Source organism: Neopsephotus bourkii, unplaced genomic scaffold (assembly GCF_033783945.1).
Source record: "Neopsephotus bourkii isolate Nb327-2 ecotype Australia unplaced genomic scaffold, CSIRO-AGI_Nbou_v1 NB_1663, whole genome shotgun sequence".
Classification (NCBI taxonomy): Eukaryota; Metazoa; Chordata; class Aves; order Psittaciformes; family Psittacidae; genus Neopsephotus; species Neopsephotus bourkii.
This window is the reverse complement of record NW_026902137.1, coordinates 5,972,176-6,116,354: the sequence shown is the minus strand read 5'-3', so window position 1 is coordinate 6,116,354 and position 144,179 is coordinate 5,972,176. Positions and strand designations below refer to the sequence as shown.

At 45.0% G+C, this 144,179-nt stretch overlaps 1 protein-coding gene across 5 annotated transcripts; it reads right to left on the bottom strand.

The window, feature by feature from the left end:
• Nucleotides 1-46,054: 46,054 nt before the first annotated feature.
• On the bottom strand, nt 46,055-134,660 carry NFATC2 (nuclear factor of activated T cells 2). Of its 5 annotated transcripts, none has more exons than XM_061375550.1 (11): nt 134,223-134,660; nt 124,998-126,024; nt 123,310-123,478; nt 107,810-108,012; nt 105,603-105,775; nt 95,214-95,354; nt 80,972-81,027; nt 79,920-80,046; nt 77,772-78,467; nt 50,797-50,884; nt 46,055-46,497 (listed from the first exon to the last, which is right to left on the bottom strand). In XM_061375550.1, the coding sequence occupies exons 1-10, from the start codon at nt 134,362-134,364 to the stop codon at nt 50,841-50,843; spliced, it is 2,778 nt and encodes a 925-aa protein (XP_061231534.1). In that variant the 5' UTR covers nt 134,365-134,660; the 3' UTR covers nt 46,055-46,497; nt 50,797-50,840. The 5 variants fall into 5 exon arrangements, with proteins under 5 accessions (XP_061231534.1, XP_061231533.1, XP_061231529.1 ...); XM_061375548.1 differs by lacking the exons at nt 46,055-46,497; nt 50,797-50,884 and adding exons at nt 64,384-64,494; nt 65,430-65,550; XM_061375549.1 differs by lacking the exon at nt 50,797-50,884.
• Between the last annotated feature and the right edge of the window lie 9,519 nt (nt 134,661-144,179).

The following is a 144,179-nucleotide window of genomic DNA, read 5'->3' as shown; positions in this document are numbered from 1 at the left end:
ATCCAGTCTAAGCCTCCCCTGGTGCAGCTTGAGGCCAATATTTTTTGAACCCTGACTTTGCCTCTCTAGAAGATTCTCGCTCTGGGAACCGTTGGAGGGAAAACAAGGAGCTGTCCTGGCATTCGTTAATCAAACACTGCAGCACATTTGTGAGTGGGCTCATCTGCAAGTCCCCTGTTTTTACAGGTTGCATTTGCTGCCCAGAGTTGCCAGGACATCAGTTTCTGAGCTCTGGGTTTGCTTCCCAACAAAGCAGGATGCTTTAAAAACGGTTTATCTTCCTCAGATTATTTTCTCTCCCTGCCAGCAATACTTGCTGCATCATTGCAGTGGATATTACTTGTTCTAAATGAGTTATAGAGGCAGGATAGACTCTCTTTTGGCCTTTTTGCTGTAACAGGTTTATCTTGTATCCCTATCATCATAGGGCTCAATATTGTCAATCTAATGTAGCCTGCATATAAAATTCAAATATATATGGAAATTTTGGAACTTTAAAACAAGTGGAAATCAGCTTTCTGAGTTTTGGACACAGGGTGGCTTGGAATAAATAACATCCCTGTTCTCCACAGAAAGATATTTTTAGTATTTTATTTATGGTTTTACCCACATCATCAGTATTCAATAGTATTTTTAATAGGAAAACTCTCCTACATTAAAGGTTTGAGGGTACCTGAAGATTTCAGAGTAACTAATAGTGTGCATATTGCTGCTGCTATTTAAATACTAATTGCTAAGATTTATTGCTTAACTTTTAATGTTAAACGTCAGATTTGTCCTGTCTCATACCATGCAAATCTCATTGAATCTGTAATCAGAATCTGACCCAATAGAAAGACTTTTATCCCGTGATCTAACTTTTAAGACAATTAACTTGGCTTGACATTCTGATTTGATCTTAAATAGGAACCATATTCCTTTGAAAACGATTTATTGCATCCATTTGAATCAATAATGCTGTTAAAAGAACAGTGGGAAAGAAAACTGAAAATAGGATGTGAAGTTCATCAATAAAAAAAATAGTAAATTTTATAGAAAAAAATAGGAGGCAAAATTTACAGTCAAAATATCAACAGGGATGGACAGTGTAAGTATTTAATCAAAGCAGCTGAAAACCTCCTGCAAGACATAAATCACAGTCAAGTCTGTGAGGGGAGGCAGTGAGGGGAAGGAAACCTCTTGACAGCTTCTGAATGCCTTTAGGTGCACTGTATGCTAACAGTCTCACTGCTTGAAACATTTATGAAATGTGATATTGAAGGTCTCAGAACAGAGGCTCCCGTGGCAGATAGACACATCTTCTTTTGGATCCTGTCTCGCCAGTGGAAGAGGTGACAGTCACCGGTGCTTGTCACTGCCTCTTGCTGCCAGTCCTGTCCCCATCGCTCCCCACCAAGGCCTGGGAAAAAGGCTCCTGGGAAGCATCATCCGGTTGAGCTGTTCATCCGATGTGCAGGTCTGGGCTCACCCGGCTGCCCCCATAAGCACACAGATTACTTTGGAAAGGATGAAAAAGGAGAGAGAGGAGGAAAAACACTCCTGGGAGACAGCAGCCAGCAGCTCAGGTGTGTCCTCACAGAGGGACGGTCATGGCTAGAACTACAACCTGAAAAGGAGGACACAGCTTAGTAATGCCAGTTTGTGGCTTTGCCTTTAGCTCTGCTGTTGACAACTGGGTGGGCAAATTATTTCACCTAGCTGTGAGTTTTTAACTCTTCCTTGGCAATGCTGTTAATAATCACAGCTATTGTGCGGAGTTGTTTAAACTGTGCAAATAGATGGGCAGTGAGATGGCACTATTTTTTACTGTTAATAATTACATGCCAGAGTGATCACTTGCCATCAGTTATTGCTAACAGCCACTTGGACCCGAAGTCCTTTTCCATGAGGATGACTGCTCTGCAAGGTTCTGCTGTAACGAAGCAAATCTTGGCAACTTGCTGCACACTCTTGCCAAATTCCAGCTCATAGGCAAGAGACACCAGACAGGATAAAACCTGCAGGATTTGGTTCAGTAATGAAGTTTTGCAGTTCTCTAGCTGGGTGCATCCAAAGGCTTTGCAGTGCTTGAGTGGGTTTGAAAACCCTCTGGGTTCAATTGCAGTCCTCTTGATTTCCTTAGCTTTTCATTCTGAGCACGCTGGAGGGGCAGGGAACTGTGAGTGGACTGTGTGGAGCCTGGCGGCAGTGGCCTCTTCATTAGGAGAAGAGGGATGTGTGTTGCCTCAGAGTACTTAACTCCAATTAACTGATTAGCTTGAGGTAAAATCCTAGCAAACACAAGGCTGTTTGACGTTTTGAAGTCAAAGACTGCCTGCTGTCTTCTGTTTGGAATACAAACTGTCTTGGGTTTTTTTTTGGTGTAGCTCTTGGGAGGGCTAAAGAAGAACTGCATTCATCCTGGCCAGGGCATCATGTACTCTGGATCACGGCCAGGGAAACTGCTGCCCTAGAAGTGACAGAATGTGTGGGTGCCAGATTCCCATCCCGTGGTGTGTGCCTGAGGATGGGTACATGACTCAAGAGATCTCAAAGGCTCTTCTCTCATGTTTAGAAGAAAACATTTAGGAAAAGGAAACAAGTGTGATTGGACGTATAGTGCCTGGCTGTGCCACAGACATCTCGTTTGATTGCAGATGAGAGCATTGTAATTTCAGAATATAACATATTAAAGCTGCAAAGATCACAAATCTGATCTTTGTTTGTTCACAGGTTTTGTTTGTTTTTAATTCCTGAGCTGAGCCTGTGACTCTGCATTGTCATTCAGTTCCAGTGGTTTACAGTTCAAAATGCCCCCTGCACATACATCTGTACTCACTCATGTGTGTTATTAGTAAAAACAGTTGCTCCTTTTGATGTACAATTAGAGACAGACTATGCAATTACTTCTACAAAAGCATTAATATGATGGGACTAAATTCTGTCTTAACAGGAGACATGATATTTATCTTTAAACTTCAAGAGCATGGCTTGTGAGCCTCTGAATGGGATTCACAGCATGGAATTAGTGTACTGTAAGCAAAGGATCATTTTTTTACAGTATTAATTTCACCTGCATAGGTAACTGATCAAATTCAGGTGTTTCTGACAGTTTTGTCAATCGCTTATTTTGTTTCTCTATTTTTGTTTGTTTTTTTTTTTTTTTGTTTGTTTTTTTTTATTTTTCCTACCAGATTGCACCAGGTTGTTATTATGGAAAATACCTTTACTGCTGTCAGTGCCCTGTATTGCTGCTGTGCATTGTGTATGTAGGATGGGGGCACCTGCAGCATGCTGTGCACATCTTTGCTGCATCCCTGCTTTCCTAGTGAGCTCAAGTAAGATCAGAAGAATGTTTGGCTTCATATGAACTCTTGAAAAGGCAGCAAGAAAAAGCAGCAGCTAATTTCTATGGATGGTGGTTTTCCAATTAGTCCGAGTGCTTCAGGCTGCAGGCTGTGCAGTGCTGTCCTAGGGGGTGCAAAAGGTGATGCTAATGTTTTTTTCCAAGCAGCAGTTTCCCTGTCAGGATGCAGGAGTTTGGTGGGACAATGCCCCCTGCTCCCTTCCTCCAGGCAATGCCCACCTATTCTGTGCAGATTAATTCAGAAATGTAAAATGAATGGAAACAAGTACAAATATGCCAATGTATGCATCTAGCACTCCTGGCAGCATCTTTGGTTTTATTCTTTCCCCCACCACCACCCTGTTGATCAACTCATGATTGTAATGTTTCATTAACAGTACAAGTATGTGGTGGATTCTTCCAGTAGAATGGCCTCACAGATTCCCATATGGTTCTTCCATGTTTTTTTAAGTGCAGTATATGGGTTTATTCTTATTAACCACTTACATCACAATTTCTGATCTCTGAAGATTGAGGTTTTGATATTAAGTATGACTTAAACCCTTATTTTTATGAGGCTTCAAAAGCCTCCAAGTATTTGTTGCCATAATGTTCATTGCATTGAGGTCTACAACTTCCTAACAGCCTGTGACAAAACGCATGCTTCCAAATGGTAATGAGAGGCAGTTTTATTTTATGAGCCGCACGAACTCAAATGCCTGTGCTTGCACCAACCCCTGAGTCATGGAACAGTGGAGGGATGGTGATAGCCTCTGATTAATCCCAGACGGGCTGTGAGCCAGCAGCAACCTGAGGCTGGAAGCTCCATCTGCAGTCTCCAGCCTGCTCAGCCGTGCAGGGCTCCAGGGATTTCACTTGGGGCCTGTCATTCCTAGGCAGAAGGCAAAGCAATCCATTGATTGGTACTGGTCTGGGGTCCTTTGTGATTTTATGTTCCCAGATAAAACACTGTCCAAGTATGGATATTATGTAAACAGTTTTTAAGCAGAAAAGGAGATCTGGTTTTTCTTTGTTTTCCTTAATCTGTCTCACAGATGAGAGATTCTGGAGATCACGGTGCTTTCTGAAGCTCAGCTCACTTCTGACATCTAAAAATGCTGCTCGACCAGTTCTTTCAGAACTTGGTTCTTTCATAAAACTTTATTTCTAGAATATATTTTTTCCCACCTTGAATCCTAGTAAGATGTTTTAGGCAGCTGCATTTTAATCTTCAGCGTTAATTAACTTGGTAAAGTATAAAGTAGCAGCAGCATGGATGACAATATTAATGAAAGAAATGAAAACAGATTAATGACTAAATCCAAAGAAACAGAAGCCCAGCCTCCCTGCAGATGTGGATATTAATGAGATTTCCTTTGTTTCTCTCTGAGGGTGGGAAGTTTCTCCTACTCCACCAATTTCTGCAAGTGCCAAACAGTTTACTTTGTGCCTGAATTCAGTTTGAGTCACAGGCAGAATCTGGTGAATACAGTGAAATACTGTGAGGAACATGAATTTCTGACCTGACAGTAAATGTGACAAACCAATAATATTAATGGGATATTTGTTTTTTTGGGGTGACCAAAAAGGATGGAGAGAAGCTCTGCTTTGGGGTGTTTATGCACACTGAATCTCTGAGATTGCTTTGCCTGGGTAAGAAAGAAAGACAGACATACAGCTGAGCAGCATCTACCCAGCTTATTAGGGGAATTTAAATATATGAAAATGGATAAGGGGAAGGAGAGGAATTCGGGACATTCTGCCACAACAGCTGCTGGCCTGTTTGTCTGCTCAAATAAATAAGACCAGTAAGTGTCTTGAGGGCAAATCAAGTATAATCTCAATGCAATAACATGTAAACAGCTACTGGGTATTTGGCATGCTTGTGTTTCCTCAGGTCTCCTAGTTTGTGTTGAGTGCACCCTTCCCTCACTTGATTTCAACAGGCAAAACTCAGACAAACCACAGCTTCTTACAGTGATGGTAGAGCATAACATCTCAATATCGGTGTGCCCAGAGCCTTTGTCCAGGAAATAAAGTGATGATGGACTGAAAATTAACAAGAGTTTTGCAATGTATATTTCTGTGTCCTGCTTAGGGAATCAGATAAGGTTGATTTGCATATTCCTTCTGTTAATGGCTTTGTGATCCTGCAGCAAACTCAATTTGTATCCATAATGAAACCTTATAATGTTACTGGCAGTATTAATATCAGTGTAATTAATAATACTATTTATATCATCAAGAGACAGTCACTAATTATGCAGAAGGATTGATATCTAACATCAGATTAACCTTCTCTCACTAGGCAACAGCGTGAACTTGTTTTCACCCAAGCAACTCATTAAGGGAGATGCTCAGAAGCATTGCCATGAGGGCAGAGAGCTGCTGCATGAGGGCAACTGAAATGACATCATCAACTGCAGCACTGCCAGGTGGGTGAAGTCTTAGGGCCCAGGTTTCCATAATTGAAGTTAAATAAAGTTACACTTCTAAATAAAGCTCTCTCAAGCCTCTGAAAGAGGACCTGGTTCTCAGGAACATACCAGTGGGACCAGCACATCTTTATTCAGAACAGTTCTTTAACGTTTAGGTTTGTCAGGAGCTGGATCATTCCTCAGTTAGCTCATGTGTAGGTCAAGTTTCTTCACTTGTTTATAGCAAATAGTGGGTACCATGCTAAAGAGAAATGTCTTTTATAAAACCAGAGGCCAGAGGAGATTCGGTCATTCCCAGCAAAGATATTTCTCTTGATGAGGTGAACTCCACGTGGGTGAAAAGTGTGTGAACTTTTTTTTTGGTTTAATTTATTTAATTCCTATTTTATGATACTTGTTTAAAGAAGTCCCAAACATTTTAACTGGTCAAATTCCTTCACTCTGTGCTTTGTTTTGTTGTGTTTTATATCAGGTCCTTTCTACCTAAATGACTGGAGAACTGGTATGGGAATGGAGGAAGAAATACCATGCAGATAAAAGGCTGACCCATGGTGAGGATAAGAACTTTCAAACTATTTGAAGCTTGCTGTTTTTTTGTAGTTCTACTTTAATTCAGACTTCTGAGAAACTGTGAAGCATGAGATGTCTTTGTGAAAATTCATTACTTCTTTCCCTTTATTTAAAGAAGAAGAAATAAGAGTGAATCAGAGACTGCTGATGAGTTATATGGGAAGGTCAGAATTTATAGCAGCTGTAATGAAGAACAAAACTGCTTTAAAACCTTCTTCCTTTCTGGTGATAAAAAAGCCCACCATAATATCAATTATTTTTCTCTTTTATGGACCTGTTTCAAGTGAAGGGTTCTTGTTATCTCTGAAAACAAAGTACATTGGTAACAAAAAGTAATCCTTCCTTTGGGTAAGCTTTAATACATGAATTCTGACAACCCAGCAATCAAGGCTTGTTTCTTCATCCACAGGCTTACAGTCTAAACCGCATGAAGGGTTGTACATGTGCAGTGCACAGCCAGAGCAATGTCCCACGCCCGTTTGCCATGTAAAAATGATGTTGTGGTAAGAAAACAACGGGGTTCCCAATAAGAGGTTGGAAAGCTGTCAAAACAGCTGCTAAGTCAGCTTTTGATAGGAGCTGACTTTCTAAAGACTGCTTGAACTACTTCAGATAATTTATGCTCTTGAAATTTTAGCCATTGAAATCTAGAGTTCTTAGATATTTCACCACTGACAGCCAGCCGTGCCTTACCCTGGTTTTTCTAGCAACCAGCAGTGTATATTAAAAGGTAATGGGCTTTGGATTAGATAGTCATGGTGGAGGCAGTGTCATCTGAAACCTGTCACAGCTTGATTCAGATTATCGTGGAGATGTCTAGTAGTGCTAGATCAGTGCTTGGTGCTCTAAAGGTAATAGTCTTGTTCAAAGGCAGAGCAATAGTTGAAAACCCCATTGTATCCCTTCTGGTACTACATGTTCTCTGTGTTTTTTTTCTGAGCTTATCAAATGTTATAGTACCATAACTGCTCCATGACTCCACCGTTTCATGAGGGAGGTGGGAGTGGGAGGAGGGAGAAAAGCTGTCCTTAAAATAAAAAGGTTGAATAGTAAGTAGAATAATGGGATATCATATCCAGATACTCACACTAGGGCTTCTGAACAGTCATCAGATAATCCCATTACAGGGACATGCAAGGGCGTAGCTGGAGCAAAACCACTAGAGGCCAAATTCAGCTTCAATGCAACCAGAGGCAGCAAATTCATGCCTGAAGCTTGGATTGTCCCTAGACCCTTTAGGAGGATAATGGTTTGTCTCACTGCTGCGTTAGCTTCAGCATGGCTCCACAGAGGACAGATGGGTGCACAGAGGGAGACAGATTGTCCTGCCCTTGACCCAACTTCTGGTGATGGTGCAGAGCTTCGGGTGCTTCCCAGGGGGTGGGCAGCAGCTCTCAGTGGAGCAGGAGGGCAGTACCTGCCAGGTCTACTGCTGCCTTCCACCATGTGAGCCTGGTCAATACTGCTTGATTTGATTTGAGGGTTTCAGTTTTCAAGGAAAACAGACTGCTCTTTTGTAGCTGGAAAGAAATGTGTTTGCAGTGTGATTAGTACCCAGCTCAGGATCAGTACCTTGCTGCTCTTAGTTCTGAGAGACTGAGCTTGTTCAGAGATACAGGTATGATTCCAGGAATATGAATTTCAAGCTGGGCCTTATTCTACCTATAAAATGGAGATGTGTGTGAGTTCCAGTCTATTTATTGAATTAGAAAAACAATATAGCTCACACATTTCTTCCTTCCTCAATGTTTAATGTTTTATATTCACACCTTGAAGCATCTTCCATCTCTCAGGCAGGCCTTAGTTTCACATTCTCCTGGGTAGCTGGTAGTTATCATTTAATCTCCATTTACCTTTCTTGAGATGAGAGTATTGGCCCTGAAGCTGGAAAGGCCTGCACAGACACCCTGCCCTGACTGATAGGTGAAGTTAGGCAGGAGTTACCTGAGGCTTCCTACAACAAGTGGAATATTTTTTTGTCATAAAAAAGGATGAGTTTGCAGGTGACAGCAGAATAACACCCGTGGGTTTACTTCCCAGCCTTGTAAAGCTCCCTTCAACCTGAGCCATGAGTCTTGGATTTGAGGTGTCAGAAGACTGGACATCAGTCTTCCCTTGCAACCTGCCTTCTCTCCAAAGAACCACCCCAGCACCTTTATGGGGATCAGGTTGGGCACAGAATTTGCTGGCTTGTGCTGCCAGCAGAGGCCATGGTGCTTCCTCTGGTGATGCTAGGGCTTAAAGTCTGTGAGTCCCACTGCAGCACTGAGGGCTGATCCAAGCTCTCTGCAACGAAGGGAAAGATTTAGCTGACTCTGGTGGGTGTGGATCCAGCCCTGAGTCGTTAACATTCAACAAGAGACAAACACCCGCTCATTGCTGTAAGTGCGAATCGCACTCACCAAATACTTTAACTGTCCACATAAGACAAGAAGAACACTCACAATAAAATCTGTTGTTTAACAGCAGGCATGACATTGAGCTCTCAGTCTACAGCAAGCCCATCCTTTTGTCACTGAAGATTTAACTTCACATTATTTAGCCTTTCAGCAGAAGTCCATGGATTTCTCCAATGACCATAATGTGCTGAGTACAGCATGGCTTTTACACACGCTCTCACACAAGGGAGGAAAAGCACTGCAGAGTTCTATATAAATTAACTTTTCATGTAAAAGCCCTAGAACAATGGGTCTTCAACATGCATATATAAATAATTAGTGCTGTTATAAGTTGGCTGGTTTCTGGTTAATTGACTGTTTGTGTGTATTTATTGACTTTGGAAATTATTCCAAACTTTTCTGCTGAACCAAAGGAGCTGACTTTCCATCTTGCAATGGTCTCCACGTGTTGAGGAGTTTATGAACAGACTTTCCCTAAGTTACAGAAGGAAAAGGCTCCCCTCTTGTGGCTACGAAGGAAAATGACATTTTCTGCACTGTATTCTCTGTCCTAGTTTGAGAGGAGCACGTCAGTTGTAAAATTCCAGTTATCTTGTGCCACAGAAGTCAGCTTTGCCACTTGTGGAGTGCTGTAACTCTTCTAGCAATCTCTTCAATAGCTGCGAAGCAAATGATATATTTGGGGAGAACTGATTTATTTAAGTTGTAACTAAAAGCCATGATCTGCATCAACAGTCATTGACATTAGACTTAAAGAATGGATTTTAGGCTGGTTACCATTTGTTCTTAGTAAATTTTGATTTCTATGTGTTATTTTTCTTTTGCTCTATAAAGTCTGCTCGCAGACAGAAGACCTTACAGGTAAATGTTAAAACCGTTCTGTAACTCAGTAGGCATTCATACAGATTATCAGGTCTTTTATTGCTTTAGAAGCATTAAGAAACATAAATTATTTGCAGGATTGCTGATTTCATTGGTGTGAAACTGCTTTTGAATAAAACCTGAATTGTAATTTAAAAGTCACAAAAGCAGCAGCTTAAAATTGTTCATTAAAAGCTGTCTTTAAATACTTAGGATACATCCGCAAGAAAAGCAGTGAGTTTGCACAGGCACACAGTTAAAATGAATGTAGTTTTGAATGAAGGGAAGTTTTTCTCAAAGTTGAGACTTGAAGCACTTGTTTCTTGTCAATGTGTCTGCTAAAGTTTTGTCATTGGCTAATAGCACTTAGCCTCTCACACCTCATTTGTATGTAAAAGTTGGAAGAAGAAAACTAACTTTCTTGCTTTTTCATCTCTAGCTGGTTTCTCACCATTGAATGACCCACTCATTGAACACAGATATACTGAAACACAAATACACTGCATTTTCCTTCCTCTGTGTTCCTACCGAAGAAACAATTGCTACCCAAAGTAGAGCTCATTTAACTGTCCAGCTTCTTGGAGAATAACTTCCTTCAGGCCACTTGCTTGACTTTCTTCATAACATCAGCAGCACTGATGTGCGATTTGAAAAGTATATAAATAATTTATAGAAAATATAAAAAAGCTTATATTAAATTTTTGCCTCAGTATAAGTTCTTATTATTTCAGATTTGCATTTTATATTTGTTTCTTTTCAAAAGAAACACACCTGTTAAATAATCTGCTTTTTTTTTTTTTTTTAATCTGTATTTCATTCATTGTAGAGACACTTAAATTCCAGGAAATAATTTAATCCTGGGATTTGAACTGGATGTACAAGAAAACAGTAAAAGTTTTGAATTCAAGGCTAGGATCTTGGATAGCTCTCAAAAGGAAATATAGAAAAATGAAGTTCAGGAAAAAGGCACCCTGAAATTAGAACTGTTGTTAATCCAAATATAATCGAACTGATTTAGATTATAGTTTTAACCCTGGTGCTATTTTTATACTATAAAGAAGCTAAAATTGGGAAGTCTTATGTAACAAAAATCCAAATAGAAACAATTCCTTGTTGAGTTCTAGATTTTGCTACTGAGGAAGATTTATGATTTTCAAATTTGGTGCACCTATTATTATCATTATTGTTATTATTATTAATGATCTTTAAAATGAAATGCATTTGGCCCAATCCTTTGACACATAGTAGAACTGTTCACTTTTAATTATTAGTCTGTGGAACAGAGAAAACTGTGTTGAGCAGATCAGCTCAAAAAGACCTGGAAATGGGATGGAAATGGAATTGCACTTTAGGGCAACAAGAGGTCGCAGCACTTGTGTGAGTATCAGTTCTCATATCTGATGAGAATACGGGTTGCTCTGTTTGTGTTCCCTGTCTTTGGCCATGTTCTATGTGATACCGTTTTATACCATTGATAACATTTTGAATGTCACTGGTGCATTTCTGGAGCTGAAGTGCCTTTGCGGGGCAGTGCCACTGGGGAGCTGAGTGCTTCCATTCATTTATAAACGAGAAAATAATCTGCAGCTTTTGGAGCTGGAAATATCCCCAAATGTATATGATGTGTTTAGTTCAGTTGCATTATGCATGTCCTTAGCTATGCTGAGGGCTTCTCAGGAGGTGCAGCTATCACCACAGTGTAGCCAACTATTTATTCTTCCCTCTGATACACAAAAAGATTCCAGAGAAGGCAATTTCAGCCTGCTGTCTTTGGATTCAGCCTGATGTGAGCAAACACTCCAGGAGGGGTGAAGGACACTCGAGGGCTCTGTGCAGTTTGCAGTTCACCATGGACAGCTGTAAATTTCCCGTGTTAATCCCCTGCCGACCAGATTGAAAGCTTTTCAGATCCTTTGCAGCTTTTATTTTTCTTAAGAAACAACCTGTAGAGTCCTGTAACCTCCACTGAAAACAGTAGCATTCTGTGATGTGAGAGGGTGAAATGAGGGCCCTGCTTTCTCTGCTCTGTGCAGGAAAGAGCTGGTACACACACCACCCTTACAGAGCAGATCCCTCCCCACCCTTTCCTGCTGCTCAGCATCTCCTTCAGAACAGGTTTTTCAGGTAAGGTGATCTATTTAAACCCTCCAGCTTGGAAGTTTGCTCTATACCATTTCCATAGCAGATTCTGAAGAACCTTCTAGACAATTACAATGCAATGATGCAGGTGATGGCAGTGGGAGGTGATAGCAATTGCATAGTAACCTATATCCCTCATGTCCTGCCTGTGTGTTGCTCTCTCACTGACCCATTGATGCTGCTGTCAGCACACATGAGGCCTTAGCATGAGCTGTGTCAGTCAAAACCTGAGCAGAAGTTGAGTGAAGGGACACTGAGGAGCCTGTGACTTCAATAGGACTGCTGCCTGGGACTGCAGGGTGGGCAGGGACTGGCATGGTTTGTGAAGTTCTGCTTTATATTTGCCTCTTAATGCTTCATAAAAACTGTGTGTGCTTGCTATCTCATTACTCTGCATAAGATAACTAGGGCTCCTCTGCATGAAATGAGAAATGCATGCCTCTTCTGCTCTGCATTTAAGCAATAATAATTTATGAATCTAATCAGGCTCTGGTTTGCAAGAATGATGAATATTCACATTCTAAATAGCTGAGAAATATTAAAAATGTATGATAGCTTTATTTGTTCCAGCTCTGAGCATTATGGTTGAACATTTTCCTCAATGTCCTGAGCTTTCCCAGCATCATTCAAGCTCTGAACTAGGAAAGAAGGGTGTCCAGCCTGATGCAGAGCTGCACCTGCCCAGCAGACCTATGTGCAGTGCCCTACAAATGCAGTCCATGTGCCCTCTCCAAAAAGAGCAGCAATAAAATTGTGGCACTATGGGTTTTAAAGTCTCTGTGGCAACTTGTTTCAGCACAGTAGCTAATACCCAAGTAATTTTCTAGTACATGTATTTTTAGAAACTGGATTTCTTAGAAGTGAAGTTAAGGGTAATGGTTTCCTAATAACCCCCCCCTACTGCTTATCTTACCAGTAACTTTGGAATTTGTGTATTTGAGCTGGTGGAAGGATTTAGTAACTTTAATTGTATACATTTTGCTCTGGATTCCTCTGCAATAATGAAAGCAGACGATCAGCAGTTTTGCTGCCCTTAATAAGGTGTTTAATTAACAAATCCTAGGTTGCCTGCAGAGCTTCAGATTGTAGAGAAAGTATGTCATTTATTTTTTTAGATCTCTTCCTAATCTCTTTCTATATTTTGTCTGGCTCGCACAAAGGTTCAGTATTTGATTTGTTTGTCTTACAGTGATCTTTACGCAAGACCAAAGCATAACTTTACCATCTAAATTAATACTGGTCTGCTGAAGAGCCCATCATGTAAGAAGTTAATTTGAAATGTATGTTTGTATGGGGGATTTTTTTTTTTGGTGCTTTTTTTTGTTGATATCATCATAATTATCAGAACTGACAAACAGAGACAGAAACATCTTCTGTAGTCCATTGTTCCATAGGGATTATTCTTATTTTTTATGTTGGTATTGAGTTTGGGGCGCAGCTGACACTGAAGTCACCTTATCTATCACACTGAATTGCCAAGTAGTGTGTCTGCAGTCAGCCAGCACATAGAGGTCTATGGTATGCTGCAGATTTCTTTGGGTTGGTTTTGCTTTCCAGAAATTACTTATCTACATATGAAAGGAAAACTCACGTTTCTGCCTTACGTCTCACTGGCTGAGTGGTACAGAATCAGCACCTTGGGAGAGAATTGTCATACTTAGGACAATTAGGTCAGACAACCTGGAATTTCAGTATTTATAAATTTCAAATTCTTTAGACTAGGAAACTGACAATAATGGAAACTACCAACCTGCAACTTGAACGTAGAAAAACCCCAATCTCCTTTTGCCCTGTTGTTTTCTATGTTCATTGTACACAGGGCTGAGGCTCTGTGTATGGCTTTGCCCGAGCTGACCACGTCCTACTTGGCTGGTCAACACTGGCTGGTTAGTGCCTATGAAAGGCCAGGCTCTGGACTGACTCATTTTGTACCTAACTGGATCAGACAAAATGGGAGCGTGATGAAGGGTCATTATCCCTGTTCCGTGGACTGGGAAATACAAGACAGTTACTCATTGAAAGTCACACAATAGATGCATGGGTGCCAGATGCTGTAGATGCCAGAGACGGGATTTAAACCCAGATGTTCTGAGTGCCAGCTCAGCACACTGCATTCATATTTATCCATCCTCTCAGAAATCCAAAAAGGCTTTCTGACTGATTCAGTTTTCAGAAAATTTTGGCTGCCATAAAGTAATATTTGAGAGAACCTGCAATTTGTTAACGTGGAATTCTATTTTTATTAATGAATTTAGCCTTTTGTTAGGTAAGAGAATGACGATTAAAGCAGCTTTTCAGAAGTGGATGTTGCATTACGGCATACATCTGAAGTGACTTGCCAATAACAGCCGAGAAGTCTATGTTAGAAGATATAATTCTAATTCCACTAGGTGCTGCAGTGATTTTCAGGTATCCTTCATTAATATTTCCTTCCTCAGTTTTCCTCTGTTCTTTGACACATTTTTTTAACTATTCAGATCACTAAAATGGTATTGTTTTCAGATTGATAAAACCACTTCCTTAGACCAGAATAAAAGGAGCATCTCTGGTGGATATGATTGAACTGATTCACAGCAAAGGAATAGCATTTAACAAGGAAGATGCTACCTTCAAAAAAAAAAAAAAAAAGGGGGGGGGGAGTCTATAATTCTAAAGACTGCAAGTTTTAGAGCATAAATGACAATGGAAGTATATGGAGCCTTTAGGATTAAACCAAAGGCCAGCTTCGTTAAGCCAAATGGAGCATTCCTAATCTGACATGTTGACAAGGACCCCCCTGCCTATTCCAAAGGGAGTTTCAAATGAATCCAGATTTATCTTATGTTCCTAACAGGGGCTGGGCTGGCTCCAAAGGAAGTTATCCAGGCCAAAAATAAACAAGATACACATGAAGCTGTTTGTGCCACCAGGAAACCTTCCAGGGAATATGTGGAGAAGAGAAGGAAAGCCAGAAGAATCATAGCTTAAGATATCTTTCCTCTCTCCTCATAATATCCTATCTCTATTTCTTCAGAGAATGTAAATCCAAGTTTCTTCCCCATGAGACCTCTTGCCCTTCTATTCACTTTCCTCATCCTTGCTTCCCCAAGAAGACTGCTCCATGTGCTGTTTCTCCCCAACACCCAGCTCCTCCCTATCCTGCAGTTGCAAGGAAGCAGCTACAGAGATGCTCAGTGTTGAAGTGCTGATCCTGCATCTGCTAACATTCATTCCTGATTACTGCCTTCTGCAAGAGCCGGCTGGAGCTGAACAGCCATGCTCTTCCCAGGAGTCTGTGTACATAATATGAATTATGCAATGTTAAAAAGCAAATTTAGCCTTCTCCATGCTTTTACCATGGCAGACACATAGTCACAGTGATTGCAAATATCAGGACCAGTACCTTTTGCATTTATGTTTTGTCAGACTGGGACCAACCTTTTAATTTGCTAAGAGACCCCAGGAAAGCTGTCCTGGTGGCACGCGTTGTTCTGCACCATGTTTGAACAGATTCTTACATGGGCTTTATAATTTGCTGGAGCAGAGTCACTAAATTACATACTGCTATGAGATGTATAACCCCACGAGACACAGAACAGCTCAATACAACAGCCTTCAAAGAGGCATGAGCTCAAATACCAGTGCAGAGGACAAAGCTTCCCGTGTTAGATACAATATTAGAAGTTTTACCTCATGAAACATTATAGACTCCATTTTCAAAGGAAATCCAAGTTTGTGCCCATAATAATAGCATGTTCAGAACTTGTCGCCAGCGAAAATGTCTGCCTAGCTATGTATAGACAAACATCAGTGCACACAAAAAGGAAGGCTCTAGAGTGTCTACAAATGCATCTCTACAGTTTCAGCAGTGTATGCTATACACATGCAGGACAGAGATGGTTATGTTTGGCGTTGAGAGCCAGGGTACAAAATACAAGTCTCAGAAGGATGTTTTATAGCCTGAACTGTGGATTTTGCGGCAGCCTTAGTATTCTACTGGTTATATTTTGAAAACCAGGAATCTGGTCTGGAGATGTGTTACCTCCCATCTAGTACCAAGTTTTACATTTTTTGTGTGGATCTCTAGTCATCAAAATGACACCAGTCCTGTTTGTCCATGAATTGTGTTACTTACTATCCCCAGTGTTAATGGCTATATTCTTGTAGTGTTTGATACTTGAAGGCAATATGCTAACAGAATTAAATGTGAAAAAGAGGTAACTAATGTCACTTGCAGCAGTGAAAAGCTTTGCAGAGAGATGGTGTCAGATGTTACTACAGTATAGAAACTTGTTGATACACTGCACAAAAAATAGGCAACTGATGATCAGTGATTGTCTCTGTATTCACCAGAGAGTCACGCTGACTTTAATAGCACTTGATTGTACACAGCAAAAGAAGAATTTTTATTACATAAATAGATATCTGTATGGACGAATGTGTGTGCATTCAGGTATAACACTGCACAAAATTGCAGCTGCTTGGTTTTGTCCCTTTGCTATAATAATTCACAAGTCAGAGATATATTCTGATAATATTACAGTATATTTGCTCTGTGTACCCAGGGTTTTTCTGTATGTTTGGGGTTTTTTGTGTATGTATCAGGAAGGTAATAGGTAGCTGGGGCTTAGGGTTCAAGCAGATGCAAAAATGTGAGGCTGGCCAGATCAAGATTTAAGCTTGAGGGGTGTGAAATATATAGCTGGATCACTCCAGCAGTTGTAGTGCAATGATTTTGCTCTTGTCTGCCTGTAAGATGTCTTTTGACTTGCTCTTAACCTTGGCAAGAAGCTTAGATTTGAGGCTTTGGCAGTCCTTCTAAGGAGCACTATTTAGGCCAATATGGACACATGAATTTCCCAGTCCTCACAGGAGCTGATAAAATCATGGGCAAGTTCCATTAAATGACACTGGAGAGGTTTGCTTTTAAAATTATTTATAGCTAGGTTGTGCCTGTTGTAAATAACTCAAACTCAGGTTTTAGGTAAATAGCCCAAAGGGACTCGGGCTGGGTGTGCAGGTGGGGAGTAAGGAAACCAGTGTCCTTGGGTTGGAGATGGGGTGATACCACCCTTTACACTCAGATCCTAGCCCAGGGCTTAGCTTTGGCCAGCACATTAGCCTCTCTGTGGGGAGGCTGGAGGGGGGGACGATGACTCAGAGGGTGTCTGAATCATCATTGGGGCTTCCCCTGGGCGAGGCAGGACTGGGCACAGAGCCCTGCTGCGTCCCCAGGCAGGGGGGGTGGATGGGGAAGGAATTTTGAGCTCCACAACCCTAGGAGCAATCTCCCTCCTGAAGGACCCTATGCTGATAGGGGAGCTACAGGTGAGAAACAAGATGAAGGAGAGACATGGCATTTGTAAAATTCATTCCTGTGACTTTCTGTGTGTGTATTTGCTTTCAGGGTCTGTTTTCAGTTCACTGGGGCTGCAAACTCCAGCAGCTTCCCTGCAAAGTCTGCAGTAATGTGCAAACAGAAATAAGCGGTGAGTGGCTGTTGCAAACTACACTGGCCTCCTGGCATTTTCGGCTGTTTTCCACCCACCCTTGAAAATCATCTCTGGCCCAAAATGGAACTGTGAGCTGTACCACATGCTCTAAATGAAGTGCTAATCAAATACTTCTACTTTATGTAGACAGCATTTCTTTGAAAACACTGTAATGTATTGCAGATGTCACGAATTCCCATAGAGAATGATGAAGGGAGCAACGTACACATTGCACCCCTCTCTAGGATGCAGGGATGTAACCTGGATAGTTGTGACTGATAAGGCCTAATATTGAAGCAGCACTTGTCTGATCCAACGTCCCACACACGTTCTCCCACAGTGATCTTGGTATCAGGAATACTGCAGGTGCTTCCGTCTGGGTGCACTTTGACGCATGGGAGGTAAATGGTGGAGCCATAGAGCTTGGTAAATACTTCGAGTCTTAAAGAAACCAGGTAAGAACTGGCAGACATTGCAGAAAAGGACCTCAATCTCTTTGGGTGGAGGTTGCAGCCATGCTGGAGGAACTGGCAAATAGTTTCTGGATCAGGCTGTCCCAGTGCAGGACAGAACTCCACAGCAAAGGAGCTGAAAGGCTTTGGGTTTAGCACATGCTCTGAAGTCCTTTCTGGCAACAAGAGAAAGGACAAAAATCCAGTTCTGAGTAGCTGGAAGGCTCTTGTAAAATGTTGCTATTGAAATCCTGGTCAGTCTTTAGGTTTCAGGGTCAGCAGCCATCAAGCTCAGAAGGGCCAGATCACCCAACTTTTGGGTTATGCTTTTGCAGTTAATGGACCATATGTTCAAGTCCACTTCCAAGTCCAGACTTGCCCATGAGCAGCTTGCTTTCATGCAAGCTCTGGCACAGGCTCAATTTCAGCTCTGCTCTGTCTTGAGGGAAGAGTTTGAGCAAAATGGATGTCTTTGTACAGACCCAGGCTGTCATCAGTGCAGCCTGGGTGGATTAGACAAAAGCAGGGCTGTTCATACAGGGGTTCAGTTTTCCAGCACAAATCCAAAAATCTGATTGATACGCTTTCTATGTATACCAGACCTAAATTACCACCAGGGCAATAGCTAGCCAAGTGGACAAAACTTGCGTGTCACAGAGCTTGTCCCCACGTGCATGTGCTCATCATGCACATGGTCTCTGTCTGCAGGCAGGCTCTGAGGTCAAACCCTCTTGGGCCCTTTTTTGCAGAAGGAGATTTCTCTCATAACAGGAGAGGAATACATGGACAGGAATAGGACTAGGACAGGAATAGGAATACATGCTGTCCTTTCTATGGCAGCTCAAACCCCTGGGTATCTGAGGCACTACCTGTGAGACACCAGCACTCAGGCTTCAGGGATGGGTCCTCGTTGCACACAGTGGGGCAGGAAAGGGAGATTTTGGAGTGTTTCAGCTGCAATGGTCTGAATATACCCCCCAAATAAAGTGAATAGGATGGAAAGAATAAACCGAGAAATCCAGTTTCCATGAAGTGATGGTTGCTTGCAGGGCTGGGAAAGATCTCTGATACTGCAATGTCAGAAGGGGGGAAAGAGCCTGGTTAGGCAGAAGTTCCAATTCAGAGAGGAAGGAGCGTGAGTCAGGACTCCTGGATTTCATTACTTTGTGCTAACAAGTTGTTAGTGGTTTGCCCAATGATAAACCAGTTTGCTCTTCAAAATGGATAGTACTATCCTATCTCATTGAGATCAAATAACAAAGGGGTGTTAATGCAGGTGAAGTAATGCTTACATAGGACTTCCAGGCCTGCGAATGAACACCGCAGTAGTGTCTGCATTCTGGGGTGACAGTGATGACAAATTAAATCTTCCATTAACACTGGATGTGTGTAAATTTGTAAGTTCATATTGGAGAAGGAGCTTAGCACTGAAGAGTTAATAGATTGGGAAGTGTGGGTGTGGGGTGGGGGAAGTCCACTTCTTTCTGTTTTCATTCTGACACAGTCTGCTTTGAAGTGCAGCCATCATGAGCCACCTCTGCCCTGCTCCAGCAGTACATCCCCACTGCACTCACAGAGCTTTTCTCCCTGGGACTGTGTCCTGCAGGTCTCCCCAGCAGAAACTGAACTGGGTATTCATAGATCCCCAACTGCAAATTGAACTCTGTCTCTTTTTCTTTTGAAGATTGCAGGCTTGTAAAGATCTGAAGCTGGTTTAGCAGCTGTTCTCTGCAGCAGGATTGTGCTTATTGTGCAGTGTTAAAGCAGTTATTTTTATTTAAAGAGTGAAGCCAGCATGTTCCCTTGCTAGTGGAAGGACCAATGTGGACCGCACTGTATTGAGCTGCTGCCTGCAGTGGCCAAAGCCTGCAGGCAACATTGACCGGAAGGGTGATGATCTGGGGATGAGAAAATCTCAAGCTGGACAGTTTCTAAACTAATTGTAATTTCTGGTGGTTCTAAGTGCAGAACTATGGGTGGAGCCACCTTAAATAATATTTTGGATAACACAATTCATTTATTATCCATTTCTTGTGGATGGAAAGGGAGTTTCAATGTGGGATTCAAGCACACAGGGGTCAGAGTTGCTTTCATAGCTGAGGTAGGTACCAGCATGAGCTCACAGAGAGCTGTGAGTGTCCTGTGTGGAGATACCAAGAGATACTGGAGAGTCTGATACTCTCTTGGGAGAAAAAGGAGGTAGTAATGCAAGATGATGCAGAAATAAGAAAAGGTGTGAAGAGAAAGCAGATTACAAGGTGGAGAGCCTGCCTTTAAACAAAGTATTACACATTGAGGATGTGAACTCAATTGCTAGTTGCTATTTATCATGACCACATAAAATTCGAAGTACTTTGGTATTTAAATAGTTACAGATTCTGAGATGAGTCAGGAATCAGAGCTGATGTTTTACCCGTAGCCATGCTGGTGAATGCTTTACTAATGGAAGGATCTTATTTCCACTCTCATTTTCCAATGGTATTTCTGATCTCAGATTATTTTGTTGTAGATAAATGGGACAAAATTAATAAAACTTGTACTTCTGGGGCTGTATTATTACAGCCTTCATTATTGTCTTTTAAAAACCATACTGCTACACAGTATTGCAAAGATGTTCCAAGTTCTCACTCTCCAGAGAGAATTAACTAAGAGTTACCTTCTGGTTCTACTTCTGTAGGAAACTTTGAGGGGGATTTTTTGCTGCTGTTGGTGAATCAAGTCTCATTTTGTGCATCTTTTTGCCAAGAGACATGTAATTTGTGTGACAGGCACTGCAAGCTTCCTGCATGAGGGAATGAGTCTTCAGGAGTTTAATTCTCTGTATCTCTGGGTATGGCAAGCTAGAATAGGCTGAAATTTGTACAATAAATAGGATCATTCACATGAAATGTATTTTGATACAGAACTTTCCCTCTTGCCTGAAGACAGCCAGCTACTCAAGCAGCCCCTCCACCCCTAAAATAATCTGTAATGGCATGGTGGTAGCTTTCTCTTCCCCCAAAGGAAGAGTTAAGTTTGAGAGAAGACAGATCCTTGTCCTAAGGAAAGTATTGCTGATGTTAGAGTCAGGGACCCCGAACAGAGGCTGCTTTAGGAAGATACATGTTGAGGATTGTTAATGTTGAAGAGGGAACTGACTCATCACATCATCAATTCTGCTCCTCTGCCAGTACAGCACAAAACATCTTTTATCATCACACTCTCTCTTTCTTCTTCATTTCTTTTTTAAAGAGGTTTAAAACTGTTCAGTGTTCTTCCCCTTTTCCAGCCCATTGCTGTTCTCCTGGTGGTGGTCACGATTTGGGGTGATGGAGCCCACATTTGCCCTGTGCAGAAGAACTCTTCCCATCCAGGCAGTCTCAAGAAGAAGCCAGAGGATGAATTTCTTGGCTTCTGGCTCTGAGTTGCATACATACCCCTCAGCTGTAAGAGAACTAAGCTTTCCCATCTGAGTCCTTTTTTCTTCTTTTGCTTGCCTTAATCCCTCCTTTCTCTTTGTTGCGGAAAGCACTGTTTATCTTAACAGGGACAGCAAGAACGCTCTGGCCACATAATTGCCATGAAGGCTACAGCGTGGTCCAGACGGTACCAGTTTGCAATGATGTTTTTCTGGAGCATGCCAACAACCAGCGGCTGCTGTGAGAGCTGAAATTGCTGCTTTTTTTCTGTTCACATCTGCATTTGATTTTCAATCAGAGTTGGTTGGTGAAAAGCCAACTAATCTACAGGGCTTACAGGGGTTTTTGTGTTTTTAAGGGGCTGGTTTGAGCCAAGTTTAGTACCACAGAACTGGTTTTTAGTAGATTCCTCCCCCCCCCCCCGAATTATAAGTGCTGTTGGATACAGACTATTTCATATGGATCTTATAGGAAAATTATTATTCACCATTATTTCTTTGTATCAGTGTCTTGTGTATGACAGTTACAAAGGGACAGAGCTTTCTGTGCCAGGTGCATTACAGCACACAACAAAAGGGCAAATCACATATCCAGGACCTGCTGGTCTCAGGGATGCTGCTGGGGACATGGGTGCTTCTGGCTTCGTGCTCTGGAGTCAGAAAATCAGAGAGGTTTGACTTAGTGAGAACTAGTGGAGGAATTTCCACAGGTTTGCATGAAACTCCTGACTTTTTTTTTTTTTTTTGGGCTGGTGTCACGTTTTCTTCCATTTGCTGCTCTTGTGGTAGATAAAGAACTGGTTTTGTATTGAAGGTGCATGAAAAGACACTCTTTAGTTAGAAACTTCAAAGGAACAGGAAAAGAATCCATCTGTGATTCAACTATCTTAAGCTTTGGGAAACAAATCTGATACCAAAAAGAGGAAAAGGCCTTGGATCATGGAGTTTTCACCTTTTTTTAAGGCAATTTTTCTGTAAATTACAGTAACAGAAGGCACTGACCTGTAACTAGCACAGTCTGCAACAGGACTTCTAATATTGCTTGCTGTCCTTTATTTATCTAAGGCTCTGTTTGATATGTTACACACTTTTAACAGAATTTGTTGAACTAAACACACACAGTTGAAAGGTGCTGAACTAACAACCCTCTGAAACTGGTTTTCTCATAGTGTGGGGGACATTGGTTGGGAGCACTGGCTAGATGAGGAAGGGAGCAAAGTAATTGTGCTGACAAAGCGAAAACATAACAGGTAAAAGTAACTGATATAATTCGACAGTAGTCCTGTGAACCATTAGTTCTCAGATCTTAGTGCTTTGCACCTAAGTTTTGATATATGCTAGTGCAAAATCAGTGTAAAAATCTATCTTGGTCAGCCTGGGGTTTTGGGGGATTTTGTTTTGGTTGGGTTTTGTATTGTTTAATACATATTTTCTATAGTTGTTGGTTTTTCAATTAAAGGTGTAGGCTTTTGTGATGAAAATCCGTGAGTCACATCCCTCCTCTACCTTTTTCTATTAGCAGGCATGATGTACTCACTGCAATAGTTTTAGCTTGTAGAGAACTGGTATAGTTTAAAATACTAACCGACTGTGTGGTTGTAAGGTGAAGTACAACCTCCAGCAAGTCCATCCCTTCTTCTGCTTTGTGGCAAAAGCTTGAACAGTCCCTTGATAATGGACAGCCCAGAGCTTCCTTCCATTCTTTTGTGGTTAGTTGTCTTTTAGCCATCAAAGATATTAACTGAAGAACTGATATTACCTGCACTGATTTCTCACCTACCTTCAGTTTTCTGAGTCAGTCCCAGTGGAGTGCATGGGTGAAAATATGCGATAATTGGAGGCTGTGCGTGCAGCTGCAGTGTTTTTAGGCAGCTGATGAAAGCTGGCGGCCTTGTTCGTGTTGGGCATTAAATACTGAGGAGAGCTGGATGTGGTGGTGTGTGCATGCTCGGGGCTGATATCATCCTGCAGACTGTGACAGGCTGTCCTCTACTTGATGTGGAGAGTGGAACACACAGAACTTTAAATCTCTGCCTGTCTCAGTCTTTGGGGACATTTTCAGGGAGTTTGGGTAGTTTGATCTGCCTTCTACATTGTGAATAATGTCATCAATTGCTGCCTTCTCTGCAGCACCTAAAAACCTTCCTCTTGATATGGTTTGTTCTTATGTCCAGTATATTTGCCTGCATATCTGACCTAGACACAGGATAAGCAAATTTAGGTAATTAATTTAAATCTCTCCCCTTCCTCCATGCTTGGCCTTCAGAAAATGGTTTTGGTTTTGGGTTGTGTTTTTTTCTGAAGGAAGGAAGGAAAAGCACTGAACTTCTGTTTACCTCATTTTGTTTGAACAGAGCCCTGTGTGTTAACCCTCTGCCACACAATGAAACTCTGTACAGTGAAAATTGGCTAAGTGGGTTCTTATTCAGGGTCATTCATCACTATGGCATAGCCTCGTGCATACATGGCAGATTTACATCAGTGAAACTGAGGAAGGAAAACAAAAAGCCCATGATCTAAAAGAAGGCCTCATGTTATTTATGAAGTGCCAGTAATGTCCTGAGGACTAGATGAAGATCTAATGAGCCTTGTTCTGCAAGGGTGCTGGTGGCAGGGTGACATGCCACCAAACAATGCAGCAAAGGGGGCAACATGTTTGGCAGCTCAGGGCTCCTTAAAGGTACTTTGTAGAGTGCATTTTGCACACTAGGCTCTCCCCTTCGGAGGATGAGGAATGCATATGGGAAGTAAGTTCAATAGTGAGTACAGACAGTAAAATTAGTTAAAGGAAATAGTGTTCCTATTGTATTTGCTTATTTGAAGCACCAGGAAGGAAGCCACAGTGATAGGTTCAGATCCCACTTTGCTTATTTTGTCCAAGCTAAACAAATGTCAACAAATATCAGAGGGGATGCAGAGATGAATGGAGAAATGTGCTTCTTGGAGTCTATAACTCATTCTCCTTGAGAGACTCAGATACATACCTTCCCTTGTGTGCCTCTGCTGTATTTCAGTGAGGGACCAGCAGCAGCTCTGAAGTTGTTACCCAGGAGGCCAAGCCCATAACCCAGGTTCAGCCCAGCTTCATCAGGTGCATCCTTAGGATGCTGCTGGGCTGGGAGCAGGATGTGTGGTGTCAGCTGGTACCTGCTGCTAATTCTCAAATGAGCAAAGGTTTTTCATAGCAATGGTGGTGCTTGCTCAACAGCCAGTGGCCAGGCCATGAGGAAACCTTCTCTCACTCCCTGTACCCTGGTGGTTTGTGTTAAAGGAGAAATTGCATCTCTTGGCCCTGGGTGAGATGAGAGTTATTCTGGTTTCCGAGGCGTTGCTTTTTGGTGAGTATCTCCAGCTGCTGCACTCCCCTTCACTCAGGGCACTGACTCATGCTTTTTGCCATCACAATAAGTCTGTTTTCATAAACAAAATTAAGTGCATTGTGTTTATTCATTAGGGAGAGTTGAAGTCTCTCAGCAACCAAGAAATATGCTTTGTTGGATGAGCTCCTCTCCCTCTTCCACCCTTTTGTCTTCTACTAGCTAAGGGAAAAAAGAGATTTGGGACAACACTGGCCTGATGCTATCACCGAGCTGATCCTGGCCTGCTGATGTGCAGCATGACGACTGAGGAGACAGTTTTGACTATTCAGCTGTGTTTGTACATCTCGGAGACTCAGTTCTCCAGAGAGGGATATTTAAAATTGCACAAAAGTGAACAGGAAAAAAAGGGGCAGGTTCATGAACTGGGCTTTAAACAGCGCTCCAGGTAAGCACAGCACAGATGAGGGGTCTGCTTGACAGACAGAAAGAGAAGTTTGTCTGGCATGTGGATGGCTCTGTGCCTGTGGCTCCTTCACAGTTTTGGGTAGGGCTGGGCATGGGCATAGGCAGAGCCAAGCATGGAAGTTTGCCCGATGCCTATGTGCTAGAGCTCCTGTGGCAATGCTGCTGCTCTCCCTGTTGTGTCATCTCACTCCCAGCCTCCTCTCTCCTTCTCACAGTAGGAACACAGCTGCACCCAGCCCCTTATCCTGTGTGGGACAAATTCAGTTTGCCTACAGCGCTGATGGGTTTTAAGTTGGATCTGCACCAAGGTAAGAGGCTCATGGGGCTTCACCATGCCAAGACCCCCACTTTTGGGTGTCCCTCCTGCCTGCTGCCAAGGCTTCTGCAATTGCTACCATCTGGGATTACTGATGCATTGGTGACACTGATGTTTCTTCATTAAGTGCTGGACTAATGCCTGCAATATAGTTTGAGAGAAAAGAAGTTAATGGTTAAGTCTGAAATAAAAATAATTCAATTGGGAATTGCCTGAGTGGGTTCATGGCAACAGAATGGATGAAATTTTGTGACTGAAACAAGCCTTATATCAGCTCACCAAAATAGCTTTGCTCCCCAGTATATAACTGCCTGCTACCGTGTGTTTTCCAGTGTGCCAGTGTGATGGGGTACCTACTGCTCCCTTTGAAATTTGGTTTATATTATGATGCCCAAATCAGAGACTTGCGAAATCGTGTCTCAAACTGACTGCATGTGTCCATTTGGCTAGATGTCATCCTGCAACAGAGAATTTAGAAGGAATAAGCAATCCCTGACTCAATGGGGAGTAGTGAGGGAAGCAGTTTGGTTGACCAGGTATGATGTCACTATACACCTAGAGTAATTCCAGCCTCTAGAACAGTAAGACTTGGGTTTGAACCAAACAATAATAATAAATAATTTTAATAAAACCATGTTATTCCAGAGCTGAAAGTATACCTTGAATTTATATTCATAACAACTACTCAGTGACTTCTGTATTAGAATGCAAATTTTGCATTTATTGAAGAGGAATTAAATGTGAAATTTGCTGTCTTTGCAGCAAATGTAGAAGGTATTTTGGCCATTCTTGAAATCCCCCTTTCTACCACATAGCAGAAATGAATACCTTTCACTCGTGCTTTAGGGAGAACATAAATCAGAAACAAAGGACAGCAGAATAACAGGGTGGTGTTTCTCCTTCTAGAGCACCAGATACCCTGTGCCAACAGCAACAACATTCACATGATCTGTGGTTTCCATGCCAGATAATTCTATGGGATTTGAATGTGGCGGTTGCTTACCTTCCAGTGAGCCAGCAGCCAGTCATGATCAGGGGTCTTTCCTTGGTAAGAAATGCAGGCACTCACCTCAAACATCATGAATCTGGGGGAGTGGAGCATGGGTATTGATCTGGAATCAGACTTCTGATAACTGGAATTTGTCCCCAGTTATTATTGCAGTTGCTGGGGCTGGGACACTGGATAAGTCCATTCCCCATGCCCCGGTTTCACCATCTGTCCAAACAAGGTCATAATATTTCCTTGAGAAATTAGTGCTGTGGGGGTGGAAAACCACTGGGTAAGCCCAAGGAATTTTGTAATCTTAAAATGTTTAAATTTTTGCATGTTTTGTTTTCTCTGTGATTGACAGCAAATGCAGTGGGTCTTCTGGCTTCGGTTCCCACATGGAAAACTGAATACACTGATACATGTAGGAATTTATTGGCTAGAAACACACCATGTCTTCCAAAGCGTAACCAGATGGACTGTCCTGCTAAATAGTCACAAGCGTGTGACTGTGCACAATTCTCCAAAGAAGACAACCTGCAGCCATCCCTCACTGTGTGCCTGCAAATACTGTTTTCAGTGCTTTTCTGTTTCTGTTGCTCTTGGATTCCTTCACCACTGAAAAATGCTCTGGATAAAGTGATGGCCAGGCTGAATGGGTAAGTCTAATTTTCAGCTCCTGACAGGTAAGCCTCCAGCTCTCATGGCTTATAAAACACCTGACAGATGAAATTGAATGCACAAGTGAATCGGCCTCTTTGCTGCCTTCATCATTGTGCTTATTTCAGAGGGCTCCAGGTTAGCCAGCAATATTTGGGTTTGTCTGATACAACATTAGGAAAAGGGATTAGTCCTGGACTGTAAGCAACACAAAATGGATCTCGTTTCAATATAGCTCCTTAGTTACAAAAAAATACATGTTTAGCCTAACCTGTTTCTAAAAAATTAAGGGATAGTTAAAGCAATGGTTGATTGTTGCCAACCCCACTCCCTGTTGTGTGAATCAGCAATATTTTCAGAGATAATCAATTTATATAGGGTACAGTGTCTCCATGATTGATCTGGTTTCCATTTCATCCTTGCTCTGGTTTCTGTACCCCCTCTGGACCTGTGGCTCATTCCCAGCTGGTTGGCCATCTCCTGTTTGTCAGGTAAGTTTGGTGTGGTTTTTCCATCTGTGTGATGGTTGGGTTTTGGAGGCTAAAATAGGAGTGTGCAGTGTTGGGGAACAAAGAAAAAGGCTAGGAAGTCTTGTAGCTGTTGCAGAAGCTGTGTTGGTTTAATATAGAAGTGCTGTGATTAATAGAAAAGGCATCATCTATGATCATTATCCACTCTCTGGTGTGTGAAACACGGTGGCAGACATCAGATCAGCAAAACTCTATGCTTTCTTGCGAGAGAGTTATGCTTGCTCTTGTGCTGACATACACATTAAACTGGTTGAATGCTGCTCAGGCCAACTCCATGGGGCAAGGACCATCTTCATTGCTCTTTCACTGTTCTGTGATCAGCCTGAATGAGCTCAGCAGTGCTGATGTCTGGGTCGGTGTGAGTATCCAGACCTTTGGTACCTTGCCTGTGCCCAGCCTTCCCCGCAGCTGCAGAGACCCAGAACGAGCCACTCTGCCAGGGCAGGGAGCACACATGAGGACAGCTGGGGTGCCCCAGCACTCACACCCCCACCCCCTCCAGGCCTGAGAACCCAGAGCGAGTGGAAACCACTTGTTTGCCAACGCCACGTGTGATCGCAGTGAATACAAAGAGAGACGGGGTCAGAAAAAGATCAAGAAATGTATTTACAAAACAACAAACAAAAAAATAAAGCAATCAACAAAACAAACTACAACTCCTCTTCTTAACCCTACATTTATTCTACTTAAAACTACGAGACTGATATGAAAAAACAACAATCTTCTATGAAAAACAACAATCTTCTAAGAAAAACAGCAGCTCTTCAATGAAAACCTGCTCCCCACACACAGCGAAGGCTGCGAGGGCAGCACAAGATGTGGTGCCAGCAGCGGGTGCCCAGGGCTGCCTGCTTCAGGAGGGCTCTGCAACAGCTCCGCACCTTGAACTCGCGTGTCCCCGTCTGCATTTGCATGCACACCTCATGCACGCAGCAGCTCCCCCTGCACCCCGCTGCCATTCTCCTGCTGGCAGCTCCCCCTCCCTGCCTGCTTGCAGGGTCCCACATGACAGCACCGGCGGGTGACCCTCACTCCAGCTGCAGCCGCCAACATCTGGTATCCCAAACCAGCCCCAGATCCTCTTCCCACCCTGCGGGAAGGGAACCAAGGGACTCAGTGGGAGGAAGGGATGGAAGGGGGTAAAAGGCTTGGTTTGGGCCGCAGCATTCATGAGGAGGCCGGGCCCAGGCTGCTCCCCGCAGGGATGCGAGGCTGGGTACGCTGTGATTCTGTGATTCCAGGACTGACTCCTTGTACGTGGCTGTGTTTCTTCCATCTTGAGGAGCAGGCCGAGAAGCCTTGGTCAGAGCTGGCACAGGCTGTGCCTGGTGGCAGCACCAGACCAGGGGCCTTGCAGCCACCCAGGGGTTGGAGTGAGCGCCGAGCCCTTTGTTACCTTGCCTGTGCCCACCCCTGCCCACAGCTGCAGAGAGCCTGAAAGAGCCGCTCTGCCAGTGCAGGAAGTGCATTGAGGACAGTTCAGGAGTGCCAGCCCCCATGGGCCCTCCAGGCCTCTGACCTCAGAGCAAGTGGAACCCACTTGTCTGCCAATGCCATGTGTGATCACAGTGAATACAAGGACAGACTGGGTCAGAAAAACGTCAAGAAATGTATTTGCAAAACAACAAAAATTAAAATAAACAACAAAGAACAATTGTTCTTAGGAAAAGTACAACTCTTCTACCAAAAACTACAATTATTCTATCAAAAAGTACAGCTCTTATACTTAAAACTACACCTATTCTATCTAAACCTACAAATCTTAATGAAAAAAAGAACAGTCTTCTAAAACAAGAAAATCTTTGCAGAAAACAGGAACTCTTCTAAACAAAACTTCTTCAGACGCCATGAAAACTTCCCTCTCCTCCAGGCCTGGAAACAAGCAGCACAAGGTCATTTCAGTGAGGCTACTGATGGTCACTGTGTTTGCAACACGCTGGGGAGAGCAGGACTCTGCAGTGGGGCACAGCCGTGACTGGGAGCCAGGCTCTGTGTGATCAGGCTTGGCTTGCGTGTCCCAGAGGCAGCGCAGGGCAGCGCAGTGGTGATGCTTGTGGCGCCAGGATGAAGCCACCGGGCACTGTGTCCCTGCAGCGGGGCTGTCGCACGCAGTCCCAGCCCCAGCGTGGCAGCAGCCAACCCACCCTGACTGCCAGCAGTGGATGGGTAAGTGCTGCCTTACCACTCATCAACTGGTATCCATTGCCTCATCCACCTCTATGGGTTCCTCTCCCAGCCCCACTTGGGTCCTGCTGGCGGCCTCTTCCTCCAGCTCCTGCATGTGTTGGAATAGCCTGAGGCAAAAGCCGAGCAGAAGAGTGCATTGGTGCTGCCCAGAGCAGCAGAGCGCAGCTGTGGGACAGGCCTCTGGGCACCCCGGTCCCCTCTCGCTGCCTGGGCAGAGCCGTGGGGGGCTGGGGCCCGGGCACGTCCCCAGCAGGAGCTGGCGGGAGGCCGGGGGCTCCTTGTCCAGCAGCACCCCCCAGCTCTGACAGGCTGGCGCGTGCAGCTGGAGGATCCTGTGCTGCCTGAGCTTCAGCGCCTTGCGGGCCGGTAGCGGCTTCAGGACCTGCCAGAGCAGGGGGCAGGGGTGAGCGGCCGTGCTCCCTGCCTGCGGGGCCAGGGCACAGACCCGGCCCCGCACCTGCCTCGGCACCCACCAGCTCCTTACTCTGCGAAGGCAGCCCTTTGCCTCCTCGCCTCCATAAGGGCTGAGCTCGGCCACCAGCAGGACAAGGGTGGACTTCTTGTGGGGCTGCATTTGGTAGTGCCAAAGTCAGGTCCAAGGGGCAAAGAACAAAAAAATGGGACTGGGAAAAATCGGAATGGGCCAGGAGTGGGGCAGAAGCACAGGGCCGGAAAAGGGCAAAAGGGATGGGGCATGCAGGTGGGAGCAGAGGAAAAGTGTGGGGTCAGTGGTGAAGGTCTGTGCTGTTGCCTGGCCATGGGCAGTTGCCGCTGTAACTCGTGCTGCGACATCACCCCAGATTTCCAGAACTGCTGTGAGCAGGGGATGGGGTTGAGCCTTGAAGGGGCTGCAGCTCCATGGGGGAAATAGGGCAATCATTACATGATCCCCTGAGATGACAGAGACATACTTTGGTGCTTAAATAATCACTAAAATGGGTGAAGGCTGTGCTGGCCAACTTCGGATGTGCCAGGACCATCTCCTGTGCTCCTTCCCTGTCCCCCAAGCAGTCAGTGATCAACCTGAGCAGTGCTCATGTGCTGCTGTTGCGATGTGTCCATGGGGTTGGGATTCAGCCCTGCCCAGCCACGTCCTCCAGCCATGCCCATCCGGGGAGAGCCTCGGGCAAGAACCTGCGCCCCACGCACAGGAAAGGCTGCGAGGGCAGCACAAGATGTGGTGCCAGCAGCGGGTGCCCAGGGCTGCCTGCTTCAGGAGGGGTCTGCAACAGCTCCGCACCTTGAACTCGCGTGTGCCCGTTTGCATTTGCACGCACACCTCATGCACGCAGCAGCTCCCCCTGCACCCCGCTGCCATTCTCCTGCTGGCAGCTCCCCCTCCCTGCCTGCTTGCCTGGTCCCACATGAGAGCACCGGCGGGTGAGCCTGGCTCCAGCTGCAGCCGCCAACATCTGGTATCCCAAACCAGCTGCAGCCCCAGCCCCTCTTCCCACCCTGCGGAATGGGGACCAAGTGACTCAGTGGGAGGAAGGGGGTCAAAGGCTTGGTTTGGGCAGCAGCATCTAACAGGATGCCGGGCACAGGCTGCTCCCCGCAGGGATGCGAGCCCAGGCACGCTGTGATTCTGAGATTCCAGGACTGATTCCTTGTACGTGGCCGTGTTTCCCCCAGCTTGAGGAGCAGCCCGAGGAGCCTTGGTCAGCGCTGGCACAGGCTGTGCCCGATGGCAGCACCAGAGCAGGCGCCCTGCAGCCACCCAGGGGTCAGGCTGAGCGCCCAGACCTTTGGTCCCTCACCCGTGCCCAGCCCTGCCCACAGCTGCAGAGAGCCTGAAAGAGCCGCTCTGCCAGGGCAGGGAGCCCACGTGAGGACAGTTGGGGTGCCCCAGCACCCAGCACCAGCCCCCATGGCCCCTCCAGCCCTGGGAGCACAGAGCAAGTGGAAACCCCTTGTCTGCCAAAGGCACGTGTGATCGCAGTGAATACAAAGAGAGACTGGGTCAGGAGAACATCAGGAAATGTATTTACAAAGCAACAAAAAATAGAAGAAACAACAAAGAACTGGTATCCATCGCCTCCTCCTCCTCCGCATCCACCTCCATCGGTTCGTCCACCTCCTTGTCCACCTCCTCGTCCACCTCCTCATCCACCTCCTCATGCACCTCCTCATCCACCTCCATTGGTTCGTCCACCTCCACCATCGCAAGGGTGGACTTCTTCTGGTGCTGCATTCCAGGTAGGAAGGTCGGGTGTAAGAAGCGAGGAACAAAGGTGTAGGGATGGAAGAAGAGGAAAGGGCTGGGAGTAGGGCAGAAGCGCAGGGCAGGAGCAGGGCAGAAGGGATGGAGCACGTAGGTAGGAGCAGGGGCTAACTGTGGGTTCAGGGGTGGAGGTCTGTGCTGTTGCCTGGGCACGGGCGGTGCCGCTGTGACCCCGTCTGTGACATCACCCCAGAGTTCCCGAACTGCTGCGAGCGGGGGATGGGGACGAGCTCTGAGGTGGGTGCAGCTTCATGGGGGACATTGGGCAATGGTTACGTGACCCCCTGAGACGACAGGACACACTTTGGTGCTTAAATAATCAATAAAATGGGTTAAGCCTGAGCTGGCCAACTTTGGATGTGCCAGGACCATCTCCTGTGCTCCTGCCCTGTCCCACAAGCAGTCAGTGATCAACCTGAGCAGTGCTCATGTGCTGCAGTTGGGATGTGTCCATGGGGTTGGGATTCAGCCCTGCCCAGCCACGTCCTCCAGCCGTGCCCATCACGGGTGAGCCCATGCGAGAACCTGCGCCCCACGCACAGGAAAGGCTGCGAGGGCAGCACAAGATGTGGTGCCAGCAGCGGGTGCCCAGGGCTGCCTGCTTCAGGAGGGGTCTGCAACAGCTCCGCACCTTGAACTCGCGTGTCCCCGTCTGCATTTGCTCGCACACCTCATGCACGCAGCAGCTCCCCCTGCACCCCGCTGCCATTCTCCTGCTGGCAGCTCCCCCTCCCTGCCTGCTTGCCTGGTCCCACATGACAGCACCAGCGGGTGACCCTCACTCCAGCTGCAGCCGCCAACATCTGGTATCCCAAACCAGCCCCAGCCCCTCTTCCCACCCTGAGGGATGGGGACCAAGGGACTCAGTGGGAGGAATGGACGGAAGGGGGTAAAAGGCTTGGTTTGGGCCGCAGCATTCATGAAGATGCTGGGCCCAGGCTGCTCCCCGCAGGGACGCGAGCCTGGGCACGCTCTGATTTTGTGATTCCAGGACTGATTCCTTGTATGTGGCCGTGTTTCTTCCATCTTGAGGAGCAGGCCGAGGAGCCTTGGTCAGCGCTGGCACAGGCTGTGCCTGATGGCAGCACCAGAGCAGGGGCCCTGCAGCCACTGAGTGGTCGGAGTGAGCACCCAGGCCTTTGGTCCCTCGCCAGTGCCCATCCCTGCCCACAGCTGCAGAGAGCCTGAAAGAGCTCCCCATGGGCCCTCCAGGCCTCTGACCTCAGAGCAAGTGAAAACCCCTTCTCTGCCAATGCCATGTGTGATCACAGTGAATACAAAGAGAGACTGGGTCAGGAAAACACCAAGACATGTATTTACAAAACAAGAAAAAATAAAGCAGACAACAAACCAAGCTACAGCTCCTTTTCTTAACTCTAAACTCACTACTTAAAACTACAAATGTGATGTGAAAAAGCAACAATCTTCTATGAAAAACAACAATCTTCTAAGAAAAACAGCAGCTCTTCAACAAAAACCTCCTTTCACCTCCACACCACCTCCATCTCAATCAACCCTGGCAACAAGCAGCACAAGGTCATTTCAGTGAGGCTACTGATGGTCATTGTGGTTGCCAAAGCCCTGGATATGCTGGGAAGAGTGGGACTCTGCCACAGGGCTCAGCCGTGGCTGGGAGCCAGGCTCTGTGTGATCAGGCTTGGCTCATGTATCCCAAAGGCAGCGCAGAGCAGCGCAGTGGTGGCGCTTGTGCCGCCTGGATGAGGCCACTGGGCACAGTATCAGTGCAACGGGGCCATCGCACACAGCCCCAGCATGTCAGCAGCCAACCCACCCTGACTGCCAGCAGTGGATGGGGGGCACGTGCTGCCTTACCACTCATCAACTGGTATCCATTGCCTCATCCACCTCTATGGGTTCCTCTCCCAGCCCCACTTGGGTCCTGCTGGCGGCCTCTTCCTCCAGCTCCTGCATGTGTTGGAATAGCCTGAGGCAAAAGCCGAGCAGAAGAGTGCATTGGTGCTGCCCAGAGCAGCAGAGCGCAGCTGTGGGACAGGCCTCTGGGCACCCCGGTCCCCTCTCGCTGCCTGGGCAGAGCCGTGGGGGGCTGGGGCCCGGGCACGTCCCCAGCAGGAGCTGGCGGGAGGCCGGGGGCTCCTTGTCCAGCAGCACCCCCCAGCTCTGACAGGCTGGCGCGTGCAGCTGGAGGATCCTGTGCCGCCTGAGCTTCAGCGCCTTGCGGGCCGGTAGCGGCTTCAGGACCTGCCAGAGCAGGGGGCAGGGGTGAGCGGCCGTGCTCCCTGCCTGCAGGACCAGGGCACAGACCCGGCCCCGCACCTCCCTCGGCACCCACCAGCTCCTTACTCTGCAAAGGCAGCCCTTTGCCTCCTCGCCTCCATAAGGGCTGAGCTCGGCCACCAGCAGGACAAGGGTGGACTTCTTGTGGGGCTGCATTTGGTAGTGCCAAAGTCAGGTCCAAGGGGCAAAGAACAAAAAAATGGGACTGGGAAAAATCGGAATGGGCCAGGAGTGGGGCAGAAGCACAGGGCCGGAAAAGGGCAAAAGGGATGGGGCATGCAGGTGGGAGCAGAGGAAAAGTGTGGGGTCAGTGGTGAAGGTCTGTGCTGTTGCCTGGCCATGGGCAGTTGCCGCTGTAACTCGTGCTGCGACATCACCCCAGATTTCCAGAACTGCTGTGAGCAGGGGATGGGGTTGAGCCTTGAAGGGGCTGCAGCTCCATGGGGGAAATAGGGCAATCATTACATGATCCCCTGAGATGACAGAGACATACTTTGGTGCTTAAATAATCACTAAAATGGGTGAAGGCTGTGCTGGCCAACTTCGGATGTGCCAGGACCATCTCCTGTGCGCCTTCCCTGTCCCCCAAGCAGTCAGTGATCAACCTGAGCAGTGCTCATGTGCTGCTGTTGCGATGTGTCCATGGGGTTGGGATTCAGCCCTGCCCAGCCACGTCCTCCAGCCATGCCCATCCGGGGAGAGCCTCGGGCAAGAACCTGCGCCCCACGCACAGGAAAGGCTGCGAGGGCAGCACAAGATGTGGTGCCAGCAGCGGGTGCCCAGGGCTGCCTGCTTCAGGAGGGGTCTGCAACAGCTCCGCACCTTGAACTCGCGTGTGCCCGTCTGCATTTGCACGCACACCTCATGCACGCAGCAGCTCCCCCTGCACCCCGCTGCCATTCTCCTGCTGGCAGCTCCCCCTCCCTGCCTGCTTGCCTGGTCCCACATGACAGCACCGGCGGGTGAGCCTGGCTCCAGCTGCAGCTGCCAACATCTGGTATCCCAAACCAGCTGCAGCCCCAGCCCCTCTTCCCACCCTGCGGAATGGGGACCAAGGGACTCAGTGGGAGGAAGGGGGTAAAAGGCTTGGTTTGGGCAGCAGCATCCAACAGGATGCCGGGCGCAGGCTGCTCCCCGCAGGGACGTGAGCCCGGGCACGCTGTGATTCTGAGATTCCAGGACTGATTCCTTGTACGTGGCCGTGTTTCCCCCAGCTTGAGGAGCAGCCCGAGGAGCCTTGGTCAGCGCTGGCACAGGCTGTGCCCGATGGCAGCACCAGAGCAGGCGCCCTGCAGCCACCCAGGGGTCGGGCTGAGCGCCCAGACCTTTGGTCCCTCACCCGTGCCCAGCCCTGCCCACAGCTGCAGAGAGCCTGAAAGAGCCGCTCTGCAAGGGCAGGGAGCCCACGTGAGGACAGTTGGGGTGCCCCAGCACCCAGCACCAGCCCCCATGGCTCCTCCAGCCCTGGGAGCACAGAGCAAGTGGAAACCCCTTGTCTGCCAAAGGCACGTGTGATCGCAGTGAATACAAAGAGAGACTGGGTCAGGAGAACGTCAGGAAATGTATTTACAAAGCAACAAAAAATAGAAGAAACAACAAAGAACTGGTATCCATCGCCTCCTCCTCCTCCGCATCCACCTCCATCGGTTCGTCCACCTCCTCGTCCACCTCCTCATCCACCTCCTCATGCACCTCCTCATCCACCTCCATTGGTTCGTCCACCTCCACCATCGCAAGGGTGGACTTCTTCTGGTGCTGCATTCCAGGTAGGAAGGTCGGGTGTAAGAAGCGAGGAACAAAGGTGTAGGGATGGAAGAAGAGGAAAGGGCTGGGAGTAGGGCAGAAGCGCAGGGCAGGAGCAGGGCAGAAGGGATGGAGCACGTAGGTAGGAGCAGGGGCTAACTGTGGGTTCAGGGGTGGAGGTCTGTGCTGTTGCCTGGGCACGGGCGGTGCCGCTGTGACCCCGTCTGTGACATCACCCCAGAGTTCCCGAACTGCTGCGAGCGGGGGATGGGGACGAGCTCTGAGGTGGGTGCAGCTTCATGGGGGACATTGGGCAATGGTTACGTGACCCCCTGAGACGACAGGACACACTTTGGTGCTTAAATAATCAATAAAATGGCTGAAGCCTGAGCTGGCCAACTTTGGATGTGCCAGGACCATCTCCTGTGCTCCTGCCCTGTCCCACAAGCAGTCAGTGATCAACCTGAGCAGTGCTCATGTGCTGCAGTTGGGATGTGTCCATGGGGTTGGGATTCAGCCCTGCCCAGCCACGTCCTCCAGCCGTGCCCATCACGGGTGAGCCCATGCGAGAACCTGCGCCCCACGCACAGGAAAGGCTGCGAGGGCAGCACAAGATGTGGTGCCAGCAGCGGGTGCCCAGGGCTGCCTGCTTCAGGAGGGGTCTGCAACAGCTCCGCACCTTGAACTCGCGTGTGCCCGTCTGCATTTGCACGCACACCTCATGCACGCAGCAGCTCCCCCTGCACCCCGCTGCCATTCTCCTGCTGGCAGCTCCCCCTCCCTCCCTGCCTGCTTGCAGGGTCCCACATGACAGCACCGGCGGGTGACCCTCACTCCAGCTGCAGCCGCCAACATCTGGTATCCCAAACCAGCCCCAGCCCCTCTTCCCACCCTGAGGGATGGGGACCAAGGGACTCAGTGGGAGGAATGGACGGAAGGGGGTAAAAGGCTTGGTTTGGGCCGCAGCATTCATGAAGATGCTGGGCCCAGGCTGCTCCCCGCAGGGACGCGAGCCTGGGCACGCTCTGATTTTGTGATTCCAGGACTGATTCCTTGTATGTGGCCGTGTTTCTTCCATCTTGAGGAGCAGGCCGAGGAGCCTTGGTCAGCGCTGGCACAGGCTGTGCCTGATGGCAGCACCAGAGCAGGGGCCCTGCAGCCACTGAGTGGTCGGAGTGAGCACCCAGGCCTTTGGTCCCTCGCCAGTGCCCATCCCTGCCCACAGCTGCAGAGAGCCTGAAAGAGCTCCCCATGGGCCCTCCAGGCCTCTGACCTCAGAGCAAGTGAAAACCCCTTCTCTGCCAATGCCATGTGTGATCACAGTGAATACAAAGAGAGACTGGGTCAGGAAAACACCAAGACATGTATTTACAAAACAAGAAAAAATAAAGCAGACAACAAACCAAGCTACAGCTCCTTTTCTTAACTCTACACTCACTCTACTTAAAAGTACAAATGTGATGTGAAAAAACAACAATCTTCTATGAAAAACAATAATCTTCTAAGAAAAACAGCAGCTCTTCAACGAAAACCTCCTTTCACCTCCACACCACCTCCATCTCAATCAACCCTGGAAACAAGCAGCACAAGGTCATTTCAGTGGTTGCCAAAGCCCTGGGATATGCTGGGAAGAGTGGGACTCTGCCACAGGGCTCAGCCATGGCTGGGAGCCAGGCTCTGTGTGATCAGGCTTGGCTCACGTATCCCAAAGGCAGCGCAGGGCAGCGCGGTGGTGGTGCTTGTGCCGCCAGGATGAGGCCACTGGGCACAGTGTCAGTGCAACGGGGCCATCGCACACAGCCCCAGCGTGGCAGCAGCCAACCCACCCTGACTGCCAGCAGTGGATGGGGGCATGTGCTGCTTTACCACTCATCAACTGGTATCCATCACCTCATCCACCTCCCCATCCACCTCCATGGGTTCCTCTCACAGCCCCACTTAGGTCCTGCTGGCAGCCTCTTCCTCCAGCTCCTGCATGTGTTGGAATAGCCTGAGGCAAAAGCCGAGCAGAAGAGTGCATTGGTGCTGCCCAGAGCAGCAGAGCGCAGCTGTGGGACAGGCCTCTGGGCACCCCGGTCCCCTCTCACTGCACGGGCAGAGCCGTGGGGGGCTGGGGCCCGGGAACGTCCCCATCAGGAGCCGGCGGGAGGCCGGGGGCTCCTTGTCCAGCAGCACCCCCCAGCTCTGACAGGCTGGCGCGTGCAGCTGGAGGATCCTGTGCCGCCTGAGCTTCAGCGCCTTGCGGGCCGGTAGCGGCTTCAGGACCTGCCAGAGCAGGGGGCAGGGGTGAGCGGCCGTGCTCCCTGCCTGCGGTGCCAGGGCACAGACCCGGCCCCGCGCCTGCCTCGGAACCCACTGGCTCCTTACTCTGCAAAGGCAGCCCTTTGCCTCCTCGCCTCCGCAGGGCTGAGCTCGGCCACCAGCAGGACAAGGGTGTTTTTCCTCTGGGGCTGCATTTGGTGGTTCGAAGATGGGATCAAAAGGGAAGGGAACAAGAGTGTAGGGCTGGGAACAAGGTTATAGCTCTGGGAACACTCTGTAAGGGCTGAGAACAGGGCAGAAGGGATTGGTGTAAACTAGTGGTAACAGGGAAAATGTGCATTCAGGGGCAACACTCTGCGTTGTTGTTCTGTGGGCACGGGCAGTTGCCAGTGTAATGTGGCTGAGACATCACACCAGTGCTCTGGAACTGCTGCACAGCAGGGAATGGGGATGAGCCTGAAGGTGCTGCAGCTTCACTGGGGACATTGGGCAATCATTACATTGCCCCCTGCAATGACAAAGACACACTTTGGTGCTTAAATAGGCAATAAAATAGATGAAGTCTGGGCAGCCAAGTCCATGGGGCCAGAACCATCCACCTCCTTTGGTCTTTCACTGTCCTGCAAGCAGTCAGTGAGTGAGCTGAGCAGTGCTGATGTGCAGCAGTTGGAATGCATTCATTGGGGTGGAAATCAACCCTGCCCGGCCTTGGGGTGCGGGTGGCAGCAGGAGAAGGCTGCGTGGCCACATCCTTCAGCCAGGCCTGTCACGTGTTAGCCGGTGCGAGAACCTGCACCCAGCGCAGCTCCTGCCAGCTTCTCCCGCCTCCCCCTTCCCACAGGCCTCACAACCTCAGCATCTTTGCTGTGCCAGCAGTCTTGCCCTTCAGTTTAGTACCTGTGGCCTTCCCCAGAATGATGAATAGAAATGATTTAAGCCTCTCTACAACATTAGTTCAATGAGGTGATGTTCACAGGGGGAGATGGTCCACAGGGGTAAGCAGGGATAGGGAGGATGAGGCGAGTGCTGGGTAGGGGCTCATCCTTCCCTGTGAAGCTCCCTTAGCAGCAGCTCATTTGAGCATGGCCACCTGAGCAAGCCAGTGATGATGTATTGAGAAAAGAATCTGGTATGAAGCTGAAAGGCAGCTTCCTAAATCGAGTAAATTACATTTGTATCAAAAAGAAAGAAAAAAAAAAAAGAACTTGTAAATCGCCTATTTACACAATGGAGCACGCGAGCAAGTGAGTTCTCATACAAAACCCAGATGTTCATTAGAAACACGAATTTTTCTTCCTTGCTGCTACCCTGAAAAGTAAATCAGGGGGAAAAAAGTCAGCTGTGCTGAAGGGGTATGAAGGAGGGAGTTAAGTCTACGAAATCCAGGAAATTTCCCGTTAAGGCAAAAATCTGGGGTTCTGTTGTAGTCTTTTAATTTGGACCCAAGATATAAATTAAAGCCAGAGTATCAGGTCAGGTGCTCAAGTTCTCAGCCCTTAACTGTGGAATTTCCAGGTTAGGTTACTTAAATTTTCCTGTTGCTGAATAAAGCTCAAATCCTGTGTGCCATATATTTGCTCATCATAAAACGTTCTCTCCTAGCCAGTAACAGCTTCTTTGTTGGCTAATCCTGTCTGGTTTATGAGATTCCCAGCCTTTGTACAGTGTACTGGGAGTTAAGAACTTCCACATGGCGCTTGCTGAGGCTTTTGTGAATAAGCAAAGCAAAGTGCTTGCTCTCTGTCCAACAAATGCATCAAATATGGTTTGAATTCTCTGTTTTTAAATGCAAAGGATAATATTGATTTTGTTAAGGTAAATGTCTTTAATTGTATGCTGTATAAACTTGACTCGTACTGAGACATAATGGGCTCTGGGCATTCTTCCAGCACAGCAGTAGGAAAGTGTATCTTTTAGTGTCTCCAGTAGAGAAATGAAGAATTAAGATTTAGATGAACAAAAAAACTACATGGTGTATATCCCCAGTCTCCAAAAAGCCCATACTGATGCAGAAGGACATTTACACAGATGGCAATTATAGCTGTATTTAGGACAAAACTGTTGATGTGGCTTGCTTAAGGCTTTTCATTGGGATGGTGCTGGTGAGAATGGAAAAATAGAGTGAAAACAAATGGTAAGAGAAAATGAAGTTCATAGAATTGTCACTGTATGAATCAATCTATCATCTCATCTACAGAAACTGAGAGAAATATTAATGCAGAGGGGTACTGGGCATCTCATTAGCAAAGTACTCCACACTCTCAAATCCTTATGCATGTCTCTGTGAGTATTTAGGAGGGCGATGAGGACAACTATCCATTGGATGAGTCACCCCTTGATATTACTTTATCAAAAGCGATAAAGGTACGTAACAACAGACCAAACACTCATGCAGCAGATGATATCCTTTCATTTATTGCTAAGCTACCATAGTACAGGCAATATATAAAAATATTTTACAGATAGCAAAAACTCATTACATTGGAGGTTAACAATGTTGTTGTAGGAATGTGAATGATACAAATCCCTTTTCAATTCTTAAACCTTAGGCTTTTGAACAAACTGACTACAAAGACATCTGTTAGGATGATTGGAGTGACAATTGCTCACTCGTGTATCTATAAACATACGGCTTTACCTGACCGTACAGGGCAGGGCTTCAGCAAGGAGGTTTGGATTTCAGTGAGGGATGATCACTTTATAATTACGCAGACTCATACACATACACACACATATGTTAAGACCCAATTAGGCCACCATTATTCAGCCTGTATGTTGATTCTCTAGTCCCAGGTCTCACCACACTGCCTGTGTAGTAAGGTACTGATAAGCATCAGTAAAATGATGGCAGTTTATCCTGGAATAACTGATTATTCCAACACCACATCTGTGGATTTCTGAGCTATTACAAACACATACATCATTATTCATTATTGTGGCTCACTCATCCTAGCATTTTCCATGCAGTTTTGCTATTTTATGAGTGTTATTAAAAAGAAACTCAAAATCCTAACCTTTCCCCAGATAACCACATTTGCAGCCTCTGTGATGTTCTACAGTACCAGCACCTTCATCTGAAATTTATTACGATGTGGGCCAGGTACCAATTTAGGTTTTTTGAACCCCAAGAACAATACAAATGACTAAACAATCTTAAACAGCCCATTAGATACTGACTGGTAGTTAGACAGACTGCTATCAGCTGTCACCCGCTGCAGTTCTAAAGTAGCAGACATTAAACAAGACAGGTGTCAATCTTACGTCAAACATTCAAAAAGGTGAATTATTCATTCTGAACTGAGATGAATAAAGAATTCTAACTTTCCACATGTGATGGCAGACAGATGCCTTATTTACAGGTAAGAAATCACTGCAATGTAAACAATGAGTAAAACAGTTGATTTCTGAAGAAGCTTGCAATTCACCCAGGATAAACCCAACTCTGGCATCCCTTCCTAGTGCAATATGTAATATAAGTAACATACACTCACAATTGAAGATCAACTGGAACACGAGAAGATTTTAAGGGGTGCAAAATTTATGAAGAACCAAATCAATGTAAGATTTGAAATTAAGATGGTCATTTTCTTGATCCCATCTGGCAGATAATTGTTCCCTATTAAGTAGCAATTTGGAAATAAGGGCAAGGGAAAAAGACTGAAATATTTAGAAACATATTTCTGAAGTGTTTAAAGCTGTCTTTGAAGTCTTTGGAAAATTTACCCAATGCATCTTCTTTTGGGACAATAACAATCCACAACAATTGCATAGAAAATACACTCAGAAAATGAAAATTGATCCTTTATAAATACTATCCTTAATCCAAAATGATGTTGCATATTTGGTCAGACAAAAAGCATAGACACTTTTTTGTAAAGATATGGATTACAAAATATACTTCAAAAAAAAACTCATGCTAGCTAATTTGAGAACTGTTTTAGATACGTTCTTAAGCAGCAGCATTTTATACAATAGAGAATAACATAGTGCTGGTTTTGGAAATATTCTACATTCAGAAAACGCTGTATTCCTACAGGAAGAGTGGAAGTGATATATATTTACATGGATACAAATAAAGCAAGTGCAAAAACCATGGCTCTTCTACATTCTTTCTACCAATAAAAACACATACATTAGACACTTTCATTCCATCGCTGCTGTTCAGATCTGACATTTGCTCATTCTCATGGAGAAAAACAAAACTGGGACTTCGTATTTCACTGCAAGTATCTTCACAAGCCATTACTCTCCTGGCAAACTGTACTTCCAACACTCAGAACTGACAAAACCAAATCTTCCTGGTATCTGTCCACTCCCATTCCACTCTCAGACTGTTTACATATCACGAATGATGATTTTTGTCTATGTATTCATATACTGGATGCAGAAGTTTATAGAAGCTCATCCTGTATTTGCAGCCAAAGCTTGGATGAAAAAAAAATGGAAGTAAAAAAAAATGCACACACACACCAAAAAAGAAAGAGATGAACTTCTGATTTCCAACGAGCCCCATGCACTTCACATGGTATAACTTTGATGGAAAATTCATTAGAGTTGTTCACCCTGTCGAGAATCTATTTGGAGGCCTTTGGTACAATGGCAGGAAGGCACTGTGGTGAAACATTCAGATAACTGAGGAAAGACAGTTTCCTCATGTGCAAATATGGCTATCTTCCAGATAAAGTGAGAACAAATTACTCACAAAATGGTATTAACTCTTCCAAGGTTAAGCTAATGCTTCTACAGAAAGAGAGAAAGTTGTATTAAGTAACAAAATATTAATACTTGAAAACCACTGCTCAGCAAGAACAGGAAATAATTTAGTACTGTATATTTTAAAGCTCTTCAGCCTAGCTATATACTTCTAACATAACAGTTTTCTTTCTAAAAAGATACACCAATGCGTAACGCTATGTCTGAGGATAGTCCTTGTCTCTGGAAATAAATATAAAATTGGTTAAAACTGTATTATTCAACTAATGGCTGCATGTAAGAGCAGATAGAGTAGCACAGCCTGATCTCACTTAGCTGTAAATAAAACCACTAAAATGTAGTCTATATTATATACATTTTATGAACCCTCGATCCAGTAGCTGGCTTTGTGTGCCTGCATTATGTCTGGCCAACTGGAGCCAATTACAGGATCATGCCCCAAGTGTGTAATTGTGGGGGGAGGGAAATGTGTGTTCATATATAATTATATGTATATAATATATCCATATAGGTATATATGGTTATATTATATAAATATATATGTATATGCACTGACACAAACACACAGATTAACATCTATGCATTAAAAACGAGGAAGAAACACAACTACTGCAGGCACGAGTAAAGCGCTCATAGCCCATTAAATAACAAGCCCTCTCCCCCTCTCTACAGCAGAGTGCCCGAAGGAACACAGAAGAGCAGTGGAAAACTTGTCTGTTGGTTAAAGAGCGCATGTTTCATGGATGCATCCTGCAAAGTAGTTTTGATGGAGCAGTGCAGGGGCTCAGGGCTTTGCCTGCCTGGGTCCCTTAGAATGCTGAAAAGCCTTTGCTATGAGTCCACATTTTTCTTGTCTGCTATACACATTTATGCTGTATAGTAAAAAGAGGTGGAAGATGTTTAAATGATCAGTGGGGGACAGTGGCAAAATATAGAAGTAAAACTCAGTCTGCATCACGAACTTACATACTGCAATCACACGCTGCAGCAGGAAGGTTGCCAGTGCATTTGCTGTGTGTTATCTGACTTCAAGATCAGCCATTCAGCTGCATACAGAGGACTATTGATAAGCAGTTGCTATGGACAATCACCAAATAAGCAGAAATATTTTTAAACAACATCAGTGCGCCTTCTGATTTGAAAAGCCCTTTATGTTGTTTGATATCCTAGTTAAAATCCAGCAAGAGAAAAGTTTATGTATGTCACCTATTTGGGGATTTTTTTCTCTGAAGGGCTTTTTGGCTTGGTTTGTTTTAAATTTCCCCTATACTTCACAGGTTGGATCAGGACAAATTAAATGGTCTTTTTTGATATGTCCAAGCTTGAGTGCTGTGGGACCAGCAGACACGTTTCATCTGTTCTTTTACTCAGCTGCAGCAAAGAACTTCTGACAGGCAACTTCTGTCCTGAGGATTTCTTTTAAATTGTCAAAACCACCAGACTGCATTAAAAATCCATACTATATGTCAGGTTTTGGTGCACTGGCAGTTTTAAAACAGTCCAAAGTAGCTAATTTGAGGCATGTGAGCCAGTTGAAGCACTATACAAGTGTTGTATACTACAATCAGTAATTCCCCTGAGCAGAAGTCCTCTCAGCTAGTCTGAGCCTCAGTTTTCTCTCTGTAGAAGTCAGCAATAAAAGAGCCATTTTAACCTCTGCAGGCACTGCGGTATCTTGCCATTCCTACTGTATGCAGCTCACAATATAAGCACCAGCATGAGACACTTTTTGGTGTTGGGATACAGGGGACTCATTTTGTGACAGAAGATTCGAATCTCACAAAGAAGACCAGCTTATTCTGGTGCTGTTGGGAGGTGTTAGCAGTACTTCCAGGGGGGAAAAAAAGAGCAAATCCCCCCAGGTTGTGTTACTAATACCAGTTTGGGATGTGCAGTCAGGAAAGTCTCTGTGCTGGTTCTGGATCTAGGCTTGGTTAAATCCAGAGATTAGAGCTGCTCTTGTGAAATTCAGATTTCTGTTTAAGATACAAGATTATAGCTGAGCCTACCTAGCTCAGGTGTTCTGGAAAGTCTAATGCTTCTGTCTCCCACTCTGAAGATTTTGCAGAATTTAAATGCCAGCTTTTAGTGGTACAAAATATATTATTCTCAACACTCCTGAAATGATTTCTGTTGAACCAAGTGCTCTGCAGGGTTGTGCGAGATCTTTCTGCACTACTGGGGAACAAATTATGCAGCTGCTCTTCTGGTCTGCTGTATTCATACAACCTAATTCCTGCTGTGAGCATGTGGGCACATTGGTATTCAGCAAAGTTTACTGTGAAACAACTGAAAACAGGGTAGTTCCACTGCATTTCCTAGGACAGAGATCACGCTCTGCACTCTTAAAGATATCAGCATTCCTCATTTACAAAACCAGAAAAGATTACTATGTTTTTCCTACAATATTATTGCTATCTTCTACTGTACATTGATTATCCACTCATGATGCCTTTTTATCACACTGTGGTAGTAATGCCACACCAAAATGTTATAAACTTGCTAGCTGTACAACTGCAGATGGCAGCGGTTATCCTTTATCGTGATAAGCATGTGCCAGTACAGTATATTCTAACACATGAAGCAGAACATAACAAACATACTAACTCACATGGAAATTTAACCTTCTGAGAAACTGCTGGTAGCTTTGCAAAGCTAAAGAAACAAGGTGAATATAAGTAAGTGTGTATTTTTTTCTGTAACATATGGCTTTTGTAACATGCAATTGATGACTTCTGTAAGATGCAATTATTTTCCTCTGCAGCTTGTGTGGTTAAATGCTACAGCTGCTAAATGAGACAAGTTACAAGCCAATAGTAGGTTCTATATGAAAAGAAACAGGTTCTAGAGGAAAAGAAACAACAACAATTCATCAGAGAGAAAATAAGGTGTGTTCATACAATGCCTAAACATTAATGAGGATCAATAATAAACTCTTTGGATTTACTGGGACTCCTATATAGTAACCTCTGTTTTATCTGGGTTTGTTTTACCTTGAGACAGGTGTTACAGGTGCTGAATTGCTCTCTTCACTGGTTCTCTGTGAGCACCCCTCTCCTTCAAACTCCTATCCAGTCTGACAAGAAAAATGAAGAAAACTCCTGGATTCAGCTGACATCTACTGTTTGAAATCCTGATCACAGTGCTCAGAGTCAGAGAAAAATGGCTTTTGATCCCAGGTTGGATAAAGGCTCAGCAAGCTCGGGTTGCCTCAGTTCCCTACAGCAATAAAATGTCTTAAAAGGGCTTTGAGACCTGGAGGGCAAGTCATTGTTAGTGAACCGCAAATTGGTGTTATTCTTTTATAGAATATATTACTCTTTCTTCCCCCATTTCCCACCCCACCCAAATAAGCACTAAGATATAACCTCGCTTGCTTTGTGCTGTGTTCAGGAGTGACATATCCCTTCTCCCTTATTACTAAGATAGATTGATATAGACAGATATTTCGCAGCAGGCTTGAAGAGTTTCCTCAGACAGATGCTTTGTTACATGAGAACAATATGATCTTTGGACGAAAGGAAGGGTGTCCTTCTCAATGTTTACAGAGAGAGGTGGCAAGTTGCTTAGTCAAGGCTGTCAGCTTGATGCCAATACATTGTTCCTTGCATTGAATTGGTGCCTTGAGATGAAGAGTTAAGGAAGCAGGAGGTTGCAGGGGCATTGGAAGGATCTAAGAGGTCAGTTATGGAAGGATTCAGTAAAAGTTGTCTCACAGATCTCTTCTTCTATGTTTGATTTCTGGCAGGGAGTCCAGAAAATTCCTTCCTGATAATTTCATTAACTGTGAAATAAAAGAAGACAAAGAAATATTAGAGCGCTTTCCAAATCACAAGAAGTAAAAGCAATCTGTGGGCAGTTTGCTGTTCAGCTGAAAACATCCCCTCTGTATTTATAACATAACTTTATTAAAACCAAAACCTTTTAGTCCTGTTTACCCAGACTACATATTTTTGGAAGGCACAGGAGAAAGAGCAGAGAGAGGGGGTTTACACTGCATTCAGCATGCTTCGAGTACCATAAAAACACAACTGAGAAGCTGCACCATGTCTCCAGTACATGCTACATCCGTTATGTACACAACGCCTTCCCTCTTTCACAGACACTTCCTTTACACAACGTAAAAAGGGAAAACCTGTAAGTCTCTGAGCACCTTAACATCTTCAGTAGGCTGAAATAAGAATATTTTGAAAAGAAAAAGGCCAGGTTTGGAGAAAAGAAAATGGACAGTGATGAGAATACAAAGATTGAAATTCAGGTGGAAAAGTGGCTTTTCTGTGGGTTTCTTGTTTGGTTGGTTTTTCAGTATTGCTGTATACTCCATTCACTCTACATTTTTATTACAGTTTGTTTGCAGACTGTAGCATAAGCAAACTTCCATGCACCACTGTGATACCAAGAGGCTTGTTAATAAAGCTCCAGAGAAGACACTGAAGAACTCTGTTCTCTGTTTAAAAACTCAGAACAATATTACATGTTATCTACAACAGCCATTCTCTCCTCTCACACTTACTCGCCTAAAGCATCCCCTGGTACCTCCTGGAATAGCAAATCTCTCTAGGCTGCAATTCCATTAGGAGAGACCTAGAACATGGGTACTTTGATTCAGAAACACCAGAACTGCCTGTCTGGGGGCTCCATTTCACATGCAGCTCCTTGGTGCTGTACTCACCAAGGGGGTCCACAGTTTGGAAACTGGTTCTCTACTTTGACAAATTTGCCTTAAAACCAGAAGACCAAATTTTCTAAGGTTTCAGGCCCCAGATTTAAATGACTTCTTCCTGCTGATATTTAAGGGCTAAGACAAGGACTCAAACCAAAGCTGACCCTCACCCAAGACTGATTAATCCTCCCTCAGGTATATAGCTCTAGGACTCCTCCATATTTAGGCCCATATCTAACAAATGTCTAATAAAAAAATTAACATAGTATTTCACCACTTCCCACTGTTAAAAGACATGGTGGCCAATCTCTTACTGTCTCTGGGAAGGGAGAACACATGTACTGGTTTTTAATAGTTCTGACTAGTAATCTGAAGTCTCTCTCCAGTCTACATGCAATGTCATTTATCTCAGACAAAGTAAATTCTGTGTTATACGCAAAGCTCCATCTCATCCCTGTATGGATGTCTGCTGAGGTGGGCTGTACTCAAGGACTAAGTACTCACACACATCATGGCTAGGTGCTTGCTTGATGGGAGGACAGGGAGCCTGCATATCCAGGTACACTAAATTCTCCTTAAAGGGCCTTGTAGCCTGTGCCACGGGAGGCAGTTTCCATCCCTCCATGGTCAAAACTCCCACTGTTAACAGCCCAGAGTTTAGCTCTTTCTAATTCCAGCCTCTTGGATGGATGAAAAAGAATGGCTGAGAGCAGAACTCCTGTCTTCTCCTGCTGCCCAGCTTTCTACCTGCCACAATCACCTGCAGGCTTCTATGAGCCTTTTGGGTGAATTCTTGCTAATAAAGCACGTATGGGGTATTCGGCGTGCTGCTGCTCTGCAGTGCAAGCAAGCAACCAGTGGGAGGTGAGGTTGGTCCACTTTCAGGCAAAACCCCTCCTTCAGCTCAGTCAGAAGAGCTTCCTGTTTGCTCTACCCAGGAAATGAGAGGAGCAGGTCTTCAATGGAAATTTTTCACAGCCTCAGCTAAAAATAGCAGTGAGGTAAAAGAAGTGGGCACCCACTCTTACAGGGTCATTTCCTTTCTAAAGACAAGTGGGCTGAGACTGCAGGCTGATCTATTTATCAACACGTTTGAGCAGTCAGCATGCCAGAAGTGCAGTGTGTGACTGAATACATTTCATTTAACACAGCCACCGCTGGTGGAAATACCAGAACCAACAGTCATCTTTGTCTAGGAAGGGTTAACTAGTAAGTGAAAAACGAGCAGGTAATTACATGGAGTTACCATTAATTACTACAGCCTTTTGAGGAGCCTGGTTTTGGTTCAGTTTCTCAGCCTGGCTTTAGGCAAAGTGAAATCCATCATGCAGCAACAACAGACCACGAGCCTGGAGCCCAGCTAGTGCAGGGACCTTCTCTTGCTTGCTCCAGGCAGGTTAGATGCTGTGGAAAAAGGCTTACTCAGCCTGCAAACTTCACTTTCCCTCCTGTGTGCTGCATGGGAGGTCAGCAGTGGGTTTTGTAGGCTGAGGTTATAGGGGGACTACAGTCAGAAAAGAGATGAAGAGTTGCATGGGAACTGTATGAAACATTAACCCCATAGATGGGCTGCAGGACCATGCTCGAGCACAGCCAGGCTCTCTCTGGGCAAGCTCTTACAGGCAGCAAACTGGGTTTTTGTTGTAAGCATTTGAATAACCAGAGAGCTTCCTGTATCAGTGGGCCTGAACATCCTGTAGTCATCCTGAATTTCACCTAAAGCCAAGTGGTGAGGTAGTTAGGTGCAGTTTAAGCTCGGCAACACTAGTCTGGGAGCTATAAGGGAAAGATGTGTAAGTCAATGACTGTCCTAACACAAAAAGTCCTAATCTACAACCAGAGCCCCTAAATCTAATGAATACATAAACATAACAGGAATGGATCCCAAGGCAAGTATCTCCCTCACATCTTGGAATCACCTCCAGACCAAGTCTAGTGAAATCACACATCTTTGGTCATCTGCTCCAGATTTGGGAGCTGATGGATCCAGATCCAGGTGTAATCTCAGTGACTTGGGCTTCAAAAGTAGATTGAACAAAATCAGTACTCTGAGACATATCTAAACTTCAGAGGAAGCTGAGCTCATGGGCTGAACTTGCTGTTCTGAACTCCCACCTATCTTTGTTGGTAGCATGGTCAAAATGTATCCCAAGTATCAGTTCTCATTATTTGCCCATTGCTACCTGAGAAGAAACGGACATTATGTGATTAATAAATAAAATATTGTTATTTAAGGTGCCTGGCATGTGGCAGCTCTAGAACACACAGCTATTGATCTATTTAATGATAGAACTGATTAAATGGAGCCATGAGGACATATGCAAAGATAATGAAAGATTGAATCATAAAAAAGGATATTGAAACTACAGCTGACCAAGGAAATGCCTAGTGAGGCCTGAATCTCTTCAGCATATCCTCTGTTAGATACTGCTGTTGTATAAATATTACAACAGCCCTGGTGCTTGGAGATCCCCAAGTTAACTGAATGCAAGGGGCTGGCTGAAATCATGGGAGGATGTCTGCATTCCTCTAATCACTCATCTTTGATGGGTTAGAGTCAGCCTCTCAGGCTCCAGTCCTCAAAGACATTTAAGACTCTAATTCACATCCTCTCAGATAGAAATCTGGAGTGTATTCACTTGCGGGATGATAGTGGGTTGTATTAAATACCGAGCTTCAACCAGTAGTCCAGAGACAGAAAACAGCCTCCAATTTTAGCTGGCAATGAGTCAGGCTCCTTGTAATTGATTATATATATGCACACACAGTCATCAGCATGCATGCACACACGTTCACACACGTGTCGGAATAACAACGTCACTAGAGTTACTCCACGTGTATGTCTGGAGTAACACCGATGAAGTCGATGCTGTCACAGCACCGTACCTGTGGTAGTGGCTGGGGTCTTGCGCCCTTTGGGGATCCTGCAAGACCGAGGGTCTCATCAGAGGAGGCAAAGCTCAGCTCCAGTGGGCTCCTCCCTGCACCAGGCAGGGATCCTGCGATACTCCACGTTTGTGCCACTGACGTGGCCAAGAAGCATTTTACATGCAAAGCAAACACAAGGCACGCAGGGAGGAACTACAGGCATAACAGGGGCTGGGGAAGAAAGCTGAACCCTGAATTTTTAGTGTGCCCTCCAAACGTGACCAGGCAAACCATGGTCCTAACACAGTTCTGGATGCTGCCAGGGAAGAACAGGATGCTTTAGCCCAGCATGCACAACCCCGTCTCTCCTTCCCTGCCCACCAGGCCCCAGCTACTTCAGGACAGCTCTGTGGTACACAAGTGGGGAAGAAAAAGGATGAAAAAAACCCCTTTAAGCCAAATAAAAAGGGGCATGACTTTTTAATTATAAAAAATAAATAAAAGGTTAAGAGAAACACACAGCTGGAGAAAAGGCAGAAAAACACTAATTACCTTTCTTTTTGATTGCTTGGATCAAAGATCACAGCCATTCTTTCTCATATAATGTTTTGTATCCAGCTAAGGTGTGTATCTATCAGCTCTGAAAAAGATTTGCAAAACCATTTTTGAGAAAAAAAGGTAACCTTTGACCTGTGTCGCAAGGCCAAATGTTACAGTTTTCAGCTACTCTTTCATTTGGTGGTTTAATTTATTAAAAGGACATTTCAGCACATACCATACATAAGGCAGAACTTAACCGCTGACCTTTTTGTTTGCTCAGATCCAGCACTAGGTTTTACTTTTCCCCCTCTTTTCTCAACTGATATTATCTAAAAGTAAGTATGCAAAAAATTACACTCCTGAATTGATCACAAAACATGCAAAATGGTGATAATTTGATCTTGAGACTTCAGAGGCACAGGAGGTCCATGCTGGAAGTCAGGTCAAAGACTAGTCACTGCCTTTTCCAAAATTCAGTTATATTAGCATCTTAGTGGCCCAAATCAAGCATGACACGTTTATGCCAGATCAAAAGTCAGTCCCTTTTAAATAACAGATCTAACCACAGTGGCCATGTAAAGCACTTTAATTGTAAAGAACAGGAAAGATATGTGCAAAGAAATTATGGAAGTTACAGTCTTTGCTTCCAACAGAAATAAGGTGATTTTTATTTCTCATAAAATGGCAATATTTAAAATTCTGTTTCAGTTTTGTCTGATCTTTTTAGATTTCTTTTAAATTCATCACCAGAGCATTTGGCATGCCTGCAGAACCATGTGGAAATTAAAGAAGCTGCAATATTATGGAGGGAAAAGTGCCTCTTAAAAACTAAGCTAGTTCTGAGTGCAAGATTCAGAAGTATCTTTGCTGCTGGATTTCAGGTGACTATATATAGAAAAGAAATATTTTACTTGGCTCCCACAGATTGCACACTGGAACCTACAACTCAGTACACAGCCTATTTTATATTCTGCACCCTGGAAAATCAGCTTTTGCACATGCAAGCAGAGCAACTAACTGACTGGTAAATACAAACTTAGGTATATCAGGCACAAGGAGCCCAAACCCAACAGACTGTGTTGGGGAAAAACACTGGGTGCATGTGTAGGGGTTGCTTTATAAATCAACAGAATTGAAAGGCTTTTTTTCTGGTAAATGAGGACACAGAACATCTATGAGGCATGTGGCTGTAAAGCTTTACTTTTCTTTACATCAAAAGAAATTTTACTGCTATTGAAATAATGCCCATAGATGCACCCCACATCCTTCCGTCCTTGTGCTGCTTGTAATCTATGAGGTCTGTGTAAACTATACACCTCTTCTACACCATCCAGGCCAACAGCAATCAGGTCATCTCCATGAATTAAGCAAACTCTTGGAAGATGTTCCTAATCTCAAACTAAGTGGCAATTCAAGTCCCACGATGCATTTTTGCTATAATAGTTTCAATAGACGCAAAACCCATCGGCATCTTTCCATGAATTTAACAGCATAACATAGATATCTGATGGAAAACAGGATCTAAATAAAATGCATATTTTTGGCTGAAGCCTTTCCCAACTGAAATCAATATCTAAGTTCCTTGTGATTCACAGGATCTGGATTTCACTGCTGACATTTACATATCCTTCCCTTATATTTCAATCTAGTTACAGAGTAAGCTGCACAGATAAAATTATCAGTATCTATGGTACTATCCTACCCAAAATCTTTAACAGGAAGCTATGTGTGCCTGTAAGAAAAGAGCAGAAAATAAAGACAGCATTTCTGCTAAAAACAAATTAAAAATGATCAGTATCCTAAATGTACTACACAGCAAAACTACCAAGGAAATAACATACGAATCTGTCTGTGACACTACCCCAGAAACTGCAAGGATTTTCTAAGTACTTTCACTATTACCAGTGCAATTCCAGTAAAGATCCCAACAGCCTGCATTGAAAAAAAAGCAAGACCTAGTGGTTAAAGCAGAAGACTGGACAGTGGGACCCTGGGGCCTGTACCTCTCCTGTATCATTATCTTGCCATATGGCCCTGGCCAAGTCCATGGTAGCCCTGAAGGATCAGATTTATTATTGACTTGCTTTGGTCTGAAAAACGCAGAAAGATTGCAAAGGTCACACTCAGGAAACTTCAATAATATATGCCTAGATAACAGAAAAAAGCCCCAAATGGTGACGTGCATTGAATGAGCCTGTACTAGATGTGTGGATATAGTAGAGCGCAATCATTTTCTGAAGTCCCTACAGGGATATTTTAAAGTCCTTAAGTAATCTAGATCTCAAACCACCAAATGCATGAGGTGCCGAGCTCACCTAGGCACTCTAAAAAATACTAATAGGCAACAATTTATGTTACCAGCCTAAAACCTTTAAACCTACAAATGCCAGTTAGTATTTCTATCAGGAAATTGAGCCAACATAGGTGACAGCGCTTTGGAGACAGTGACCTGTTCCGACTTTGCTGTATGGCATCTAAAGTCAGGAGACTAAGGAGCATCCCTCAGCCCCAGATGTCTTGTCCTGGGAGATGCTGTGGTATCACTTCTGAGAAGCTTCACAGATGTTCTCTCCACTGATTGTGCAAGAAGTCTGGGACTGGTATCCCCAGACAGTTGATAGCCTGAATAACCTCTTTTCGGCAAGCAACCCTTTGCTTTTGTTTAGTCATAGAATCATAGAATAGTTAGGGTTGGAAAGGACCTTAAGATCATCAAGTTCCAACCCCCCTGCCATGGGCAGGGACACCTTGCTCTAAACCATATCACCCAAGGCTTTGTCCAACCTGGCCTTGAACACTGCCAGGGATGGAACATTCACAACCTCCCTGGGCAACTCATTCCAGTGCCTCACCACCCTTACAGGAAAGAATTTCCTCCTTATTTCCAATCTAAACTTCCCCTGTTTAAGTTTGAACCTGTTACTCCTTGTCCTGTCACTACAGTCCCTAATGAAGAGTCCCTCCCCAGCATCCCCATATGCCCCCTTCAGATACTGGAAGGCTGCTATGAGGTCTCCACGCAGCCTTCTATTCTCCAGGCTGAACAGCCCCAACTTTCTCAGCCTATCTTCATACGGGAGGTGCTCCAGCCCCTGATCACCCTCGTGGCCTCCTGCGAACTTGTTCCAACAGTTCCATGTCCTTTTTAAGTTGAGGACACCAGAACTGCACACAATACTCCAAGTGAGGTCTCAAGAGCAGAGTAGAGGGGCAAGATCACCTCCTTCGACCTGCTGGTCACACTCCCTTTGATGCAGCCCAGGATACGGTTGGCTTTCTGGGCTGCAGACGCACACTGCTGGCTCATGTTCATTTTCTCATCGACCAGCATCCCCAAGTCCTTCTCCGCAGGGCTGCTCTGAATCTCTTCTTTGCCTGGGATTGCTCTGACCCAGGTGTAGGACCTTTCACTTGGCATGGTTAAACTTCATGAGGTTGGCATCAGCCCGCCTCACAAGTGTGTCAAGGTCCCTCTGGATGGCATTCCTTCCCTTCAGTGTATCAACCGAACCACACAGCTTGGTGTCATCAGCAAACTTGCTGAGGGCACACTCAATCCCATTGTCCATGTCAGTGACGAAGATGCTGAACAAGACCGGTGCCAACACCGATCCCTGAGGGATACCACTCGTTACTGGTCTCCAGCTGGACTCTGAGCCATTGACCACAACTCTTTGTGTGCGGCCATCCAGCCAGTTCTTTATCCACTGAGTGGTCCACCTACCAAATTGATGTCTCTCCAATGTAGAGACACGGATGTCGTGTGGGACAGTGTCAAACACTTTACACAAATCCAGGTAGATGACATCAAGTACTCTACCGCTCTCCATCAGTTCCGTAGCCCCATCATAGAAGGCCACCAAATTGGTCAGGCAGGATTTCCCCGCTGTCACCAATCACCTTGCTGATTTTCATGTGCCTTAGCATGCCTTCCAGGAGAATCTGCTCCAAGATTTTGCCAGGCACAGAGGTGAGACTGACTGGTCTGTAATTCCCCGGGTCATCCATTTTCCCCTTCTTGAAAATGGGGGTTATATTTCCCTTTTTCCAGTTGTCGGGAACTTCACCTGACTGCCATGATTTCTCAAATACGATGGCCATCGGCTTAGCAACTTCATTTGCCAGCTCCTTCAGGACCAGTGGATGGGTTTCATCAGGACCCATGGACTTGTGCACGTTCAGATTTTTAAGATGCTCTCAAACCAGTTACCCTCCTACAGTGGGCCCAAGGTCTTCACTCTCACAGTCCCTGCATCCACCTTTCAGGACTTGGGTGGTGTGGTCAGAGCCTTTGCCAGTGAAGACCGAGGCAAAGAAGTCATTCAGAACCTCAGCCTTCTCCAAATCCTGTGTAGCTAGTTCACCTGAGAGCTTCCTGAGGGGGCCTATGTTCTCCCTAGTCTGTTTTTTATTTGCTATGTACCTGTAGAATCCCTTCTTGTTATCCTTAATATTCCTAGCCAAGTTTAATTCTAACTGGGCCTTAGCTTTCCTAACCTGGTCCCTATCTTCCCAGACAATAACCCTGTACTCTTCCCAGGCCACCTGTCCTTGCTTCCACTTTTTATAAGCCTCTTTTTTCATTTGAATTTTCTTCAGCAGCTCCTTATCCATCCAAGGAGGTCTCCTGGCCCTCCTGCTGCACTTCCTTCTTGTTGGGATGCAACACTCCTGAGCTTGTAGCAGGTGATCCTTGAAGACCAACCAACAGTCTTGGGCCCCCTGTCCTCTAGGGCTATATCCCATGGAACCTTCCTAAGCAGGTTCCTGAAGAGGCCAAAGTCTGCTCTTTTGAAGTCTAGGGCAGTGAGCTTGCTGCATGCCCTTCTCACTGTCCTAAGGATCTCAAATTCAACCATCTTGTGGTCGCTGCATCCAAGGCTGCCCTTGAGCGTCACATTTCCAATGAGCCCTTCCCTGTTGGTGAGCAGGAGGTCAAGCATGGCACCTCTCCTTGTCAGTTCCTCTATTACTTGCAGAAGGAAGTTGTCTTCCACACAATTGAGGAACCTCCTGGATTGTTTATGCTGGGCCGTACCGTCATTCCAACAGATGTCAGGGTGGCTGAAGTCACTGTCGTGGTTTAAACCCAGCCAGACAGCCTGTTCAATCAATCTCCCCCCTTCTTGCCCTCCCCCTACTCCTGGAGGGATGGAGAAGAGAACTGAAAAGAATGCAACTTCCACGGGCTAAGAACAGTTTAGTAACTGAGGTATAACACAAATCACTACTGCTACCGCCAATAATAGTAATTGCACCAGCTACCAAGAAAGAGAAAAATGACTGCTACTGCTAAACCCAGGACAGTAATGATAAAGGAAACAACAAGGGAAGAGAATACAACACCTCACCACCAGCTGATCGATAACTCGTCCCCCCAGCCCGACCAAGCACCAACCAATACCTCCTCCAACCCTGCCGTCCTTAGCCCTTCCGGGTAACTCTCCGTTACCTCCTGGGCATGATGTGCTGTGGTATGGAATACCTCTTTGGTCAGTTTGGGTCAGGTGTCCTGTCTCTGCTTCCTCCCAGCTTCTCCTCCTCCCTGGCAGAGCATGAGGCTCACAAAGTCCTTGGCCAAACCAAAACATCATTGTTATCAGCTCTGTTCCCAGCCCGAAAGTCAAAACACAGCACTGCACCAGCTACCAAGAAGGAGAAAAATGACTGCTACTGCTAAACCCAGGACAGTCACCCATGAGAACAAGGGCCTGTGAGCGTGAGGCTTTTCCTCTGTCTACAGAATGCTTCATCCGCAGGTTCTCCTTGATCAGGCGGTCTGTATCAGATCCCCACAGTAATGTTTCCCATCACGTTTTCCCTTTAACCCTGACCCACAAACTCTCTGTTAACTGCTCACCTGTCCCAGATAGAGTTCCATACTGTCCAGCCTATCCCTAATGTAAAGGGCAACTCCCCCTCCCCGCCTGCTGGGCCTGTCTTTTCTAAAAAGCCTGTAACCTTCCATTCCAACGCTCCAGTCATAGGAGCCATCCCACCATGTTTCTGCGATGCCTATTATATCATACCCCATAGACGTGCATACATCCCTAATTCCTCTTGTTTGTTCCCCGTGCTACAGGCATTTGTATAGAGGCATCTGAGCCAAGCTCCAAACGAAGCTGGCTTATTGGCTGGAATATCTCTAACATGAATTATCCTCGGACAGAAGTTCTTACTCTGCAGTTCCCTCCAGCCAAGTCCTACTCAGCAACAGAAAGCAAAGTGACCAGTTACAAGGGAAGGGAAACAAAGCAGTTTGCAGCAGTGGAGATAGGTGAAATGTCTGCTGCTCTCCCTGTACTACTTGCTGCACACATAGCTGTTGGGTGCCTGTCCCAGTTTGCCATGCTTCACTTCAGCTTGTTACACAAGTGGCCACGATCTTTGTAAATCAGTAATAAGTTGCACCTGAACCTGTAAGTGATTAGCAAAAAATCATTACACTTCCATTGCCAGAGGACTTTCACACAGTTAATCAGTTAAGAAAAGAATTGGGTGTTAACTGGTTGTTTAGTTCACTGGAAAACCAGTTTACTGAGACCCTGTAGCAAGAGGACTGAAATCTGAAGTGCAAGGAATATATGGGAGAACTACATAGCTTACAATTCACATACTCTCCTGGAGAAAGAGGTGCCAAATGTTGCCCTAAAATGAGCTGAATGGAGGACTTCTAAGGCTCAGCTGGTTCCACTTGCGCTTTCAGTTATTTAATCCATTTGATCCCTGTCTGAGTCTATTGGAAATCAGTAAGTTAACCTTTCTAGGCACCTTCTTCATGAATCAGGAAGCTGGGGTTATGTGGCACTTGTAGGACACACATGCACGAGCTTTCTCATCCTGGGCTGTTGGCTGGAACAGCAAGAGAAAGAGCAATTTTTGCTCCAGAGCGTGATTTCTTGTTTGCTTGGTAGATTTCAGTATTTAGTCATCAATTTTTTTATCAGAAGATTCTAAGGTAGGTGCAAACCCTGCCTACACATTGACTGGAGGAGGAAGCCACATAGCTGGCAAGCAGGAAACGGCAATTTAGGCACAATTTCATGCCCTTTCACTCTTGCTCCCTTAGGCTGCAGCATATCACTGTGAGAAGCCCTCGGAGCCCACCTGGAGGCTCAGTCCCTCTGGTGTAAAAACCCTAATTCGGAGAAGTTGCATCTTAGTCACTGCATAGGTACAATGGGAAGAGGCACGCCATCAAACTGGGGTGTTTCTTTAAATCTCATTCTCAGAACCTTCCTTCTGCCTCGTCCACTGTGCTGCACATACTAAAAATGAACACATTCAGGGTGGCATCCAGTGCCAGGCACTGCCAATCTCATTCATGGGTTACCTGACAAAGAACTGGCTCTGAATATTAACATTGACACTGCTGGGAACCACATGAATATGAAGCAAAACCTCTTGTGTTATTAAATTTGCTAAGATGGTGATAAATATCCTGTTTATTTACTAGATAAACCCATTAAATCTGTTTAGTCACTACATGTAAGGCATAAAGGAACTGCAAAAATATGTGCAGTTCTTTTACGAGTGTCAGCAGCTGCTTTGGGAAGCGTACCTTGAAAGTGGAAAACTAGATCAGCCTGGGTGTGATGAGGAACGCCAGGCCACCGTGGATTCGGTTTGTAGTAGCTTTCCATAACAAAGTCTTTTTTTAACTGACTTTCTTTCTGCTCACATATATTTAGATACAAGTTTCATTCTGCAGTGCTCGGATGCCAGATAGTTTTGGCTGAAATTGCACGGGAAGGGACACGTGTTTGAGTCATGCAGTTGGCTCTCTCTAGTTGATAGGTAGCGAGTTACTCAGAAGAGATGAAGCCTGTATTTAGTTTTTAGTTAACCAAGTGAAATCTCCCAAGTAGAATATGTACATAATAAATAAATATACAAAACTTATACCAGAAGGGGAAGGAGTTCATCTTCTTAAATCACATTACTTGGCTAAATCAATACAGAAATATTAGGCTGATGGACTGAACCTGAAGAAAGTCTTCATTTTGCCACTCCTGACTCTTGATCTAACTCTGCAGCAGCTGCTGCTGCTGCTGCGAAGTACAGGGGTGAACTGTTCTCACATCTATTTTTGTGTGCACAGTGTGGACCTTACGGATTTGCTACATAAATGCTGAGATAAGCAGTGGCATCTGGCATTAAGACATACTTTTTTTAGATTAGAAACAGCAAAACCAAAGGAGGTTGGCGATGACTTTTTCTTACAGTAGCTTGCACCTCAGGGTTTAAACGCTAATGAAATTGATAATAGACACCACAATGCCTCTAAAATAAGAACTGCCGGCAGGAAAAGCACGCAAGCAGTGGCACTATTTATTCACATGTCACTTCGCAGTTTCATCATTCTCCTAGACTTAACCTATTTACTAAGAGGAGATATGAGTCATTCAGCAAAATGCTTCAGTAAAGAAGAGAAAGAGAATAAATGGGAGAAAGCTATTTTTTACAGGAAATAATTGGGGGGTAGGAACTGAAGAAGAGTTACAGCATGTTCAGGATTAGCTGAAAGAAACAAGAATAGGCAATGCTGCTGCTTTTTTATTTCTGTCACAAAGGAACTACCAGAACAAATATTTAATTGAGAGGAAACAAACCATTTAACAAATATTTAATTAAGGGGAAGTAAACCATATTACCCTTCCCTTTAGGCAGTTTTGCAGGGGATGAACAGTCCATAATATAATCTCTTTCCTCCCTTGAGCACTAGTGCTTGTGTCCATTAATCCACAAAACTATTTATTGGCTCTAACTCTCTGGCATCTTATCTTCTGCTGTGTCTTAACTTTGCAAGCATCCCCACTGAAGGGCTTGTGCGTTCTTGCAGGATCTGGGCCTCTCCAGCAAACTGTGTTTCCCTCCAAACGTGTCTGAACTGAATTTTGAGCCTGGTTCTCAGGAGAAAACAGCCATCAGAAAATCACTGTCCAAGGTAACAAGGGAGATGCACAAGTGGCTATGAACAATTCTTCCAGACAAACCAAACTCTCCTCTGGAACCAGCATGCAAATAACCTTCTGCTTGCAATTACTCTGCTTTCACAAACAACCGTGGAACAACGAACGCGAAGGCGGCATATGTTTCTTATGTGCATTATTTTAAAGAGGACTATGGGCAGTAGGCACACTGTTCCTAGTGAAAAACACATGAAATCACTTTTGTACACAGATTATTTTTCTATCATGACTCCACATCCTTCAGCAAATGAATGTTTGGGGTAAGATTTATCCCCCTTTTCTGCTAGGCACTGAATGGTGAGCACTGTTTTAGGAGCCCTGGTTGCCTCTGCAGGCAACAGGAAGCAATGGGCACCACTAGACAGGTCTGTGAGTCTTGGCAATGGGAGTCCAGGACAGCCAAGCCCTAACTTTGGGGCTACAGTTATGAGTCCCAGTTTAGCTGGAAAGAATCCAGACCATTAAATATTTAAGTGGTTATTGACAGAGTGCTATAATTCACATATAACAATGTCAAGGAGGTGCCACATACAAGATACTCTGTGTCTGCCCACATCCATCTGTTAACTTTTATTTTGCACTTTGACTGCCAGTCCTCTGAGGCAGGAACTGCTTTTTTTTTTTTTCCTTTGGAGTCAACACAGCATCTGCCACAACAGAGTTCTCATTTATGCAGGGTTTCTAACAGAAAATAATGTAGTTATGAAAGTAATACATAATACTATGGAGTACATGTACAAATCAGAGACCATTACGAATGGAGAGAGCAAACTAATTATAAGAGACACCTTTAACTAGAAAAAGGAGTGCAAAAGACTATGGGAGCAGATACTGTGACGGATTTTGCATCTCACCTCAAAAAGGCCAGGAACGTCTGACAGTAAATAGCTTGAGAGAATAAGAAAAAGGTATATGCATCATCCAAAGACTTCAAACTTTCAATTTGACTCAATGGCACAAACGAGAAAACTATTGTTCTCAAAAAGAAGATAAAAGAAAAAGAAAGAAATAAAAGGATTTAATTACCAGAAATAGAACTGAGCTCCTTGATGTCCAATAGCTGCTGAGGTGACTATCTTTAGCTGAAGTGCAGCTGGCGCTATTGAAGTTGGGCAATTCCCAACCTCACCACAACAGCAATAACCTACATTTGTTCAAAAATTAGCCCTCAATTATTTCCAGACCTCACATCCCAATTCCAGATCAAGACATAGGAACACCCAAAGAGACTGCCCCAAGGAATCCTTCCCAGGATTTAATGATGAGCCATCCCAAATTTTCCAACTGTGAGGTCTGAGAGCTGTGTGTATCCCCATGCAACCGAAGCAGGAGGTGAAATACTATGCTTCTTGCGGTGTCTCAAGGGCATGCTGCAAGACACTGTAAGTACCTGGAAAGACCATCCTAATCACTCCCAAGTTCTCATCAGCTGTATGACAGCGTTCTTTCTCCTACACAAGTTTGCAGAGCCAGCGCACAGGCTCTGCATTTGTAGCTCATATTGAACCTATTAGTCTGCATTTAACCATCCATTGCTACACTTCCTGGGTGAATTCCAACCAAGCAACGAAGGCTTTGGAACCACATCATGATAAAACTTGCCTAAAATAAAGATAAAACTTACTTATGTTTGATATGATCTCATCTGACTACAGAACACATTCGGAAGCAATTGGCAGGCCATCTGCTCTGAACACAGACTGAATGGGAATACTGTTTGTCCTTAAGTTGGGGAACTAGCCACAGACAGCTGGAAGACACAGTAGTAGCAAAGCTAAAGGCCAAGATCACCATAACTCTTTCTGAGTGGTCCTGGAAGTAAAGTGACTGCCAACAGCAATGAAATGCCCCAGCTAACACACACACAGCATAATGAAACAGTATAAAGCCATCAGACATCTTCCACAAGGGCAGATTTTGGTAGATAACTCTCAATTAAATCACTGTGAATTATACATCTAGCCATTTTGTAAAAAATCAAATACACACAGAGACAAGCATGCATCACCTCTCAGAATCTGGCCTAGGCTGTACCCAGCATTACCTAACAGATGAGATGGTACAAGTGCTTGGGAACACCAACAGAGGATGTCGTATGATAGGAACTGGGGGTTGTCCTTTAGGATGCCAAGTATAGATGGGACGATTTTTGCAGTAGTAAAGGCTTATGTAATGCTGACTCCTTGCACACTCTTTGCAGTATCAACACGAGGAAGGCCCACAGTGTATCCATGCAGTACTTCACCATCACCACCATCATGGAGCAACAACGCTGCACAGCACTGCTATAATCTCTGCTCTAGGGAACAGCTCTGATGGCTGACTACCACCAGCTGCTATGCTTTGCTCAGTGTGTAGGTGAAGGACAGTGGTGACAGCCATGGTGAGAAGAAACCCAGCTGAAGCAACAGGACAGCTGTCCATCCTAACCTGTGCTCCCCCATAACTCATGAGGCTTAGAGAACTTGCTGTGGGCTGCAGCATGTGCTGTAGAGCCTGTCTCAGCCAGCATTGGTTCCCATGATGTTCCTCAGCACTGCAGGAATGCATCTGCCATACTTCAAACCACACTGGAATTACCTGCTGGCCACAACATTGCTGAGCCCAGCAGCAGCAAAACAGGCTGGTGCCTGGTAAAGGGGAAGGAATATTCTAGGTACTATGAAAATGCCACCTAAAAATGAAAGTATTTTATTGGTGGGAAAGAATAAACTACCCCAGAAGCTTTCCTTTTTCTGCTAAGAAGGTAAAAATGTGCTTGAGTTTAAGCAGGCAGCTAAGCCATAGTGACTTCAGAGCAGGCTTATGCTGCAGTGAGTGCTAGGAGAGGGCTGAAGGAGCATCATGGAACTGAAAACCTTCCCATTGTGATCTGGGAGCAACCATTAACATTGGAAGAGTCCCATCAAGCAGAGACCAGTTATGCCTCACGGCCAAGCCAGCAGCCAAGATCCCTGTGGGGTCCATAAACACAGAAAGTGAAGGGAGAACACGATCCATCCTGGCTATGCCACAGGTCACACAACAGGCTTTCCTCTCAGTGGGTCCCCTCACCATGACTGAAATCAACCCTAAAAATAATAGCACAGTTTATATTTGGGCTGGAATTCAGCACTGTTAATAGCAACAGCTAGCAGAGTCTCCAGAGAGAATTTGGTCACTGTGTCCCTGGTGGAAATCTGAAGGATGATCGGAATACAGATGGCTGCAGTTGGCTACAAAGATGCCATTTGTACAGTTCAAGACAGCGACTGTCTCCAGTAGGAACTCTTGCCCCTCTCATCATTTGTGATAGGTGCCCCACAAACCTCCCCTTGTTGAATTTCTTCTTGTGCGACATACTAGCCTGGTCCTGCCGCTGCACTGCAGCAGCATCAGAAGGGGACAGAGAGCAATGTGAGAGCGGCTGGTTTGGGTTGGGCTTCTTTCTTATTTTTTGTGGATTAAGAAATGTCATCTGGATCCAGCTGTTAGTAGTTTGGAAATCTGCTGGGTTTTGTTTTCCTCGTGGGCTCAGTGTGGCTGATGCTCCAGCTGCAAAACTCTTGGCAGCCACTGAGCCTGCTTAAAGCAACTGTACATGAAAAGCCACGTTCTGGCTAGCACCTCCTCTCCTGGGAGCATGCAGGGGCTCCCCTTGGGCAGCCTCCTCATTGCCGTAAAGGGAACAATGTTTAACTCCATCACAACCACATCAGATGAGAGTGCACATCAGAACTGTACACATAAGTATCTACATCAAATGATGTGGCAAAGAATATATTTTAGTTGCAGCCAACAGAATCCTGACCCTGACTTCTGAATGCTTGGCAATGCTCACACTGTGAACTGCAGCATAATAAATATACTGTGAATCGATAAACTTCCAAAACACTACAGCATTGCTATAGTGTCTTTCTATATATTTTCTGCTTTTTTTCAGTTTGTTCTTTTAAATCCCATATTGTCATGGGTATAATCTGTGTTTTGTATAAAAAGATCACAATTCAGCAACAGGGCAGGTACACATGAAGGAAGGTAATGCCTTTTACCCTTGCACCTTTTCCTTCCAGTATGCTTCTCCCATGCCTATTTCAGTTGCTTGCTCTCTCTCAAAGCCACAATAACCCTCTCTTCTTTCCCCTTATCCCAGAGCAGAACGGTCGGATCCAGAGTGCCTACAAGAGAGACTGCAGTGTGTTATATGGAGGTGGGGGCTTGCTGAGACTTATTTCCAAGGAACAAACTTTGAATGAAGTGTGTGCTATACATGTGAAAAGGGAAAGTTAAGTTATAGGGGTTTATTACTTAAATAATTCTTCAATTTGACAGCAGAAGCCCAAACCCCCATTTCTATCCACACAATTCTAATCCCATGCTCAGTTACTCAGCGACATGGACCATTACTGAATAGTCAGGTAAATCAAACCACCACTAAATGTAGCATGATAATGTAATTGCCCTTCATGTGTCTTTCCCTCCCAAGCAATAATGGAAGCCGTGTCAGGTGATTAATAACCCATAATGATTATATTTACCAAGTAAGCTATAAAAGAAAGTATAAATGACACAAAAGCGTATTTGCTGGAGCAGAGGCGTTCAATGGTGTGCTGGGGGGAGTGCTTCACTGGCAGGGTTAGGGCAGGCCCTGGAGGCAGTGATGCAGTGCAGGGCTGTGCTCCTGCCACCCTGCCTCTGTGTGCCCAAAGCTCCAGGGAAAAGGGGTAGACAGAAATCCTCTTTTGGGAATCCCTAACTCCTGCAAAATGATAGCACATTGTAGCGGAAGTTAAACAAAGAAGTAAAGAAAATACTTCATGTGAGCTGCTTGTACAGTCACAAAACCAGTGGAGAGGGGATTACTTTAATTTCCCTTTTATCTGGAAAGGAAAACAACCTGAAAAATAAAATAAAATAATAATCCTATCACCTCTTTTAAGGGTTGGAAAAAACCTGTCTGAGAAGGGAGATAGTTGAAAACACCTCATTGAAATGTGTGCTGTTTTCCATTCCCCATAAGCAGGCCTTAGTGTGTCTTTTACCACGGCTGGCCTGGATGCAGTGGGAGAGACGGGGCAAGGAGCAAGAGGACGTGAAGTTTGCTGTGCTGTCCAGAAGATGAAAACACTACTGCTGTTTATAGAGGGAAACCCAATTCGTCAGCCCAAATGAATTCCTGTGCTAATCCATGCAGGCTTCATGTTTTCCACCAGCCCCAGCCACTGTAAAGACTATCTTTAGGAGGCACAGTGTGTTTGGAAAGGAGCAGCTGGAAAGAGGGGACGTTTATGCCAGCTTGGAAGGCGTTCTGGTATGGAAAAAGAGGAATGCTCTCTTGGGTCTCCCCACAAAATTAAAGCATCTTCATCCAGAGCAAAATGATGCCAAGCACAACAAACAAAAGCGGCTTTCCCCAACTCTCCTGGGCAGCCTCGCTCCAGGGTTCACAATGGTTTCCATAGAACTTGTTTTGCTATCATAACAAATTCGATCTATCCAGGCGTGATGGCGCGCACTGTTTTCTAAAGACAAGAAAATTAATTTCCTTGCTTATGCGTCTGCCAAAGCATTTTTGTCCAGGTGCCACAGACAGGGACTCCCCAGATAACCAGTGCATCTGCCTGTTGGCTGAATGTAGTGTGAAGAGAAAAATCCTCGAGAGGTTTTGGGTCTGTGTGGCATGATGCGAGTTACCTCTGCTACAGTGGCTGGGGGAGAGGCTGCCCTCAGCTAATCACTCTCGTTCTCAGCCTCTGATCCTCCCAAACTGAGCTGGCCTCAGCACAGTGTGCCTGTGTGCGGCAACACAAGCTTCCTGTAATAAACCAGCCATCAACTGTGTGCATCTCTTGTTGCATACATAGAAGAAAATGAATGTTTTGTTATATTGACCACAATCTGTTGAAATGCTAGTAAATGTTACAGTCTAGCTGTGATTAAGGGCTAGATTATTTGCATGGCCCGATAGCTGCACTGGAATGTCACATGCGGGAGAGGTTTCATCCAGCCTTTCTGCAGAGACACTCATGCTCCGCATTGGGTTCTGAAAGGCAGAGATGCTTTTTGGCATGACAGGAAAAGCTGGAGGAGATTTGATGCCACATCTCAACTAAGACCATTACCAGAACAGCATGAACTTCTGACAATTCTTAATCTTGATCTAAAACTTGCACTGGTTTTGAAGATGGGAAGAGCTATGAAATGTAACCAAGTATAAAACACATGGATATTCATTTCTAAAATAGACATAACAGTTTAGTGTGCTTTTTACTTTAATTATAGACTATAACATTTATACTGAGCTCAAATTTGTATTAAAATCAATGGCACTTTTTTAAAAAGGAAACACATCTGAAAACAGTGAAAGCTATTTGAAGGCATGAAGCTGCAGGATGATCTCAGGATAAGAGTTATCAGCCTACCTAGCTGAAAATTTCACCCTTGGGTTTGCCTGCTGGAAATCGGGATCTTAGGGTGCTTTCCAGGGAAGAAGACAGCACTTCTTTTAAAGCAAATGAAAATGAGTGGAGGAGAAACCAGACAAGAAAAATTTTACCATAATTTTAAGGAAAAAAGACCCACAAAACACAATGTAATTAAAACAATGCAGCTGCTAAAAGTCCTCCTTCGATTTGCCTCAGTTCTGGTTAAAACCAAGTCAGTCTGCTCACTGCACCTACCCAATGCCTAGAGTGGCCAGTGTTCGTAGACTACTGCCAGCCTTTGCAAACATTAATTTGTACAAAATTATAATTACTTCCTATCCAGTAGCTTGAATTGAGGGACTTCCCCAAGTCCTAAGGACAGGTTCCTAGGTTGGTGACCATTTATCTACAAAAATGCTGGGCCTTATTTTTACATGGCTTTGACAGGCCCATGAAACATGAGGTTTAAGCACAGGTACAGCACTGCCCTGAGTGACCCCTGCAGTACCCCTTCCCCTGAAAAGCAGCAGCCAAAGGCACTGCATGGGGGCAAGCTGGGTGTACCAGAACCACACAGAGCATCTGAGGGCAGGTGCCTTTCAAAGTCAGGACCTCCACACTTTCAGAGAACAGCCCTGCTACCTCCTGGTAAGAATCAGAAACCCCAGAGTGGCTGATGAAAACCCAGCATGAGCACCAGGAGGTATTTGATCATAACGGGATTGCAATGTCTGATACATCATCCTGCTTCCCCTGGCCTTGTGGCTACAGTCTCCTGGAACCAAGCTCTTACAAAATAAGCAATGCTGTGTTGCTCATAATGACAGATATTTAGCCCAGGGAGGTTTAACTGTCACAATACTTTCACCATTGACTCCCATACTTCTGAAGTGGCTCCCCCTTCATTTAGTCATTCTCACTCTTTCCAAAGAAACTTAGAAACCACCTAAATAAACCAGCACCCATTGAGACACTGCAAATGTCATAAGAGTCATTCATGTGTCTCACTATTTGTCCTACATTTGACTCAATTCATTCACAGATGATGAAGTCATACATCATTAAGAAACCAAACCAAACCACACCATAATTTGGGAATCTTTGACTGGACTCTGGCATAGATGATCAAGAGGGAATGATTGTAAACTCACACTCCTCTAATTTACTGCTGCTTTCGCCCCGGCCCAAATTATTGTTTGTGTGTTAAAAGGGAAGGTTCAGGGTCCTTGCAAAAAGGCAGAGCAAGTCAACATGTAAGCATCGAAAAAGGATTAAACTGTGCTGTCACTTTGCTGTGACATCATCTGGCTCCTTCTGCAGGGCCTCAAGGTTTCCTGATCATGCACTGTGCATTGCCTGGGTGCACAGGCAGATCTGGCACACAACCACCACACTGCAAGCACCCTCCCACCACCCACCATTCAAAACGTGCCCAGATGCACAGCTGGGTGGATGCAAGGGACAGTCCACTATGACCTTTACTTCCACACCTGACAATTATCCACGCAAAAACATTCTCCCTTGGATGCAAACCTATCACTCACTCCAACATCCACAGGCAGAAGTCAATAGCACTGTTCTCACTACATCTAGTTCAACTATGGTTTCACTCTAAAGAAACTGTGTTTGCTCAGCTGAGGGCAGAGTTCAGCCTGTTTTGGAGGGCAAAGTTTCCAAATTAAAAACCCACAAAAGGACACGGCCCGATTAAAATGGGAACTGTGTGGATTAGGATAACCTGTGGGAAGATGGAGAGTATTAGACCAATTTCTCACTGAGTGAAATAGTGTTGCCCTGCTGAGTCACACAGACATCACTGTTGAAGCCCTTTGATCCTCAGTGGTTTTTCTCTAGTTAACTGTAGCTGAAGATTTAACTCTTTTATACCTAACACTGGTTAAACTCAACTGAAGACCAAGTTTTCAAAGTCATTATTGCTATCAGACCATTAGTCATGCCAGTATATAGAGATCAGAGTTTTAATTGCCAAACAGACTGTAGCCTTTCTAGTAGATGTGCACCTAAACTGGAGAACGTGAATGTTTGCAAAGTTGGGAGTACTTGCATTTAGGGATTTTTGTGCAGACCCCTTTCAGAGAGAGGATCCATCTGTGAAATTCACAGCTGGATGTACGCCCAGATTTCTGCGCTTCCCAAACTGAAGCATGGGGACTTGGAGTGATGACTCAGACACAACTACATTGTTTATATATTTTAGGTTGGCTTTTACCTTCCTCTGGTTTCTTCTTGGTAAACACAGACAAAAATACATTACAGAATGTGAAAAAGTGTGAAAGCAGCAGCTGGTCGAAAATTCAAACTCGGAGCTAATATACTGGGAAGGGAGTTCTGTGGTCTTCTTCCCCCCTGTCTCTGACTCTCCTATTGGCACGACTACAGATGTGCTGCTTGTTTTTCAAATCAGAGAAGTAGGAATGACCTATTAGGTCATCTGGTACCTCTTACAGCCAGTGCAGGATTGTCTTCATGTACATTTGTCCAGTCTGCTTTTAAAATTCCTCCAAAAACATACTGCATCCAAATTAGAGCTCAGAAGCCTCTTGGAACTGGTGAGTAAGCAGCACTGCAAAGTGACTGGGGAGCAAAAGGACATACCAGCTTCTGCTAGACAGAAAAGCTCTCACTACTTAGAGTTCTCATAAGAACACTAACTTTGATAAGAAACTCATATGATTCATCATCACTTTTTTTATTTAACAGTGGCCAGGAATTTATAAATAATAATAATATTTTCATAAGAAACAAAGTATGAAAAGCAAGAAGAAGAAAAATGGATTTTAAATCAATCACCTATAAGTCTTCATACTTGTGAGAGAAAAGATCTATAGAGACAACACATCCCCATTAACTATCCATGCTGCTTGGAACGATGTGGCCTTAACTGGAAAAGTTCTGCTTGTGTGAATAATGCTGAGAATCCAGCCATTTTTCTATAGTGGAAGACCTTCTGACTGGATTTCAGTTTGCACCATAACCAGACTGTACATCTTTAAGATGGTTATCCTTGCCAAGCATTTTATTTCACAATAGTTAGAGAAATGTGCAGATGTTGTCCAAACTTTTCAAAGCAGCAGGGCTCTTCTGCAGCTGCTCGCAAGATTTCAGAAGTGCAGTTCAAAAATGGCCCAAGTGCCTTTTCACTGTCCATTGCAGGAGGAGCCGAATCCTCCCAGTGCATTATATTGAGCTTTAAGGGGAGAAAAGACCCCTACCCTTTTCCCACATTTGCACATCCTTAGCATTAACACAGTTTGTGACAAATTAAACTGCAAGGAGCAGCAATGCCAAACCCAAGCGTTCAGCATTCATGACTCAGGCCTCTAATAATCATAAGATTGGTTTTAAAATCATGCAATCAATCCCCCACCCCCTTAAGTTGCATCATTTTTGTCTGCCTGGATTTTGAAAGACCAAAATAACAAGGTTCATATTTTTAATGGTTTGGGTTTTCTTGGACCAGACTTGAAAAGATCACTAAGAAAAATATAACTCTTGTATTTTGTAGCAGTCACCTGCACGTGGACTTTTAAGTCACTATAGATATCCCAAGACTTACACTGAAATTGCAAAGAATTAGCAAAAGCTTCGAGCTGCCAGTTCACTGGTTATACTTACTCAATTACATCGTGCACATTTTAAAGGGGAGATAACTGGATAAACTGGGAGGACAAAGATGTACTTGGATACATGCTCCTTATATAGTTTGAGGGAGGGTACAACTCCCCTCAGCAAAGCTTCTTTCTAGTCAGTGAATTCAGCCCATTGCATCATCTTTGCTGGAAGTTACTAACAATAGGATTCATTCTGAGGTGGTCAACATCCAAAGCAAGCAGGCTAAGCTTGTGCAGTTACTGCCCATGTGAAAACCCCTTCTATCACACAGGCTGAAGCTACCCCCGCAAGTTTAGCCAGACTAGCAGCACTGGCATTGCTGGTGGAAACCCTCCTTCCAATACAGACATAGTCATCCCAGTACAAAAGCCTTTCAGTGAAACAGCCGGTGGTGGTTCCCTGACTTGGCATAAGCTGTGCTGATTCCAGTGATTTTACACCAACAGAGCTGTGTCTATACAAGGGCTTTTACCATATTAGCTGTGTTAGCAAAATAACGTAAAAAAAGAACTCAACCACCTTAACCAGCACAGTTATGTGGTAGGCTCCTCAAGTGTGAAACAAGCCTTGTTAAAGGTTTCCGGAGAGCACTTCTCTGGTTCATTGTGAAATGGTGAATTTAGCACTAGAAGGAGTTAACCCCCTTTCCTGCTTTGCACAGTTCTGTTATAAGCCATTTCCTATCTGCACACTTCTTGCTTCTCATCTCCAAAGCCCTCATTTTGAAAAGATGTTGTCAAAACAGTTATGGTTTTGACTGGACTGAAAGAACTTCTGCATAAAGAACCCAGTGTCACCCCTACCTGGCAGGAAGACCACCGATTCCTTTTCCTTACATCCTGTACTTGCTTATACAGCAGCTTTTTTCTGTCTCTAGTCTTTGCCCTAAGAAATTAGGGTGTTCTTAATAAAGTGTTCCTGTTCTCAGCATGGCCAGTGCTGCCCCAGCTCCTGCACATCTGGACAACAGCTTCACACACCTTTGGTACCCTCACCTCTGCATGAGGGATGCAGGTGGGGAGACCTAGCAGCCTAGGATCCCCGCAAGCAAGTTAACAGTTTTAGCAGTTGACTTTTTTCATCAACTGTTGCAAGTCACTTAAAGGCTCTGTGCCCTACTTCACCCATGTGTAAGAGCTGGGGAATAGCTTGTCTGCTACTTTCTGCAGTGGAATTACTTTAATTCACTACCATTTCTCTGCACTGGAGGAACAGTGTCACTGGACGAATAATGTCACTGGACTGAAAAATGTTATTGTTTTTATCCCTTTAAATTGAAAGTGGATTGAAGGAATAAAAGTAAATGTATGGTCTATTTTGGCAGATGTCTTCCAACACATGGGTGTCTATGGTCTTCTTTATAAGAGCTGTCTGCTGTCTGTGATTCAGACCGCCTAAGGAATGCCATGAGCATGGAGTAAATGGACAGCAAGTCTGGGAAAGGACTTTATTGTGGTTTAGAAGCTTTCAACTCCCAACTCCATGAACAAGTTCTTTATTTTAAGTAACTCTTTGCCAGTATTTCAAAACTATCACTGAAAAGTGCTTGATGCCTTCTGAAAACTGAGTGCTTTCTGCTGATAACAGTCCACTGGCGTAGCCTTCAAACAGTGGCATGCCTTCCACCAGCAAATGGCTAGAACTGGGGATTACTGACTTGGAGCATCAGTTTGTGGCGAGACCCAGCCCACTGAGGCACCACGTACCCATCCTGCAGTGTCAGTTCTTGGCGGCTGTGCCCGTGGTCTCCTAATGGAGTCTGCATGTTCTTTTGAACAGGAAACGCTTTGTAACACAACTTGCCTGTGGGCACTTACTGCACCAATTAAAGATTCCTGAGCTCGAGAACAAAGAGGTGCCAGTGGAACTATGGTTTTAATCACTTGATTCATTTTCTTCCTTCCTCCACTGATTTCTTTTTCTCGCTTTGTTTTGGTTTGCATGTTTTTAGGCAGCAGGACAGGCGCTCAGAAACACTGCTGGGGAAAGCAGTCTTGAAAAGGGGCTGGATGCGTCTGAGGTTTTGAATAGCAAATTGTCTCTAGAGGTGAAGAAGAACAGCAGATGCCAGCCTGCCATAGCAATACAAATACCTAATTCTCATTCAGGTATACAGATGCTTTTATTTCTGAGAATCCCTGGGAGTTTTAGTAACACGAATGAATTAAATGCTGAACTGTACTAGCGATAACAATATACTTTTTAGTAATGGTAAGCTGAGGTACAGGGAAGTTAAATACCCTGCTCAGACACAACCCAGGAGACCTTCCTCCTGATAGACGGCCCTTCCAGCTTCCTGCCAACACGCTACAGGTTTTTGGGAGCAGAACCACCTTTTTCTTCTCTTTAAATTTTGCCTCTAGAAAACCAAGACTCTGACATATGACGGGGCAGTCAGATCCTAACGCGACACAAACCCACAATAGCAGTGATCCAAAGTTAAAGCATGGAGTGCTGTAAGGTCCCAGTAGAGAAAAGAAAATCTGGAATAATATGAGTCAGAGCTTCAAGAATGACTCTGATGAATACAGAGATTCGCTAGAGCATTTGAGCAAACTGCTGTAGAGAACGTATGTGCTTCACTCTTAGTCAAACTCTGCCTGAGCAGAAATGACCACACCTTCTATGAAAAGCAGTTCTAATTAAAAACAGAGCACGGCTCTTTTTGATGTAAATTATTGCTCTAACTGAACCACAGCCCATTTGCAACATTCAAATTCACTCCTGTCTAAAATGCCAGGAAACAAGAACATCCATCCCCCCCCCCCCTTCCCTGTATTGCTGGTTTACTTTGCACGGACACATGATAATAACAGCTACAAACCAAAGTAAAACATGCTCTTAAGCCACCATCTTCTGTGCTTTCTGGGGATGAAATCAACCGAGCGTTAAGAGAGAGAAATGGCTTCTCTGTGGCCAGGGGGAGGACAGACCCCTGGCCCCTGCCAGTGCTGCTCCACTGCTCAATGCACGAAGGGCTTCAAACTGCCTTTATGGTGCAGCCAAGGTTCCCCGGCACAGGGAAATCCCCAGCTGGCAGCAAGCTGACAGAGCTGGCTCCGTGCCATCCCCTCCGCAGGGGCTGCCGAGGGCGAGCAGGATGCTCACAACGTGCTAGCACCCGAGCCAAAGCCACGAGGACCACGCTGGCTGCGAGGGGGAGGCCGATGTCCTGCCTTCCCTGCTGGCTGTACTGACCCTCTCCTGTCATGCACACACGCACGCCGGTCTCCCCAGGGAACACGCAGGACCAGCACGGGTGAATGGGGAGGGCAGCAAGAGACCAAAGGCGGCAGGAAAGAGCTCAGTCCCTGACTGCTGCTTACTCAAGGCTGACACAGTAGCTTTGATTCTTGGGTCCTCAGGAGACCCGGGGTTTCCTGGAGGTACACCCTGCTCGGGCTTGTGCCTAACAGCTACCGGCCAAAGGAGAAAAGAGCTGGTCAGAAAGGAGACATTCTTCCTGAACATGGAGGAAAGAAGAGGCTGAATTTCATTTTACACCACTCTGGGGATAGACTTTGGATTTTATTGTTGTTGAATGAAAGAACACAAACACACAAAAAAATAGGGACCTAGCACACTCCAAATGGTCTGAGATGAGACCCATGGTTAGGGCAATGGCTGCTGCAGTGAGCAGAGCTACAGAAATTAACACACGGCTCTTAGTGAAGGTGATGGAAAGCAATGGGTGATTTATGAGCATCACGCTGAGCACCCTGCAGATCTGTTTCCTAAAGAACTATCTGCTGTGTCTGACATTTTCTGTGAAATACACGAGTTCACTATGAAGCATCTCTGCTGATCAGCAGACTGATAAACCACTACACAAGCAGCTGCCTTGATTTTCTCCTCCCCATTAAAGATTGCTGGTGCACCAAAAAACAATTTAGAGCTGCTGTACCAAGCAGACAGTTCTGAGTGTCAGATGTGGTTAGTTACTGTCTGAATAATGATGATTGGTTTTCTTTGTAAAGTAAAAAGCATATGACATGACAGCTGAACTGAAACGAAGAACTAAATCTAAGGCAGGCAAGTTGATAACATTCAAGACAACAGCTACACAACCATTAGTTGTATACGGAAAGAGCCTTGTATCTCTGTGTTGCAGATGCGGAACTATGGCACAAGGCAGCTGAGTGGTTTCCCCAGAGCTACACAGGAAATCTCTGTCCCTGCAGCACGAGCATGAGCAGGCCAGGGCATGGCCAGTACCCCAAGCCCTCTCCATCCTGCCCCACCAAAGGGTTTTGGGCTGTGCTGCAAATAACTAAAGTTCTAACTCGATTTGTACTTTAAAGTGCTAATCCGGTTGCCCTGAAAGTCCTGGAAGAACTAAGTTCTATTTGTCAGCATATTTCTGTGGTTGTTTGTGTAACTTTTACCATTGTGGGTGGTTTTGGTTTTGGTTATGAATAATATTAAGATGAGGCCTTGGCTGAAACACGCTGAGCACTCTCTCAGAGAGACTATGGCTTTCACTTGCATTTGAAGCTAATCACTGCTTGCCAGCATTAGCCTGGACACCCTGAAGGATCCTGGAGGATCTCCTCACCATGGCCTATCTTGACTTCCAGAGTATTTCCAACAGGAACGAATCTCCAAGGCAGAGGTGGGGAACAAAGGTTTCTCTGCTGATTTTTCATGAATAGTCCCTTCCTCTGGGGATTCATCTCACTACTGTTTGATATAGTTGCAGATGGATATATATTTTTGATGAAGAAATATGGAGACACATGGAGGAATATGTACATGAAGATACACATATGTGTGGCAATGTCTAACCTGCACCAGTCGCGCTAATGGCTGCATTTCCAAAGGCAGCCTCTAGATTTCCTAAGCCTTCCTTCAGCAACCACACACTCTGTAATTCTGTCTGGGAGGAGAAAGCTGGAAAGGGGGCTGCATAGGCTGGGCTAGGCACCTCTTGCTCTAGGGCAGCACCGGCAAGAGGAGAACAGGGGCAAATATCTCCTTTCAAGAAAAGCACATGGCAGGTCTCTCCATCTGCAGTATGGTCAGAAATGAGCTACAGATATGCTAAAGTTACCATTAAGGTAGCCAGTATGGATTGTACCAGTTGTGTGGCTTCTGCACAAAGAGGTCCTCATACGTGGTGAAATCCACCTGAGAAGATGGGTAGATATTTGCCAATACCTCCCTTAAAGTCCACACTGTTTTGGCCTGACTGCTGGTGCTATTCAGCCTTGAGAGGTTACAGCTTTGTGAGCTATGGTGACACTTCTGACTGTTAATCCTCCTGTGGAGGTGGAATCAGCTCTTATCTTCACAAGGCAGGAGGTCAAGACAGGTTAAGTGTGCCAAGTCTCCAGTATTACGTACCCTATGAACCAGTGAAGGCTCTGAACAAAGAAGAAACCATGGTCTCAGGAAGAAGGACAAATACCTTCTTCATACAGAAGGGAAAGTAAGGAAATAATGCAGGGTCTTGTCAGCAGTGGCAGCAGGAAGCTGGGCGAGGTAAAGAGAAATAGCTATTGTGTTAGCTATGAGATGTTCTTCTCTGGTCACTTCCAGAACAGCACAAAGATTGGATGAGCATACCCACTCTGAGAGGCAACAGCTTCAGGAATGAGGAACCGACAGAGCAGGGCTTGTCCCAGGTCACTCAAGAAGTTTGTGGCCAAGCTCAGAATAGAAGCAAGTCCAGAACTGCAAGGCTGCACATTGAGCATGAAGGCAGAGGACAAGAGTTGATGAGCGGAGGTCATAACCATCGAAAGAGACAGAAGCTGGACAGTCAGCAGAAAATACACAGAAATAAGAACACAGAACGGGGAGGAAGATGGGGAAAGGGAAGAAGAGCGAAGGGAAGCGAAAGACACTGAAATGGTGATTACCTAAGCCTGTGCACCAGCAGCAGTGCTGTGCACTCATGCCAAGCTTGGTTGGGGACCTATCATCTCAGTATCTACCCGTGAAAAATCGCGGCAAGACCTAACAGCCCGCTTTATCTCAGAAGAGCTTTCTGGATAAAAGGGATTTGAGAGTAAAGCCTCCATAAGCCTTTGGGGTTGCTTTCCTTTAATGCTATAAAGCACAAAAATAAACTTTCTAGTCAGGAAAAATATGGCTTTTGTTATGTTCTGAGTCACTCTTCCCCAGCAGCAAACAAAGTGGCTTTTCAATTCAAGTCCTGAACATTTCAGAATGAAATGTTTTGTGAAGTCCTAAAGTAAATCACAATTCTCCAAGTCACATTTCTAGCTAATGTAAACTCACTGAGGTCAGTAAAGAGACTGCATGAGACCAATCATTCCTGGCCTGACTTGGGTGGCATAATTGATAAATTAATCTCCAGTCGAAATAAGTTCAAGATGATCCAGTCACCCCAGGAGAAGCCTGGAATTTCATTATTAATTTGATGCCATTCTGCCTAATGGCTTCTCTTAGCACAGAGGTCAAGTACATCCCTTGTGAGCTATGCTAGAGTTAGATATTACTGGCCTGATTCAAAACACAATGAAATTGATTTTTCAGTCCATTTTGGGAGTTCATTTAAATGAGCACAGGCTCGACTTTGAAGTTTGATAGCTTTTACCTGAAGTTTCTTTCTTTTTATTTATTTTACAAGGTTTGTACCAAGTATTTTTAGAAACATGGAAGAAACTCTTAGCTTCTCATATTAAAATTACCTTAAAACACAGTGTTCAATTTTACTATTAGAAACACTATTTTGCTTTGTTATCATGCCCCATTCCCTGAATGGGAAGTGGCTTTTACTTAGTTATATTCTTGCAAATCACCTAGATCAGCCACTGCTAAAAGCAGATTTACATTGCTCTTCAGAGGCAGGGGGACCAGTAAAAACTCTCTAGATTCTACTATGATGGCACCAAAGCTACATCAACCACATCCCAAACACAGACTAAAGAAGAAAACCATCCAACCTCTGCCCACAAAACCACCAATAAAGACTGTACATGATACAACCACAGGGCACCCAGTACCTAAGTTGAAGAAAGTAAAGTTTTCATGGGTATAATTTCACAACTCTAGGTGAGTAACTGCAGTAAAAATTCCAAACTACTAAAAGCTTACAAAGCACATACCAGTACACATTCACAAGATCAAACCATGCATTCAGTTGCCTAGACTGAGAGGACAGCAGCAGTGAATATATATGAAAATTACATCTGTAGTTCATGCATAAGAACACTCCATATTTGCAACAATATACCCAGCAACATCACTCTGCTCCCATGAAAACTGGTGCTGGGTTTGCTACTGGCCTTTATGATTTCAGCGTCCAGCTGCACAAATAACTTTGCATAGATTTCCTCTTGCAAGGAACGTACTTTAAGAAAAGAACCAATCAACCAGATTGCCAATAGCTGCCTACCTAAGAATAAGCAGGATATGTTCAAAGAAAGCTTTACTCTAACTTATATTCATTCCTAAGGCTAAATCTGCTGGCTCACAGCAAAGAAACAGCATTGTTTTACTTATCAATGTCCTACTGTTCATCTAGAACATCTGCAATAGTTTTGCCTGCAGCACTACCCCATTCATTACAGGCCTTGATAGACTGTTCAATGGGCTTTTTTTTTTTTTTTGGGTACAAAATGTACAAAAGCATTTAACAGAGTGGACTTTGCCATGATATGAATAATAAAAAAATACTTTAAAAGTGCATTTTGCTTCAGATTCTCCATTTTCCAAACTAACAAAATGGAAGACCTTAAAACCTGACAGTTCACTCCACAGCATGAAGCATGACAGCAGGGTTTCTGGAGAACACTGTGGTTTTTGCTTGGTTGCCAAAGTGCACTGCCATCTATCAAAAATGCAGTTGATGAAAACACCAAACTGCAGCATGACCAAACAGCAGATATCCACAACCATCAAAAGGAGGCCACACTGGTTTTGTGTCAAGGAATAGGTGGGATTTATAAGTCCTAAACCTCCCCCCTCCCTCCAACAAACCAACCCATACAAAGAAAAGACAATTGCTTACCATCATCCAGATATGCCTGGTCCAGATTCTGTTCCTGTTTAATAGTGACTCCAGCTGGTAACACCTCTTTCTGGTCGCTAACCGGTGGTCCATTTTTTGCTGCTCGCTGGCCTGAGGCTGTCTGCTGCTGGATCACGGTAGGATATGAACTTGGACTTAACCTTTGTGCTTGACTGACCTGGGGCTGGCTGGATCTTGCAACGTTGGATGTAAAATTTTCACAGCACATGATGTGCTGAAATTCTTGGTGACTTCCACACCTCAGCTGCTGGTTGGTTGGAGAATAGTGAATCACTGGAGAAGACTGCTGGTTGCCTGGAGAGTGGTGGAGCACCGCTGAAGTCTGGCCTGGAGAACCAGCATGCACCAGCACTGACCTATGGGCATCTGAAATAGCAACTGGTGTAGCCATGAGATTGGATTGCTGGTAGCCCAGTTGGCTTGGGCTAAGGCTCTTGCTTCTTTGGTATATTACAGCGGCTGGATTCTGCTGATGGTATCGAGAATCAGGAGAAGAAAGGCCTGAGCGCAACTGCTGGCAAGGAGCCATAGTGGCCACAAGACAGGAAGGGGATTCGGTGACCATTGTATGCTGTGAATAGTAAGGCTGTGTTACTGTTCCCAGACCACTGTGTACTGTATTGCAGATTAAAGCTGGATCATAGTCATCAATGGGCTCTGTTTTGATTGATGGTACTAGAACAAAGCATGCAAAGGATATTATTCGTAACAAGCTGGTAAGAAACAGAGGTTTTCCTTGAAGTAATAAGAGATATAAGCTGTTTACAAGATTCGCATGTGCAAGCTCTTATCTCCCAGGCATTGAGTTTAATAAATCACGTACATGCAATCATGGCAGAGTATCACTTGAAAGCACTCTGTACTAAGAGGTTCTTGAAAATATTTAATGAACTATTTAACCACAAATTTCTAAAGCTGAAAAATTCAATACTTCAGCTCATATTTTAATTCATTTAAGGAACTTAATAAGCAAAACATAAGCAAAATAAGAACTATAGATGGGTGTTTCATGTAGTACTTCCATCTCAAAGGAAGACTGAATAAATAGAAATCCCATGACATATACAACTCCTAATTTTTCTGTCAAACATTTAAGTAGTGACCAAAGGCAGAGTTTGAACTATTTTAGAGCTTTCCTTTTAGTTCCTGCACATAACTTCCTCCATACTGAGAGATGAAGACCTTTCTGACACCATCATTTAAAAGACCATGATTTACTAAGAGTTGTGTTGTCATGCAACAGGGTTATTTTTTGGAAGTATAAGGATTCCTTCTCTGAAGTGCTCTATTTTAGACATCATGTGGAGATAGTTTTGTATTTTTCAATACTATCCCATAGCAGAACAATTTAACAAAACCATCACATTGTTGACACCCTATATACAGTTCATAAATTCAGGAAGAGGACCAGAGATTTTGAGGCAGGAGGAGACTAAAATAAGAATAAGGATAAATGTTTGCCTGTCCTTAGAAACTAGTCAAGACATCATTTGAAGCTTGCATAAAGTCTGGTACTGTTATTTTATGCTTTCTGGTTTCCACAAACACAATACTCTGATTTTCTCACAATATTTTTCTCCCAGCCAAAGCTGAGAAATTCTGGGAATCTCATTAGTAACTCTGTTGCATTTATTGTGACATGGCTCACCAATTCCCAAGAGGAAGAACATCAGAAAAGCATTCATATTTTTCTCAACCAACCTCATTCTGAAGAACATATACTGCTCATCTTCCTCCATACCAAGCCCTTGCTGCTTTCCCAGACCTGGTATTATCTTACTGCCATACACGTCAGCTGGGGAAGGCAATGCTTATGGTTTTCACAGGGTCATGTCATGTCACAGACTGAGTCTGTTCCCATTGAGGGTGTTGGCAAGCTTCCACCAAGTGAATGGGGCAGTATCGGGCTATTACCAAGGTAACTGTCCCCTTAAATTTATGGAACTTCATGATCATAAATCACATGCATCTTTTAAACCAAACAGTTGTTGAGTGCTCATCTGCACTCAGTTGAATTAAATTTGTAAAATTCAGATCCTGAAATAACGGCAAGAAAACAACATGGCAGAAAATATAATCTTGCTCCTTGAGAACTAGGCAACAACTTGCTTTGTTCTTGAGAGTTACCTGGGTGATAGGTAAAATGCTGGGGTTGGCTTCTTTTTCTTTTCCCATTGATGACATAGAAATTCACCTTCACAGCTGTGCGAATGTGCTTGTTACGGTACTCTGGTACTTCTACAAAAAGCATGCTCTGAAACAACAAAAGGTGACAATGTAGGATTAGTAACTGAAGCTGACAGATTTTGTGCGCATCTCCCCTGTTATGCATTCAGGCATAAAGGAAGAGAAACCTTGTTACTCATCACTATAAAGTAGAGTACAAGAAGAAGGAAGGAAAAAAGGGCAGATGGTGAAAGACTTGAAGATTTTTGGTACTATGAAGCTGGTTTCTATGTACTGTAGCCTCTCTTGTACTTGATGTTGTCCTGAACTTGGGGAGAGAAGTCTCAGTTACAAATAAAACACACAGAATGGAGATAAAAGTGGGAGCACTGTTAATCATACTATGCTTGACGAACAAGTCTGTATTGCTGAGGTCTCTCTTCTTGTTAGAATAAACTTCATTATTCTATAGGCTTTTTACTTATACACAGACAGATCCTGCTTCCATGGAAATTAACAGCGAGTCTCCCATTCTCTTCCACAAGGGCAGGCATGGCCCATGGCAATGTAAGTGCTAGCTCCTAAATACACTGAACAACTACAGTAAGGTCCCATTAAGCAAAGTGAACAAAGAAGCTCATTCCCTTGAAAGATTAATGTTCATTTTAAATACTATAGTCCAAATCCTGTCCTGCAAAGTACAGAGCACCCAAGACTTCCATGCAGGCAAAAGGAAGTCAGGATAGCCAGCATCCTGCAGAGGACTGGGCTGATACAATAGAGTCTTCTGCAAGAACACAAAATCTAGCAGTTATTCAATTTGCTGTGGGTTACTGCTAAATGAATAGTTTCTTTTTGCAATACATTTACTGCTGAAGCTTTTGACATTTGTTCATCGCAGCAATGATAGCTGCTCTTTCTGCTTTTGAGAAGCTCTTTGAAAACTACTCCCTGAATACAACTTGCTGTCTGAGAAGCTCAAGGAGAGGACATCCAATGTTTTGCATACTTACAGGCTGGCTCTTATCTTTGTCCACTGTTGCCTCCATTTCCCAGATCTGCTGCCCATCTAGAAGAATATTACAATATTAACCTGACTGCACTTTCATTAAATCATAAAGCTTGACTTTAAAAAAGGAAACAAAGGCATCAAGTTAGCAAAGCTCTCAAAATGAACTTAATTTCAAGCACCTTCCCAGTCCTAACTAATAGCATTTAGTTTAAACACATCACTGAACACTTCTTTTGCCAAGAAAAAGCTTACATATGTATTAAAATTAAATGTTTATGTAGAAATTAGCCAAACCGAGGAATGAAATACTTAGCACAGGTGCAACATCTGCTTTTTACCAGACTTTGTTCCAGCCAGCTTGACTGATGGAGGGCATCAGAAGGTCAGGTAACTTGTTATGGGTCCCATTTGGTCAGCAGCTCAGCAAACTATCTGCTATTTTAAGCTAAGACCACATGGCTCACCACCAGTGTGTAAGTGGTGGAATGGGTAAGGAGGTGAAGGAAGGATTAGCTAAAAAATCCAGACCTTGTACGGGATGCGTAGAGATGGAAGCAAATAAAGTGTGCTACTTCAGGGCTGACTTTTAGAGGTGCTGCACAATGAAACTGCTCTGAATTCTCACAGGAACATAGTTTTATCCCAGAAGTAGTTCAACAGGGACATATCCTTATGGGTAATTGGGAAACCTGCTATATAGGGTGCTTGTTGTGTGCACCTTCTTACTATGTATGCTTTTATGTGTGCAATAAAAAACATCAGCACATGATAACGAGCAGTACATCTCCTCTGATCAAGGAACATGCCCAATGTCTCCCACAGTGAATCCATGCCTCAGCACTGCCACCACTGTGGGCTGTGAGAGAGTGCCGCCAGCCCTCCTAAAGTCACTATAAAGCACCAAACATTCACCATACTCAGCATAAAAGCACCTCATTGCATGTGTGACTCTACCAGTGCAGCACTGGGAGTCTTTCTGCTCTTAATTACATCCATGCAGCTTGTCTCCATTCTGTTACATATAACTGTATTTATAGAGGAAAATAAAATTTGATCCTCTTGTATGGAATACAACCCAAGTAACCCCATGCTGTAACAGTACATCAGTAGTGACAGGGTGTTTGTACACAGATTGGGTACTTCATCTGGCTACAAATACATCTTGTATCTACTGTCACCTATACTTCCAGAAACATCTTTTAGCAATGCCTTCCTTATTGCTTTTTTTCTATATATATATAGGTTTTAACCTCTACCCCTTTGATTTTTACATTCCACTGAGCCTTTTAGCCAAGAAATCTGCAGAAGAAAAATACTGATGGGGAAAAAACCCTGCCTCATACCTTTCTGAAAGCTTGGTTTTAAAATGGATAGGGGACACATATCCAAACGAACCAATGTGACTTGAAACACTGCAGCTGCAGAGGCTGGTGTTTGCTTTAGAGAGGGGGAGGCAGCTCCTGGGCGCATTTCTGTGGGGGACCCCCAGACTGCACACCCAGGACAGGGGGAGAAGTCTCCTAAAACCAGTCCTTCTCACAGGACTTTGTATTTTTCCCAATTCTTGGAAATTCTGCAAGAGCTGCTTTTGTCCTCAGTTATTTAAGTACTTCTGCTTCTGGCGAAAAGGGAAATGAAAAAGTATTTTTAAATGCATTTTGCATTTTTTCTGTTGTTTTCCTCTTTGTTCTCCACTCCACACAGACAATGAACTGACAGATGTGCTCAGCTCCCTAGGGTGCCTCTTCCTAACAGGGACTCAAGATGCCCCAGCTCCACATCCCTTCAGCCCTGGGATGCCTCCCGATGTGCCCACTGCCTCCCGAGCGCCCCACACTTTAGACACCTCTGCTATGTTCTGGGCCCCAAATACACACAAGGAAGAGAAGTTGTCTGCCTGAAGCCATCACCAACAGCGAGCCCCTTCCCCCTTAGGATGGCTCAGATCCCCAGGGTGTTTGGGCAGGGTGCCTGGCTTCTGGTGGGGCAGAAGTGGGCACACAGCACTGGTTGAGCCTCCTCACTCCCAATCCGGCCTGCTGGGAATGTGGAGGCAACTGAGGAATGGTTGGAAGTTCGGCTCCATTCATCAGCTACCTGGGAGGAAAAACCTCACAGGGAGAGAGCACCTGAGCCTCCAACACCTCACATCTCTACTGCCACAGCATTCTAGTGCAGGAAGGACAAGGCAAATAATTCTGCCTTCTCTTTAAGTGCTTCAGGTTTCCCACCATCAGTCAGTTGTCTTTTCTACACTAACACGTGGATCAGTGACAGACTGCCAGAGCAGAGGCTGCCTAACCGAGCTGTGCAGACAGAGCCAGCCAGAACATGTGCTGTTTAGCCCTTGTGTCCCAAAGGACCACTGTGCAAAGGAATGGAGAATACTTGTTCTACAATAAGTATTCACTCTGGCCATGGCTCTGGACTGTTGAAGGTTAAATCTATACATCTATTGATGCAGTAAACGCTTCACCGTTGTTGAAAAGGTAAACATAGAATCATTTAGGTTGCAAAGGACCTTTAAGATCATTGAGTCCAACTGTTAAGCCAGTACTGCCCAGGCCACCAGTAAACCATGCCCTAAGCATCACATCTACAAGTCTTTTAAATACCTACAGGGATGGTGACTCTACCATTTCCCTGGGCAGCCTATTCCAGTGCTTGACAACACTTTGAGAACACCTTGGAGAAGGGGGAAGCCAGCAAATACTGGGTGTTTAATCCAGCAAATACTAAATACATTGTCTAATGACAAGGCATTAAATACTTAATGGGGAGATTCTTCTTCTAGGTGATCTTTGTGAAAAGAAACCATCATAGTGTGTGTTAAGGAACTTCCTCACATCCCCAAAATAACCCCAAAAGATGATTTTTGAAAAGAGGAGGGAAAAGGAAACAAAACAACATGTCATAAAATAAGAGCTCTGATAAGAGATACACATCAGGAACTGTCTAAGCAATGCAATAGGAAGATGTCCTGACAATAAGGACAGCCAAGCAGGAATATTTGACATTGGTTTTCCTCCAGACAGAATGTTTTCATCTTTGTTTCTGTACTGCTAAATTCAAACAGTCTGTGCAGATACAACAGCATTAACTTCACAAAGAAGGTAGAAATCTAAAGGATTTGTTGGTCCAAAATGCACAAAATAAAGGACAAAGTCATCTGCTGTATTCAAGAGGCCTGTGAAGCAGATGCGGCCACAATCACAGTGGATTTGATTAACAGAGCCACTGAAATTGCACTAAAAGCTAATGAAGCCAACCATAAAAATCAAATGTTGTTTAGACTCAGTCCAAAGTCTGTGGGGATTAACAGTACGAACGAGAATAAGCCCAAACAAACAAATAAATGTATTTAGGGTTATCATTCTAATGATGACAGATACTTGTTTGGATATATTCATGCTCGTGGCAGCTAAAACAGGTTTCTAACAAATCTGTCAGCAGCAGCAATCCCTGTTCTTTAAGCACGAAAGCCCTGTTGAATATAGCCACTCTGCAGCTCACTCCCTGACCTTTATGCTTAAATATCATGATGTGGCTCCATCTGTCTCACTGACTCACTTTAGCTCAAGACAATCATATTTGCTTTTCCTTTAACCCCTCTTGATACAGACATTACAGTGAGCTTCAAGCAGAAGGATAAGGGAGGCTGTGAATAAAATCAAAAATACAACTGTGTTCAGAAATCTATTTTAACCTATCCTTTTTGCTGGTAATGAAATAATTTGATTACGCACAATCAGAGTTAATAGAGAACAGGAGGAATAAACTGAGAAGTTTAAGGCCCATTTGTGGGACGTCAAAAAAATTTTGAACAGGGAAAACTTGTACCAAGCTGTCAACACAATTATCATCTTTAGAATGCACATAAATTAGATTTTTTGGTTTTATTTTCATAGGAAGAAATTAAAGTGGATGTTTCAAAAAACCCATCAAGAAAAATGGGATTTTTATTGTAAGGATGTGCTAAAAATCTTAATGCTAATACGATGGTAGAGAATAGCCGCCAGTACATGTGTCACAACTTGGGTATACTAAAGTAGGCCTTTTTCTCCAGTGCTGCAACCCAGATGGTGCTTAAACACTAGAGATGCATTTTGCTTTGAACAGGAGGTTGTGCTCAATGACCTCCTGAGGTCCCTTGCCAGCCTTCGCTACCCTGTAATTCTGTCATGCCACAAGTGGGACAAATGCCTGGTCCCCTCCCTGCTTGCAAACCAAGAAGATTAAGCTCCAACTTGACTAATAACTTAATCTAAAGTCTACAAGTCCAGAAGGCTGTTTATTGCATATAATTAAACCTGCTTCAACAGCGGAGACGTAAGAGAACTGCAAAAAAGGAACAGCATCGTTTCTGTTGAAGTACAGTAAAAGCGTGAGCATGGAGAAGCAGAGAACATGTGCTGTACAAGTCACACCCAGCGCTGGGCTGTGATACGCACCAGCCAGAGCACTGCAGGGATGTCCCATTACATGTGTGGATCACATGGGAACTTAGTGCCAGGTCCTTGTGTGTGGTGTGTCTCAAATTCTACCTCCGCTATGGGGAATTCAATCCGTGCCTCTGAAAAGAGTAGTAGTTCCACTAAAGATGATAAAATATTTTTGGATTTAGACCCTGAGGTCTTACCAGCCATGGCTGCCTCATGAAATATTTTTACTGTTGTGGTTCCCTGCTCATTTAATGGTTTGTCTTAGTTGGCAAGTCTTTAACACCACAGGTCAGTGAAATGTTCAGGAAATAGAGATTTTTGTGCTGCTTCAGGACTATGAGACTTAGCATTAAACCCTGATGAGAGATCTGATTGTGTCAGCACTCTTTGGAGGAATGAATGAGTTGTTGGAAGAAAGTAATTCTACCCTCCCTAACTCAAACTGTGATCATACCAAAAGTCTTGCTTCAAACTTTGGGGAAAATCAAAACGTCAGTCTGCATTAGGAACGTTTTGGGTGATTCTCCACAGCCCCTTATAGGGCTTTTTTTAATTAGCCAATTAAAAGTTTTCTGAACCAGTTACAGCCTTTACACATTATTCATGGTCCCTTACTCATGACTTTGGGGTCAGTAACTAGCAGAGAAACAAACTTACTACTTTATTTGAACAAGCATGACTGATGGACTGAGAGGTTCAGGAAATTTTCTTTGCAGTTCTCTCCAGTTGAAGACTAAGCATACAATTGTGCCAATTCTGTATGTGATTCTGTGCCTGGATGTGATTTTATGCTTGAAAATATGCATTGCTTTTCAGTCAAGCATTACACAAATTACTTAATGAACAACCTGTTACCTTTTTCCCAGGCAGCAAACCACACTAGTTCACCAAAGAAACTGAGCCTGGGAGTCAGTGGGACAGCTGCTCTGACAACACATTTCTGCAGAGTTCACTTTGGGCTTGCAATGAACCATCCCTATTCACAGTGTTTCCTGGAAGGACTTCCAAAAAAACACGATAATTATCTCTGTCAGCTTTTATCAGGAGGTAATAGCATCTCTGGAAAACAGTCAAGGGTTTTTAAAACCACCCCAAGAACAAAGTAAACAACAATGAATGCTTTCCAGCAGAACAGACACCACTTCTGGGATGTGGAAACCTGATGGGCAAGGGAATGCTCACACAGTCTCTGCTGCTGTTTTCAGGGACAAAGTTTGATTTCAGTTGGGAAGTTATTGTGCTTCACTGTCACTGCAAGGATGCTCCACATCTAGTCCTAAGCAGTTGTGTCTTCCTAATTATTTACTTCAAACCTTGCAGCAAACACAGCATGAATGAATTTAAAACTCAGAAAAGCAGAGCTATTGAGTATTTCACTAAGTTTGACTTCCATGGATTTCTTTTTCTTTCTGAAACAAGACTGCCCACTGCAGCTAATGAAGCTCTGTTTATGGTGAGCAGAAGCCAGTGCCTTCATTTCACTGCGGACACAAGTTTGAGTCACCAAGGCCAAAGATACAAGTCAAGGTCTGGGAGGTAAAAGGCCAATGGATTAGTCATCCGCTACCCAGCCCAGCCCCAAATCTGACATTTTGCACAGTGAGAACAAGTCTAGAGGAGATTTCTCCCCATCTATTGTTGAGGAATTCAATTCACACTAAAATAAAACATAAACACAGTAGTTGAGTAGTGAAGCAGCAGGGGCAGCCTGTCATTCCAGAGCTCTTCCAAATGATTCCTTATGCCAATTCATCAAAATAGATGTGTTGTTTTTTCAAGATTATACGTGTGTTTGTGTGTATGTGTGTGTATAAATTCTTAAACAAAAGCTCCTCTCAAAATAAAACCACTGGGAACCTCCATGTAATAAAATGAGTCACACCAGGATGCGATGACTAAGTGGGAGAACAGGGAATTCCACTCCCCATGCCAGCTTTCTACATGATCAATTTTCTGTCAACAGGTGATGGGAGCTTGTCTCTCTGCCTTTTGCTTATTCCAAGAGTTATTATTTTTTAATATTCTCTTTAAACAATTAAGAGTCAAAGTTGAATAATCAGGACCAGGCATACTTCCACGAGGCGCCCCCATAGTAAACAGTGAGCCAGGGAATCCAGGCCAGTAGTGGCTGCCTGTGTTAATAAGGATTTACCAGCTGTAAAATTCCAAAATCTTGTGTCATACGGGGAAACCTTCCAAAACACTGGATTCCACCCTGTCTCACTGAGTCTCTAACAGCTATGGCAACTCTGCTTCTGCAGCCACACACTTCTGCATTTTTGTGTGTGTGATCCTTAGATTTTTTCCTGTTTTGCAGTGTTTTTCTGGGATCCCCTGTTTAATGTCAGACAATTGCCCCATGGGACTACAAGAACACCTGCGGCAGACAGCACACTTCAGCCATGGGATAAACCTGGGGGCACAAAGGTTTGCTGGGTTTTCAGCAGTTATAATAGCAAGGAAAAGCAGAAGTTATCCCATTTACCCTGAAACTTTGTCATTTGCACAGCAGAAAAGGGCAAACTCTAATCCTCTTGATTAATATTTGTTACTCTTCAGTGTTCACAAACAGAGGGATTTGTAGAGACACCTTCCTCTTTTGCTTAGAAAGAACAAACAAAAACTCAGAGAACAAAACCTCTCTGATTGCCCCAATTCTGACATCTTTTTGCAAAGAGAAGTACCAAGCAGGCCCCGGGCTCCACACTGCATTCACTTTACTTTGGTGCACTGCGAGGCACAAGGAGGGAAGATTAACCTGGAAAGTGATCACCTTTAGCTAATGCAAAAATCAGGTGGGCCTCCTGACAGTGATAGCCGTAATTTATCCCCTGGTTCATTCTGCTGCTGTCCAATTTTACAGTGGAGAAGACACGCATCCAGCTTGAAAGGCTGGACTCCAGCCAAAGACTGTGTGGAGCAGAGAAAACTAAACTACCATGAAAATAGAAAGACAGCAGATTTATTTCATATACTTTCTGTAGAAAAAAAAAATTGAATTGCAAACAAATTGAATCACTTAGGATTACAGTACCACTCCTACTTTTGCTAACTCTATAACTATTCCCAACTATGTTTTTTAATTTACCCTTTACCATTAAAAGAAACACACAATAGCTTCTTTTCCCCAGATGCTGAGCGTTTGTCTTAGGTTAAGATGCCTTAAAAAACTACATTGCAATGCATGTTCAGCAGTAGACTGCATCTATGACTCAGTTATGACCCTAGTTTTAAGATATGTCCCATTCCTCTTAATCCTCCAGAACTTAATCATAGAATCATAGAATAGATGGAAAGGACCTTAAGATCATCCAGTTCCAACCCCCTCCCATGGGACACTAAACCATGTCACCCAAGGCTCTGTCCAACCTGGCCTTGAGCACTGCCACAGGTGAAGCATTCACAGCTTCCTTGGACAACCTGTGCCAGTGCCTCACCACCCTCACAGTAAATAACTTCTTATATCTAACCTGAACTTCCCCTGTTTAAGTTTGGAACTATTACCCCTTGTCCTATCACTACAGTCCCTGATGAAGAGTCCCTCTCCAGCATCCCTATAGGCCCCCTTCAGATACTGGAAAGCTGTTATGAGGTCTCCACGCAGCCTTCTATTTCAGTTAATTAATTTAGGAATTTAGTGAGGGAACTGGAGCTTGAATTAAATATTTGAAGTTTGCTATTTGGCTGGGGTCGAATAGCAAACATCTTTGGGATGGATCTGGGAAAAAAAAGGTTTTTAGTGTTTTTTGGTATCTTTTTTATCTTTGCCCGAGAAAAACGCATCATTAATTTTGCATCATTAAGTTCAAAGAGAGAATTGTTGAAAATAGTTTGCTATTTTTTGCATTCCCTGGGAATTTTTGGATCATTCATGAAACTGTCAGATTACTAACAGGCTTTAAGTTCCCTCTTTGGGGCACGATGAGAAATTTCAGACTTGACACAGCAGAAAAGGGGAACATTGCTGTGGACTGTCTTAACAATTTCCTTTCACATATCCCTCAAAGGACCTCATATACTATGTTTTGGGCCCCTCACTACAAGACTTTCAGGTGCTGGAGCATCTTTTCTAGGAGCCATGATTTGCTTTTAACTTCTGCAGGAGAGGTACAAGAAGACTGACAGCATCACTGGGTCCAACTTATTGGGCTTTATAAACAAGACTTTCTCTAGAAAGCAGAAATTCCAAAACCAGAAAGCACTGGTGTGTTTATTTGGTAGCTTGTGGTGCAGCAGGAACACTGAAAAGTGCAAATTTGAGAGCTAAATCTCTCTCTAAAGCCTGCTTGTTTGCTTCTAAAAGAGAAAGTAGTATGTTTCAAAGACATGAAATGATTTGCCCAGAGTTAAAATAAAGCATATCTGCAATTAGAGATGTACAGAAGTGCTGGAAATCAGAGAGACACTGTGAAGGAATACAGCTATCATCAGAATAGTTATCATTATTGTTATTCTAGTGATAGGCACAGTGCAAAGAATGTAAATGAATATAGTGGGATACTGCAGGTACATGTGGCCATGGGTGCTTCTGAGCACGTGAGCTGGATGTATTTAGCACAGCTGGATGTGCAGTGACAGTCCATCTCCTACAACAATTCCCAACAGACAGCAGCACATAAAAAGAAGCAGAGTCCCCAGCTTCAAAGAGGTTTGGCAAAGGTTGGACACCTGATGCACACCTCAAGCAGCACAATACTGCTCCTGCTGTGCATGAAGGATGAATGCTACTGCCCAACCTGAAGCAACAAACTGTACAAATCATATTTCAGATATGTTAGTAAAGCTGCCATGTATTCCAAAGGGGGTACAGCAAGAAGGGGTACAAGATGGAATGAGAGGGAGGGAAGAGGAAAGGCTTCTGCTTGTGGTATCCTGGCACAGGCTTTGTGGTTCATTTCATGGAGGCAAGTGCCTCATTTAGACATGGCATTTTGGGCACCAAGCAGATGAAAACCTCAACTCATTACCAAGACACTGAACACAATGGTCCTGATCTTGCCCAGTGGTGGGCTCTCCTGAAACCAGTAGACACTCAAGTATGTCCAAGCTCACTTGCCCTAGCTATCAGCACCCTAGGAAATCATTACCACAAAAAGACCACCTATGTGAGAGACATGCAGAAACAACAGGAAAAAGAAACTACCAGTCCATTGCTTGAATCTAGAGCTGATAAGATTTTGTCAAACAGGTTTTCAGTGTCCATTCTTTAGAGGCCTTGACAGCTGCATCAGTTCAAAGGGTACAGAGAGCACCACCTTCTCTCTTCACACTGTATGGCTGAATTGAAAGATTTATGGTGGATCTTCTCCAAAGATGTACGCTTTCTGTTTGGGTTGCTCCTCCACCACCCACATTGTCCTAGCGATGATTCATGATGTCCATGTGGCCACCATAAGAGTTTGGCAGAGGAAAGCACAGTCCAGTTGCACTTTTCTCCCAGAGAAACCTGAGACTCCTCTATCACTTAGAGCACAGCAGCAGTAACCAGTACACAAATGGGAGTAAACACAATGCAACCACCAACAGCTGACTTGCAAATTATTACATGACAATTAAAACAAAAGGGGGAATTCCAAACCTTTTCTTTTTTTAACTACATTATAAAATCTGGGCCCCAGCCAAACACTGACACCCTTGACCTTTAACATATTCCAAATCCTTGGTAGGTGTAAGACTACTTTTCAAACTCATCCAGATTAAAAGAATACATGCACTTCAATATTTTCTGTTTGTACAATCCAATCTAGTTGCTTCCCCTGACCTATTTCTATTTAGCTGGGCTCACTTAACGTGTTTCTGAGTTCAGAACTCAAAACTGCTCCAGCCAAACTCTGCTTTGTGTGCTGGACTGACTGTACTGAATTCATGAGTTCTCGTGGCTTACAACAGCTACAAGTTACAATTGTTCAGCAGGAAGAGATAACCTTAAAGAGAACTCAAAACTATAATGCTTGCATGTTCGTAAACTTCAACATTGAGAAAATGAACTCTATTTATGCAATTGCATTTCACATGCAAGTACTTTATCTCCTTGCTCACAACTGAGCACTGAGCTCCAGCCCCTTCAGTTTGCTTCCTGCTGCCATTTCCTGTCACAAGCTTAAAATGAGAGACTTTTTCAGACTTCTCACTGGCGAGCTCATTGCAACAATTTGTAGTACATGTAATACAAGACAGTTATTTTTATAATGACATTCTAGGACAATTTGGGGAATATTTGTTTTCCAGGTATTTCTAGGGGAAAATATACCTATCTATAGAAGCGTGTTGTATTTTGGTCATATATGAACAGTTCTACATTTTTCCATGTTGCTAGTAGTGAGTGAAGAATTGCCTACAAGATCCACAGAAAACTGAAACAGGTTTTGAGCATCTGCCTGAGGGATAAAACTTAATTTACAATTGTGAGGCCCAACAGCAGTTTCCTCTGTTTCTCTGACTGCTGCCACCTCAGTACCTGCTTCATTGCCGACACTGATCCAGACCCCGGGTTCAAGGTACACCCAGGTTCTGGAGTCTGTGAAACAATTAACAGGAGAGTATCTCACTGCACAAAGATACCCACACAACAGTTCTCTGGGGGAAAGAGTCTTGCTTCTCTCACTTTAAACACTTGACAAGTCAAGGAGCTCTGTGGAGTACAGCATACCAAAAGCTATTAGATGGTTATCAAGCTCTCACCCTTGCTGTTACCAGTAGAGCTAAAACTGGTGGCAGAAGTGGGAAATCAAGTACCACTTGCTAGCACAGACAAAGCTTGTGCGCTGTTAAAATGAAACTCAAAGAAAACCATGCGAGCTTGGGGCATCTTCCTGCCTTCGCGAAGGTGCGATTGTTTCACAGGCTCCCCAGGGCCATATCACGCTATGGAAGAGGGCGTAACAATGGCAGGGTCACAGCAGCAAGGCACTATCCACCCACAGGGATGTTTATTGTGGCTTGCTTTGCTTTTGAGCAGCTTATCAGCGCTTTTTGCAAGGTGCTGTGCAGCCTGGATCTGCGGCGAGCGAGCTCCCCGAGGTGAGCGCAGGATCCACCTCCTCCTTCCACCCAGTGATGTTTCTCGTTATAAAATTGGGCTGATGAAACGGGGCCTTTTGTTCTGTGTTCATGCAGCCTCATGCAATGACAACGAAGCATGGCCTTGGCAGTGGTAATTAAAATGGTCTGCAATGTACAGTGAGGCGACCTGAAAGTTGCAGGTGCATAAAACCTTAATTTTCATGCAAGCCTGGGACTCTCATCAACTTTGGACAACCCAGGTACAAAGGCTTATTTCTCTGTCTGCTGCAGCCAGAGCCTGATCAGCCCCTGCATGACTTGCATGTCCAGCTCAGCTTCTTAACCTTCCTCACCTTAAGATACACCTATTCAAGAAAGCAATCTTCACTTAAAAGCCCCTCAGAGTGTATCGCTGCAGCATAACACAGTGCATGTATACACAGAGGATTAGCTTGCCTTCACCAGAGTCCCCAGATAACCCACTGCAAACTACACAGACTTCTGATTCAGAGCAAAGATTTGACTCTGGGCCTCCCATGTTGTAAATTCCCTCTCTGCCAGTCATTTATTCAAAGTCCGAAGGGTGGTGGGGAAGCCGGATATGGAACACCGGCATGCAAATCCCTGCTCCAGACTGGGCACTGCCGCTGGGATAAGTCATGGCTCTCCGCTACCAGGAGGTAAGAAAAAAAAAACAACAAAAGTGTAGTTTCCCTAGCAGTGAAGAAAAGGTTTAGATTTAGTGTGGAAAATACTGTTGTTCTTTTTACTTTCTAACATCTATTCCAGCCAGAACTTTCTCTGCTCTTATATGGAAATAGGGGCAGGCGTTTTGGATGTTTCCTCGAAATGGCATTAAAAGCTACCTCCTTTTAGTGTATCATCTCCTTTAGTTACTGCAAAACATTCTTGGGACAGGTACTGTCATGGGCTGCCAAGCATGTTCCCATGCACCTTCATGATTCAGTGACATTGACGGAACAGTGGCAGCACAGTGGGAAGGAATTAATACACGGGCTTAAAAGGAAATACAGGGTGCCAAGAAAATTGCTCTGACTGCACAGGCTCATCTGAACCTTCACAGTTCAGAGGCCCAGAGCCTTTCATTCTCGCTGTAAAATAGCATGGCTTGCTGGTGGTGTGGGAAGAAACGGCGACCCACAACTTGCTTCCTCCTGCCCCACTCCATGTCACCAGCTGATGTCCACATATGTTAATTTTTGGATCAATTCTTACTTTTTGCCAAAGGCATTACCCTATGAATCATACAGCAGCTGTTCACTTGGGCAATGCAATTTGTTTAATCCCTTGCAAGTCATGAGATCTATCACTGAAGCTGTCTCTACCTCAGTTTACTGACAAAAAAACTTAGGAGCAACATGGTTTTTTAACAGCACAAAGGGAACACAACGCCTACATAAAACAGGCCGATGCTTTTTGTACTGCAGTCGTTCATCTCACTGGAATCAACAGGAGTAAAGGATGGCAGAGCCCAGCACTTCATATTTGCAAAGTGCTTTTTGGATCCCTGGACATTGTTACTATCCTTGCAGAGCACAGTATTTAGAATACAAAAATCAAGCCTAATGAAGGGTAAGTTAAACAAGTCCAGACCATTTACAAAGAAACAATGTCCTTTAGCAAAAGTCTTAGAAAATCCAGTAAAATACACATATTGCTTAGTGAGCTGAAATGAAATGCCTGCATGCATATGATATTACAAACAATTCAGCTCTGGTAACTTCAGCAGAATGGATTTATTTGTTCCTCCTGTAAACAAGAGAACCTGGATTTCTGCTGCCCACCTTAACCATCAGATCATGCTAAGTATTTTTCTGGGGTCAGTTACTCTTTTAGTTAGAGATCAAGTAATGTTTATTAAGCATGCCATTATGAAAACACAACATAGAGAGCTCAGGAAAGGCAGTAAAGGTGATGCTAGGCAACTAAATAACTCCTGGTAACCATTCTTTATTCCTATTATTTATTTACATTCATCCAACACCAGTCAGGGCTTGGAACCATCATGTACTGGCTCTCTGTAAGTCAAGCAAATAAGTAGGCTCCATATGAAGGGCAAAAAAAGAGAGAATCTACAGTCTGCCACTCATTTCCCCTTTATGATTACTCAAGAGCTTGCAAGGTTACCTGAAAACTTTGGCAAAACATGTTTGAAAAGAAGCAGCTCTACTGGGAAAAAAGCAGCACTAGGCTGTAACAGGAGGCCTTTGGCCTTTCTCTTTGAATTGAATTTGATTTGGTTTGCTACAGTCTGAGCCTCTATAAAAATACCTGAAAATACCATGGAAGATGAAGTGATGTGTATCTCAGTATGTGTACAAAACCAATTTCACTTTAATATAAAAATACACATTATGTACACTTTTCACCACAGACATCTAAATGGAAGAAAACACAATCTTTGCCTGAAGTTCACATCAATAAAAAATATTAACTCCAGTTATGATTTCTGCAGCACCATTCACTAAACATGAGACTGAACAAGCACAGAGAAACATGCAATGGTCATTTAATTTCTTTGATAACATATCCTGTTCCTGCTGATTCCCAGTGTCTGTATTCTTGTGAACCAATAATACAAATACTTGCTCCCAGGTCTAATTTTACTCACATGGTTTGGTCAAGCGATTTGGTTTTACTTACACGAACCTGAATGGCATTACTCACTCAAGTAGAGTTACTCATGAGCACAAACATTAGGATGAGACCATGGGACCCATCAGCACTACAGATTTTCCTTATCCTACTAGGGAAAGTTAGCAAAAAACCCTGCCTTACCTGATGTTTTTTCTGTGAACACCACCTTGGACTCTGCTGTGAAATTCTGTCCGGTCAGGATCATCTGTTGTCCTCCATAAACGAGGCAGCTATCAATATCTTGTCTTTCAACCATCGGAAGTTCATGAGCAGACCTTTGGGCTGTGGACAAATTGCAGACATGAATGAAACCAACTCTGTTTTACCAGGACTTTCCAAATCTTCCCAGAACTATCCACAGATCGATCTTGTCATCGTTACCATCCACTGACTGCCAAAGCAGCTTCTCCAGGGTGCTAAATTTAGGTTTGAGAGGGAAAAATAAACTTACTCAAGGCATTTTATTTGGAAACATTCAGGAGCTGGCTGCAGTGTTTCAGCTGTGCTGGCCTTACTCCTTGTCCTTGAGAAAGGACAGCTTGGATGAATGAGCTGGAACTTGCCCATGTCTGTTTCCAAATAAATGGCCAAATTTTCAAGTGCAGGCACACTGTAGCCCTGGAGCCCAAAAATTCCACCTGCAGAGAGGATTCCACTGAATAACACTGAATTCCTTCAGAAAAAAAGTAAAAATAAACCTTTTCTACAAAAGTCCACTGCCTCCTACAGAGCAGGGACTACCCTCGGCCTGGAACAGCATGTTTGCCAACCAAATCACTGTCTCCATGTGCAGGCATCGAGCCCTGTGCACACAACAAGAGGGGCAATCACAAAGCTGTATATGCAAGCAGAAGGGGTCATGTCAGGACTGCTGCAGCCAGGGCTTTTTCAGGCATGTTATGCAGAGGCCTGAACATCTGGGGAGCAGGGCCTGTCTGCAGACTGAGTATGATTATAAAAGGCAAAGAAAGAAAAGGTAGGGTGGAAACCAGATAGGCATGTATGTGATCAAGGCTTTCTGGGGTCTTTACTGTTCTTGGCCACAAACTTGAAATGTGGTTTCACCAAGTTATTCTCTATTTCCCCAGCCAGAAAACCAGGATAGAACCATCACTCCACCTTCTCATCCCATTAAAATAGCCATCTGCATGGTCAGAAAAGCAGAGAGTCCTGTTCACCATCCCTGCAAGCCCATTTCCAACTGTTTGCTAAGAAGCAGCAGAAGACGAAAGTAAAGATGCGAGAATTGCTCCCTGCAATGCAGACAGCTGGAAGACATCACGAGCTTCCCTGTGATGAGACCAGGTGGGCAGCAGTTTGGGCCTGGTGAGCTGCGAGTTCATGACCTGCACTCAAACTCCTCCAGATTCATCCACCCCAACTGGAAAAGCCTCTGGAGGATGCCGCTCATCTATTTAACAGCTGCCTTGGCTGCATTTTAACTTTCTCTGACAAAGAGCCTGCTCCCCAGAGAGGCTCTGAGCACTTGTGTCTTCCCTTCGCTGAACACCGTTGGCTGCTGAGCCAAGAAGAATTAAACGTTATCCTATGTGTTAGCCCTCCACTCACACACAGACAAGGCTGTGCTTTCTGTGACCTGGGCCCGGCTCTGTTTTACTGCTGTGCAACCTTCAGAAGGCCAAAATCCCAACAGGTCTTGGCCACAGTGAGAGCTGTACAAATTCTCTCACCATATGAAGAAAATGCTAGCATATATGGTAGGAAAACACAAGCATTAAAGCTGTCAAACAGGAGTCTGTAGAAGTGGGGAGCAACTCTTCTCGCATGGATTAGCTCAGCTGAACTCCTTCCACCATTCGGAACATAGAAATATTGCTCTTGTTAAAAATATCGATAATTTGATATTTGTAACTTTCTTGTGACATTTGAGAGGCAGTTTTTAAAATCTATGTAAGACAACCTTATGACTCATTGTTTCCTTCAAATACATAACAGCAGCTGGGCTAAGATACTGACAATTAAGAATATATACTCAGATTATTTTCACAGAAGCTGCTAATTTCTTTCACATGGACTCTGATTAATTCCTTTCCCTAAATCCTCAAATTTTTGATGAGCTCGTAATTGGATTTATCACAAAGAGAGATTTGTAACCTCTAAAGTTTAAGAGTAAATAGCAATAATCAAAACCATGTCTACAATAGTCAAGAGAAAATGTATTTAAGCTTTGCCCCGGACACTGTTTATTCCTACTCAGTCCCCAAATTTCACTTCCAAAGCATCCCAAATCATCAAAATTCCAGGTTAATTTATGTCTCCTTCAGATTTCAGAGTCTTAATAGAGAGCTTTGTGCTGACATCCCACAGACCAGTGGTTCTCAAGTCTTCTTCAGGATGAGGAAGGACAAATTTTAGCCTGGAAATAACCGTCTGACTCATCTTAATTACTTTTGGATCTCAGCAGGTTGGAAATGACTGCTGAAGACCAAGCCTCTGTCCAGCTTCCATAGAGCACAGTGTTTGTGTACACTGCGACCTACCAGGGAGCCGGGAGGACAGCCGGCTCACCGGAACGTGCATCCTGGCTCTTAGGAAATGCCAAATACCCTTCTGTGCCCCTCAGCCAAGCTGGGGCAGCCTCAGCAGCGCTGCCTGGAAGCCTGCGATGGGCAGAAGGGTTCTGTGGGTTCCCTAGTGTGGCTCTGCCCTTCCACAGCCCTACAGCCAGCAGCTTGGCTACAGCACAAGCAGGCTGTGCGCATCTCCAAAACTGCTTCTTCCCTGACACAAATTTGGTTGTGCTTGTGGGTGTCAAACACTCACATGTGCTTTATATGTGCTGCAGAAGAATGCCATTTGGAAGTGCTTCAGTCGAGTTTGTCAATGCAGATATGCTAAAGGGAAAGGTGAGAGAACTCAGGTACCTACTGAGCGCCAGGTTTTCTTTGCCCATTTTACATGTAATCTTCCCCCACTAGGCAGTTTGCAAACCCTTTCCTCAAAAAAAACCCCACTTTTCATTTTCCAAGATCTTATTTTATTTACCCAGGCCTATAAGAAGGTTTCACCCCATTTCTACCAGTAAAGAGGCTCAATGTTCAACATGGAGTTGCCTCAATAGGATTACTTTTTTTGCCCTCTGCAAGAAATATTAATTGCCAATAAATCCCCTTCCTCTAAGGCTCATGATGGGTGGACTGCATGCAGTAATTTCACACTATTCCTTCTCTTCCCCCAGGGGTTGGCACTTCATAAAGTGACCTACAGCTACTGGAGTTTATGAGCATTGAATAAACAAAACCCTGTTGATTTAACCAGTTGGGGTGTTTACTTTCAATGGCAACAGTTACTGACATAAGGCAGCAAAGCAAATGCTATAGAAATACTCACACTTGGCCTGAAGCAGTGTGTCGACCTATTAACAGGGGACATTATTCTTCTATTTTATTTGACTGTCTGCAAATCAAGATGTCATGGATACATGGTGCCAAGAAATACAATGCATGCAGCGACACAAGAGAAGAAAGGGAGCTGCTGTCTCAGAGCACTGCCCACCTCCAGCGACCCTCAACCCGGCATGGAAGCAGCCCCTTGCCCTGCTGCCCCTGCCCACGTCACCCAGCCACTGACCACAGCCCACCCAGGTTAACCCAAAGGTTAAGCCTTTGTCCCCTTTCCCTATGTCAGCATGTGGGGGAAAAGTTAAGATGGCCTAAACCTCTGAGTCAGCAGGCTGAACTCTTCACATGGGACACACAAACCTATAGGCTGACTGTAAGGAGGTATGCCACAGCAGGGTGAAGGTGTTTCTTGCTTCCCACCTGCTGCAGCATCCATAACTGCTCCTTTTTCAGCAGAGAAACTGGCTTCTAGGGACAAGAAGGGATGTCTTCAAACAACTGATTACCTGGATAAGTCTGCTGCAGCTCCACATCTCCCCCAGGACAGTGTTATCCATTGCTGCTACCAGGTTCCAAGTGACAACCTCGGTTGTATTCCCTAGTGTACTCCTTAGGTAATCGCAGCTCCACCTGAGAGCCCCTTTCCCCCTGTGCTGCCCAGCTCTCCCCATCAGTGCTCCTCCTGCACACGTCTCCTGGGACAAGCAGTTCTAGCCCTGCCTGAGCAGTGTGTTTCTTTCTACCGACTTGGAGGGCTTCCAGGCACTGCCTCATCTTGCCCAAAAGCTGACTCGTTTTATGAGGAGTCTTAGCTGAAGCTAAATGTCTCTTAACAGCCTCCAGAGAGGAACCGTCTCGGCAATCTCTCTCCCCACATGTGCAATAAGAACGATGGATCAGGTAATGCAGGCAAAGCAAAAACACTAACATGATCTTCCTCTCGGGAGGAACAGGCTTGTGAACTCTGCACCGTCTGACCAACACTTCCAGAGCAGAGATACTCTACAGCCTCCATCATCAGTGCACTATCTCAGTGCCACCTTGTGCAGAGCAGCTTAAAGCCTCCATGCAAACCGATGTGGAAACAGAAGCCAAAGAATAGCTGCTAGAACAAAATATGCTCCACAGAGTCTTTCTGACAGTTGCAACACTGAATCCAGAGCTTAGGTTTACCTGTTATCCCCACAGCTGACCAGAGTTCAGGAGAGAACTTACCCTGGCAATCACAAGGAGGACTGAGGCTCACCTGCAGCTCAGTGAGATCAAAGCTAGCATCACCTCTCATTACTTCAAACTGTCATCACAAAACAAGTAAACCCAAAAATGTGGCTACCTAAAAGAGGTGCAGTCTTGCACCCCAGTGGCCACATGCCCAGGTCCCTCTTTGGACCCCCCCTGCCCTTACACTGCCCAGGGCAGCCCCAGCTCATCCCAGATTGCCAGAAGCCCTCAAGCCATGACTCACCACTCCTGACTTGTCTTTCCAAACCCCCAAAGGCTCTTGGCTCTAGACACTAATTTCTGTTGGATCTGGGAAGAGCAGATAGAGCTGGATGTCTACTGCTAACACCATCCCCCCCAAAACCCTAAAAGCAATAGCAGAGGTGTAATTTGTAGTGGGATTAATTCTTCCACCTCAGTGCAAACCTGAATGAGCCAAAGTAAATATTTAATTCCTCTTGTCACACTGTGTTTAATTACCGCAACCTGCCTGTCTGGGGTAGGATTGACAGGAGCAAAGCTCCTGTGCCCAATGCTTATCCAACACATTAATGTCCTAAGAGACTTTGATCCCATGCATCACATGCAGAAGCACCCTGAGCTCTCTTGTGGGAGGAGAGGCAAAGGCTGGGGAGCTGCAGTAAGAGAGCCAGGGGAGGACCAAGGACAGAAGACATCTCTAGCAGGCAGACAGACATTGGTAATGCACCCTCGAGGGCAGCAATCTTCTAATCGGAGGGATGGGATGATTTACCTCCTGGTTGGCATATAGGGCAGCGGAATGCTTTGGTGAGAATCAAGTAAATAAGGCAAATTTCCAACCCTTGTGATTAGATGGGGAACCTTGAAAACCCAAACGCTATGAAAAGAACCCAGGATGAATGACAAGTTTCCAATTTGTTGCCAGCAGGACTTATTCAGCAGTTTGTGTAGAGCCATCCAAGAAAAAAAGCACAAAAAAAATAGAGGGCTTTTCTTCATCTCTCTCTCTCTCTGCACATAATTTAGGATGTCCTTGCAAAGGAGGAGTGACAACCATTGATGGCAGCAGTGTCAGATAACTATGATACTTTCTATGAACTGCAGCCAGCTCACCAAACCAGCGTGTGATTAATGACAGGAAAACCATGGCCTCGGTTCACTTCTCTGTCAATCATATCTGCGGGTAGGCACAGCATTTCCCCTTAATCCCTCTCACAGAGGAGATCTGATGAGCTTCAGTTATGCTCAGAAATCCATGCTCTCCGTATTATGCTGGGATGCTTGCTTTTACCAACTGTGGTACTGCAAAGACAAGAAGTAAACAGGAGCTCATCCTCATAGCAAGGCTTGCAGCCTGCAAAAAGGGCAGGCATTTTCCTTCTGTCTGACTCAGACCTTCCAGACTGAAATATTTTGGGTGCACATTGAAAGTGGCACATGTTGTCAGAATTAGCTTTCAAATTCCGTGCTGTAAGAGAGAATATTTTCACTTTAGGAAAAGCACCGGTTTTGTGTCAGCTGTATTTAGGGCAAACTGTGTGACTGCCTGGCAGTTGAAATGAAAGAGGCAAAAGAAATTCCTTTAATTCAGCTGGAAACCATTCTGCTCACATAATAATCATGGTTATGATTAAACTTGCAAATGGATCTCTCGTTAGTGCAAAGAGACCATTCGTTTCTGGTTTTTTGTCTCAATAAACTAGGGCTCCTTCTCGCCTGCCGTTGTATTCCAACCAGCACAACTCCCAGCCAAGGAAAAGCACTCGCTGGTTTGCCAAGACAACATTCTTCTACATGACTAGCTCTTTCCTCTGTAGTTATTAATGTGTCACATATCATAGGGTCAGATTGTCTAATATTATGGGAAAATCTACTAGAAGGAGAGAAAAATAAAGGAAACTTCCAGGGAAATTGATTAAAGGGAAATAAGATATTTGACCCAATTTAGTGGAACAAAATATGGTCAATAATAGAAACTATTTAAATTCCTCAGATGGACAAACAGTTCTTTAGCAATGAGGTTTGTTTGTTTTGCTTTTTTACCACCTTGGGATTCTATTATAAGAACAAGATTTTAGACTCCATCTCTCATGCCAAGTGCAATTGTTTGCATTTTAAGGGATTTATGAGCACAGCTTGGTATCAGCAAACATAGCCTATACAAAACAAGGGAAGAGTTAACCAGGATACATTAGAATAAAAGCCATCACAGAGTGTGGATGACAACTCCTAAGCCTCACACCCCCATCTCACAGACACATAAAGCAGTTTTTGGTTGCTGACAGCATGGAGTAAACCAAGCTACCTTCCTGGTGCTTATGTGGCTACCCTGAGCTCCCTTCAATACTGCTCCTTCTCTGCTCTGTGGGTGCTTCAGCTGAGGAGTAGAAACACTCTCCTCCTCTGGAGAAACAGAAACTCCAGAGAATCACTCACTGAGAAATGAGTTTCAGGTCATAGTGCAAATCAGAGCAAATTGTTACAGTAATTTCCTTAATGGTTTGAAAGCAATGATCAGGTCTGCAAACAGCAAATCCCTCCTTGGGCGATTTGCCAAGTGGCTGATTGTTATTAGGGCTGTATTTGAACACATGCGATTTCAACACCTTCTGTGACAGCAGCTCTGTGATAGCCCTGCCTGGCCCAGCAAGAGCTCATCTAACACAAGGTGGCTTATGCCTAAAGCCCAGCCTTGCACGACTGCACTGTGACTAATAGCACCAAGGTGTGCAGAGGAGCAACACGCTGCCGCACAGACCCATCAGCTCTGGATCCCAGGGACTTTTCACTCAGTGCCTATAGGTCTTGCTGCCATTTCAGCATGGAGCAACACCCAGAAGAAAGGATTCTTCCCACCTTTCCAGCACCACACCTACAAGACCGTGGCTTTTTGTCCCTAACTAATAGACGACCTGTTGCTATAATTATCAGAGGGCTTTCAAATGCCTTTGCCTCCTCAGTGGCTTCAGAACGAATCAACAGGCAACAGGAGGAAAAAGCTGCGAGCTGCTGAATGTGCAGGCTTGTCTGGATATGAGGTCCGTTTTAAGGCATAACTGATCGTTTAATAACATATCACCTCCTTGGTCCTCCCACACAGCTGCCTGGGGAGGAACTGGCTCCGGATGATGCTTTGAACCTGTGAAATCCCCTCCTAAAACCTGTCAAGTGCTGAATGTGACACAGATGAGGTGGAACCAAATCGCCCTGTGAAAAGCAGATACTTCACAGTTCTTGCTTCATTGCAGCTAATGATCTGCTGACACCAGTGGGAGTTTTTAGCCAGGATCAGCTTCTGCTGAGGAGAGCACTCAGATATTCTGTTGGTAGCAACAGTGCTCTCTGGGGAGCCTCACTGGTAGGGAAATGACCAGTTATCTTAAATCTGCTACTTACTAGGGCTTTCCCAGTGGGATATTATTAAACAACTACCAGACAGGAGAGATCTTACGGGACAGTCCCTGAGGAGAAGGGATTCCCACGTGGCCAAAAGGAAAAGCAAACAAAGGCAAAAAAGGAGAATCCAAGCAGCACACAAAGGTAGGAAGTGGGACACAAGGAGAAAGCCCCTTCTTGGCAGAGCACCTGAGTTTACCTGAGTCTGAGCTCTGCAACATGTGCGGATTGTCTGGAAGAAACTGAGATTATCATCTCTAGGGTGACTTAGCCTGCATTACTAATGCTGGCTGAACCAACTGATGTTTTTAACCAACTTCCCAGAACTGGGCTGAGATCAGGAAGTCATACTGAAATGCAAAAATGTGGCTAAATATGCAACATACACACTAAATCGAAGCAGCTTATTACTCCAGATCACCTTACACTCTGCTTACATGAGCTCAGAAATAAACAGTCCTTAACTTATCTCTCCAAACTGCCACTATATCCAGTACCACACAAATAACACTGCTTTTTTTAACCTGGGGAACAAACACTTTTTTTCTTGTGGGAGCTTTGCTGTCCTCTGTGCAACCAACATTTTCATATTTTAATTATAAAAAACAGAAAACCAAGTCACTTATCCTGGTATCTCCACACTTGGCTGTTTTTTATGCCCCTGAGACTCATCAAAGCAAACGCATCTCAGAATAAATGCCTGGACATCTTAACCAAGCCACCGCAAATAGCAGTCATTGCACAGCGAACGAGGTGTGCACATACAGTTCAGAAAAATGTGATCTTATTCTGTAAACCATGACCAGATTTCTGCTTGAATAACGTTTGGTGAAGGGCACAAATAGCAAGCGCAGTTGTGGAAGGGTCTTAGAAATGCCTGGCTAACTCATATTTGGGGTGTGATCTGCAGGGCTCCCTGCCTGAGCCAGGGACCATCGACCCTCTGCTCTGGGCTTGTGCTGTTCTCCTGTATGTCTGAGTTACGCCTTGGGTTTCCCCACCCAAGTAGCTCCCCATTTCAGGCAGGAATGGGCTGTTTCCACTCAGAAAAGAAACTGCGGGAGAAACCAGGTGATCCTTTGCCACAATTGCCTTCCCATCCACAGAAGCTGCAGTTTACTGAGTGTTTCCTTTAGCAAATGGGCCTTTGTTTCAGCAGGGACACGTTTGGGGTGGAGGCCACTATTGTTTAAGCCATCTGGTCCCAGACAGGATCATAACTGTTTCTATGGAGAAAGGTGGTGGCTACTCCCACTCCTTTCCCCATCACAGTGCCCAGAGACTTCACTCAGCTGCTAAAATGGTCCGATAGTATCTTCTGATAAACGTTGCCAAAAGATCATACATATCCATCATCCTCTCCTTAGCCTTGCCTTGTTTTATTCATTTATACTAATTTTTAAAAAGCTGCCATCAGTAATTCACTAACCACAATTTCTTTCAATTTCCCATCCAAAAATTGGCTCCTCTCTTATTCTAAGCAGTTATTCAGTAAAGCCTGCATCTCAGTAAATAGAACTCACACATGAGAAACTCTTCAATGACTTTCTTCACATGACTTACAGCAAGATAGGTTCTGCTAAAGGGGTGAGTCATTTAGCAAAGGGAGAGGAAAAGTGTTCATTGTGTATTTGTGAAATCCCCAAACCGCTGAAAATTTGTCATTTACCAACAAAAAGCATCACAGGATGCACATGAACCAGCAAAGCGGGTAGAGCCCTTCCAGAAATGACTGAGATACAGGTGGCACCTTATCAGAGGCCTCTTTCTCAGGATCCTGTACATTGAAATGAGTGGGAGGTGCAGGTTTCTCAGCTTACACACTGATAGGATTTGTCCCTTAAGTCAAACCTCAGAGTTGCTTCTTCCCCTCAGGGGAATACCAGAACAACCCAAGCTTTCCCTGCTTCAGCTGCCGTCTCCTGAGCTGTACACCCCTTAGCACCGACATCTACACAAAACAATAACCAGGATGCTCTTGAGCCTCTACATCAAACCTGCTTCTCCATTTCAGTTGCATTCCTGCCACAGCTCACATCAAAGGTCACTCCTTTGGCAGCAGGACTGGCCACAGTGCTGGGATCTGGCCCAGGTTCGAATTCAAAGCCCTCAACCACCTGCCAGCTTGCAGATAACAAGTTCTGGTTGTGCCTCCACTCAAAGTAAATCCCCTCCCAGGAAGGCAGACAGCTTGCATGCTCATACACAAACAAGGGGAATGCATATATGCCCCTGTATGCATACTTACACTGGCTCCCTGCTCCCCCAAAAGACCTGCTAGCCAGCAACACAAACTCTGCAAAGCCCCAAAGTCCCTTGTCGTCCTCACAAATTCTAAGCACCATGAAGAGCCACCTGCCACCAAAGCTTGTTTCAGGAAAGTGAGTGCATACAGGTAGGAGCTGCAGGTCACTCAAATGGTGGCACAGACCCCATGTGCAGGAAAAGCAGAGCACTTTGAGTCTATCTGAAGACACTGTTTTTTTTCCACTGCATCAGCCTGAAGAAGAGGGACAAGACATTCGTTGTTACAAAGACAAAGAAGGATCAAATCTCAGGAGATACTTACAGCATTCGATGGGGTTTGATGCTGCTTGCAGAGAGATGATCCTGCCATTGGACTCAGGGATGTGCACACGGAAGACAAGCCGGACGCGGGTGTTCTTCCTGCCAATGTCTGTCTCTCCCTTACGCAGCTCGATGTCTGCATTCCTCAGCTTCAAAATCCCTGCGCAGTCAATGCTGCCAAACACACATGCTGTTTAGCTTAACACTGCTGCTCTCAAACAGTTTGGAAATAGGTGACAGTCAAGAGGATTAAGCTGGTTTGCTTTGATCCACGGCTTAAGAGCAGCTCCAAATACTACTCAACTTAGGATCTAGATATTGCCGTTTCAGCAATTCCAGGGGAAGAAATCCCAGACATATGGTGAGTGAGGGATGCTGCTGGACCGCTCCAAGGGATCTGGGCCTGGTGGCTCAGTGTGTCCCAAGCATGTCCCAGCTGAGGGCTAGGGGTGGCCTTTACCCTGGTGACAGCAGAAGCCACTCTACAAACATTAAACCCCCAAGTCTTGTTTCCCTCCTGTGCTAAGCAGAAGCAAAAACATGGCAGAACTCATCCCAGCACACTGGGACAGGGAGAGTGAACCAAAACTAGAAGTGCACACTGGGGCAGGCAATAAGCTGAGCCTGTGCTACAGCCCTCTGTGAGCTAGAGAGCATAAAAGCCTCCACCACCAGCTCTCCAAACAGCTCAGTGTCTAGAGACTGCACAGCAGCTATTGCCTGCACGTGGGCAAATTAGTTCAGTTCCATGGGAATCACAGCAGTTGAACCAGCTAATTGCATGTACCACCCAGGCACATCTTCCCTCAGTTTGGAATGCAAGCACTGAATTCAACTCCAAAGCAGCAGTCAAACTGCTCTCTCTTTCTCTGGGACAAAGTAGGTGCTACCACTAGAGCTGGGCTCTCCAGCCCTGGCCCAGGTCACTGTGTCATCCTCCAGAGCCCAGGAATGTTGTTCCCAGCCAAAGCAATAGCCTGGCAGAGCAAAAAAATGGTTCTCTGCTCCCATTTACCAAGTCCCTGCAGAAAGGGAGGGTGTAGGAAGCAGAATGGGGCTGAGCAGCAATAAAGAGATTAGGATTGCTTGAAGCAGCACTGCACCTTAAAGTTGGTGTAAGTGCAGGTTAACTCCTTAAGAGTCCAGTGTAACCCAGCAAACACACTTGCCTATGTTAAGAGAATGTGGCAATTAATATTTAGAGAATCTAAGCTCTTCAGCTCAGCAACACTCCGCAGAGGATGCAGTGAGCACTGTTATTAAGCAGGCACTGACAACCCATTTTGATATCAGTTTTAAAGACAGACCATTTTCTTCTTTTGATATGAATTAATATCACATTTTGGGAGGCATAAACCCCAAGCTGTTTCCTACGCCCACACTGTTCCTCACCATTGCATGTGTGCAGGGGTTTATTACTCCGGGGTTACTTGTTAGGAATGAGGTATACTTTCTGACAAAAAAAAGGTTATGTATAAAGAAAGAATGTGCATTTTGTGATGGAACAGGGGGCTTAAAAACATAGCTGCTCTGCCAATTTTGTCAGTGTCCTCTGAAGGATGGAGATACAGCTCTTCCCTCTGCAGAGCAATCACTCTCTTGCTGCCTGGCACATGTTCAAGCCTGAAGTTTCAGTCTGGTGCCCGCCTCATCCCTCTGCCTCCATAAAACTGGAGGCAGTAATACAGAAAAGATGTGCCTGTACTTGCTTTTCTGTTAACCTATTACAACAGGAGACTGCAATTTCATGGCCAGAGCACTTGGCTGAGTTCAGAAGAGATGTTTTCTATTCCTTCAAATCCCAAATGAATTATACACCTTTCCTCCACTGCCTACTGCTTCTTGCTACTCACTGTGTCCCTGCAGCACAAGGACTTTGGATCAGAATCTTGTTTTCCTTGGTGCCCATTCTAACTTTGAATATGACACGACTGCAATACAGTCAATTGGTGTTAAGAGTAAAAAATACCTGCATTGTCAGCTGATGACTGGTAACTCTTTAAGCAGCTTTTACCTAGGTGCTTGTAACTGCTGCTTATGTGCTCTTAAAAAGGGTCTTACACTCGTGTATCATTCCAATGCTTTGGAAAGGGGAGTACCTCCAGAGCAGGCATCATTATTCATTTAAGTGACTCCTTCCAAGGGGAAGGAACTTCAAATGACAATTTAATCCTCCTCAACTTTGCTAATAAAAAGAAATGTGCTTACGTTGCTTTCATGTTGTTTTTGGGTTCCAATGGGATCTCTAAAACTTTGGTGTTGCCAATGATCTTTTCATAGCTGGTGGTGGTGACGGTTTTTCCCGTTATGCGATGGACTTGATAGAAAGCGTGAGGTTTAAGTATCCGTTCATCTGCTGTCCCAATGAAGATCTGCAGGCCCAAGGGTTTGTTCTCCATGTAACCGTGAAGCTGGCAAGACATTAAAAAACCTATTATCACACACAGGGCTTGCAATGCCTTCACGTCAGGAAACCAAATTATCTACAGACATATATACAGATATAGAGATAAACATAAAGTTATCTGTAGTACAGACTCTCCTACTCTCAGAGACAGACATCCTCTTAAAAGTGTTTGTTGGAGTCCACAATACACAGGGAAGGGAGATAATGGAAAACATGCAATTAATAGTTATTATACTAAATATATCAAGACAAAAAAATACCAGACAAGCTCTTGATTACCAGAAATTTGTCTCCAAAACAGGCTGATAAATCCCCTCAAAAGATACATTTTTGAGTCCTCTTGTGTAATTTGCATTGACTGATTCCTAAATGAGGTTCAGAGGATTTTTCTCTGTGGGGTGGATAAAACTGCAAAGCCGTGTTGACTCCCTGCACCTGCAGCCTTGGGCAGTGATTCCTGCTTCCTGTCAGCAGGAAACACAGTAAGGACAGAAGTCTCTGGCTTGCATTTATACACATAGTACTCTCATATGCACCCTCTCCAGACCTTGTCAAAGCTAATGGAAGATGCCCATTGACACAGGGGGCTTTAAATCAGTCCCTGTGTGACACTCAACTTGCAAACCCTACTTTCTGTCCAGCCGAACATTCAGTTAAATGTCTTTGCCTCAGCTCAGCTTCTGATTCCTGCTTCAACTGCAGTTAAAACAAATAACATTCTTTTCCCCCTTAAACAGGAAGTATCTAGTGAATGTGCCTGTGATTTTGAGAACTGAAAAGTTAAACCATGTATAAACATTTCAGAAACTAATGATCCCTGCCACATCCCTTTCTCTGGCTTTGGCACGCGCAGCCTTGCCCCAGTTCACATCCATTTCAAACCCAGCCAGAAGGATCGTGCTTCCAACCTCCCACTTCGCTCATATCACCAACCTTCCCACCTCTCCCACTTTCCATCCCACTCACACCAGACATAAGCTGCCTGCCTTCATCTTCGAAGTTCTACTCTTCTCTTTGCCCTGTGATGTCTCATTTTCTACCCAGTTATCAACACCTATTCCCAAACTTCCTAAATCAAGCCCCAAACACCAGCATCAACTTCTCCAACACTCACAGCATTGCATTTTCTGCTCATCAGCCTCTTTACCCAGGGAGGATGGTCCCTTTTAGTACCTGCATCTCCACCCTACAAATCCCCCTGTCTGCAGAATTCTTAAGTGGTATTAAGAGAAAACATGCTCTTGTTCTCCTGAAAGCACTTAAATGGACTGGTCTTGATTCACTGCTGAGAAACTCACCCTTCCTCTAGCTGTTGGTTCACCCTCAGCCATCCCTCTTGCACTGCATTAAAATACCATCTGTATAGGTAGAGATGGCATTTTCGCTCTGTGACTGTACAGCACAAGGAGGTCTTAGTTGACCTTAGAGACTGGGGCCTCTAGGGTTCAAAGACATAAACATACTCCTCTGTACTAAATAACCTCTTTATAAACAGCATTTGCTGCAAGAGAAGCAAGAAAGCCAGAATGCCTCCATAGGCCAGGAGACGAGGAAATTTCCTCTTTTCTATTAACATTCAAAATTACAAATCAAACCATTCTCACATAACCAAAAATGAAAACCAGACATTTATCTACCGCACAGCCAGTGATCTAGCTGAAAGGGAACTTTATGGTCTGAAACATGCTAAATTTGTTTTCAATTATTCTGTCCACATACAAAACCTTGATGAAGCCATACAAAACAAATAGTACTGGAAGATCAGAGAAAAGAAGATTAAGCTAATGGTATTCATGGCTAAACCAGGTTTTTTTTCTTTTCACCAGTCAGCAGGAGGTATCTTTGCATAGAAGGATTAATTCCCCCCTGGAAGGGGACCACAAGCAGCATCAGTGCAATCCTGGCAACCTTCCTCCAGTATGGCAAATGTAAAGCGACACTCACTCTTCTGAGCTATCATTACTCATCTAGCACATATTTGCAAGGCATACAAAGACAGGGCCTATGCCCCAGAGACCTTACAACCCAAGGGCCTGAATTTGTAGCCTCTGCTTACATGAATAGCCCCATTGAAGTCAACAGGCCTTAAGTGAGAGTTGTGCAAGAAAGAATTACAGAATCCAGCCTGGCCACAGCTCAGACACCTACGATAACTCACTTGCACAGAGCTTCAGGAGATGGTGAGGAGGGAGAACAGGGTACAAGGCTTTGTGCAGACATGCCAGTTGGAGGAGCGGAGCTGGACTGCAAGCACAAGGGTTGGTACTGGAGAAGCAGCACTGCCAAGAATGTGATGTGTACAATGGCAGCCATGGGGAGATTTAAAAATGTATAGAGTGTATGGAAGATTAAAGGCAACAGAGGTCTAAATGATGGATCTACTTGGAATAGGCATGAATGCAAGAATCACCCCCTATTTATCCATGGAGGCACATTAAGCCCAGGTCCTCTGGGAGCCATACTGAAACTCATCCTAAGCATGGTACTTTCAAAATCCAAGATTTCCTGGCCTTCAATAAAAAGCCATTGTACAAGCAAAAGCCATTTTGTCTTTACAAGGGGAGAGGGAGGAGAGAAGAGCATTTTTTAAGTACTGAGCATGTTTATTGTCACGCCTGACAGAGTAATTCTTTGTGGATCCAGCTAAGATGACGAGAGGATCCTTTGGGCTGGAGCAGTTACTACAATGACAGCAAAGCAGCTTTCACTCTACCCTCCCTCCTGGCAGAGCAAAATCCCAGAGTTCTAGGTGAGAGACTGGAATGGAGGAAAACAGATAATAAATTACAAAGGAAAATTTGCCCCCAGTGAGCACAGTCAGTAGCAGCTGTAACAGAACTGGCTACATACACAGCTTTTAATACTGGCCACCTTTAAAAGTAATTTTGAGTGGTGTTTGCTCATGCATAGAATGAGTTCCCAAGGCAAAAATACTCATGGTCTTCTAATAATACATATGTGCATGAGTGTGTGTCTGTATAAATGTATACATACTTAATGAAGAGAGGAATTGATTGCATGTTCATATGGCAATGTTTGTTTCATCTGCTGGGCAAAGGGGTATAAAACACGTAGTAAAAGGATTTCTGGTCCTCCACAGGACCAGATCTGAAATAAACTGTTTGATCAGTGGAAGAAAGTAATATAATTATTTGGTAATGTATGGCATTATGGCAATGCTTTGGGATGACTTCACTGTCAAATCAAAATAGCTTTACAAAATGAAATACAAAGAGAAAAATATATATGAAAGTGACACGCATCCCCATAATAAAAGGATGTGCCCTTATCTTGAGCTAATTGATTAAGTTTTAAAGGTTATTATAGATGATCATTTACCATAAACATTTCCATCTACCTTTCACTTGCTAAGAACTCATCAGGATGACTTAGGAAAAAAAGACAAAGATGGATAACCCCCAGAAATGCTCCAGAAACTTTAAAATCAGTTTTACACCCAGCTCTGCAACCAATTTACTACATAGCTTCAGTCATGTCATGCAGCCTCTCTGTTTATCGGTGTCACAGTGATGCTAACCCTACTGTGCAGGGACAGAAATTAGTTGCTGTTTTGTGATGTATTTTTACATAGAAAAAAATCATCATGAGCTAGAATGAAAGAACACATTAAAGGTAGGTTTCAGATCTATGCTCCTCTCAAAACGGAACTATGAGAGACTGGTACTCTCAATAAACACCTCCACTATGCTAGGCAGCTGCTTTATTATTTAACCATAATACCAATCTGTTCTTTCGCAGAGCAAAGAAGTAAAAGTGGCCCTTAAAGAATCCTGCAGAGAAGTGAGGACTGAAAACATTTTTTAAATAACTACTTTGAAATTCTTTTTCTTTCCTGCTTTAGCAACAACCTCAATGCTCTAAAGTCTCAGGTTTTCAGTCCTACTCTGCTCATCTGACAGAAGGGGGACAGCAGCTTGCCCTGAAGCTGCCTGAGGGGAGCTGCAGCAGGAGATGCAGCACAGACAAGAACAGGGGACCAGCCCCATGCCAAGGTGTTCCTTTACTCTTTTTCACTCTTTTTTCCATGAAGAAAACAAAATCATCTGGATTTCAGTTTCTAGAGAGTGAGAATTGAGAGAGATTTATGAATACAGAACTCTGGGAGGAAATATTTTTGTGTATTATAAGGTGACCTATTCACAATAAAACTCCCCCCAACTGTACACAGATCGAGCTGGAAGAAACCCAACTCCTTTGAGTCACATTTGCCACAAGGGGAAAGAGAAGCCAGACATGATGTGTACCTTTCCATACTCTATTTTGGGATTTTAAGATCCTATTTCTTTCAGTTGAAAGATTTTTCTTAAACTTTGCTTTTGCATAACTCTTACAATATTACCATAGCCAGACATGGGCTGGTCTGTGACCTGAGGAAATGCAAAGCACTTTGGCAGATAAACAAATAACATCATTCAGAAAACAAGACTTTTCTTGTTTGGTTTGCTGCTACGATTTAGTTTCTAAACAAAATGGAAATGTGTGGCATGATTGAAATCATTGGCTCACCTCTGCATAAATAAAATTCATTCATTCTGCACTCCATCTGTGGATCAATACCAGGCAAATTTGTGAGAGGGGGCTACTGAAGTGCCATTTTCAGGAATTGCACGTGTGTAATTCTGCATGCAAAAAATTTAGCTCCTGTGTATTGGCAGCCCAGTTAGCCACCTGAACACAACTCCTGTGACGGTACCAGCAACTGCAGCCATCGAGACCACACATTAGGCATATGAAACAACACTTTTTTTTTTAACCCTGGGCTATTTCAAAACTGAGTTCTTACAAACTAAGACCCCAGCTCAAAATGCACAAGCACTTAAAGCCAGAGTTTAAAATTCATACCTAAATCATTCCACACCTCAGCGTTCAGATGAACCAAACCCTGCATCCATGCAGGTGGCACTGCCTCTGGCTATGAGGTTTAAAAACACAGGGCTGCATGAACAGCAAATCCCTTTGCATAAGTGAAGCCTGCAACAATGCTTAGTTATAACCAAGTGATAAATTGACAGCACAGGCAGAAAGAGAGGCTAAGTCCTTAAAGATTCTATAGGTAGGCACCTACAGATACAACATATGTATATACAGAGGAAATATAGTAAAACCTGCAGAATTTAGATCTTTGAATCTTGGACACGTTTAGTTGAATTTAAATAATATTTTATACAGAATTACATTATTAGCAAGAGAAAGGAGGATTCACAGGAGAGAACTCCTTACTCTTACATGGGGAAGCAAGGGCAGAAAGGTGCAGTGATTTGTCCCCCCACAGGGGATGGGCAGCCAAAGTGCAGTGAGAAGCCAGAAGTCTGTGTCCCCCTGTGCTCTGTCTTGCTGCAGGCATTGCTGACCTCATTCTGCAAACAGCATGAGTGTGTGATAACACATCTCACTAGCCATAGCACCTCAGCTTCCACTGGTACTGCAAGCTTCTGCCTTTGCCTCTCCAATTGACAGGTTTCAGAAAAGCCTCTAAGAACCTGTGTAATACAGAGGCTGATTTCCTTAGAGAGAAGAAGAGAGCAATTTGGTTCCCATTCACCCCAAAAGAGTTTTGTCTGTCAGGAATTTAGTTTTTTCTCCCCTGGGAGGTATAAAGCTGCATCTTTAAAGTTGATTGCACACATCTTCCTGTCTAGACAATGCAAGCTGCTGCCAGAGGGAAAGTATAAAACTGGAGAATGAATTCTCTAGTTTTGGTGATTTTATTTGCTTGAAAGTAATCAGCAATCTTGCTTGCTTCAGCTCACTGTAACACGAGGCTTACTCCATTAACTGCTGCATATTACTTGCTATCTCCCTGTGGAAGTCACTCCAGCTTCCCCCCAGACTGGGCGTGCGTGTGTGTGGTCAGCTGTGAGAACAGCACCGGTGTGATTCAGATAGACCATCCCGGGCCAGTAGTGAAAAGTGGGAAAACAGAGCTCGACCAGCAACGTTTAATTAGAAGCAAATACAAAGCCGTGTGAGAAATCACTTCCTCCTACTGCTTCCCTTTTCCTGCTGTACACAAGGAGATAAGAAAGCACTGAACAGCTCACCAGGAGCGGCACGTGGTTGCGGCACCACTGCCCTAGCAAGGAGCCCCAGCTCACCCAACGCCCACCTTCCTCTACAAACAGCAAGAGGTTACAGAGTTAAACCCGTGTCTCAGAGCTTTTGACACCACAAACTATTTCCCTGCTCAGACTCTTCATCAGCCCTGAGGTTGTTTTCCGAGCCAAAAAGCATTTTCAGGCAGCAGACAAGAGGAAGATGTGCCCCAGCTTAGAACAGAGATGCTGTCATGCCCCTCTACTCCCTTCCTGGTGGAAGCAGCTTTGCATCTCGGATTTGATCATTAATTGTCATTATTAATACCCTTTGATTGCAGCAATTTTAAACATTCTGGGGGGACAACAATATTGCTACCAAGATGGAAAATTTCACTGTATTGTCTCAGGAAGACTGGTATATCAATAGCTGTCAGTAATTAAAAGACTTCATCCAGACACCATATCATGTAGCAGCTTGCCTGCCTGCTTCAGTTAGAGCTGACATTGAGCAACAAAGTTGAATCTTGTCACATGTTTTTGTTCAATTTAATGTACTTGGGACATAGCAAAAGAACGCAAACCAGAAGGAAATCTCTGCCTTGGTTCTTTTTGCTCCTTACCAAAGCAGTCTAAGAAGGCCTCCAAAGATAATTCTTTGAACATCTGATTCTGCTAAATGATGAGTTTTTATTATACTCAATTTTAAGTGTTTCTTATTTTGGTGACAATTTTGTCAAAATTCCAAGGACTGAATCTCATTTGCTCTGCTGCTCCTTACAGCAAATGACAACCAGACTCCCAGCGCCTAACTGGGATTTCTGCTTTCACATGGGGTTAAAATGCAGGTATCAGCCTTTGATGGCAGCTCCTGGGAGAAAGCATTTGGGAGGTTTGTTCCCCACTGTCCTGACACTGACCTCACACTGCAACATAAAGAGGTTGTTTCCTCTCTGTGCCTCAGTTTCTCCACCCCTGTGAAGAGCTGATCCTGTTTTCAAGATGCTTTGACTACCTTGGCTGAAAGTTTAAAAGAAACATTATGCATCTGACTGCTGCACATGTAACACATATAGGGATTTAGAGATCAAGTCTACATAGCTGGGTGTGATGCAGCCCCAGGAGCATCATGCTGTGCAACCAAGATGTGGCATAAAGTTTGAGAGCAACCACGTTGACAATGGGCAAGACAGGACAACAGCAAGAGCATCTTGCAGTTATTCAGTTCAGCCTGAGGTGATTGATAAGGCTGCACTGAACCAGATCCCCTGAGCTGAGCCCTCTGCCAGGAGTTAGCGCTGGGCATCCTGAGAGGCAGGTTTGTGACCAGGAACAATACCCAAGCACTGGCTATTTGACTGAATGTCTGCCAGATTTCGGAAAGAATCTAGGCCCAAAAGCATTTTAGAGAGAAAAGAAAGAAAGAAAGAAAGAAGAATCAAAAAAAGCAAGCCTCAGGAATCTCTCTCCTCCGCAATTTCTTCCTCATGTTGAAACCTGTAACACAAGGCAAGCTCAAGAGGGAGAATAACTCAGGTCTGCTGGAAGCATCAGGGCTTCAACAGTTGTTTCAGAATGAAATAGAAACCCTAGAAAATTTTCACTGAGGAGCAGCAGCAGGAGGAGTCCAGTCCCTTTCCCCTGAACAGCGATCAGCCTGATGACCACAGCACTGCCCAAGACACAGGAGACCCAGGCACGAGTAACCACTTGGCATGAGCCACTTCCAATTCAACAGACACTGGTCTTGAGAGAGGGAGGGAGGCACTGGTGGTTTAGCTGTGTGGTGAAGCCCATGAACAGACCTCTCAGGTGTGAGTTTACAGGACACTATCTACCCTGCATGGACTTCTGTGGATACTCAAATGCATCCTGAACAGGATGAGTTATGTCAGTGTCAGTGTTACTGTTGCGCTGGAAGCATCCACATTCATGGCAAACAGCCACAAATTCCAACTTGGGTTTACTGCACAGACTCCCCCATGTACACTCCTGCAGTGAGAGCATACATGAAAAAGTAGCCTGAATTTTACATCTGCCAAATCCAGGCATATTTCTAATCCTTTCTAATCCAAGGAATAACCCAAGCCTTCTCCATAGCACAGGCATCACCCTCAAACCAGCTGGTAAATCCTCCTTCCCCATACCTCCACCAAAATTACTTTTTATCAAAAGTAACATACTCTGAAATGGGCTCAAAAGTTTCAGTAAGAACTTATCACTCACCTCTCACCCAAAGCAGCTTGGCACATAGGAAAATCCCAGAGGTACTTGGTTCACTGCTCATCTGCCCTGCACCCTAGAGCGATCCTGCCTGTTCTTCCCTTAGGAGCAAGCTGCACTCACTCAGCCATAACATCTGGGTGACAGCATCCCTTTCACACAGAGGGATGCAGACCCAATTTAAAGACTTCAAGCAAGAGAGGATACAACTTATCTCTGGTTAAATTCTCCCAGTACCTAATTATCTGCACTGTTACCCAGCAGCTCCCTTCTCACCTTAGTTGCACAGCACCAGCTGGCTCCATCATGCAAGTCCAGCACAGCCTGCCCATGGAAATGCAAACACACAGGGCTTCATCCCTTGGACTTCCCCTTTGCTGAAGACGGGCAGAAAAGGACCAGTTCAACTCCCTTGATGTTGATCTATCAGCAGTAAATCTTCCCGGGCAGCCTGGTTTGAGTTGCAGCAGAAGCACATCTCCAGCTCAGCCCAATTTGTGAGAGTGTGAATCATGGTATCAAGCTGTGATTTGGTTTTGAGTTTCCATCAAAGGTTCTGGTTTCACTAACACGCAAAGGAATTAGTTGAATGTTGGAAGTCACACACAGTTAGAAATCAGGGCCCCATGGGAAGCCTGAGCTAGAAAACAATGCCTCTTTTGACTTCAAAACCACAAGAAAACACACATGGCAAAATTCAAATATAAAAGGAAAGTAGAACATACGCTTGTTATTGTAAAGCAGCTCCTGTGTGCTCCATTGACAACTCTATTATTGCAGCTTCTTTTTAATTAAAAAAAAAAAAAAGAAATAAAATGAAGGCAGTGGAATTCACCACAGTTTTAAAAGTTAAAACCAATGGAAACAGTTGGGGCAGCTGTGCTGGACAGGAGCCTCCCTCCATACACCTCTCCTGTTTCAAAGAGAAGCCAGCAGATTAGCACACACAGGCATGTGATGGGTTGGGGTACCCTGTGCCCTCCACTGTCCTTGAGCACCAGGTTTTTGTAGACATGGTCTATGTTTGGATGTTGTACTAAGTTAAACAGCGGGGTAATGTATTTAATTTTTACCACTACAATGACACTAGTAAAGGAGATTTAATTCTGGCAGTAGGAGGATAACTCATAGAATTACCTCCTCCCCTTTCCTTCTGAAATTAAGCCCATGGGAGGACATCCTTATCCCTTTTCACTGCTGGCAGTGGAAGGCCAGCTGTGCCCAGTTTGCTCATTACTGCCATGCTGAAGGTTACTGTTCCTGAATCTCTGTTAGAAGAACTGTCAACAGCTTTTGATGTGTGTGCAAATAATAGGGGAGACTGAAGACCACAGTGATGTCCGCGACATCTGCATTGGCAGTGCTTTCCTTGACTAAATGCAGCTCCCAGGTGATTTTAAGATAGCAGCAATAGGCAGGGACTGAAGTCTCAGTCCACTTGCGGTATCTCCTCATGCTCCAGGGCGGAAATGTGGAAGGAGGAGTCCCTGATGTTCTGACTTGAAGGAAACATTCCCTTCTCTCTCACAGTCCTGTTACTCAGTTTAGCCCACCACATTTGACTAAACAAAGACCCCAGAATGCAGCAGCAGCTGAAGCAGGTCACAGGATTGCTTCCTGGAGAAGTCCCCAAACCACTGAGCTGTCACCTAAAGTCAGGAGGCAGTGGCTCCACCAGCCACCAAGACTTAGAGGTCCTGAATGATACCCCAGACACAGGCTCAACTGGCTCAGTTCAGGGCTGCCCAAGCACCTGAACGTCCACCTGCAGGAAGGTGCAACCTTGCTGGATGAGGAGTGAGTTTTTCCCCACCCCAAGTCAGGGACCACTGATGCAGGATGTCCTCTGGGCAAAGTGCTGCCTTGGAAAACGGGGTCTCCAGTGACCAATATCCTCAGCTGCTTTCGAACACTGCAGCCTCAGGTGTACTGAATGGATTTGATTATCTGACATAAGCAGTAAGGAGAAAAAAAAGCAGGTTTGTTGATGTAGAATACAGTTGATGATGTGGTTAAAGTGAGAGAAACAAAGTGAGAGATGCAAATGGATTACTGATTACTTATGTGCTGGTTTTCATTCAGAAGTATTTGAGCCTTTTGTAAAGATAAGTTAGGAAATCAATACATCAGGAGAAAGACTTGCTAAGACAGCAGTAAAATAAAAATGCCAGTTAGGCACAGTCCTTTGAGAATATGCCTAGAAATTACTGTGCTGAAGAGCTGTGTAAAACAGCAGCTTCCGCAAGGATTGTTTACAGCAAGGTGAGGCCAAAACCCAGATGCTTGGGGGAAAAAAATAGAAATAAGAAAAACAAAGAGTAAAAAAGCATATATTTACCCTTTGACCCTGAGACTTGGCTGAGTTCTCATAAACAGAGTTTTAACAAGTATACCTCAGTCTCTTTACAGCCCGTGACAGATGCACATCTGAAACTGATGCCCTGTGTCACTGCTCTCAATTACATGAGGTGAAAGCAGCAGTAAATTACACTTTTATCTCACACTGATCACCTCTAAGGACCCCTGATGACTTCAGAATGTGGGAAGACTGTGATGTGAAATGGGCTTGCCTCATTTATACCCATGGGCTGCAACATGAGTAAAAGCAACCACTTCTAATAAACTGAATATGGATCAACTAGACAGAGTACGGCTGGACAATCGTTTCCATAAATCAACTGCTCATCTTCCCTAAAAGCTTTTCCTTCCCCCTCCACTCTCCTTGAAGGAAGGACAAGAGCTCTGCTTAGAACTCCTTGAAATACCACACAATTGTGCAAAGAATGTGGCTTGATGCAGAGCAGTAGGTCAAAACCAGAACTGCTAGGTTTAATGAATATCTTCAAAATAGTGTTTTTATGGCTTTTAAGGCACCACAGATTCTGCTTGACCACGGAGTGAAGCTCATCTAGACCCCACCTTTGCTACTGAAGGTCTTTCCTTCTCATCACTGCCTTAAAGACAGGAGAACCTTTGCTGAAGAACTGAAAATCTGTCTCCCCTTGCAGCAGAGGTTCTTATCACCACATTTTCCCGTGGGCAGTAGGTGAGAGACATTGAGTGTTACTCAAGTGCTACCACATGCCCTGTTTCCCCGGACAACAGGATACTGAGCAATGCCAACAATCCCAACATTTTACTTTCCTTTTAAGAGGTAGGAGCTCCTAGAAGAATAACTGAAAATAATGCTGGGAGAGATCTCAAGGAACCATCTAGTTCATCTCTCCTGTCCCAAACAGGAATCAAATATATCAATTCCTTCCTTAGAAGCTGTTTGCCTAAAAGCATGCAAAGGTGGAGACTTTTACTCCTCTTGGCAGGGCATGCTGGCACAGGATGAACTTGAACAAAGGAATATTTGTATTTATATTGCCACCAGTATTCCAATCACAGCCATAAGCTCATCTCACAGGAGCAGTCACTGCCTTTCCTAATGAACAGTCTCTCTAAGAAACTTGATTGTAACATTTGGATACAAACAAGCAGCTGTCCCTCAACTTTGATGAAAAAGAGCTGCAATCCAATCATGCCTACCCTTCCTCTGTGGTCTCCGTGACCAGGTGGACCTGCATACAAACTTCAGCTTTGCCCTTGCTATGCAGCATTTCCTTGCTGTTCTCAATGACTTAACATCTCAGGGATGCTCACAGTGGTATTCAACTTGCATCCCTAAAATAGAAGCTTGAGTTTCTCTATAGTCAACAGCAAGCTGGTTTCCTCTGCAGAGTGACTCAGAACACCTAAACTGGGAGCCTAAGCTTCTCCACGTGACTCTAGATGGTTTATGATTTAGATGGCATGCAGGACTCCTCTCTTCCCCCCCAGGCAAACAAAGTAAATGCCCTCTGGTGTGTGTCTCATCTAGCCAGAGGTTTTGATTAACCACTCTTCTCCTGTCATACTTGAGAGTGCACAACTGGTGCAGAGTCTCCAGCACAAACTCTCGGGGCTAGACACGTGAAGATGAGGAAGCAGCATCAGAAAGACAAACCACAAGATAAGGCCTGGAGGATATGAGATCTGCTGGTCTTTAGCTTCAGAGCACCCAAAAGAAGAAACTTGCATGCAAAATGCAGCTTACAAAAAGTAAGTACTGCAGGCCAACACTGCACAGCAACAACTAGCCAGCATCTCTTCCTCCAGAAGGTTCAACCGGGTGACTACTCATATGGAGGGTTGTTGTTTTGGTGTTTTTTTTTTAACAAGATTCTATTTTAGAAAAGGTAATCAAAATAGTGAAAAAGCAGCATATCGAAAGTGGGTGTAAAATGTGTAGGACATGATTGGGACATTCAGCTTCAGTTTAAATCCCATCGCTTTGGTGGGCTTCTCCCACTCAGGGCAAGCTCGGCTTCCCAATATTTAACTCCAAATGTCTAAGAGACAGCACTGGATTAAAGAAAGTTAATAAAAGTTGAAATTTGTTGAGGGGAAAGAAGGGAAAAAAAAAAAAAAGAAAAGGAAACTTGAAGCCAAATGACTTATGACATGAAAGCTTTGGATTTTACAAGCCTTCCCAAGTTTCAGATGTCATAAACCATACAGGTGCAACTATCTCATTGCTCGGCACCCATATGAACCTTGTTAAAGTTAATACAAATCCAATGAATACTTCCAGGTTTATAATAAGCCTTCATAAAGAAATTATCCATATTCTCCCCAGATGCAGGCACAGCTGTGCAGAGACACATCTGCTTGGGAAACTAACGTGGATCACTGAATTTATAGTTTAAGATCCTTAGCTTGACGGCAAATTATGACAAAGCTAGGGATATCAGTTCCTGTCCCCAACAGAAAATATAAATCCTTCTTTGATTGATATTGATTACAGGAAGGAAACAAAGCACTTATATTTCCTCATGTCATGAGAAACTCCTCCAGTGCAATAAACATCCGGTTGATAGGAGTATCTTGGGAAGGTAAATGATACTATACTTGTAAGCAAACTGAGAAAAGAACAAGTGCTGATTAGCCATGCAGTTCATACACCCATGTAGCATCAAACACACCACAGCAGGCTATGAGTTTGTCAGATTCATAAACCAAAGAGATCGCATATATTAAAGTTTGTATGTCAAATGTGATTGCTATTTATTATAATTCTGCACCCTTTACTCAAATATCCAGTCCATACATGTAAGTCCAGCTCAACCAAAGTAAACAAATTCATTGATTTAATGGTTTATGGCTTGAGTTTTATAAGGGAGTGAGGCTGTAGGGGATATCTAACATATGTTTGAAGTTAAGCACAAATCAACCCAGTGAAATTAGTGGTATTGATCACCTGCTTAAAATCAAGCATAAACTTAATTTCCCTGGCTCATGCTTGCTTTAGCAAGTCCTGAGTGTGACAGAAACATCTGCAGGATGCACCCTAACTTTGCTTAGTGAAAGCAGTAGCTGATCTGTACAGCTGCCATACATCATTACCAGCAGTATCACACTGACACCTTGCAACCCCGACCAAAAGCCTAACTTTCCTTCCTGAATGGCACTGGCTGAAATGAGGAGGAAATGTGGAGGAAATGAGTGAAAAGACTGATGTGGCCCCACGTGGCCACAGTGCAGCTACTCAGCCATTATGTTACTCTACCCTTTGAAAGGTGAAGGAAAATTCACCCTCCACAACAGAATAAGAGTTTAGCTCATCCATCCCTCAGCTCAGCAAAGGCCCAAAGTTTATTACCTCCATCACTGTGAGCTTGGTATGTTCACTGGTTTCAGCAGGATGACTTCCCTTCTCACCAGCACAGCTAGGACCAGAATTGGACCCTTTAAAGCACTATAAATAATACTTCAAAAGAGACCAAAAATTCTGTTTCTGTCGTGACATCAGCCCAAATCACAAGAGAGCTCCTGCCTGAACTACTCATTCACCCTTTCTCTATAGCATTACAGCATTGAAAAAATATGTCCTCTCTATATTTACAGCTTTAGAGAGGCCATTATTGAGATCACCCCCACTGCTATATAACTACCTTGTCCTGCTGTCTGTCTCGTTATCACATGGCTACTATCACTAGCACAGGTTTCCCTTTGGTGGTACATATTCATGACAAAAAGGCAGCATTACCACAGATGACAAGCAGGACTTCCTGCAAGGTGGGACACAATGTCAGCAAGTTACATACAAACCAGGCACTAGACTGAAATGCGTATACTGAGAGCTTGAATTACATGTGGGTGAAATTCTCTGATCTAAACTTAAATGGGCTTAAAATTAGAAGTTCTACCACGTAACCAGAGGACAGAGGGAAAAAAAAAAAAAGATGAAAATTGCTTAGGAAAAAGCAAATGCATGAAAGATATTTCTATCTGTAACTCTAGAGAAACTCCAGTTTAATACCCATACCTTCCTAATCCAGTTCCCATACAGGGCAATGAAGGCTATTTTGCCTTTAAACTTCAAGAGAATGCGTTTGAGCCTTGTACAGCTTGGCTGTAGGGACCGGAGAGCAGGAAGGTCTAGATACACACAAAAACACGGGTAGCAATTCTGCTGCATGGACTTGCTCTGTAGAAAGCACAGCTCCAAACCTGTCCTTCATCCCCAGCAGGAGGATGTGGTATCTCAGACCTAACACCATCTGCTAGTTACTCTATCTGAGTTTGGTAGGTTACTACAAACACTGAGTCTGAATGCCAGGGTTGATGTTTGTACATTTTTACTCTCACAAAAAGCCCTGGTTTACACAGAAGAGTCTCATCAAGGTAAAATGGACTCAGCTGGAATTCAGGACAGCTGGGCATCTTACAATAGGGTTGGGTCACAGGAGGTTTAACATACAGCCCAGAAAAGGTGGCAAATACTTTGCCTAAGTTCCTGAGCCTTTGCAAGCTAATCAATACAAACCAGCTTTCCAAACATCTAGGACTTCAGCACAGTTCAACTTCAGACACTTTATGCACATCTACAAACACACCCAGGTTCACATGGTCCTCCTTTTTCATGCTCAGGCCCCAGCTTTCAGAGAACAACTCACCCTCCCACTGTTCCTCTATGGAGCTGTTCTGCAAGCCCTTACCTGCACGACGGGATGGCCTCCGGTCGGTGCCTTTACAGCCCCCCTGCTTCCCTCCGTCTCATAGTGCGCCCGGTGGTGGGGCTTCGGCTGCACCTCGATCCGCAGCTCGTAGGAGCCAGACTGGCTGGAAAGTGGCCACTCAAGGGGTGGGAGCGACTGGACGGGCAGGCTGGGCAGAGAGAGACCACATCAGCTGAGATGCTTTAGCACTCGATTTCTCACTGCCCTGACCCTTCCTTCCTCCAAGTACCCCAGCAGGGCTGCCCTCACTGAAATGTTTAGGGGTCTGCTATTAATTACAATGAGAACATGCTATCCTGCTCACACTTGATTACAAATTCTGCTCAAATTCAGGATGAATGCAATCATTTCTATAGGCCTATATCCTTGTAGAAGAGAACAGAGTATTTCTATCTCTCCATAGAAATATCTGTAGCAGTTATATTTTTCCAAAGAACTGCCTCTTATCTAGCTTTCACTGTGCATCTTAAACTTTGATCACAGAATTTCTGATACTTCAAAAGATATGCAACATTCTACTTCTGTAGTGATATCAGCCCAAAACTTGAGAGAGCTCCTACTCATTTACCATTTCTCTATAGCATTACAGCACTGATAAAGCATGTTCTCTCTGTATTTACAGCTTTTCTTCTGGAAGATCACATTTCATATATGTCCTGAAACAGTAACTCCATTTATCCTTATGAGCTATGTAAATTAATAATCCTTACGATTTCCATAAATACTAAAATACACACAAATGAAATGCTAAATATTCTTACCTGTTGCTAGTTTTCCTGTCACCAAAATACGCAAGAGTTTATAACATTAAATTCGTACACTGACAACTACAGCCTGCACTGGATTTTAAACAACTCATATTTTGCGAGTACAAACTGCTGCCAGGACCCATCTAACAGGCCAAGGACAGTCACAGGCCGTGATGCTTCACTCACAATTTGTGTTTAGTGGGTCAGGAGCAGCACGGGATAACATCAGCACGGGGACAACCTCGCTGCAGAGCAGGATGGCAGGACTGACAGGGTGCCAGTGGTGACTGCAAGTGGAGTCACCCATTTGGCAACCTCCATCCTGGCAGATCCACACAGCACAGAGTCCAGCCGTCAGTGCCAGACAATGCAGGGAGCTGATGAGGGTAGCACCAACTGAGATTTGCGTTAACCAACAATTAACAAATTAACAACCAACAATATGTCACTTGGGATTGACAAAATGCTCAGTCTGACTGGGAACAGCATGCTCTATTTCAAATCAGGAAATACTTATTTTCATCCTTGATTGAAATTTGCAAGTGAGACATTCTCTGACTTCAGAAGAGCAATCAAACTATCCTCTTTAAACGAAGCAAGATGGAATGAGAGTGTTCAGCCTTTGTCAGAGGCTGTTTGCAATCTGCTTTATTAACCTGGAAATAATTTAATAATAATTTAATAACCTGGAAATTTGAATTTATCATTTGCTGTGTTATAAATGAACATTTTGATATTTCTTCCAAACTCAGATTCTTTCACTTCTTGGAATCACAATGGATTTGGCTTACAATAACCAGTGCTGTCCCTGAGCACTTAGCTTTGGGCTGCAGAAGGTCCTGTCCAAGGAAACACTCCCTAGGGATCACCATGCATCACACCATGAGAAAACACATAGCCACAAGAAGCATTACATACCTGCAGATAGGTATTGCAGGCACCAGTTGCTTTGTCCAGGATGGAGGTACCAACAAAATTGATTCTGGGGCTGAGTTTCTCCTGTCTTCCTGCTCGCAAGGCCCATGGAAGTCAACAGTCTGAAAGACGTGACACGGAATGCTGTTTTTGTGGGAAGGCATTGATGAAGGATCAGGGCTGGTTTTCCAAATTTTCGTGGGAACGCCACAGGAAGGATCCCCAGGAAGGCTGCTCATAGCATCCATGGAAAGAGGAGCGCTGGGCAACTGCGTGTAAGTAACTGAAGAGTTGTCTTCTCTCAAGGGGATGCGAGGAGAGGATTGTGGAGAGGGGGTCCTTGACTGTCGTGGAGAAGTGGAAGGCAGCTGAGTACTGTAGAGCTCAGTGCAAGAATACCTCCGTTTTGCACCTGGTGATGAAGACCTTGAGTTGGGACAGGGTGATGGTGAGTGGCGTCCCAAGCAGGTTTCCTCCGTGATGCTTGTTCGTGGTGACATTATTGGAGAGGTTCTAGGAGAATAATGAGTATGGATGTTTTGAAACTGTGGACAAAGGTCATCACTAGGACCATTATTTGGTGAAACACATGGTGATGTGCAAGGAGAAACATTTGTCTCTGAAATGAAACTTGCAGAGGAGCCGCTACTAGCTGGGCTCAAACACAGTGGTTCTCTGTAGCCCTCAAAGCCAGGGACAGGCAGGGTAACCCTTGGGCTAGTGGTAGCTGAGTTTGACTGATGTTCTAGCAAAAGAACATCTGTGTCTCTGCTGCGGAAGGGACCCCCTGAATGAATCAGTTCATGATATGGAGTAATTTCAATCCTAGGGCTCGGAGCAGAGGCCCCTGCAGCGTTGGCAGGGTGTGTACGTGTTGTCCCTATGCTATCTGGCTGTCCATATCTGCCCATGGGATCTGCAGAAAGGCTAGAAAAAGGCAGGGGGCATGGCTTGAGGCCACAGTCCAGGACATCATGAGCGTATGTAACTCCAGAGGGTGGGCTGTTGGTTTTATGTGGAGTCGGTTCTTCTGGAAAAAGAAGGGTCTCTTTAAGACTATAAATATTATTACAGAAGCCGAGCAATCATGGATTAAAAATAATGCATATTTATAACCTGCTTGTGATCTGATATTAGGTAAATACTTGTTTAATTCCCTTTAACTGCAATTAATGCTTGTGAAAAGTACTGGATTAACAGCCAGGGAAGCTCAAGTGCTCAGAGTAGATACAGCATGGATAGAAGCACTGCAAACACCTTCACACCGCCCAGCTGGGCATCCACTACCTGAGCCCTGAGCTAGAGGGATGATCCCGAAGGATTGGGCCTCTGTGCCCGTTCCAATGCTGCTTTTCCTATTCCTTCTGCTACATATACCACTTAGTGCCAACTGGGGCATTGTGACTTTGGTCAGCTTTTACCAAGTAGGAGCTGGACTGAGACCATCACATCAGAAAACCATTTCCAAAGAGGTCTACACAAAACCAAAAAGTTGAGGAACAGCTTTTGGTGAAGGGAGAAAACCCTTTCATACACAGCAAATTCCAGCCAGAAAAGGCTTCATGAAACCAAAGCTGAGCTCAAGTTCTTAAATTAAGATGTCAGTTCTGTGTGATGATTTGTTTGGCTCCATGTCAATGAGTTTTGGTGATAGGTTTCACATAAGTAAGCACCAGATGATCAGAAAGCACATTCACAAGTGTATGTTAGAAAAGGGAGAAGTAGAAAGGATCCAGCCCCACAGTTACAGGCAATCACTTTCCAATTTCAGCTCAAGGAACATTTTGGCCAGAGATGGATTATAAACCACACAGTAACAGGTATGTGTTCAGCGCAGCACTTTCTCCTGGTGCAGAAAATACTCAATTTTCAGAGATTCTCAGTCTTGCAAACTATCCCCAGGTTGTAGAGTACAGGGACCTAGTTGCACCTAGGCAACACAGAATTCCCACCAGCATCACTGATCTCATTCCAGCACCCTACTGGGTGCTTAATGCCAGCAGCATCTGAGAAAGCAGGGTGATGCCAGGTATTATAATCCCTGGAAGAGAGCCCTCAATGCACATCAGCTCCTGTAGCTTCCCCAGCCGGGGAGCTGAATAATATTTGTCATTACACAAAAGCATGTAAAATATTATTAGGATTTTTGTATGGTTTGAAAGATTTCAATGTATTCAGCAGGAAATACCTGAAACAGCTCTGCAGTTTGAGATTAATTCAGACTACTTGCCCCTGGGCACACATCAGTAAGTGCCATAGGCAGAGATTCATTTAAATATTTAAATAACTGTTCCAGCATTTCTCTAACTCCTATACTGCATGAGGCAGAACTTCCCATGAGCAAATAATATGGTACATAAAGCCAGGAAGGAGCTGACTGTGCTTTCTGCAAAGGTAGTCAAGGTTTGTAGTAAAACTTTTACACACAGAGAGACCGTGATTTAGTTTCAGGGGGGTCTCTTCATTTTCAGTTTTAAATGCTTCCTAGTGTGAAAGCAAAATTCTTCACTGATTTTTGACAACTACGTTTTTGTGCTCAATGTTTTGCACAACCTGGAGAAAACTCCACTAAAAGAAAAAGGTAACAGGAACTGCTGAGCCTTTGTGTTTAGCAGGAATCCCTGACAGCCGACCAAACAAAACAACACACAGAGTGTCTATGTGACAGGATGGGAGATGAATGGGAGAGTCCAGCTTACAGATTTCTTAAGGTTCCCTCTGGCTTTTAATCCCAGCACACAGCTGTTCTGGGGATGGGAAAACAGCAACAAGGAACTTGAGTTCTGAGCCGAACGTATTTTTAGCATCGTTGATCTCAGATATCAGAGCTTTGGCATTCAAAGGAACACTGCGTCATTCACATCACTCAAACTCTGACGCATCGAGCCTAGATACTGATGCTACGATTCACTCTGAATTAACTCATCACTCTTTCAGACTCAACAGAGCAACACACCCCTCCATACACAACATCACTCCCACCGCTTTCAGAAGAAACAGTCTGATTTAAGCTGATGCAAGGGAGCAAAATCAGCATCACGCCAAGCAAGGCTTGATGCCAGGACTTGAAACAGGGTTTGTACAGTGACCAGCAACTGCAAGAAAGCTCTGAATAGCTTCACATCAAGCAACAGGTGACTGTTTCACTTCCCCATTCAACACACCTAAGTAAAAGTCACTCCCACTGTACATGTTAAACCACACCATCTATGCCAGATACAGAGACAACACATAAAGAATTAAAACTCCTGACACCACCCTGTGCAGCAAAGCTAGCATGTGTAAATTGGTGTTGAGGGGTATGGGAAAAGCAAACACATACTTGTATGTGCACATGCAATTTTTTAAGTCCGAATAAAAACAGATGCCACCACCCATACTTCCTGCCCACTAAAAACTGGGGTTTAGATAACCTAAATCTCTTTTGCTTTTCCCTGAAATACTGTGTTTAAAGGAGCACTTTTATCCTGGCATTCACCCTCCTGAAGGATCCATGTTCACGCACAACAACAAGCTGCAACGTGCCCTTGCCTTCACACGGCACTCCCGGGCAGTGCTCTATGGGCTGTGCAGAGCCGAGTGCTCATAGGCAGCAAGGCAGGCGCCCTGTGCCAAGCAGACAACACCCACAGCCTTCTGCAGAGCAAAAATATTTAGTTTCCCCCCACATGGCAAGTTATCAATAGAGCAGGCAGCAGCACAGGAATGTGGGCAAGACTGCAGACAAGAAAACCTCAGCTCGTTTGAAGAGAGCCGGGGGGAACCGCGCCAGGTAGAGATGCCCAGAGGCTGAGGCTGCGTCTCGGGCAGGGGAGAGGCTGCCAGCCCTGACTCATCGGCACGGCTTCGTCAGGACCTGGGGCTTGAGGGGTTTGGGGAGATCTCCTGACAGAGTCCCAGCCCTGCAGAGCTCGAGGTACAATGAAATCACTGTCCCGCGCGCTATTGCCTACGCCTGCAACGTCGAGGTCTGTAGCCATGGAAATGCCGGTGATGCTACAATCAAGGCTCTGGCCTCACCCGGGAAGGGAAAAGGGGCGAATGCTGCTCTCCAGAAATAAACAGTTCTTCCATCAAAATCGGAAGGAATTCTGCTTTTTGCTTCAATAGGAGGGGACCGGCTACCCCATTCCCAGCCAACTTGGCTAAGGCAGGCTGGTGTTTGGAATCTTCTTGAGAAAGGAGCAGACCCCCGCCAACATCCCAGCTTCCCCAGGTGAACATCACAGGTTTTGTAAACAGTGTCAAGCTCCTGCCCTTGTGAGGTGGGACACACGCACACAGGACAAGGAGAGGTTGCTCCCCTGCAGCCCAGCTGCTTTCCCTATGCAGATACCAGTGGGAATGTGGAGCAGCCCAGGGCACCGGAACGGCTCCAGGCAGACGGCTCCAGCAATACCCATGCCTCTCCCGGGGCTGCCAAAGTGAGCATGGTTAGGGTGGCAAGAGCTGAGGGCAGCAGACCACACACTGCTGGCCCTCTGCCACACATCTGGAGACAGCAGGGAGCAGCCCAGTCTCCCCCTAGCTGGGCTCCCTAAGGAGATAAGAGGCCATTGCACCCCCTTACAAGAGAACAATCATGTGACAGATCACCTTAGTAAAGGTGTTTTTTAAGAACTGAATCTGCTTTGAAACCTTTGTACCTCTGAGGATCCACACAGTTGTGGTGCACCACCTTCAAGGGTTCATGCATTCCTACGTATTGCATCCCAGAACACAGACTGAAATACTCCATCAAAGGACCATCCTCTCCACTGTTTTTCTCAGTGAGCAGCACGTCAGTTCCAGCACAGCTCCTCCAAACACCCCTCTGCACAAGCAGTACAGTGCTTCCACGCCTCCTTTCAACCAGGCATTTCCCAGCCTGAGGTTTCACTGCTGAATCATCCTCTGATTCAGTACCAAAAGATCCTTCTTGTTTGACAGGGAGTTAAAAGAAAGTGAGCCTCACACCCAGACAACATTGGCACCTCTTCATGTTCTCAGTCAGCAAACAGCCTATTCCCCTGTGTCACCCAAGTCCCATCACCACTGAAGCCCCCCAGCATCCTACCCAAGCAGCCATCTCTTATTCCCTTCTTTTTCCATAGCCTTAACCAGTTACTAGTTCACAAAACCATCTCTCCCTACAATAGGGAAGAGAGGCAGGGCTCTGCATACTACCATGTTATAAACTAACAGCAAACCACCTCCTACAGACAGGCTCATGAAAACCGCAGGCAGCTCTACCAACCATCTATCTGCTCACTGGGCAGCCTCCCCAGGTGGGTACCTGCTTTCAGGGCTGCACTAAGTGCCCATAAGCAAGGGGCGACAAAACTCAGGTGAGAAAGATCAAGGGATTTAAGTTTCAAAGGACTTCACCCTTGATTCAAAAGCTCCTTTTCACACAGCTCTGAAAGGCAGAGAGGAAAACCCATGCCAGGTCCTGCCAGGCTCCAAAGACTCCCCAAGCTGGACAGGACACACATCAGTGTGTGCACACATGGCTCTGCAAGGGCCCACCCTCTGCTGTTTGTTAAACTAGGCAGTAACATCAAAGCCCTTCAGTTAGCCAAATGTGACCTTGCCAATTAGCATTAAATTAGGGAACAACAGATCACCCGGAGCAACTGCATTCCCCAATGGGTTTAAACAAATCACCCTCTAGGAAAAGCTCAAGAGAGCCAAGGGAGGGCAGGAGGAGAAGTCTGGGTTTGACTTCACATCCGTTTGCTGCAGTGCAGCTCCTGGGATCTGAATGGAGTTCCTTATTTGCATACGAGTCAATGGTTTCTAATTAATTTGCTTATTGTCACTTGAAGGGGCCAGTCCAGAGCTTTTTGCATTTTTCAAGAGCCCAGTCGTCTGGTATTTACACTAGCTGCTTGGAAGCTCAAAGTGAAAGTTGGTTTCCTGAGTGAAATCTGGTATTCTCTGTTACATGTGCATATTTGTTTCTTCACTGCAGGGCTACTGCTGAACACTGCCTCCTGTGTTAGCGAGCCAGCCACCAGGACCGGGCTGCAAGCACTTATTTTTTCCTTTTAATAGCTATGCACTGGGAAGGAAAAGAAGGAATGAAGCAAATTATACAGGGCTTGACACCTATAAGACGTGGCAACGTCCCTGGGAGCCTGTCTATGTACAAACAAGCATCTCGAAGAATATTAATATTTATGGCTGCTCCCCCTCTATTATACATACATAGACCTTGCAGATTCGTATCACCGGATGCAATGTAAGGGTCTGCTGATCTACAGCAAAGGCTTGAACCTACAAGAAAATGCTCCTTCCCATTTCCGTTCTCACCTGCTGTCTTAGGGCAGGAGGGTGTCTGGATTCTTGTTTAGAGATGGGTTTTGTATGGACTTTAAGTTTCAAAATACACCTCAGACGATCAGTTCTCAGAAGGGCTAACATATTAAAAACTGTGTGGCAGCTTTACCTATCAGTGGATCATCCCACAGCAAACACAAAAATACATGGAGAGAGCTGCTGAAGTAGAGCAGTTGTCTGGCTTTTCAGTATTTTGTCTCTCATAGTGGCCAACAACAAGTATTATGGTATGCAAAAGCAGTTATCAGAACTTACTCACCTGGAAGCCCTATTTGTAGGAGCTAGTTCAAATGTTAATTAACTGTCTATCAATCTTTTCCATTGATGAACAAGGGTATTCAGCACCTGTTAAGTCTGAAATAAGCTACAACTTGGGATACCACCAGCAAAACCTCCACACATATATCTAGGGAATGCCTCTAACCCTTTTCCGAAGGAGACAGAACGCATCCTCAGTGTCCATGTAAAATCACAACTTCACCCTAACAACACAGGACGCCTGCTTTCCCCAGGCTTCCCAAAGCCTGTTCACCTTGGCATGCCTCTGAGTTCACTCTGTTCAAGGCAGATGTTTCTCATTTGCAAATGTTAAAATGATCATAGCTAACTGAAGTCTGGCTAGTGAGGGTAAAAGGCACATGGAAAATGGCACTTTGTACAGCACTCCTCCTTTTGAAAATGGCTGGCTTAGAAAGGAGTATCTAATAGTAATAATATTGACTGTAGGATTTTTATTTACTCTTTTTCTCCCCTGCTGCTTTTATGGCAGTCCATCTTCCTGTTGTCTCAGGCACACATAAGCACTACTGAATGCCAACCGCTTTCAGTAAGGATATTTCTGGCATTTCCATGGCAACAAGTTGTGATATAGATCCTACTTTTAAAATACAAGCTTAGGTGGGTAGTGCCAAATCCCAACCTTTTAAAAAACTGTTTATCAGAAATAAGCTTTCATCCCAATTCATTCCCCAAATTTGCTTTTTCTTAAAAAAAAAAATAATAATTGAAAAAAAATCACTTTAAGCATGTTTATAAAGATTTGTTATTATAGGACTTGTTGTGAGCAGTGGGTGGAGGAAACCAGAGCCTCTTTCAAACGGGCTTTGAATATAGGAACCAGACTTAAGTGCTGGGATCCACAGACACTCCAATGGTTTTGGTTCCATTTGGAATCCTCCATTGAAAAGGACTTGTTTTCTCAAGTGTAGTTCAGATGAGGCCAGAACTGCACATGAACAATAAGCATCATTTACCACCGGCATGTGGATAAAGCCCTTTCTCAAAATTTGAACATTTTCTGTCCTCATGTAAACATGCTTTAATCTTTTGTACATTAAAGGTCACGGATGTATGCTGGATTGCTTACAGACTCTAGCTGGTGCCTTTTCAAAGTGAGGGAGAATGTTCTCCAGATTACAATGCTAGTATATATGGTTGTGATCTCTCTTTTTTATATGCTAATGATTTCCATCTTTGGAGCAAACGAAATTACTACTAATTATGGTTTCCAGTCACTCAAATGTGGAGAAAGCAGGCTCAAGAAGGAAGTTACTTCTACAACAAGCATATACTGCTCTGCATTTATGTGGTTTGAAGATTAAACTTTCTACCCCCCCACCTACGTATATTACATTCTGTGGAACTTCCCACTTAAGGCTTCACAGCAGTAGTCTCTACTATGAAGATGTGAAAAAAAAACAAAAAAAAAACAACAAAACCCAACCCAGTATCTGAAGCTTTCACTAAGACTTAATGTATTTTCATTAAAAATCATTGACCGCTCCCCATCATGGATTTATTTCAGCATGGCTTGAGCTACATTAAACCTTGAAAGAAAACTGAGCTCTCTACATCTGATGACATTAACCATCCTCACTCGGCTTTGATGCTGGTACACATCCTGTATATTTAAACAAGTATACAAAGAATAAAACTCAGTAACAAGTCTCCATTTCACTAATGATGCCACGATTCAGGCCTAATAGGTTCCCTCCTGCGCTGTCCCTTAAGAACACAACATCTCTTCCTTCAAATGCCCTAGAGAAATGCCACCTCCTGACTGTGCAGAATCAAAACCAATGTATCTTGGAAACAGTATCCCAGCAATTCCTTCCTCTATGTTCTGTCTTTTAGCTTTGTTTGATTTACACAAATCTGTATTTTACAGAATAGAACATATCGCTTTTCAGTATCAACAGAATTACCATTTAGGAAGTTTGGGAACACTTGTCATGGTGGTTTTGGTATCACAGACTTGCATAAACTCAAAAAAAAGGAGAACAGTCAGCAAAACTTTCTCTTTTTGATTTAACTTAAGCTTATGGTATTAGGTATCAAACTGGAGACTAGGTCTCTGTAGTTCCTTGCCATCTAAGCAGGATGGTCAGACACACTGCAGGCAGCTAACTCCTTGGGGCTCCTAACCCAGATGCTCAGGTTGCCTTTCTGAGCTTCCAGAACACTCTCTACCATCTCGGTGACAATCACAAGGTGACCAGAGCTGCTCTCTCACACCCGGGAGCACGGCTCTGTACATCACAGCAACGCCCCACTGCCACTTCCACATACTCCATCACCCGATGGAGCCCCTTGCCGCCAGTGCTGGTGCCCGTTCTCAAGCCCCTTCAGGCTACCACGGCCCCGCCACGCCGGCGCTCGGCCCCGCTCCACATCGCAGCCGGGACACCCGGCAGCCAGGCCGAGGCACAGGCCCTGCTGCAGACTCGGCGGGGCTGGCCCGGGGCAGGGCTGGGCCCCGGCATCACCCCGGCTCTCCACCGCCCTCTGAAGGGCTGCCGGAGGGCTCAGGCAGCGCCCGGCCCCCGGAGCCGCTCGGTCCGGCAGACGCGGCTCCGCCGCCCCGTCGGGGCGCAGCAGGGGCCGCTTCTGCGGCGGCTCCTCACCAACCTTCGATCGGCTTCAGGTAGTCGTAGTCGAAGAGGATGGAGAAGTCAAACTCCTCCTGCGGGCTGCCCTCCGGGGCCGCATCGGGGCCATGCCCGAGGCCCCCCTCTTGAGGGTCGGGCTCCGGGGCCTGGGCGGCGCTCATGCCGGCCTCAGCCTGCCCAGCAGCGGCACGGCAGGAGCAGGGGCTCTCCCGGGGCCGGCCGGCTGCGAAAGGAGCCCGAAGTGCGACCGGCGCCGCGAAGCCCGCTGGTATCCTTCCCAGAGCAAGTGGAGAGGAGTTAAGAGGGGAGGCAAAAAGGGGGATCAAAACGGGGAAACAAGCGAGAAGATCTCCCGGGGGTCGCGGAAGCGGGCGCGGCTGCCCCCGACGGCGGGGCTGCGGGCGGGGAAGGCCGGCGGCGACACACGAGGGGACCGGCGCGACGAGCGGTGGCAGCTTCCTGCTCCCGAGCAGCCACCTGCTGCCGGGGCCGCCCCCGGGAGGAGGAGCCCGGCCCGGGCCGCACCGGCCCCGCGGCAGGAGCGCAGCCCGCGGGACAGGGGCGTCCCCGGGGAATGCCTGCAGGGGTCTTGGTGAGGAAAGCGGAGGATAGGGCCTGGGGTGGAAGGGACAAGGGAAGAGCGGGACTGCATGGGGATGGGAACCTGCAGATCATCCCCCGTTAGGGGAGCATCTCTGCGCTGTTACTCCGGGTCCAGCATGACTTGCTGTCTTCCATGCAGCCGCCTCCTCCCCAGCAGTCGGGCCCCTCTCTGTTGAGGTTTCCAGGGTCTCCAGAAACTCCAGGCAGCCCGGGCACTGCCCTTGCCTTCTCCAGACTTCATGTGTCTCATGCCATGTGCTCCTGTCTCCCAGCACAGGCTGCTGCTAAGGCGGCAGAGGGGAGATTTCTGGGAGTGTCTCATTCTGCAACCATAGGCCAACCTCTCTTAATTGAAGCACCTTGAGAAACATGAAGTCCATCAAGCACAAGGTCTCTGTTCTCCTCCTGCCTTCCTCACAAAGACCGTTTCACAGAATGGGCTCTTGCTATGTTCCCTGCTGACCACAATGCCAGTCCTGCCAGCTTCCCCAGGTACCTTCAGCCACATTGACTCTATTCATCAACATCTACCCCAGGCTCTTCACAGAGTGCTGGTCACTGCCTCCCAACAGTCTTCTACCCCTCCAATGGCTGTTCCAACCAGCAATGATTTCACTCGTGGGTAACTGGAGATCCTAAATTTGTGTGTTTAGAGCATCTGTGGTCAGAAGATTCTGTTCCCTAGCTTACCTGCTTGTATGGTCCCCTTTATTAGTGTTCTGATGGCTGTCAGCAGGTCTCTGAGTTTGAAAAATGCTTTTAGTCTGTACACAGGGAAGGAAGGCAAAGGCAGATGGACCAAGATCATTAAAGAAGTATTTTGGTGTTTACTTCAATTTGTTTATATTTGTTAAGCCTGTTAGCGCAACAGCATTAACCACATTACATATCTGACTCTATGTTAGTTGTCTAAGGTCACACAAAGCCTTTTACAGCACACACGAACCAGAATTTATGTTTAGGCTCATACCCTGTCACCTTTATCATTGATGTGGTCAGCCAAGTAATGAGAAATCACACCTTTTTACACCATCCTTTGCCAGTCCAGTGTGCAAGAATTCAGACTTTTCCTATGCTTTGAAATCAGTTTCTGTACTGAGCTTCTGAAGAATCCCAGCAGCAACCCTTGTACCTGCCATTACCCTGCAGCAGCTGCCAGGAGATGTTAGAGACACCTGTAGGTGAGCAGGAAGAGTGCACAGTGCTTTGGGAGTGAAAGAGGAGTTAAGGGGACTGCAAAAACCACTGTTGCAGCTGCATGAAGGCAGATGCAGAACTATCAGACCAGAACGAGGCCTTTACAGCATTCATTTGTTGCTGGGAAGTGCTAAAGGATAAGGAAACCTGTCTTTCAGGAAGGGCAGGTGATCCTGCAGATGGGATGTGCCAGGAAATAGCATGAGCCCTGCTGGTATATTTACTTCATACACTTCCCACCAAAGAGAAATGCAATTTAAATGGAGAGGGAAAAGCCTCTATCCCGTATTCATAGCCACAGATTAATGAGTGATTGCACTGCAATTGATGCCATGCTTTAACTTGGCAGAAACTAAAAGGACAATTTTTTTCTCATTAATGCATAATATACATAGTAACACAATAGCTTCCTTGGACCAAAGTGTTTGAAATTTCTCCTGCACACACTGCAAAAACAACCATGAGTGGTGCTTTGCTGGGTTTCCACATGGGCAGCACACAGCCCTGCATGTGTGTGCACACACACACGTGTAAGTGGCATGAGAAGGTCATGGGCTTTTCAGAGATGCTGAGATGATGCTCTTCCTCGCAGAGAATCATCTCTCAGAGATGCTGCTTCCAGACCTGATGTGGCAACAGTGCAGGGACTGCTGAAGCCTGTTTTGAAAAGTTTCCAGTGCTCGCCCTGTGACCGAGCTGGAGACCACAGTTAAAGCCTATCTCATCTGCTGCAGCAATTCTTAATACTACACAAGGCACTTGCGCTCTGTATTTTCATAGTGTCTGATTCAGCCAGAGACAGGGCTCTGGGGCCACCAGGCACAGACAAGGAAGTCAGAGCACCCAGTGAGTAGCGGTCTTGGCTACCAGCATTCAGAAATAAGGCCACCCCAGAAAGCTGCAGATGGGGTTGAGCTCTTACCCTCAGGAGTGTGAGTGGGGAATGGAGGCTGCTGACCCCTTGGAGAGGACATCCTACTCTGAGAGCTGGACTCCTTCTGAATTGTTTAAATGTGAAGAAAACATATATTAAATCAGCCTATTTTTATATCTGCTCTAAAATGATGCTTACGGTTTGCCGGAGCGCTAGCCTTTTATCATTGGCCCTTCTATTTAAAATTCATTAGAAAAACCAAATATACTTACTGATCTTGGCTTAGCACTAAAGAGAGCTGTCATCCCTGCAGCTAACAACACATGCAGCATGATTGGGTAGCATCATTTGTATTAGCCAGAAAAAGAAAAGGCATGAACAATAACATTGGCCTTTTTAAGTAAGAAATGGGTGACTGGCAGGAAAGCATGGGGAAACGACCCCAACTTCTGCTAAATCTTTATCCAATCCTTTATTTCCTAGCTTGCCTGCAATCCATTAAGCATGTGAAGTTTCAAACTTATCCTCAGCTACTCCTAGAATTAGTAATACTTCACAAATGGAAAATGTACCTTTTGCTTTCCAAGATGACCATGTCATCTGAAATAGTTTCACTGCTAATACATATAATCATAAATTCTGACACTGGCGAGGAATTAGGTTAACAAGACAGCAATGAGAAAAGTGTTAGAGAAATGTAGGAATTAGCTCAGCTTATAGGATTCAACACTTTTGCCCAGCAACAACGTGACAGATGCAAGCAGCAATAGCCACCAGGCATACCATCCACTGAGTTCCCCCTGCTCCCTTCTGCAGCCCTCAGGGCACATAAGGACATCGATCCCTTATGACCACTATGGCATAATATATAGGCATAACCATTTCCACATGCTTTGAGTGCACAGAGGTGTGAGTTATAATGCACTGTGGGTGGTGTTGGAATCTACCAATGTGTTATGTTAAGCAGAAATGCTTCAAATTCACAAAATATGGATCTGGCCTAAATAGCAGAGATGCATGAACCCATTACTAGGTGCAAGCAGCTGCAGAACTCAGCTGAGTGACAGCTGTAGATTTTGGAGCCCTCCAAGGGTTGAGCATAGTTTAGACCTAAAACATGCTCTTGAGCCCACAATGAGAATGAAACTTCATAAATGGTTCAAGTTTAAGCTGTTACAACTACGTAACTGAAAAATACTGCCCACAGTCTGTCATTAATAATTAACAATGAAGAAAAGGCAGGGAAGCTACTTAGACTTGAACAGACTGTAGACTCTTCAGCTCGATACATACATTCAGAAAAAGCATCAAGCCACTCCAAATCAAAGGAAAAACCCAAATAATGTGATTAACACTTCTCAATGCTCTTTTTCCATTAGGGCTCAAGTGAAAGGTTGGAATACAGTGTCCACAGACTAGAAATACTAGCTACTTTCCCTAAATCTCAGCCTTTTTCATATCAGAAACACTTCCTTTCTACAAGTATCCCCCATTTGTTTCTCCTTACCACTATCAAAAGGCTGACACGACCACAACCCCAGCAACTGGTCACAGCTTCACTTGGACTCACAGCACCCACCCAAGAAATCTGGGAGTCATCATTAACTCCCTTTTTTTTCCTCTAAAGCTGTTTTTACGAGCCAAAAAGGTGTTTCAAGAACTTAAGCAAAGTCTGTCCTTGGCAGCATTAACAAAAATTGCAGCCACGTATACTTGCAGCAGGCTCTACACAGAGCAGAACTGGAAATACATTGTGCTGCCATTTCAGGGAACTGGAGAATGGAAGGACTCCTTTTCCACATGGTTGGATCAGTGCTTGCATTTGGCAGGGCTTTGCTTTAATAAACTTTAAAAGTATGTGAATACTGGGCTACCTAGGTACTAGGGGACAAGGAATCCAAAAACAAAGCAAAGAAAGAGTAGTTTCCAGTGTAATCCAAACTGTGATTTTAAAAGCACTTAACATAGTTCTCAGTGTTTAAACTTACTGCAAATGTAATCTGTCATTTACTATTTTCAGTTCCTGCTTAGACTATCCCATTGTATTCCCTGTACCAACAACTTCACTAATACAAGGGATCAGATGATGCTCTGAGCTGAAGGCAGTTTTGGATGATCTCAGTGACTTCGCTAATTATCATGTGGCCTACATGACATGTAATTTACACTGCATCTGTAATACTATAATACCCCCATATTAAACATTTTAAAATAAAGAGAGGTAGAGAAAAGTGGATTAAAAACTAAGAAGCTGAAACGCAAAGAAAATACGAGTCAATGAAAAATCTAAGTGTTCTAAGGGCGTATGTGGCAGGCATTAGAAATTTAACAGGCAACTAAAACTTGCACATGGACTCAATCCAAGCTCTTTAAAATGAGCTCAGGCTGTGAGTGACTAGTTGCTTGGTCTGGTGTGTGGGGAGTGCTATTAGAGAGAGAAAAAAAAAGAGCAAGGGGGGAAAGAAATATCCTGGTACTTCCTTTGAGAGGCACACATACTACTGTTCAATTTTGGGGTCAGGTTGAGTCAGAGATATTACCCCCCAATTTCAGGCTTAAAGCGGTTTGGCAAGAAAGGACAATGGAAAAATTGCTCATATCGCCATGTTCCCATTAAGTACTGAAGTCTGCTGTGCAAACCAAAGGAATGCACATATCATAGTTTAAAAAAGTAGATTAAGCCAGTAGTGGAAAAGAAGTTCTAGGATATTATTATCCTTGGCTATTTTCAAAAAAATGAATGATGAAACGTTTCAGTTAGAATAGCTATTGGGCTGTAATGGAAGAGTGCTCCAATTATGTCACCATCCCATCTGTGAATGCAATTCCTGCCCTGTACAAAAGGCTCTGAAATCATTTGCTGACTGTCATCTGGTGTGACAGGGGGGGCTCAGAGAGAGAGAGGGGCTACCTCAAGTAACAGAGCAGTAACAGATGTGCAACAATAAGATGACACAGGGACTCATGAAAATCTCTGATGGGAAAGACCCGATGAAAATCTCTGCCTTGGCTTGTCTTGCAGGAACCTGCAGAAGCACAGCTCAGGGAGCAAAGCTACTGAAGCATCGTTTTGCTAGCAGGGTGTTAGGCTATGCAAAGTCTTCCCTCCACATTCTGAGCCTGCTCTAACCATAAAAGGGGGGTAGGACCTAAAATTATTAACACGTCATTTCCACACCCTACATTAATGAGACTCCTGCACTTTGGTTGTACAAAGGTTCAGAAATCCTCCCAAAGCCAGGTGTTATTAACTCCTGACAGCTTCATGCCGAGTTGGTGCCAGGGTCTGCTCCCATTCCCCCTATACCACTGACAGATGCACATATTTCATGTAAGGGACAAAGGCATGCTGGGGCCCAGGAACTTATTCTTTGTGAAGCATCTCTGGGTTCTGCTGTGCAGCTGACTGCCCTGCTCATCTGGCTACTGTGGTCTCCAACACTGGATCTGAAAAGAAAATAAATCAGTGCCTTTCACTCTGGTGTGTGATTGCACAGCTCTGGGGAAAGCAGAGCTGCAGAGCAATCAAAGGAGTTGTGGCAGCTGGCACTGGAGCACTGCCTTGTGCTTTGATCCACCGCTGTCCTACAGCAGGTGAGAGTGGGACCTTGCCAGCACTGAGAAAGAAATCTCCTATCTCTCCCTTTCCTGCTTTCTCTGCAGAAAAATAACTTCTCCGGAGTGTTATGAGAGTGACTAAAAGCAGCTGAAGTGCTCAGGAGAGAGGGAGTTCTGTCTGGAGGAAGCCGCGATAGACGAGGCACAGCAATGGCCTGATCCTGAGGCGGTATAAAGCCGCTCAGAGCCTTTCCATTGGCTTGTCCTAGAACCGGAGCTCTCGGGTGATCCGCTCCGGGTGTGCGTGTTAACGAGTGTGTTTTGGCAGGTGCCTGGGGAGCCTGCTACGGTGGGAGAAAACAAACAGCCGCTACGAAGGGCCGGCCGGTCAGACGGAGCCCTGAGGATACTCGCCCCCCAGTCCGCTCCCCCCCTCCGCCGGCCCCGGGGCGGTTCTGACTCAGCGGCGGGGCCAGCGCTGGCGGCGGGCGGCCGGAGGGCGGGGGGGCGAACTCTGAGATGGAGCGAGTCGATGCAAAAGCGCTTCCCGGCTCCTCCTCCTGCCCCCCGCACCGGTAGCCCTGTCAAACTCGCAACTCACCTGCGGCTCCCGCCCGGCCCGCGGGGAGCAGCGCCGGGCACCCTGGGGCAGCGGGCAGGGCCCGGTGGGACCAGCCGGGCTCGTTGGTCCACGGGTGCTTTACAAGCGCCGGGCTGCGGGCGGCGAGGGGGGTTCCTCCCGCGGAGCATCCTCCGCTAGGACCCACCGCTGGCGGCCACACCGACCCCGGGAGCTCCAGGCACGGCTGCGCCCGGAGCTCCCAGCCCTGTCTGCCAGCATCTCCCGGGGGATGCCCCTTCCCCCGGCTCCGTTCAGAGGTCTTGCACAGTCACTGCCGTGCCTGCAGCCCCTCCGCGTCCCCACGCGAGGCCGCTCCCGGCGCCGCGCCCTCCCCTGGGGCCCGCAGCCTCCCTCGCAGCGGCTAGGGAGGACGGGGGATGCCGCGGCCCCTCCTAGACGGCTGCCCTCCGCCTCGGTGGGGCCGGGCTGGCAGCGGGGAGATCTCCGCTGCAGAGGCGGGGGGTGGTTTGGGTCGGAGCGGACCCTCGGAGCGGGGCGCCGGAGGCGCGCACCGAGCGCTGACAGCGGGGCAGACTCCTCCTCTCGCCGCGCTTAACTCTTGCCGGCACCAGCACACCGCGGCGGGAGGGGAGCGAGCCCCCCCCAGCCCTCCACGGTTTGCCTTGCCCGTACCCCCTGCGACGGTGCCGGCCTAGGCGGGAGCCTCCGTATCCCCGCGGGTAGCTCAGCCGCGGAGCCGCCGGCCTCAGCCCAGCGGGGCCGCAGAGCCGCCGGGCCCGGCCGGGGAAGCCGCCTGCAACGCTCCGAGCCCCCCACCCAGGCGGGCGGCGGAAGGGTTAAACTGTGGGTCAGCGAGACCCCGGGGTGACGGCGTGGAAGAGGATAGTCCCTCTAGCTGGAGTTCAAAGGTTTCTCCAGGCGGATTTGTTCCCGCCGTCGCGGAGCAGTTCAAAACCAAGCCTAAAGCCCGTCCCTTCCCGAGGGACTTTCTCGGCATGAACGTTTTCCGCCTCCCCGGGAAGCCGGCGGGATAACCCAGGGAGCGACCCAGAGAGACCCCCGGAGCAGAGGAGTGCACGGGGGATACGCACACAGACACACAGCGCGGGAGGAAGACCCTACCTTGATCCATAGACCTCATGATGTGGTGGTAGTGTACCAGCCTGCAGGCAGCTTCTCTCTGCATCAGGAATTTAAAATATATATATATATTTAAAAAAAAAATCAGTAGCAGGAAAAAAAAAAAAGGAACAAAAAACTCTTCTTTAAACCATGTTCAACCAGTGCCGCCCGGACAGAGGGAACCCCTCTTGCTCGCCCCTCCGTAAGTGTTTGGAGGTGCAAAGAGGGATCCGAACTGGGCTGAGCTTGTTCCTGAAGTGAAGTCAGTTCTCTGCTCTGAGATGAGGGTTACTAGAGAGGGAAAGGCCACTTCCTTCCCTGCTCCGAGTGTTTATAGTCTTTGAATGCTGTAAAATAACGGGATTCCCTCACTGTTTCCTCCTGTTTATCCCAGTGCCATGGAAACCCCTGGATCGCCTCCATATCCCAAACTGAGGGCTTTCCTGCAAACTTCACACTCAGGAATCCATGACGTCTCCCAGCTCCGGGCCAAGGCAGCTCTGCGGCTTTCTCAGTCTGCAGCACAAGCACTTAATTGTTGAGCAGAAAGTTAGACAGCAAGAAAGAAAGAAATATGGATGATGTTAAAAATCCCAGTGTGTGCTTTTTAAACAAAACTTGCAGGAACTGCAAAGCCTTTCAAAGCAACGGGGCTTCTGTGCAGAAGTTTTCCTTCTTCCCAGTAGAGACAAGCTCGGGCTGCTGCTGCCTTTACCTTTGAATAAATCATTCAGAAAACCGAAGTCCCCAGCTTATATTTATGTCTTTTAAAATCGCCAGCACCCTATTAATACCCATCTTGTTACTGGCAGAGGTTTTGGCTTCTAATTGCCACTGGCTCGGTTCTTCATACAGAAGACGAAAAGAAAGAGAGAAAAAAAAATCGGTTAATTTGTTTAGTGGCATTTCACAGACCTCTCTCTGTTTCTATTTTTAGATCCATTTAGAAGAGAGAGGAGCAACCCCATGGATTTCCATTGATACACGTGGAGCTTAGCAAGAATGAAATAGCCAAGGAAGCCTCCGAAACCAAGACAACCCGCGTGTGTTTACACGTCCTATGTATAAACAGGAAAATAAAGCAAAAGAAAACAGGAAAATAAAGTCGGAGATGTCATGAACCGTGTGCTGCCTTGCAATGTATAGCTATACCAGCGTGCCAGTGATGCCGCGCTGGGCTCAGCACCTCCATGCGATGGAGCTTGCACGCAGTTATTGCAGAGAGGTGAGGAATTCACGTGTAGAAAACACGGGGGTGCCGCAGTCCCGCGGCCCCTGGGGACCGCTCTGCACCCCCAAAGGCGGCGGCCCCGGGGTCAGCAGGAGCCCCGGGCAGCAGCGGGGTGAGTCACGGCGGCGGGACTTGGCCGGCCCGGCGCGGAGGGCTGGCTGGCACCCGCACCGGCGTTTCCATTTTTCACTCCCTGAGTCCCAAAATCGACTCGAAGGAGGTATCGCAATCAAACTTTCTGCTTCTCGAGTTTGTTGTGCTGCAGGCTAGCAACTGCAGGCAGGCCAGGGAAACAGCGCACCTCACTTTCCTAACCCTTGTCATTTTTGGACGTGCCGAGGCGGAAATACCTTCCGTGGGCCCATTATGCAACCGACCTCCAGCGGCCCCCCGAAGCCCCTCCCGGGAATCCCGCAGCCCCCCCCAACCCCCGGCACGGAGCATCCCTCCGCCGGCGCTCGGTGGGAGCCGGTTCCTCCCGGCCACCGTGCAGGCTGAGCACCGCCCCCCGCATCCCCAGCAGAGATGCCGCTTGAGAGCATCGCCCCGCGGGGTGCTGGAGGGGGGGGGCCTTCCCGAGCCGCAGGAGAGCAGCGAAGCGCCGAAGCGCTGCACATGACATCGACCCCCAACCCGGGGCTTCACCCTGTAACAGCTCTCATCATGAGGCGCTTTGAAGCTACAACCTGTATGAGAGATCATGCAAAAAAAACCTCGGCCCCAAAAGGGATGGAGCCCAGCAGCTCACCTGGAGCACTATCCCGTCCAGGCTAATTGGGGTGCTTGATTGCACCCACTATTGGCATCA

What these genes read in the sequence shown, in the direction of transcription:
- NFATC2 (XM_061375545.1), bottom strand. Translation starts at nt 134,364, where the DNA reads ATGAGCGCCGCCCAGGCCCCGGAGCCCGACCCTCAAGAGGGGGGCCTC. An exon ending in ACAAAGATAAGAGCCAGCCT is followed by an intron (nt 80,047 to 80,971) that starts GTAAGTATGCAA and finishes TTGTTGTTTCAG; the next exon opens with AGCATGCTTTTTGTAGAAGT. An exon ending in GCATTTTACCTATCACCCAG is followed by an intron (nt 78,468 to 79,919) that starts GTAACTCTCAAG and finishes GCTTTGTTCTAG; the next exon opens with TACCATCAATCAAAACAGAG.